The sequence below is a fragment of the Schistocerca piceifrons genome, chromosome 2, assembly GCF_021461385.2.
Source record: "Schistocerca piceifrons isolate TAMUIC-IGC-003096 chromosome 2, iqSchPice1.1, whole genome shotgun sequence".
In the NCBI taxonomy this organism is placed as follows: domain Eukaryota; kingdom Metazoa; phylum Arthropoda; class Insecta; order Orthoptera; family Acrididae; genus Schistocerca; species Schistocerca piceifrons.
This window is the reverse complement of record NC_060139.1, coordinates 403,831,614-403,975,792: the sequence shown is the minus strand read 5'-3', so window position 1 is coordinate 403,975,792 and position 144,179 is coordinate 403,831,614. Positions and strand designations below refer to the sequence as shown.

Genomic DNA, 144,179 nt, shown 5'->3' with positions numbered 1-144,179 from the left:
CAACAGGTTGCAAACGAAGCTATAAACCGTGTATAAAACAGAACAAATATGAATATCCGTTTCTATATCTTAGTCTTTCAAGTTTGTTGTGAGCTCAGTTCCATAAAACATATTTAGTACATTTTATATTATATTTTATACATATGTCGTATGTTATTCAGAGTATCAGCAAATTATTTCGTTTACTAGTTGTGTAGTACGTAGTTATTTCTTACTTTCAGTACTGTTAGTAAACCGAAACCGTGGGTACAAACGTCACTGGAGTAGGAATGGCCATCTTTTTCAGGTGTCCTTGATGAACGTTACCTGTTACATATAGCCCGCGTTTCTCTACAGTCCCAGTACAGCAGATTCTAACTATAAGAAACATTTCCGTCGCTGTAGTGTTTACAGCTTACACCTTACACCACACAGAAAAGCAAAGATAATAAGTAAATTCCAGATACGAGACCAATTGCCTCCTTTGTGGGTCCACTGGGATATCATTGAACAAAAATTTAAAATTCCATTACAGTGGCGACAATGCGGGGCATTTGGGGATACTGCAACGTACTGAGCGACGATGCCTGCATTATTCATGGCATTTTTCCTGTGGTAGGGTATGGCGTCGCAGCGACATTCGCATTTTATGGGGAAGATTATTGAGATATACCGCCTCGTTGACTGTTATTTATATACTTGGCTCCCGGAAACGCCGAGATTAAGGCGAACTGACTCTCGCGACGGCAGCAAAACTGGAGCTCAGTGTTTCGCCGGGTGCCCGTAGTCGGAACGCTTACCGCATTATGAAGGGCGTTCAGTAAGTAAAGCAAACCTGTTTTTCTCTCCCTATTTCAATTGAAAAAATGTGGAATTTGTTGAGGGACATCACAGACTATCCCCGCTTGAGCTCGTATAGTTGCATCAAGTTCTGACAGGTAGACTTCAAAACGGATTCTGTAACGGAGGTGCGTTCCGAGCAGAGAGCCGTCATTGAGTTTCTTTTGGCGGAAAACTGTAACGCCGGAAATACATATCCTCCTATTTCCATCTATTGTACTATAAATTTTTTTCCTTATTTTGTTACCTGAAGATATGACATTTCTGTGTCTTTATATATTGTAATTGTTTTACTATATGTATATATATATTTATGCATTTATGTCGATGTATAATTGGTTTGTTTTGTAAGTACTATTTGTATTTTTACGCTGGGTCTTGCCTAGGGAAAACTATCCTATCGAACGATTACATCGATAGGTCGTGTGGAGAACCAAAGTGTTTAGGATCTTTGGTAGTGTTAACTCTGCCGCGTGGAGCGCGGGCAGAGCGAGAGTCTGGCTGGAGTAGGGTGGTAGAGAGGTGTGTTGAGTGACGCTGCCGCGAGTTGCCGCGCTTTCAGGGTTTGGCAGCATGTAATTGCGCTCGATTTGCTATGATAGTTTCTGACACGGTGTCGCGGACGGGAAGCATTAGCTGGTGCACATCAAGAGTCCGTTTCGCCTGGTGACCGTGTCGAGAAGAAGGCGCGCCAACATCCAGCTTCTCCAACAGCGAGGCCGACAATGAGCGACTGTCGCCACCTCCTCGATCGACGACTTCAAACCTTCAATGAACCAACAAGGAAGACTGAAAGGACGTAAAGTTTTAGAACTGTATGGCAGACCTCAGCTTTTCAAACTGTTCCATTTGCCTCACAAAATTACAGCAACTTAGCATGAACCTTTGTTGCTCATTGTCCCAATTGCATTACCAAGCAGGGTCCCTTCCTTTTCCTGAATGAACCAGAGTGTCGTTGAAATTCAAACGCCAGCTTTAAAGTAATATCATTCCATTTCACTGCTTTAATTTCAGAGTTCAGTTAAGGTATTCATAGCTGGCTACAATATTTAGATTGAAAATGAAATGAAGTCCCATGCTTCTTTACAGATCGTAGGGGAACGATGCGGGAGACCCGCGCCGCCTTACTGGGCAAGATCCTAATGGAGGTGGTTTGCCGTTGCCTTACTCCGACCGTAATGGGTGTGAATGATGAAGACGACACAACAACACCCAGTCATCCCGAGGCAGGAAAAATCCCTGAACCCGCCGGGAATCGAACCTGGACCCCTTGCTCGGGAAGCGAGAACGCTACCGCGAGATCACGAGGGCGGACACAATATTTAGATTACAAAAGCACAAATTAAGAGTCCGAGTTTTGTTACCATATTTTAGCTTACCTGTGACTGCAGCTCAGCTTGGTACGTACTAAATTTTACTATTATTAATTGTTCAGAATCATTTAATTCAAGTTCAAAGTTAAATCTCTTATTTCTAAATTGCGTAGATTCAAGTAGCTTTTGAAATGATTGTTGAGGTAGCCCAAGACTAACCTTATTTTATTGAATTTCGTAGTGCTTCAGAAACAAAGTTCACTATTAATTTCAGTCACTAAATTAACTTTTAATTTTCTGGTTTTATTGATTCTTTTGCTAAATTAATTCAGAGTGTAGCGAAATTTATTACTTCTGAGAAACATTCAGTTTTCACACAACACGTGTCAACCTTCAGTTGCCACGCTTTTAGTGCTAATTATATGTGCATTAATGTTTCATTTTCAGTTATTATAGTAGTTGTCCATAGGACTGGCGACCGTAATTTTCCCCAAATCTCAAATATCTAATTAACGCCAGTTAATTGTTAACGTAACGACCGCACATTTACTATCTTTATTAACGTTACCCCTTTTCAAAATTAATTTCCACCAGTTTCATTTGCATTTTTCCTTGCATTTAGATGTAACCCTTTCCTCCCTCTTTTCCGACAGATTAACTTCGGTGACGATTGCTTTTCCCAAATTTCCATTAGGTACACGCGGTTTAATTTTACTATCATTAAGGTCGATAAGTGAGAAGGAGGCCAAAAAACCAGTGCATCGCAGATATTCATTGGTGCTTACAGAACGTCTACGGAAACCTGGCAGTGAACAAAAGCACGGTGAGTCGTTGGGCGACGGGTCTGTCAACATCGCATCAATGCTGCGCAAACTTGTCCGATAACCCGCGTGCCGGCCGGCAGACTGCACACAGCTGCGACTCCCGCTACGTTGGAACGTGCGGCCACTTTCAGTAGAGACGTTGGACAGATCACAATCAAACACCTCGCTGCGCATGTGGACGTCTCTGTTGGTAGTGCTGACACACTTGTCTACCAGTTGCGATTCTCAAACGTGTGTGCCCGCTGGGTTCCTCGTCGCCTAAACAAGGCCACAACGAAGGTCCATCTGTGAGGAAATGTTTGCGCATTACGAGACTGATCATCACAATTTTTCGTCGAACACCGTCACAGGTGATGAAACATGGGCTCATCACCTCGAACCGGAAACAAAGCGACAATCCATGGAGTGGCGCCACACCATCTCTCCTCCAAAGAAAAAGTTCAAAGCCGCACCCTCAGCCACTAAATTCATACCGATGGTCTTCTGGGACTCTAAAGGGGTTATTCTGTTTGATGTCCTCCCTCACAGTGCAACCATCAACTCAAAAGCTGAAACACCCCCCGATTAAGTTCCTTTATTGGGTTTTGTGTAATTTATCGAAGTCACCAAACAGTTATTTATTATAATTACATGACCGTGTGCTTAATGGAAGAAAGGCTATCGGTTTTTCTGCTGTGGTTTCGGGGGTATTTCAACCGAGTGCGGCTGTTTTGCAACTGAATAGTGGAATGATTGAAAGTTTGTCTATTATTAAGAACCATAAAGGTTGCGATGTACAAACTGATATATATTTCCTACTAACACAAAAATTCTGAGGCAGTTGCTACCTTCGCCTTACACGTCTAATTACGGTTGTATCTTTTTATTGATGGCTGATTCCCAGTGCTTCGTCACACGCAATGCTGATGGATAACATTCACAACAATCCTCACTGCAATCTGTGGTTGTTGCTGGCCGACGCGGTTGACGCGAAACACGTAATTCGGCACTTGTCACTTTCTGTTTCATATCACTCGCGAATCGGTATTAGTGAGGGTCAACCGCACGACGATCAGGAGGACGTGCTCACTCGTCATACTCCGGTGAATTTTACCGTTTACAACTCACTCGACCACCGTTCTTGCCTGTCTCTCCCGCACTACTTGTCACTCGACACACTCCAGTACTACTACGCACTCCACACTCGTCTCACTGCCTCCTGCAGCACTCGACAATCGACTCCTGCCTGCTATCGACCCGAATGTCAGATACTAGCATCTATGTTCGTGGGATCACGGATCCCTTACAAAGTGTATTGTGCTACCATCGGGAAACTGAAGACACGACTTCAGCGTGGTCGTCACCACAAAAATGCAAAGGAACTTCTCTTTCTCCACTATAACGCAAGGCTTCATTCAAGTCTGCACACCCGAGAGGAGCTCACAGAACTTCACTGCACTCTTCTTCCTCATCCACGTTACTTCCAGAATCTCGCACCTTCCGACTTCTATCTGTTTGGCCCAATGAAGGACGCACTCCGCGGAAAGCAGTACGCGGAAGACGGGGAGGTTACTGATGCAGCGGGACATTGGCTCCGTCGTCGACCAGTTGTGTGGTACCATGTGGGCATACAGGCCCTCCCAGTAGGGCGGCATCAGGCCGTCGCATTGAAAAATAGGATTTTGCAGCCAAAAGCATGGGGAATAATATGGTGTGCTGGAATCTTGAATACAATCAAGCTGCTTAAAAAAAGTGTTCCACTACTTATTGAACACCGCTCGTACTTATTACATTATGATCCAACTGAAGCGCCTAGAACCGCACGGCCACACTGGCCGGCTAACTAAATACAGTTTTCCGTAATTCCTTCATGAAAGAAGATGAAGCAAATATTCCAGAATTCGAAACCAGAACAGCTGTTAGCATTAGTAACATAAAAGTAGTTATCTTAGGTGTTGCGAAAGAACTCAAATCGCTTGAAAGGCAAGTCTTCCGGTCCAGATGGTATAACAATCAGCAGAGTATGCAGACGCAATAGCGCCGTTCTTAGCAATCATATAAAACCGCTCACTTGACGAAAGGTATATTCCTAAAGACTGGAAAGTAGCACAGGTCACACCATTATTATTCAAGAAGGGAAATAGGAGTAACCCACTGAATTACAGACCCATATCACTGACCTCAATTTGAAGTAGGATTTTGGAGCAAATACTGTACTCGAACATTATGAATCACCTTGAAGAAAATGACTTATTGATACATAACCAACACGAATTCAGAAAGTATCGCTCTTTTGCAACACAGCTAGTTCTTTATTGCTATGAAGTAATGAGTGCTGTCGACAAGGGATTTCAGATCCATTCCATATTCCTAGATCTCCAGAAGACTTTTGATACCGTTCCTCACAAGCAACTATTAATCATATTGCATGCATATGGAGTATCGTCTCAGTTGTGTGACTGCATTCGTGATTTCCTCTCAGAGAGGTCACAGTTCGTAGTGATAGACGATAAATCATCGAGCAGAACAGAAGTGATATCTGGCGTTCCGCAAGGTAGTGTCATAGTCCCTCTGCTGTCCCTGATTTGCATAAATGATCTAAGTGACAATCTGAGCAGCCCCCTTAGACTGTTTTGCAGATCATGCTGTAATTTACCGTCTAGTAAAATCATCAGACGATAAATTCCAATTACAAAATGATCTGGAGAGAATTTCTGTATGGTGCGAAAAGTGACAATTGGCACTAAACAAAGAAAAGTTCGAGGTCATCCACATTGTTACTAAAAGAAATCCGATAAATTTGGGGTAGACGATAAATCGCACAAATCTAAGGGCTGTCTATTCGACTAGATACCTAGGAATTACAATTACGTGCAACTTAAATTGGAAAGATCACATAGATAATATTGTGGGGAAGGCGAAACAAAGACTGGCCTTGTTGGCAGAACACTTGGAAGATGCGACAAACCCACTAAAGAGAAAGCCTACATTACACTTGTCCGTCCTCTGCTGGAATATTGCTGCGCAGTGTGGGATCCTTACCAGGTAGGATTGACAGAGGACACTGAAAGGGTGCAAAGAGGGGCAGCCCGTTTCGTGTTATCGCGCAATAGGGGTGAGAGTGTCACTGATATGATACGCGAGTTGGGGTGGCAGTCACTGAAACAAAGGTGGTTTCCTTTGCGGCGAGATCTAATTACGAAATTTCAATCACCAACTTTCTCTTCCGGATGCGAAATAATTTGGTAGAGAAGAACTAAGAAATTAGTGATGATCTAGAAATTTCTGCAACCTTCTAAAAATGACTAAACTGTACTTTACAGCCAGAAATAGTATCTGATGGGGATGTATTTACCTATAAAAGAAATCTTGACTATCGTACATTAAAGGAAACCCTGGAATACATAAATTGGCATCAGGTAGACCTATATGAAATAAAAGATATTAATGAAAAGTGGGACAAATTTTTACAACATTAACCCATTGTCTTAATCAAGTGTGCTCAGTGGTCAAAATACTAAAGTAAACTGACAGTTCCAGGAATCTTGAACTTCCCCCTAACATGATAAAATTAAAGGAAGATATGAAGGATTTATATATTCTTTTTAGAGGCACCAAACTGCAGTACTTCTGATCTAAATACGAAGTCTGTAGAAAAACCTACAGGGGAGAAATTACGACATTAAAAGCACAGATGTATGCTGAACAGATAAGACAATCTAGTAATGTTACCAAAACAGTGTGGAGTATAGTAAGTAAGGAAAGAGCAGGGAGTGACAATGCAGTGTGCAATAACATAATAATAAGTGACAGTAAAAAATTGCTGAATGACCCAAATGAAGTATGTGAGAGATTCATAGACCAGTTTAGTAAGACAAGTAGGTAGGATGTGATCGACCCACCACAGGTGCTAAATCCTAGTAATCCCAGTAATGTCAGTAATTCATTCTTCCTGAGATGTGTTACAGAATTGGAAATTCTGAAAACCATTTCCAACTTAAAAGCAAATACATCCAGTGGGAGGGATGACATCTCAGTGAAATTTCTGAAAGAATGTAGTAATGAATTACTAAAGCCACAACAATATCTAATAAACAGCTCTTTCAGTCAGGGGTCATTTCCTGACCTATTAAAAGTCACTGAAACAAGACAGGTGCATAAAAAGGGAATAACTGCAGATATACAAAATTATGGGCCTATTACATTGACATCAATACTTAGTAAGCTGTTGGAAAGGCAACTTCTTGATCTACTTGAATCATTTTTCTGTAAGCACAATTTATTAAAAAACTGTTATCATGGTTCAAGAAGGGACAGTCTACAATAACAGCAAGTGGTACTGAATAAACTTGATGATGGAAAGAAAGTTATTGGCATCTTTTTAGACCTATCCGTGGCTTTTGACTCTGTAAATCATTCTGTTCTTCTACATAAATTAGAAACTTATGGAATCAGAGGAATAGCAATAGATTTGTTAAGATCCTACCTTGCTGACAGGAGACAATGTGTAAAGCTGCATTATACAGCTGGGAGACATACACAAACAGTAAAATCATCTTATAAAATTCTTAACTGTGGAGTCGCTCAGGGAAGCATTATTGGGCCTTTTTTTGTTAATTGTGTACGTCAAAGATGTAATAATTCCACAAAATTCAAACCTAGTAAATTATGCTGATGATACCTCCTCCATGAGTTGGGGCTCTACAAAACAGTTAGCAGTGCAAAATAATGTAGAGAACATTAGCCTCATCACAGAATATCTCACCAAAAACAAATTGGCATTAAATAAGGACAAGACAATCCTGAAGGAGTTTCTGCTAAATTATAAATCAAGACAAGTGAATACAGAGCCAGAGCTATCAGTTGAAACATAAATTCCTGGGTATTATAGTAGATAAACATCTTACATGGGAGAAGCACATCAACTACATGCATAAAAAAATCTCCTGTAACACCTATCTGCTAAAACACCTTCCCAGCATAATAGCGCAACCTGTTTCAAGACAAATCTATTTGGGAATTATGCACTTCCACCTCCAATATATCGAAATTTGGTGTGGGGCACCAATGGTATATACGGATAAGGCTTTTAGAGCCCAGAAAAGAACACTTCATTGAGTATAACATATTAACAGTGGATTCATTGTATGTTCTTAGAACTATGCTGTTTGTAAAATAAAATATAGAGCATAGTGTAATCAATAGTGAAATCCATAACTATAATACAAGAAAAAGAGAGGATCACCACTTAAAAATTTAGTAATAAAAGAGGAACACATCTTACTCCATTTTCTGCTGGAAGACATTTTTATAACAGATTGCCAAATAATAGAAAATTTTTAAAAGCAATTGCTAATTGATAAATGTTTGTATTCCATCAACTATTTTTTATGTTATTGTTCATAATTTATCTTTACTTCTAAACTTTTTTAATGTTATTGTGTTTGTAAACTGGCTATGTCCATGACTGTTAAGTTGTGGCACCGATGAAATCGACACCAACACCGATATGCATTCATCTTTGGATGCTAAGCTTCATCTTTGGCTGTTCCGCCATGTTCAGTCAGTTCTTTGTGAACCTTGTATGTGTTAAGGTTACTAAATGAACTGTTGCTAAATGGGTGTGATTATTGGTGCAACCACACCAGTAATCCTCCTCACTGGTGACCCCAAGTTGTAACGTCTTCCGTTTTCGCCGTTTTACTGTGTCCGCGACCTCCAAGTCGGTTATTTTCGCATGTATTACATCGATACAGCATTCGAACAATGACTTCAGCCCAACGCCTAACGCCGGATTTTGTGGTCGACATGCATCATGTTGCGGGCGATGTACACCCGCCAGGACTATAACACGATGCCTCTCACTCGATGATTCCGCCGATTTCGCCAGACGTTTTCGAGCCTGCAACAATAAGTGAGGTTAGGAGTGCACATGACTTCGGTTATCAAACGCTTTTGTTCCCGCCACATGTGCCCTGCCTCATCGACTGTGCAGTTACCTCTCACGGATCTCCGTGCAGTGCGGAACCAATGCCGATTTCTGCAAATGCTTCGTCGGACAACCTCCTACTGCCAGGACAACGATTTGCCATGCCTCAATACGTGCAGTACCACGCCGGTACCTGCCACGTGGCCGGAACTGCTTCGTTCACAGGTCAACCTCCTCAGCATCGGACCACGCCCGTTGCTGCCTCGGTTCAGCATCAGCACATGCCTTCCTACTTCGATACCTCGGCCTGCAACGCACACCGTTTTGAGTGGAGCGACTATGAAAAGTGAACATTCACACACTCCGTCCCCTGTTCCACATCATTTCCCACACCGTGCTTCTGGACAGCCCGCACCTCCACAGCCTCCCTGCAACCCAGGTGGCCCCGGCTCTGATCATACATCGAGCTTTCTATGGACTCACACCCATTCTCAAACTTTGAACTTCTTTCCACCTGTCGCCCCTGCGCCAGCTCCAGTCGAGCTTCCGCTACCATCCTCGGCACATCTCGGTGCCTAATCCGCGTCGGTCTACCACGACGCGTCAGTCTGAACACACCCGCAACGTATTGAGCTTCCGCAACCGCAATCAACACATTACGATGTCTCACCCGCGTCGGGCTTCCGCGTCGCGACAGATCACGCTCAACCACAACGTGTCGCCTTCATGCTGCCACCCGAACAGCCGTCATTGCCACATCCCCTGGAGGCACACTCTCCTGGAATACTACAGCAACAACAGCTCGATTCAGGCAGTGCCCCGACAAACTCAACTCTACCTGTTCTTCCAAACATTCTACAACGCTTACCGATGCTGCCGCTGTTTATACGGACAGAGCTACAACCTGGTTCAAAATTGCGGACGAAGTGTTCGACCATTACAAACTCGTTGAGTCAACCAGGTTTCTGTGCCTCATCTCCCACCTGTACAACCAGGAGGACTTGATTGCTGACCTGCTCGACAACCTGGACTCATCTACCCGGTACACTCTAGCCAAAAAGACAGTTCTACGTCGGCTTGCATGCTCAACTGAGGCAGCAATACGGCAAGTGCTCCATGTTGAGCAACTAGGCAACGACAAACCTTCCCAGCTTTGGAGACGGCTATGTGCCCTGGTCAGCGCCGATCTACTCTCTGACACAGCTCTCCTCGCCATCTGGTCAGATAAACTATCTCCTCACATCCGCTTTGCTCTGGCTCAGAGGTCTCCCGAACCTGTCGAGCAAAGAATGACAGTTGCTGACAAGCTACACGATGCATCACTGCTCTATTTCGCCAGCCACTGATACCTGACAAATCTCAGGTTCAGGCTCATCGCCTTGCGGCTGGACGCGGCCAGGTCCGCACTGTGCCAACCGTTCCACTCGCTCCAGGAAGCAGTAAACAAGCAACTGCGACGTCACCAGTTCTGCCCACAGTCACGCCACCTCCTGCAACAGAGCCTGCTGCTTCCACCTAACCTCGGCCACCGCCACTGCCAACGAACGTTCCCCAGGAAATGCAACCGCACTACCCATACTGTTACTTCCACACAAGGTTTGGTGAGGCGGCAAAGAACTGCAGACCACCCTGCTACTTCCCAAACGCCAATCACAGGTAGGTCCGGGTGCTGCCTCCTGCGCACAACATGACAGGCACCCCCCCAGTGCTCCATTCTGTCCGTTAACTACTGGATAATTGCGGACGACTTTACAATAAAGACATTTCGTCGGGATACATTTTCCTAGCGGACACAGGTGCCGATGTTTCGCTGCTGCCCACGTCCTTAGCGTCGTCGAACATCCGCCCGCATCATACTTCACTGCAGGCCGTGAATTCAACTAAACTACAATGCTCGGGTTCAACTTCCCACTTCGTCTCACTCTCTGCAAACTGCAAACTCCAGTGGACTTTTCTAGTGCGTGAAATTGACGAACATATACTAGGCATTGACTTCTTGCGACACCACAAACTTTCACAGGACCTAGTGCGAAACATCATGTTTCATCACCCATCCAAGACTCACTTCCCCTGTGCTCCGTTGAGCAACCCCCCCCCCCCCCCCCTGTGACACATCGGTCTGGGCTCATCTCATCCGTACATGCTTGTCTCTGTCGATAACGTTACAAGAAACAACGCACAAGTGCCTTGTCGAGTTTGAAAACGTCACTCGCCTACACAAGGAAGATTTCGAGCTCTCCCTTCAGCTCCACGAAACTCAGCTCCAGCTCTCTGATGCAGCAAAGGAATTACAGACATTACAGCAAGGACAAACCAAGGTCAGTAAGTGCACTGAATCTGCTTGCAATTCCAGCAATCGAGCCTCCGTGTGTTTACCTCCCGCTACCCTTCGCAACTGTGCTATCAAGACTGCTGTAACATGTACTGACAGCTCCGCAGGGCCACACCCTCCTAACACGGCAGCACTTGACACTCGGCCGGACACAAGTGCGCATGCGCGACGAGCGTCACGTGTTCCCGAACTGACAGCTCCTACCCCGCCCCTCGCAAACAGCACCTCAAACTATATAACTTCGGCACCTGCGTGCTGCCGTGCGACCGCTACTGACAACACAAACAGTGCACTTGTGCCAAGCGTTTTGCCCGCAACCGTGCTGCCACAGGCCGCGCCCTTGGACAATGGACTCACTAACGCCTCATGAGCTCTACCGAGCTCCCCCGACCACGGTGCCACTGCTTCGGGCCAGCGGCCATCTTGGCGCGTTGACTCCTGGGACACTTTGCTGCCACGGCACCCGTTGGATCCGCCAAGTGGCTCGGAACACCACGAACACGTCTTGCCTGCCCCGCCCGACACACATTGTAAACAAACCGTCTCCCGTGCAGCCAGCAACATTTCCGTCATCACCAACAGCATAGTTCACAAGCTTCGCCTCACGCCAGGTCCCCCAATCTCCAGTAAACCATGTCGACTTTGTCCTGAGAGCCTCTCCGACCTTAAAAATCAGATTTCTTAACTACTAAGCTCCGGCGTCATTGAACCCTCTGCCAGTAGCTGGTCTACGCCCATACATATGATACCCAAGAACGACAGGTCCTGGTGCATGTGCGGAGACTACCGTTGACTAAACGCACGAACAATTATGAACACCTACCCCATACCCAACATTGCCGTCTTTACCAGTTCCCTCACATTCTCTGTCATTGATTGCAAATGGGCCTACCACCAGATCCCCATGGCACCTGAAGACATCGAGAAGACAGCAGTCACCACCCCGATCAGGTTATTTGAGTTTCTATTCATGGCCTTCAGACTGAAAAACGCAACCCAGACCTGGCAACACTTCATCAATGAAAAGCTATTCGACCTAAAATTCTGCTTTGCATATCTTGATGACATTTTTGTGTCCAACTCCTCCATTGAGGACAACATTCGACATGTGCAAACTGTTATGAACACTCTCGCGGCAGCAGGCATCGAGACCAACCAGCACAAATTGCAGCTACACCAACCCACTGTCACTTTTCTAGGTTTTCGGGTCTCTGCCGACGGCATTTCACCATCCCCTGAGAAAGTACAAACAATACTACACCTACCCAGACCTTTGTCATTCATCTGGGCACGGTTAATTATTATCGCCGACATCTACCTCGGGCTGCAGACATTCAGGCTCCACTGATGGACGCTTTGGCAGGCACCAACACTGCTATGACTGACTCTTTCACTGCCCTCAAAAATCTTGTTGCCGAGGCCTGCACCATCACGAATGCTCATCCCAATGCACAGCTTTTCATCACCACAGACGTGAGCGATACTGCCATCGGTGCTGTCCTTAGCCAGACAATCAACGGCCACACTTCGCCTCTCCAGTTCTCGCGCAAGCTCAGCAATGCACAACAGAAATATTCCACGTTTGACAGGGAGTTGCTCGTGGTCTACGAAGCAATCAAGCATTTTAAGGCTGACGTTGGGGGACGCCCTTTCTATATTTTAACGGACCACAAGCCCCTGGCTGTGGCCATTACAAACCCGCCAGCTGACCCGCCTCCTCACCGCTTCAGATACATGGACTTCATATCTCAGTTCACCACCAATGTCAGACACATAAAGGGTGCTGACAATGTAGTTGCTGATTTCCTTTCACGAGTCGATGCCATCCATTCGTTGTTAGAACTCTCTGAACTGCCTAACCTCCAACCCACCATTGAGGAAACACAAAACCTGATTTCAGACTCAATCTCTTCACTATACTTCATCTGCACCACCTTCCCTGGCATTTCTGGTGAGATCTGGTGCGACAACAGTACGAGCACGTTACAGCCCCTCATCTCCAACACGCTCCGTCGAGCTGTCTTCAACGCATTGCATAAATTAGCCCGCCCTGGTGTTCGTGCATCCGCCTGCCTCGTAGCGGAGCGCTTTGTATGGAGAAATGTTGTGAGCGAACGTGTGGGTGCTATTCTGTCATTCTGTGCAACGGATTAATGTGAAATGTACCCTTTACCCTGTGGTTCCTGCAAGATGCAATTTCCATCCCCACACTACTACAGAAGTCAGACAGACGCTCCTAACGTTCTAAAGAGAAACGCCTGAAAAACTTTCAGCAATAAATATCTTGTGGAGCCATCCGCTGTAAGGAAATGACACAAAAATTCATAAAATTTCTTACGTAACTAGTGGGATACTTGGGCACTGGAGTAGTGCTAGTTAGTGGAAGAAAAACATGAAACTAACGAAAATTATTATAATTTTTTTTTTTTTTTTTTTTTTTTTTTTTTTTGCAAAAATTCTGAGAAATCACAATGGCACTTTTAGTTAAAACTGAACAAGTTATTTCCGGGTTCTTTTCAGTATGTGAAGTTACCTCTTAAGGATAGGAATCGCTAATGAAATTTCTTTACAAAGTTTAAGATTGTTATTGACTTGGCAGAATGGCTGAGAGCCGCGCCTACTCAACTTGAATAATTATCCATTAGAATGTTGCTAGGTTCGGTCGAGGCTGTTGCGTGTGAAATGCAGTTTTGTGTACTGTTGTGGAGGAAATATGGGGCTCGCAAGAGCTGTAGCGTACAATACCGTAAGTTGTGATGACTGGTGTCTGCACTGCTCGCTGCTGACAAATAAGATAACTCTCGTTTTATCTGGATGGACCTTCACCATTCAAACTCTCCCTACGCCTTGATGAAGTCAAGGACTCCTATTCGCCCCTAGTCTAGCTATTGACATGGTACACTGGTCAGATAACCAGTCCACTGCGATGCCACTAAAAAATTCGCTCACAGGCATTTAACTAGAACTCTGTCCGTTCATACCGCACAATAAGTGTGGCAGCCAACACAGTGAACTACACTTAATCGCAACGACTCTATATAGAGTCTCACTCCAATTCGCTCTCTTCAGAGGTGCTCTCCCAGTGAAGTACTGAGGAGAGACGTGTTCCTCAAACTTTGAGTACATGTACGAGCGCACACGCTCTCATTACGTGTTCTTGCTCCAAGAGCGACAACGGAACGGCCCCTCTCCACGCCAGATGTAAAGGGGTATATCTTTCAGTCTCTTCCATTACTCCTTCAGCTCAAGGCATCAGGAATATCGCCTGCCAATCAGCATTGCTCTTGTAAAACAGAAGAATGACGTTTCGTTTAAGGCGACCAATTCGGAAATCTGTAGCATCGGCGTTTGGCGTTTGCTGTCTCCCTTTGAAAACCTCTGAAACAGTGTGCTATGTTTGTAAGGAATGCGTAGGCTGGGCGCTCCCACACAATGTAGCGAAATTTGCTTTTAAGCCGACAGGTGGTCGCCGGTCAACGTAGATAGGTTGACTCATCCTCTGAAGGACCCAGCCTCCTGGTGTGCGGTTTGCCTCTCAAGAACTAAAAGCTTTTGTGACCATCGTGTCTTGAATGTGTGTGTGTATGCCAGCCTCGAGTATTTCAAGCTTGGTGCACAGTTGCGATTTACTTGTTATTTGCATATTGTTTACATGAATTCATACAACATTGACTTTATCTTATTGAGTTTGGGTTCGAATGAATTGTCTTGATGTGCGGAATATGATTGTGAGGGTGGAATATGTAAGCAATGAAGGTCAGGAGACCACGACGTCTTACATACCTCCCTCCTTCTGACAAAGTTTTTGTCTGGGGTTTGTCAATGCCGAGGAAAACATTGACAAAGTCAGGCAAAAATTGTTCTCTTAGATTTTCCAATAAACTTTACTCAGCCATTCTTAACAATTTTTTCTAATGATTTCTTTATAGCTATTGTTGCAATTTTTTAATTCTACAATTTATGTTTTGTTGTTAGGCAAATATGGACTTTACAAAGGTTGTTATTCTTTGTTGTTGCCGGTACGTGTCTCTGTTTTTCTCTTTCATTTCCAAGACTTGTTTTTACAATATTAATGTTTCTAAACTCGTTATGTACAGTGTATCATGTATTAGTGTGGTTATATCTTATCTTTAGCTAATCTTCGTGTGACTTTGTTTTATTTATTTAGGTTTTTTGTGTCACTTTTAAGAGTGAAGAAGTGTTTTTTCTTTATTCTATCCTCTTTCAACCTATGGTTAACCAAAGCCTTTTTTATATAAAAAACTAATTAGGCTTTAGAGGGATTTTTGAGATTATATACTTATACTAATTAATTTTCTTTACTTAATATTTTAAGGTTTCTATCACATTATGGGCTTTACATATATGTTAAAATAATTACTTTTACAAAAAAGGAAAAAATATTTTCACAAATATATCATTTTCTTAACTCTACATTTGTATTTTATCAGTCTTTTTGTTTTGTGCTGCATCAGTTTCTGTGCTTGTCGATCCCCACTGAAATGCTGGAAGGTGTCGACTCATTTGTATGGGTGTGACAAATCATGAGAGAAGCACTCTAGCATGCGTTGCCGGGTCTTACTTGTTGATATTGTCATCATGGAGTGGTACTTTTAACCGATGGTGATGACTGTGGTTTACTGCACAAACAGTGATGTCTTGGTACTCTTTTGCTGTCACACCTGGGATGGTATGGCAGTTCGATGATTGTAGTTGACTATCAACGATCGTCACCCAATATTGTGCTGTGACATCTTGGTACTTCACACCTGGTTGGGTATGGCAATTTGATGATGTGGTAGGGAGAATACTGTTTATTTTGCTGAATCTATTTCTAGATAATGTTGATTGGTACTACTTAATATTCCGTTTGCTGTTCGCTTGTATTTGTTTGACGAGTCAAGGTTTATTTTTGGAGAGGTGGTTGTAGTAGTTACCATGCCTCAAAGTTCATGGAAAGACATTTGTAGCAATTTGCTTTGTAGCATAGGAGGGAAAGGTATCTTACTGTCTTCTACTCTTCTTCATCTTGCATCTTCTGTTCTTCTCTTCTTTCTTGCATTCTTCTGTTCTTCTAGGGCTAGGAATATGTGAATTTTAGTGTAGGAGTGATATAGGATTTGTAGGATCTGACTGCCTTTCCAAATGTTACTTGATGAGTTTGTAGATCTTAGTAATTTTTTGTACCTTCATTGTCGTCTCGTTGTATTATGATTCTCCCCACACTCTTCCATTGTGTAGCAGTGTCATGACATATGAAATGTCTGTGCTGCGTGTTGTCCTCCTGAAGTCCAAACTGGTTGCAATCTGCATTTCCAGTGTGGCGTTGGTCTTCATGTTGTTGTTATTGCCCTAAGTGCTTTCTCAACATGTCTGTACCCTCTCCGTCGCTATCTTGAAGCATCTGATGTTAAGGGAGCTGGTGATTGGTGTTGGTGATGATGTCCCTTTTTTTCGTGTAGAGAAATTTTTTACAATGTTTTGTTTTGTACAAACAACAAGAGATTTTGACTCTTTACATTGCAATGTTCATAAAAATGAAGAAAATTATTATTTATTTCTCATATGATTATTTAATTAAAGCATATATCTATGATTTTTATAGCCTACCACTTCTTCATTCTTTTAATTGTTGTGTACCACTTATTGTTTGTGTGCATGTTGTAGTGTACTTGATACTACAAGAGATTGTTAGTGTATATTGTCTCTCTTTTTCTTTTAATTAATGCGTTATTTTGTTGATTCTTAATTTATTTTTTGATTTAGTGGTTAGTACACGACTTGCGATTGCCTCTCTGTCTCTTTCCCTATCTTCTCTTTTACCATTTCTTTCATTCACATTTTTTCTAATTTTGATCTAGCTACTTCCAAAACATGAACGTCCTTTTTTAATTGTTTTAATGAATGGACGTCAGTTTGCCTAACCTCTTCCGGATTTTCCCGTCAATCTTCACGTTTTTAAGGATTTGGTGGCCTAATTTCTGCTTCTGGTTTCCCTTTGCTGTGTTGTTCTTGTCTCTGTGGACCATAATTTCCTCGGTAATTATTCGCGTCCTGGTCTCGCCAGTTGCTGTTTCTAACATCGTGACCTCTTTCAAAGTACCCTTGACCGTTGGCATTTTGATTCCTAAACCCATATCCGTCACTGTATGACTGTCCATTACCGTTCCTATTTCAGGACCAATTATTCTGGTTATCGTTTCTATGCCAATTGTCTCCATTGTGCCACTGTCCTTGTCTGTTAAATTACCTGAAATTATTGGTGTTAGGATTACGATTATTATTATTGGAATATTCGTTCCTAGTACGCTCCTTTTGCTGTTCCCTTTCCTTTCTTTTTTCTTTCACCTCGTCTTCTTTGAACATATATTCAAGTTCCCTTAAAACCTCTTTGAATTCTTCGGTATTTTCATTTTTTTCTACTGTCGCCTGTTGATACTTTACCCATAATTTCATTCTACATGACGTATCAGCTCTCCGTTACTGTATGGTTTGTCTAGGCATTGATTCTTTTTATCCATTGTATCAAAGAATTTTACCACGCTTTTGTCTCCTGAGTTTTCGTATGGTGTCATCTGAAGTAACTCGTATTTAATTTTGTTTTGCGCCTCCTTAGACCAATATCTTTCGAGAAATGCTGTTCTGAACTCTGCTACTGTTCCTGACATGTGTGCACAAATGAAGTCAAGTTTCTGAGCTACGCTCCAGTGGTTTGGTAAGCCTACTTGAAACTGATCGATGAATGTGCGTGCATGTAAGCTACCGCTTCCTTCCTTGAAATTTTCTAACTGTAAGGAAGTGGTCTGTATCATATCTACTCATAAATCCGGTTTGTGGCTGATTCATGGACTCAAATAATCTGCCATTGCTTGTGTGTCGTGTTTTTTCTCTGGTAATCTACTGCCTGTCTGCCTATTCCCAATTTCCTGACTCATATCCGCGTCATATCGTATCATTGGTGAACAAGAGTGTTGTTCGTGTGTTACTACTCTCGTCGTTCGCGGTATAGTACCTGTGCTGCTATTATGTCGTGTCATTGGATTTACTGGTTCAGTTGCCTGTCTTTCGATAGGTATCGGCTGATTGCATGTTTTTCTAGATACTGTGCTTGGTCCTGTGGCATGTCATGTATTACTTTAATCAGGGTTTTCTGTTTCGATTTCTGCGCGAGTGTTACGTCTAGCCTTGGTTCTACTTGAACTTTCTTAGACGGCGCGTGTTCGTGTACTGAAGTAATGCTTGACGTGTCAGTTGTTTCGCTACAGGTGTAATCGGTCTCGATCTTTTCTTCGATAGTTTGTATCAACTCTTTTCGAAGCTTTTCAAACTGATCTTTGTTTTTAAGTTCTATTTTATTGATCCGCTGATCATATTTTTTCAGTGCAACCTTCGCGACCTTCCTTTGGATTGCTTGTTCTTCCGAAATTTGTATTGCTGTTCGAGTGGCTTTTTTTCGTAAAACGTTCCACCTTTTTGTCAACGTTTACGATGTCCAGTTGGACCTATTCCACGCCAGTGCGTAATTGCTGCTGACCTTGTGTTAGTAAATGAATTCTTTCTCTAGATTCTTTCGCATCTTTCTTTATCTGAGTGGTCTGACTATCAGTTCTGGTGATCCCTTCTTCCATCTGGATTTTAACCTGTTGGATCTGTGTCTTAATAACCTGATTACCCTGTTTCAATTCGCGTCCTGTCCTGTAACACCACCTTCTGCTGAACTATGTATTCTCGATCTATTGTTTTCTCCTCGGTCAGTTACGTCGTTTACTGGGCTATGCTGTGGCGTTTCTAAGTTTGATAACTGCAATAACCCGTGCTGTCTGTGTTGAGGACTAGTTGCGTTTGTCATTGAACCATTACGTGGCGCAAACAACTCCGCATTCTGCCTTCTCTGTTGTGTATGTCTTGCGTTTGCAAGTACAGTTGCGTCTGTTATGGAACCGTTTCGTGGCGCTCGTAACTCCGCAAAATTCTGTGTCTGTTGTTGGAGCATATTTAGAATGTGTACGATAGGTTCGACGTATTCTAAATGTTCCCCCTCTTCCTCACTGTCTACTTCTCTTTGAACGTTAGCTAACTGCCGGTTCATTAACTGTATTGACGAGTATTCTGTCCCTGAATATGCGGCAAACAAACGCGTTTCCTGCGCTCGTTTCACTTCTAATCTTTGCCATTTCCTACGTGGGCTGTCTATTTCTGGCTCAGATTGTGCCCTACCTGGAATTTCATATTCTGGAAATTCAATGTTCTCGTCCCTTCGATTCCCATCTGTCTGATCTGTCTCAATTTTATCCCAGTCCAACTGAACCTGCTGATTCTGCAGCTCCCTGACTGTCCTATTCTCTGATTCACCGTCTGTTCTATTCTCAGGTTCACCTACTGTCCTATTCTCAATAAGCTCGTTTACTTGCTGTCTATCTGGTTCATTCTCCCCCATCTTGTCTACTTGCTGTCTCTCACGTAACCTTTTGTCTTGTGCTCTCGTTAACATGGCAATTCTTTTAACACACCACAACCCTATCTACAAAACTGTACGACCACTTACCAGATGGTTGAACCAACAACAACAACGATGTCGTGACTTCTTGGCTAATGTTCTGTCTGCTGTGCTACAGTCTCCAATTTCCACCTGTGAGCTTGCAAAGGGAGAAAAATGTTATTTCTTAATTCTAACTTATATGATGCTGCGTCACACTGCGTCTCTGCGTTACTCTGCATCTGTGCCTATCACCTGAAAATCCTATGCCCTAACAGCTACACAAAAATCGTAAAAAAATGTAAAATTTTCCAACACAATAACACACGCCCTTTGCCCTACAATTCTCCTTTCTTCACTACCTGTATCTATTCTGATCCCAATGTTTGTAAATATGTATTTGATACATGAAAGAAAGTTCTTCAAAGTGCTACTGCTGCGACCTGCCGTACCTAACTATCCTGACACTTTCCTATCCTGGTAGCTTACCTATTTTACCTATCCTGGCAGGGTCGCCATTTTCTGTGAGCGAACATGTGGGTGCTATTTTGTCATTCTGTGCAATGGATTAATCTGCGATGTACCCTATACCCTGTGGCTCCTGCAAGATGCAATTTCCACCCCCACACTCCTACAGAAGTCAAACAGATGCTCCTAACGTTCTAAAGAGAAATGCCCAAAAAACTTTCAGCGATATATCTTCTGGAGTCGTCAACTGAAAGGAAATGACACAAAAATTCATTAAATTTCTTACGTAACTAGTGGGATACTTGGGCACTGGAGTAATGCTAGTTAGTGGAAGAAAAACATGAAACTAACGAAAATTATTATTTTTTTTGCAAAAATTCTAAGAAATCACAATGGCACTTTTGGTTAAAACTGAACAAGTTATTTCCGGGTTCTTTTCAGTATGTGAAGTTACCTCTTAAGGATAGGAATCGCTAATGAAATTTCTATACAAAGTTTAAGATTGTTATTGACTTGGCAGAATGGCTGAGAGCCGCGCATACTCAACTTCAATAATTATCCGTTAGAATGTTGCTAGGTTCGGTCGAGGCTGTTGTGTGTGAAATGCAGTTTTGTGCACTGTTGTGGAGGAAATATGGGGCTCGCAAGAGCTGTAGTGCACAATACCGTAAGCTGCGATGACTGCTGTTTGCGCCGCTCGCTGCTGACAAATAAGGTAACTCTCGTTTTATCTGGATTGACCTTCGCCATTCAAACTCTCCCTACGCCTTGATGAAGTCAAGGACTCCTATTCGCCCCTAGTCTAACTATTGACATGGTGCACCAGTCAGATAACCAGTCCACCATGATGCCACTCAAAAATTCGCTCACAGACATTTAACTAGAACCCTGTCCGTTCATACCGCACAATAAGTGTGGCAACCAACACAGTGAACAACACTTAATCGCAAGGACTCAATATAGAGTCTCACTCCAATTCGCTCTCTTCAGAGGTGCTCTCCCAGTGAAGTACTGAGGAGAGATGTGTTCCTCAAACTTTGAGTACACGTACGAGCGCACACGCTCTCATTACATCTTCTCGCTCCAAGAGCGACAACGGAACGGCCCCTCTCCATGCCAGACGTGAAGGGGTATATCTTTCGGTCTCTTCCATTACTCCTTCAGCTCAAGGCATCAGGAATATCGTCTGCCAATCACCATTGCTCTTGTAAAACAGGAGAATGACGTTTCGTTTAAGGCGACCAATCCGGAAGTCTGTAGCATCGGCGTTTGGCGTTTGCAGTCTCCCTGTGAAAACCTCTAAAACTGTGTGCTATGTTTATAAAGAATGTGTAGGCTGGGTGCTCCCAAACAATGTAGCGGAATTTGCTTTTAAGCCGAACATGGGGTCGTTCTCCCTTTCACTCGGGCAATCGCTGTCTGCTCTATGGGCGGTTGCCGGCTAACGTAGATAGGTAAACTCATCCTCTGAAGGGACAGGCCTGCTGGCGTGCAGTTTGCCTCTCCTGAACTAAAAGCTTTTGTGACCATCGTGTCTTGAATGTGTGTGTGTACGCCAGCCTCGAGTAATTCAATCTCGATGCGCAGTTGCGATTTACTTGTTATTTGCATATTGTTTACATGAATTCATACAACATTGACTTTATCTTATCGAGTTTGGGTTCGGCTGAAGCGTCTTGATGTGCGGAATATGATTGTGAGGGCGGAATATGTAAGCAATGAAGGTCAGGAGACCACGACGTCTTACAATGTCAACAAGGACTGCCAGCAATGGGCACGCTCGTGCCAATGCTGCAAAGAAGTACACAAGCACACTTCACCCCCCCCCCCCCCTTGGTGCCTTTTCGATTCCTCCTGGACATTTCCAGCATATTCATATTGACATTGTAGGCCATTTCCCCCCCCTCTATCGGCTTTTGTTATGATCTCTCGTCTATCGACCGAACAACTCGCTGGATCGAGGCTGAGGCTGAGGCTGTCCCCCTCCCCAATATTATGGCAGAAACTGTTGCTCGAGCTTTAGTCGAGTCGTGGGTATTGCGTTTCAGATGTCCAGCTATCATCCCGACTGACCAGAGCAGACAATTTGAGTCGGCCCTATTCAACAAGATTTGTAACATTTGCGGCATCTGGTGCATCCATACCACAGCATATCCCCCGCAAAGTAACGGGCTAGTTGAGCGCTGGCACCACACTTTCAAGGCGGCTCTTCAATGCCACAACTCTCTATGGACGGAGGCCCTTCCCCTTGTGCTACTCGGCATTCCTGCGATCTATAAGGAAGACCTCAAAGGCACAATAGCCGAGTTCGTATACCGCCAGAACATTGTTCTCCCTGGTGAACTCGTGAGCCCTTCCTCTTCTCTCCCTCAGTCTGACTTACCTTCCTTCCTGGACCACGTCAGACGCCACTTCATCAACCTCCATATCCCTCCGCCTGCCAGCCATTCCCACCCTAAGGTTCACGTCCCGAAATCTCTGGACAATTGCGAGTACATCATGCTCTGAGATGACACTGTCTGTGCTCTCCTCCAACCTCCATATACCGGTTCGTACTGAGTTCTCTGGCGCTCAGCCAACACCTATGACATCCAGATGAAAGATTCAGCTGTTACAGTCTCTCTCAACAGACTTAAGCCTGCTCATGTCGAGCCTTCTTCTACCCCCCTTCAGGCCACGACCACTCACTGTCGTGGCTCACGATGCTCTGACCACTCCCTCCACGTCGGCCTCTTCTGCCATGGCCAGATCTTTGTGAGCCTTGCTTGTGTGTAAAGTGGTAAATAAATGAACTACTGCTAAATGGGGGTTGTTTGGTGTAACCAACCCGAACTTCCCCCTCAGGACTATGCAGGACGGATGACACATTCCCAGACTAGGAGAACGTAACACCATGATGCTGTTCTCTTAAGGAGGGAGCAATGTCGCAGAAGAAGGTGAGTGTCACCGTGGTGTTGTGGTTATGATACCAAACTGGTGAATGGAGGGTCGTGAGTTCAAAACTCACCTGGACTGTATAGTTTTAATTTCTATATTCGGTTCTAGTACATTTCAGAAGCATCCACAAATGTCAAGAATCATTGTACTGGAATGTTCTGTAGCTGTAAATGTACTGTATGTATTCTGGCCGAAGGCAGTTCGCTCCGTGTTCTTGTATGTGAAAGTGCTGAATAAACCTTCATTAAGTGAAGTTAGTGTTCGACATTCATCTAATTACACGTTCTTCTACCTGACAATATTGTATTAGGTACTGTAAGCTGGTTGAAACCAGACATAAATAGCAGTGAAATTTTGAACTCAGAGTGGACAATGTTTAGGAAGGGTAGGACTGATGCTATAGGAGGTGGTGTGTCCATTGCAGTTAAAAGCTGTTTAAACACAGTTGAGATCAATACTGGGTCAGACTGTGAATTAGTCGATAAAGCAGTCAATCAGACAAGGAGTGACCATTGTATTAGGATGTTTTTATAGACCACCAGCATTCGCAACAAACGTTGCAGAACGTTTCAGGGAAAATCTTGGGTATATAGGAAATAAATATCCAAATTATCCATTAGTTATAGGTGGAGATTTTAATCTGGCATCCATTGACTGGGAAAATTACACGTTTATCACAGGGGGCAGAAGTGTGAAGTTCTTCTAGGAGCGCTCTCAACATACAACCTTGAGGAATTTGTTATAAAAATTGAGATGCGAACATATTAGTTATCTTGGCGACAAACAGATCTGACCTTTTTGAGGAAGTTAATCTAGAAGAAGGTATTAGCGACCATAATGTCATTGTGGCTATGTCAGTAGAAGTTGCAAAAAGACAAAGAAACAGCGCAGAGTTTTCTTGTTTGGGAAAGCAAATAAAAGTGTCATTAATGAATATCTTCATAGTTAGCTCCAAGCTTTCACTGTAGGACACAAATATATTGAGCATCTTTGCTCGGAATTTAAAGATATTGTCCATCATGTGCTAGAGAAGTATGTGCCTAGCAAAAATATAGGGGAGGGAAAGGATCCACCTTGGTACAACAAACATATTAGGAAGTTGCTGAGAAAGCAGAGAATTTTGCACAAACGTAGTCACTGCCCCACTGACAAACAGAAATAATGTTTAATGAAAGCTGCTGTCAAAAGGTCAATGAGAGATTCTTTTAACGAATTTTAAGCTAATATTTTATCTACAGATTCTAAAAACTACACCAAAAAATTTTGGTTGTACATAAAATCTATGAACGATACAAATAATTCAATACCTCCTCTTGCTTACAGCACGGGTAATGTAATGGATGATGATAAACAGAAAGCCAAAATTCTAAACCTAGCTGCAGCACCATTCCCCCTATCATATATTGAAAAAATGCAAGGATGCCTGACAGAGTGTCTAGTGTATCTGGGATTGTAAAACAGTTAAGATCCTTAGATGCCAGAAAGGCATCTGGTCCTGACGGTATCCCCGTAACATTTTATGTTGACTATGCTACAATCTAGCACCATTCTTACCCATCATCTATCAGAGATCATTGGAACAGCGGGAAGTTCCACGGGACTGGAAGAAGGCCCAAGTCACAGCAATCTATAAAAAGGGGAGAAAATCGGATGCACATAACTACCAGCCAATTCCACTGACATTGATTTGTTGTAGAATCATGGAACATATTTTGTGTTCAGACATAATGACCTTTCTAGACTCTGAGAAGCTCATCTGCAGAAACCAGCACGGTTTTAGGAAACAGCAGTCATGTGAGACACAGCTGGCCCTCTTTGTGCATCATAAAACAGGCTCTAGATACCGGCTTCCAGGTTGATGAGATGTTTCTCGACTTTCGAAAGACGTTCGACTCAGTTCCGCACTGTTGCTTCTCCAAAAAGTGCATGCTTACAGTCTACCCAATGACATATGCGGTTGGATAGAAAGTTTTCTAACAGACAGAGAGCAGTGTGTCATCCTAAATGGGGTGACTTCAACAGAAAGAAGCGTAACTTCAGGTGTGCCCCAGGGCAGCATAATAGGTCCACTGTTTTCAACGATTTACATAAACGATCTGGTTGATGGTATTGACAGCAGCATTAGACCATTTGCGGATGATGCTGTAGTCTACAGGATAGTAGTATCACACTAAACTTGTGAACAAATCAATGAGGATTTGCAGAAAATAAATGTGTGGTGTAATGGCTGGAAGTTATCTCTCAATATTAGTAAGTGTAACCTACTGTGTATAACAAGGCGAAAATCACCATTAATGTATGAGCACAAAATAAATGCCCAGTCTTTGGAAATGGTAACATCCGTCAAGTATCTGGGTGTGACTATTCGAAACGATACTAAATGGAATGATCAGATTACACAAGTAACAGACAAGGCGAACTTTAGATTTCTGTTTATTGGTAGAATCCTGAAGCAATGCAGTCCTTCAACAAAGGAAATTGCTTACAATACGTTAGTTCGTCCAGTCTTAGGGTATTGTTCGTCTGTATAGGACCCTTACTAGTTTGGTCTGATTTAAGAGATTGAGAGGGTCCAAAGAAGATCGGCAAGATTCATGACTGGTACATTTAGTCATCACAAGAGCATTACAAATCTCATAGACAGTTTGAAGTGGGACACACTTGCAGATAGATGACCTGCTAAACGGAAGGGGCTGCTCACTAAATTCCGAAATCTGATCTTCACCGAGGATGTAGAGCATATATTATTACCACCAACTTTCAAATCGTGCAATGATCACCATTCAAAGATAAGGCAAATTAGAGCTCGTACTGAGGCGTTCAGAGCATGGAGGTATTATACCTTCATGGTTCAGAGCCTGAGGCGTTCAGACAGTCGTTTTTCCCTCGCGCAATCTGTGAGTGGAACAGAGGGGCGGGGGGGGATATGACTTTGGTACGAATTGTGCCCTCTGCCACACACTGCTTGGTGACAAGTGGAGTATATATGTAGGTGTAGATTTGTCATATAGTTTTTAATTGTCTGCTAAATTAGGTATATTGATGAAGAAACTGTAATGATACGTACTAATGAAGAAACTCTGAAAGATATGTGATATTGATCTATTAATACTCTAAGAAAGTTCACACAAACAAAGTAAAATGCCTTGTAGTTGGTGGTGGACAAAAATACACAGAGAAGAACTGGATGTAATAACTTCCTACACAAGATGAATATGCAAGATGGCTCTGGTTTTCGTAACTTTTCTTCGATGTCATCCACTGATTTTGGCTTTCAAATAGTACCTGAAATTAGGTTGACATTGGTGGAAGTCCTGAAGGTTTGTGTAATGGTAATTAAAAGAAAAACATAGTTAAATGTGCTTATTTTCAAATTTTTATTAAGTTGGTATGATTCCACATAAATCATAAAAATTACTTCCTTAAAAATGTATTTATTTTCTGGTTTGCTTGTGAATGTGACAGGAAAATGATCATGGCAGCAATTCTCTATAGTTGACCTATTTTGTGCTGTTTTTTTACTGCTTGCTTCACATGTTCAACTAACATATCTCACCCTGATACAGCGATATGTAATAACTCAACAGTCTTCTGCATTGACCACTCCATTTTTTTTTTTTTCGGAAAAACTCACTACAAGTGAAAAAACAACACAGGTCAACTCTGTACACCAGACACAATGCGACGTATAAAAATGCAATAGTGTCTTGCAGCGGTGAGCCAGTGACATATAACAGCCGCTTGAAAAATTATGCTCCTTCAATCCATACCAACATTGTTACAGATAATTGTTTGCGTATTTCAAAACATGTTTCGAAACAGTGTCCACAAGCAGAAACCAGATTATATTTTAAAAATGTTTCAAGCTCATTGCATACACAGCTTCAGAACGCATCCCTGTCTACCTCACTTTCATTAATGGGGGGATGTAATGGAAAATGAAAACATTTATTTAAAAACTCATTACAGCCATTTTTATTAAAGTACAAATCTAAAATTTTGCATGTGTAAAGCAAAAGAACTGTGTTTTAACGGAAAAATATAATATAATATGCAGGATTAATATTTTGTCACAAATTTGAATTTTTAATTTTTATTGCCTTTTTTTATAAAAAGCCATAACTCAAATTCTAATCATGCAATTAATCTAAAAATTTTATTATAGTGTCATGAGGTTATAAGACCACTAAACTACAGATATAAATTTATGGTACAAATTGTGTCATCAACAGTTTTTAAGTTTGCGCATAGAAAATTAACTTTTTTTCTACATGCTATCATCTGAAAATCAGAATGTAATTGCAGGATCTTGTATTCTTTATTTCCAGGGAGACAGCAACATGTTGAAAACAGTTCCCGAAAATTTCATAGCATTAGCACATGTGCTTTATGAAAAGGCTTCTAATAACGTAAAAAAATGTAAAACAGAGAAAATGAGGTTCAAAGGTTATCTTCTCATACTTCTACTTGTAAGCTTATCTCAATTTTAAAATCCTCCATACTGATACTCCTAATCCTCCAGGTTTCTCTTCCCTCCTCTTTGAATCTGCCGGCCTGCATTTGCAGGTAAGACACCGATCTGTTAGCTTTCTTGACCCTGCTTTCGTTGATGGTGTAAAATGCTTTTGTTGAAATGCACCAAGATCTATACCAACTAACTTCAACACTTCAATTCTGCCATTATTTCCGTTATTGTAACATTAAACTGTATCATAGACACCTATTTTGAGTACTTCAAGTCCACAGAATGTCCTTTTTGAGCATCTAATCCAAATTAAATTATTGAGGCTTTCATGTGGATTTTGTGTCTTTCCATGAAGACACTTCCTCAATAAATCTGGGTTTGCAAGAAACCTGAATGTGGGCTTAATTGCATTCGTAACAGGTTCCGGTGATAAGTGTTTATGCAGATTTCTGTTGTTGAATTTACACCAATCATCTTTCAGGCACAGATTGTGCATTGGTGTTTGGTCACGGCATAGTTCGTGGAAAAAAATTGGCAACACAGCATGCCTCATTGCCTCTAAATTACGCGTGATTTTCCTGATAGCTCTCCCATAAAATAACTAAAGAAAATCAATTCCTTTCAGACTAAGTCTTCCTTTTCCTCCTAGTGGTTTTCCATCCTCAAGTACTTCACCTTTCTTCTCTTTCAGCAAGCGATGAAGTCTACCACCAAGCCTCTTTTGGATGTGGCCAACACATTCCAACTTTTCTATTGTTGTATTGTATGGATTTTTATCTGCTACAGCTTTGAATGAAGAGGAGTCCCCATCACCAAGGTATTTAGTATATTTAACACCATACTAGTCCCCAGATCTTGGGAACATCCTCACAATTGCAGCACCCTCCATGCCTCCACTTGAGCCACTATAATTTTTAGCGAATGCTACTCCATGGTGTTCTTGCCACAGTTTCTCACTGTCTTCATTGTTGGGCATTTTCCTTATTTCACACAGGTGGCACTATTTAGACATAATTTTTACATCTAAACCTTTAGCTAGTCAATAACAGATGCAACTCCACACAGAGATGTGCGACTCCTTCTCATCCTGTCCCTATCTACAGAAACACACAGGTCAATGACATTTGTAGGAGATTAACTGTCCCAAATCTTCCACTGCTTTATTCATAGAAAGTTTGGCAGTATTGTATACAACATCAGACATTTCTTTATTTATTTTTTTCAAACCATGCACAAATGGAGGCATGTTCAGAAAACCACACAAAAAATTACCTACTTCCCCGCCATGTCCAAAGCATCTCAGAGCATATGCTAACCTTAAATTGTTTTCTTAAGTACCAGTGTCAGTTGTTTTGGAGGAGGAAAATGAAAATTCATAGCCACACTAATTGCAAATTAATTTAAATCTTCTTTCTTCAACAACAATCATGCATTCTGTATTTTTACAGCTAACACACGAACATGAAGACTTCATAGCCTGGCAAAGAAGCTCTAAATAATAAGTCTTAATCCTGTGGAATCCATATCAACATCATTCATGCAACTGCACAATTCTCTTGTTCCAAGTTTCGATGCTGAAGCTGAAAGATTATGATCTTCATTTCAAGCTGCTTCCTTTTTTGTTGGTACACCAATTTCCATGAAACCTCCATTTCCTAAACACAGTTTTTTCCACAACCCATTATGATAAATGTTGCCTTCCACGTAAAGGCTTGAGAATTCAGCCTGTCACCTACTAATATGTGTTAGTATTGTCAAAATGTAAATAAACCAAATGCAAGAAAGTTTTCAGACAAAGATTTTGATGTCAGCCAGAAATATAAATGGCAGCCAAGGATATCGAAACAAAATAGCCTTCACATTGACAAAAATTCCACTGAAGCAAGCAGTTTCCCAATCAGTTAATCAGTTTAAAAATTTGTGATAAAGCAAGCTGGGATCTCTCTACTTCTTCTCTAGTTTTGCCATCTGCCTCCTAAAACTCATTTCTTTCATTTTTGACTAATACCATTAACATACATAAGAATAATCTGCATTTTTATAAGAGAGAAAATTTGGCCCTGAGTCTTAAGAAATATATCACCAGATCCATTTTTGTGCTTAGTATTGTGTATGTAATCAATTTCCTAATTTATTTTGATAATGCCTAGTTAATATCTTCTGTTGTAGGGTGCAATCAGTAATAGTTTCATTATTTAAATTCTGTTGTTGACTTATAAACAAATATAAATTGTGTACTAACTATAAACATTTGGAAGAAGAACCACTAGGATTCTTAAAATATTTATTTGGCTCTATCTGAAAATATATTAGCAAACCAGCACTTATTTAATTCCAAAATAATTACCAGATTCATCAAAAGCATTTTTGGTGTAACTATATCTGTTAATTTCGTTACTTATAGAAATAATTCGGCCTGACCTTTGTGGTAGAAGAAACTGTTAAAGAAGGAATTTTTCCATATATTCAGTTAATTGAATGAGTTATTTTTTAATTGTAATTTCTGTAAATTAAATGTCAAACAATGTACAGTTTCAGTACCTATTATTGTGAGGATATATAGGATCCATTTTTGGTCCCAAGACAGTCAGTCGATGGCTGATTTTCAGACGAGAAACCTGTATTGGTTAGATCAACAACAATGCATCAATTTAACTGTGACATAAGTGTAACACAAATAGGCCGTGCATTAAAATAATGACAGTGTCTGTTCAATAGCCTCACATATACCGTATTATTCTGCAAGAACTGTGTGGTTAGGTTTCTACTGCTCATAGATGTTCAACAGTAAACTATTGTGCAAACTATTAATGAGGCTTATCAAAAGTTAACCAATAGTTAACTGGCCGTATGACTGTGTAACATTGTGGGGTTGTGAACAGAGAAAGTGATGAACTGTGAAAAGTAACTGTGCAACAGTCGGCTACATCATTTACAGTAGTCAGTGTCGAACTTCCACCTCCCATTTTTTAAAGAAATACAAAAATGCAGTACATTGACACCCAATGACTATCAACGAAGAAATATAGCAGGCGAGTGTCACAAATTTGAAGTCCTTTCTAAAGCTGCTACCATGATAAAATTAACACACAACATGGATTAAACTGTGAAGATCAAGAAAATAATATTTTTGAAAAATCGAGTTTTTGGACTAAAATCCATTACATTCCCTCTTAATGTAGAACAATAATAGAATAATAAGTCTTTTAACATCAACAACTTAAACTTTTCCAAAAACGTAAACATTTAACCATGAGCAGAGAACATGCTAGGGGATACTGAACTAAACACTGAACAAAAAGAAAAGAAAAAATATAAAATAATTTCAAATCAGCATGGATCAGATTTACATACCCATGTTGAGATATCACATGAATGCGAATCTAGCTAGTTTCGGGTTTATACAGGGTGGTCAATTGATAGTGACTGGGCCAAATATCTCACGAAATAAGCATCAAACAAAAAAACTACAAAGAACGAAACTCGTCTAGCTTGATATGGGAAACCAGATGGTGGTCACATGGATATCAACTGCGTTTTTTTAAATAGAAACCCCCATTTTTTATTACATATTCGTGTAGTATGTAAAGAAATATGAATGATTTAGTTGGACCACTTTTTTCGCTTTGTGATATATGGCGCGTTATAGTCACAAATGTATAAGTATGTGGTAACACGTGACATTCCGCCAGTGCGGACGGTATTTGCTTCGTGATACATTACCCGTATTAAAATGGACCATTTACCAATTGCGGAAAAGGTTGATATCGTGTTGATGTATGGCTATTGTGATCAAAATGCCCAACGGGCGTGTGCTATGTATGCTGCTCGATATCCTGGATGACATCATCCAAGTGTCTGGACCGTTCGCCAGATAGTTACGTTATTTAAGGAAGCAGGAAGTGTTCAGTCACATGTGAAACGTCAACCATGACCTGCAACAAATGATGATGCCCAAGTAGGTGTTTTAGCTGCTGTTGCAGCTAATCCGAACATCAGTAGCAGACAAATTGCGCGAGAATCGGAAATCTCAAAAACGTCGGTGTTGAGAATGCTACATCAACATTGATTGCACCCATACCATATTTCTATGCACCAGGAACTGCATGGTGACGACTTTAAACATCATGTACAGTTCTGACAGTGGGAAATTACGGGACAGTGACAGATTTTTTGTACACGTTCTATTTAGCGACAAAGCGTCATTCACCAACAGCGGTAATGTAAACCAGCATAATATGCACTATTGGGCAACATAAAATCCACGATGGCTGCGACAAGTGGAACATTAGCGACCTTGGCGAGTTAATGTATGGTGCAGCATTATGGGAGGAAGGATAATTGGTCCCCATTTTATCGATGACAATCTAAATGGTGCAATGTATGCTGATTTCCTATGTAATGTTCTAGCAGTGTTACAAGATGGTTCACTGCATGACAGAATGGCCCAACATGATGGATGTTCGGCACATAGCTCGCGTGCAGTTGAAGCGGTATTGAGTAGCATATTTCAAGACAGGTGGATTGGTCATCGAAGAACCATACCATGGCCCGCATGTTCACCAGATGTGATGTCCCCGGATTTCTTTCTGTGGGGAAAGTTGAAGGATATTTGCTATCGTGATCCACCGACAACGTGTGACAACATGCGTCAGCGCATTGTCAATGCATGTGCGAACATTACGGAAGGCAAACTACTCGCTGTTGAGAGAAATGTCGTTACACGTATTGCCAAATGCATTGAGGTTGAAGGACATCATTTTGAGCATTTACTGCATTAATGTGGTATTTACAGGTAATCAGGCTGTAACAGCATGCGTTCTCAGAAATGGTTAGTTCACAAAGGTACATGTATCACATTGGAACAACCAAAATACAATGTTCAAACGTACCTATGTTCTGTATTTTAATTTAAAAAACCTACCTGTTACTAACTGTTCGTCTAAAATTGTGAGCCATATGTTTGTGACTATTACAGTGCCATCTATCACAAAGCGAAAAAAGTGGTCCAACTAAAACATTCCTATTTTTTTTTTACTTACTACATGAATATGTAATAAGAAATGGGGGTTCCTACTTAAAAAACACAGTTGATGACCATTTGACCTATGGCAGCACCATCTAGCAGGCCAACCATAGCATTAGACAAGTTTCGTTCTTTGTAGTTTTTTCGTTTGATGCTTATTTCGTGACATATTTGGCCCGGTCGCGATCAATGGACCACCCTGTATACAGTAACATGCTCTATCAATTTTAGTTTACATGAGATGCATAATGCATTTTATGTTGATTTCAGATTACATGTTGAAAACGCATATTCACTAAAGCTGGCTGTGAAAACACCTGGTAAACACATAATAAATATTATACTGAAAACAATATTGTTATCTCACCTTTCTTCTACAAATGAAATGCGACAAAAAATTTAATTACTGGAGCGTATTAACTTTTAGAAAACCATTATTTATCAATACATTTGTTACACATCAAACAATGTTGCAACACAAGTCTCTATTCCCTTTGACCACTCATTCGTGCCAAGACTGGCCATAATTTATGGTACGACACCGACACATTCAAGACAACTTTCAGTTTAACTCACATACAGCCAACGTAAACGTACATGATGCAAGGATTGTGGCCAGTGCATTTGCAATTCTCAGCATGAATAATTATAATTTGTCATTGCAAAACAAAAGGAAAGAAAACACATAAAAGAAGTTGGTGGGCTGTAAGACCTCAAATATTTGGAAATCATTATGTTTTAAATAAGGTATAAAATCATATGAAAATATGTCCATAAAAGTATTTCTTACTGGTGAAGCTTCATAAACTCAAAAATTCCACTATTCCTGAGATGGAAATTTGAAGAATCCTACCTGGATGTACAAGTGACATACAGCTAACCATGGATTTTGAAACGAGAACCAAAACTACATTGGTGACAATGTGTGGTCACCTTATCGATATTGGCTAAAAAGCCCTTTGATGACTGGTTGAAATAACAATAAGAAACAGAGTTGTAGCAAGTAGTATGCTTAGAAATAGGTATTTTAAAATTTGTGGTTCATAAAGATCAATAAAATTAAATCGCAATGCTAAGTTAAAAACACAGAATTCCTTCAGATTTCACAAAATTTCCTGAGAAATTTCGGATTTTTCCAGGTAAAATACAATTCACTGAGAATTCCAGGTTTCCCAGAAGAATCACCACCCCGTTATTTCATTCACCTTTTCAGTGGTACAAGGATTAAATTGGGGCAATTCTCCTCGGTTTTGCTTTGTAAAGGAACATTTGAAAATGGAGTTAAGCATTTCAGCTTTTGCTTTGCTACCCTCAATTTCAGTTCCTGTCTCATTAGCTAGGTACTGGACACAACTTTCATGCCACTAAAAGCTTTCACATATGACCAGAATTTCTTTGGATTCTGTTAAAGAGCACTTGATAATCTTCTGCTACAGTAGTCACTGAATAAATCACACATTGCTTTCTTGGCAGCAATGCGTTTCATTCCGCATCTCTCTATCCATAGCCCTACACTTTGTTTTACATCTATTCTGCAGTAATCTCTGTTTCTTTAGAAGTTCCTTTACAGTGAATGGATACCATGGAGGTTCCCTCATATTATCAATTATTCTACTGAGTACATATATATCCAGTGCATGGTCAACTATTCTTTTAAACTTGAGCCAGAGCTCCTCTACATGCTCCTGCCCTGTGCTGAAAGTTTTGCATTTCTGACTGAGACATGACACTACTGATTTTTTATCTCGTTTACTGAACTTGCCAGAGGAGGAAGCCATGTGTTAAAGAGCCATGTCCAATGTGCAGTCTGATAAGCAGAACCTCCTTCCAGCAGTAAGGCTGACATGAAGTCCGCCATGCCTTTGTGATAGATTTGAGTGACCACAGTTTGTTTTCTGTCACCTGCAACTATTCAGTCTCCCACTGATGCATGATGCATCTGTCAGAAAATGGGACAATGACATACAACAGGATGGAACATTGATAGACAGCACAATCCCAACATGCTTCCTTGGCAGGTTCGTCAGCCATGTCGTTGCCCTGTATCCCAATGTGGCCAGGTACCCAACAAAAGATCACCTGCTTGTCACAGTGTTGGAGCTGCTGTAAGGAGTCATGAATGAGCTGGTCTACTGGATACATTTGGCGAAGTGCTTGCAGTGCACTAAGTGAGTCGGAACAGACTAGAAACCTGGAACGGTGATGTCTCTGACCCAGAACCATCAGAATTTTGTATAATTCTGCATCATAATTTGTAAATTGTTCCAGAAGACACACTTTAAAAATCCTATCAGGGAACACAGCAGAACAACCGATGACATTCAAGAGATCCATCGATATAAACAACAATAAAACTGTGGTACGTACTTAAAATGGACAAAAACAAAGTTGTAAAAATATAATCTTCAGTACAAATTTTCCTGTACTGTGTAAAGCTCAAAATAACTTTAGGCCTCTGTGGACACCAAGGTGGCAATGCGTTCCATCCCTGTTTATTTTGATGCCCGATACATCTAGATCCTTGAGACAGACTGTAGCACATCTCAAATGGCTCGGTCGCATGGGGCCAATTGCTGAACAGCTATTAAAAGGTGGGTTGGACCATGGCACTAAATGCCAATGACCGAGGTGACGCTGAGATTTTCAGTGCATGTTGAGCCAAAAGGATATATTGCCAAATCCAGAGTGGTGGTTCACCAGTCTCTGTACACAGTCTCAGAACTGGGCTAGTCCGAAAGGCTCCAGTCGATATCTGAATGCCCTCATGGTGGACAGCATCTAACATCTTGAGGTAGGAAGTACAGGCTGATCCCTAGACCACGCTGCCATAATCTAAATGTGATTTAACTAATCCCTTGTAAAACTGAAAGATGCAGGACCTGTCAGCTCCCCATGTTTTTTCGCTAAGGTATTTCAAAATATTCAATGACTTGAAGCCCTTTGTTCATAGGTCTTGCAGGTGTGGGAGCCAAGTTAGTTTTAAGTCAAATAGTAAACCCAAAAAGTGGACACTTTCTTGAAAATGTAAAATACTGTCCCCCACTGTGAGCACTGGTTGGTTAAAACTTCGATAAGCACAGTCAAAACTGACACATGTAGTCTTCTCTGGTGAGAACCGAAAACCAGTTGCCCTAGCCCAGGTCTCCAGTCTCCTAATGGTTAGCTGTATTTGCCTCATCGTCATTGTAAGATCAGAGGAAGAGCAGAAGGCTGCAAAGTCATCCACAAACAAACAGCATTTGACAGGGCTTCAGACTGTGTAGAAAATGCCATTGATAGCAGTGGCAAACAATGTTACACTGAGGACACTGCCTTGGAAGTCCCTCACGCTATTGAACACACAAGTCAGACAAGGCATCGCTGTGCGATATCGAAAATGCCAGTCCGCAAGAAAAAAATTGGATAATAAGTGACAGGCATCCAAGTAGTCCCCATTCATGAAATTAGTGAAGGATGTTGTACCTCCAAATAGTGTCATATGCTTTTCTGAGGTCAAAAAACAAACAAACCAAATGAAAGCACAAGAAAGATTCCTGTATCACCATCACCAGTAGAATTAAGTTGTCAGGGGTGGAATGTTAGTGCCTGAAACCGCACTGGGAGCAGCTCAGGTGACCTCGGGATCTGAGCAGCCAGACGCCACGGTGGTTGACCAGGCGTTCAAGGGTCTTACCCACACAACTGGTAATGGTTACACTCTGGTAACTGTTAGGGGCGCTACGGTCCTTGCCTAGATTCCAGAATGGAATAAATATTGCCTCCTTCCAAGTCGTGAGGTACTGTCCATCGAACCAGGTGCCATTGAAACAGCAGGGGAGCTGTCTTTCTGATTCAGAGCACAGATGACGATGCATGGCATAATGGTTCTCATCAGGTCCTGGAGCAGTGTCTCTGGCTGCAGACAAAACTGATTAGTTCCCACATGGAGAACATAAGGTTGTAGACTTCCTCATTATGCGAGAAGAAACTGAGCTTCCTCATCTCTGCCAGTCCTACGGAACACCTGAAAAGCAGGAACTTGTCTAGATGACATAGTGACAATAAAAAAGTGTTCAACTAAAACCTGAGCCATATCCTGGCATGTCCACCAAGACCCCATTACTTGACAAGGCCATAAGGGGACATGTACTGCTCTTGCCTGAAATCCGTCTTATGAAATTCCCAACTTGTGGAAGAGAACCGATTAACAGAAGACAGAAGTCGCAAATTCCTCCCAGGAAGCCCTCTTCCATTCTTTTACCACTCGCCTCGCATATGCTCTTGCAGATCTGAAGGCACGAAGGTTTTCTTTAGTCGGACAGTGTCTGAAGTTCCAAACAGCTGTTTGTCTGGCCATGATTGCCAATCGACAGTTGTCATTCCACCAAGGTACAGGCCATCATCTGAGGTGATTACTACACTGAGGGATAGACTCTGCGGCAGCCCACTGAATCTCACAAGTGATATGGGCCACCGTCTTCTGTGCACAATCCTTCTGTTCAAAAATAGCCTGTTGGCTGTACTGCAACCAATATGCCCTTTGTATCATCCATCTGCATAGTCTCCTGTCAGCCACAGTCCTAGTCGGCAGACAGATCCACACTGCGAAGTGGTCACTGGAATTTAAATCTGTAGCCACGTCCCGCTGAACTGAGTCTGCAATAGCTGGCGAATGGAAACAAGGGTCAATGGCTGTTGCTGTGGAAAAGTGTGTCACTTGACCCACGTTCAGAAGGCAGACGGATGAGTTGATCAATCGTCTGACCCCCGGAGCAAGTGGTGGCCAAGGCCCACAGCACATCATTTGCATTGAAGTCCCCAACAAGGAGGAATGGGTGTGGGAGTTCCCAAAAGAGTTCTGCCAGTGTATCTGCATCCAAAGCATCATTAGGTGGAAGACAAAAAGAACACACTGTCATATTAAAGGGTGTGAAAAATTTCATGGCAATTGCCTGTATGGTCATGGTAAGAGGGACAGGAGAGGAGTGGCACCTGTCACCAAAGAAAACAGCCACACCATCTTTAACCCTGTCTCCAGTAATATTGTTCTTCCAGTATGGGTAGTAACCCAATAATGCAGTTGTGTCGGTGACTTTAAGATGCGTTCTTGTAAGCAGATGCAGTACGGTTTCTCCTAGGCCAGAAGCTGTAAATCTTCAAAATGTGAGAAATATCCATTTAAATTCCACTGCAACACAGAAGTCCCTGTGGGAGACATTATTTAGCGAAGGTTATTCTTGTTTTTTCCCTCCGAGATGGTGATTTACTGGGTAGGTCAGGGGGACATTAGCCGGTTCCTGGCTCTCTGTTTCCTCCAATTGGAAGTCCATATCCTCAAGAGCATAGTCCCCGTCAGAGACGGAGAGAGCTCGCCAATCTGAAAGTTTCACTACCACATTCTTGGACTTGGAACTACTTTTCAAAGGACGTTTTTCTTTACTTATGGGAGGAGGTGGTTCCTTGTGATGCGAAGACGGCTTATTTGGCTTCTCATGGCGGGTAGTGGTATGTGGCTTAGGTGGTAAGCCTTACCCGGTGGCTTCCGAATGATTTCTGTTTCAAGTGGAGTGTTTCCCCCACAGGTACACAGACAAGTGCATTTGCTCATACTTGAGTCTGTGGTCTAAGTTTGTGTGGAGGCATCACACTTAGCGAATGGCATCTTGAGGGCTGATGTAAAAGAAGTAGCAAAAACCAGAGGTTGCATAACTTTGAAAGCTTTTTTAGCTTCCCTACAGGGTATGTGTCTCTTGACTTTCAACTCCTGAATTTTCCTTTCCTCGTGGTAAACCTCACACTTTCTGCTCCACACTGGGTGGTCCCCAGAGCACTTTACACATTTCGAAATAAGTGTACAAGTGCCTGATTCGTGAGTTGAGCCTTCACAATTGCCACATGTAGCCCTCCCAGTACATCCCATAGTGGTATGGACAAATTGTAGCATCACATTGGGTTAGGAACAAACAGGCAAACCTTAAGACGGATATGAATATGGTCAGGTAACTCCGGAGTACTAAATGTTAGAATAAATGTTACCGATTTTTCCAATTTTCCATTGCCTCTCTTCACATAGTTCTGCACTTACATGATGCCCATTTTTCCATTCTTCACGTAACTCCGCAGGCTCCACCTCCATTATATCATAGCAGGTAACCACACCCTTACTAAAGTTACGGATGTTAATGCAACTCGGCCTCGACTGGGTAGTCACCTAAGGCCTTACATCCCAGAAGCTTAGATATTTGGTTTGAATTAGCAGTTTCAACTAGAAGTGTTCTACTATGAAGTTTTTTGACACTTTTGAGAGACCCAGCAATACAGTCCAGTGCCTTGTGAATACAGAAACACGAGGCCTTCTCAAAGGTTCCCCCCGTCTGCTTGATTACAATGAAACTGTTATGGCACACTAATGCCGTGTTAATATGGTTCTGAGACCTTTTCGGGAGGACTGACCAACAAAGCTCTCTTTGATGAGTGGGTGTAGATACTACCTGATAGTACACCCATCCCATCATTAGTAGTAGTTTGAGGAAACCCATTCCATAGGGATCCCACAAGATGCTAGGGAAACATCTGTCAACCCAGGCAGAGCCCTGCATGGCTGAGCAAGCCTTACACAACTGGGGGACGGCAGGTGTCCCAGAGGTTGCCTGCTAGACTGTTTTACCTCAACAGCCATTCACCTCATCAGCACGTAGGACACCTTGAGGCTGAGGTTGTTTTTTTTTTTTTTTTAAAAAAATAGGAGTGTGTACCTTCCTGACAGTCCAGGCAGTGAAGACAAGACTCCAGTTCCCAGGCAGTGAAGCCAAGACTCCAGTTGCCTGAAATACACAACATTCCATTGCTGTACCTCACAGTGGTCACTGTAGCATGCCCAGAGTATACAGTGAGAGAGGGCCAGCGGCGCTTACCAGTTCCCAGCGCAGCAACCCCAGGTCCGCCAATTCTGTACTCAGCAAACAAATGCTGAACCTCTGAGGGATATTGGCATTTGATCCAAAATATTTCCATCATGAGTGAGTTTCCTTCACAGGATATCTTTATCACATCCACCACTAACAAACCTGTAATTTTTCCAGTTAATTGTTGGATGATTAGTCTCTCCACCAATGACTGCAATGAACTTATGTACAAGTAAACTGAGGTTTCCTCTAAAATTTTTGAGATGAGTCTGGTGGGCGATGGAAGGATCCAATACTGAGTCTTGCCCAAGTAATTTCACATGTAGCTTCTATTTCTTTCAGGGGATTTGAGTTTCTTGTCTACTGTGACACACCACCTCTATTTCCCATTTGCCTATTCTTTCGACATACACTTAAATTTTTCCCAAAAATCTCAGTGCTCTCAATTTTAGGTTTCAATAAGCTTTCTGTATGTAGTATCATGTGAGCTTAATTGCTTTTCAAGAGTTCTTAAAACTCTGGCACTTTGTGGCGGATGCTTCGGCAGTGTACCTTTGGGATTTTAATACTGTCACCTGTGAGAGGCATTTCTTTTGATCTGACACTGATACTTCTGGGTTTCCAACAGCTATCGGTATCTAGATTGGATGGAGTTGCCTAATCTAAAAAAAAAAAAAACCTTGTGTTCACCCCCACACACATTCAGCTACCTGAGTAACAGCCTCTAATGTGTAGTGCATAATGACCTATTTAGGGGAACCTACAGCTCTCAACCCTATGGCACAAGTCCCAGGATGTGGCAGCCTAGCTTGTCAGAGAACCTTCGAAGTGTCTGGTTCAGTCCTCCTACTCAACTCACAACCAAAGGGTCATGATCAGTTCTGGGGACAATGCTGCAAATTGTGACTTTGTTGAAACTCAATACACAAGACTGGTCTTCTCAACCTTCTCTACGAGTTGCTGTAATGACCCAAGAATGACTTCGGAGTCCAGATGAGAGTCATCAGTTCTTCCAACATGCACCACTGTCTGCAGTTGGTTACATGTCCCTCAATGGCTGCTGGAGTAGCCTCTTCGACTTGTTGAATATGGCCCCCAGTCATACAGAGTGCACCTGGTGTCCCTTCCTGCCCACACTGCCATTTTGCTACAGGGTACAATCACTTGCTGTATATTTGAACTGCTGACGATTAATAGAGCCCTACCATTCTGCGTTTGCCACCTCCTGTTACTGGACAAAACAGGTTTCCCCAAAATGGGTGAAGTGAGTCCCACTGGCTGTTTCAGTTTCAGTGAAAGAAAGCACCTCAGACTTGTTAGTTACGGGGATCGGTACAACACCCTGAGTCTTCCCCGATCCCCGCCCACCCTGTACAGGGCCTCAGGCCTCTGTCTACCATTGACTAGTCACTTGCAGTCAATGAGACAAGTAAAGTCAGATCCTGTACTTCCTGCAGAGGAGACAGGATCCACAGGAAAAGATAGTACCTGAGGTACCTCTGGTACAGGTATCACAGCTACATGACGCTTGGGAGCCCTTTCAGCACACCGATTCGCAACAGCTGCCAATCATTTGACAGTTGTCAGGGCGAATTCCAGCGACTAAAGAGCATCAATCAATTCAACATACATTCGAGAGGGGGCATCAGTACTGTTAGTTGCAGCAACATAGTGAAGGAACTACCAATTCCAGTGGTGTGACATGGGTTTCATTCATCCAATATTTTATTCCAACCATGTCGTTTTAAGGTAAAGTAAGTTTTGTATTTGGACCCAATAAAGAAACATGTGCTGCCTAATATCAATACGATTTCTTCATTCAAAAAACTAAGAAACTGAAAAATATTAGCATGTGGAAAGGTAGAACCACCATTGTCCCAAAGTGAAACCATAGGTTGTAACTTGGGACAAGTATGACAGAAGTCTTTATTGGTGACTGGGACTAGTATGACAAGTCTTTCTTGGTGAGTAATGATGTAATTATTGGAGCTAGCCTAATCTGCTGTTCGTTCAACATTACCTACAATTGTTGCCTGTGATGGGGTAAATTTTCAAATTTCTTATACAAAACATATAGTATAAAAAAATAAAAACAATCCTAAGGTACAACCCTTTCACCAAAAGTTTTATTTTGGTGGTTATTCTCTTGTTTACGTTTTATTGCTGCACTATTTTTCTGCAGTGGTGGGCTAAAGTCAAAATTCTTACTAGTCAAAATTAGACTTAATTTTACTGAAAACTAAAATAACGAAAAAATTCTGGAATTAAAAAAAAATCCAAGGTATTTTCCAGAGAAAAAAACTCCCTGGAATGCAATATTTAATAATTTTGTCAAAAGTATTGGGCATAGACAGTCAAACATTGACAGATGTTTGTATATGGGACATTTGGAATACAAGAGAGAGCATCTTCTACTTCTATTATATGCAGGTGATAAAATTCCTGAAAGTTACTCTGGTGAGAACAACAAGATTAAAAGAGCTATGGAAACACATTTTTTTATTCAAGATGTGGAAGAACTTAAATCCTATCTTGGCACCGATTTTAAAAGGTCAAAGGATGAAATAATTATGTCTCATCTTCTGTACTGAAGATATCAAATGCAGAGCAAACCAGAGCTGAATAACGATCAAGATTCTTTCGGTAAATCTAAACCAGTTTGTCAATTGATACATTGTTTGGGGTATGCTATGCTTACAATAAGATCAGAGCTGAAGTGTTGCAGCAAATTACTTCAGCAGATATGAAAACAATCCAATGGAATGCTGTTGGAAGGGACTTTAAAAATGAATGCTAAGATACATTAAAAGGAACACTGGATTTTGGTTTGCAATATGAAAAAGGAGGTGCAGAGATGATTCCCTGCTACATAGAAGTAGATTTTGGCAGTGGAGAAGACAGGAAAACTACATCAGGATTCCTTCTGTAAGTGCATGGAAATACTGTTTGTTAGACAACAAAGCGTGAAAGCTGTTTTTCGTTACCTTCAAATGAAGCTGAATGTGTAACCCTGGCCAACAGCAGCAGCTGATTGTATGTAATTAATTCAACTGTTCACTGGCATGGGTCACAAGGTCAACAACAGAGAACTGGTTCTTGAAGACAATTCTTATATCCATTTGCTGAGTATCAAAGAATAAGCACTTTGATAATAAATACAATTTTGTGTCAGACTATGTGAGCAAGAGAATTGCTGGTGTTTGTTACACAAATGCGAAGGAACAACTGGCTGACTTGTTAACTATGTTATTACAATTTGAGAAATTAACAAATCATTTAAATGTTATCAAAGTGAGTCGAGAGTTATTTGAATTGAGGAGGAGAGTTGAGGGTTGCAGGCTCACATATCTCAATTTCTTTTTAGTATATTCCTCTCCTTTTCTGTTGAAATTCTGAGATACATCTTTTTACTCTGTTTGTTGATAAGTGGTTGTAACATGATTCGGTTTCTTGTTGCTTATTCGGAAGTAGCTAAATGTAATCAGGTGTTCATGAATTAAATTGTTATTACTACAAGTTACTTATAATTTTGTGTGCCCAAGGATTGCCCACAGCTCTCTAAATTTATCAAGTATTAATGCTGAATGATTTATAGCTACTGCAGTTGATTAGCTCAGTGAGTGATGAGCACAGCTGGTGTTCATTTGAACAATTCCTGTAGGTTAAGGGTGATCTCCCTGGCATCTTCATCTCTGGTGAAGCAGAAAAACCATATATTTTGTAACATGTCTTGTACATTTCCAAAATTTCTGCAGACAGTCTGGCAAAGCCATTTGGTGTGTTAGGTAAAACTAATTTCTCAATTTGATTTTTTCATGGCACAACATATAAATTCTGAAATGCTTAAACAAGAAGCAATGATTCATATGGAAATATGTTATCAGAGCATGACAAGCTACATTCTGAAAAGTTCAAAAAATAAAGAAAATCAGGGGTGTATCTGAATTCTTCAAATGTGAAAATTTTTTTTACTAAAATTTACATACATACAACTGTGCAGTGATAAAAAAATAAAATACAAAATGAGACATGCATCTGAATTCTTCATATATGAAAATTTACAGTTTTCTCTTTATACAAAAAATTACATACAATATTGCAGTGAAGATAGACTGATTAAAAATTTCTTCCTGCCACAAACTCATATTTTCGTGCTAAATGAAGTCCACATGTATCGCTCACATGAATTACAATTACTGTCAGGACCATACACTGACAGTTACAGAGTGTTATCATAAATGCTAACTATGATTAACTTCATCATTAGCATCTGCATAAATGTTTAGATATATGACTTGACCAGTGGAGGTTGTTTGTGTACCACTTTCTGTTACTACTGGGATGTTCTGGACGGCGTCATTAGTTCTCACACGCATTTCACCACTGCTGGACGTGCAATCTGATGCAAGTTCTACATCCTTTTCTCCATCCAATTCATCATCTGAGAAATGAAAATGGTTTTCTAATAATACTTGTAGCCTCCTCTTCCACTTATCTGCTACCTCGGTGGCCAATGCTTGTATTTGGTTTGTCTTTACATGCTTATAAGTTTCACTTGTGTCAACTGTAAAGTGCTTTATTGCATTAAAGACTGCAGCTGGTAAAAATTTCTTGAAAAGTTGTTCTTGCACCATATTCTCCACATCTTCCAAAACAAGTGATGCAAACTCTGACGAACCAGCAACTTGGTATGTGCACAATATTTCATACAAAGACATTTCCATTATTCCCCTTACATCTGAATCTAGAACACTTGCATTATTACTGTCGTGTGAAGTTTCAGAATCTTTTCTTCTGCAGGGAAGTATATTATCTTGCTTCTTCAATGTAGAAGCGTATGTTTTGTTGCTATGTGCATCAACCGTATTTTCAGTTTTTGGCACAGTGGACTGCGTGGAAAATAAATCTTTATGTTTTTCAGATTTGCTGCCAATTGCATTTTTCAAAATGTCATCTGTAGAGCAGGCATCGTCTGAAACATTTTCTTTGATCTGTAATGACTGTTCCACCATATTTCCAGACTCTATCTGTCTGTGTTTACCTAGTTCTTTCATCTGAAACACAAAATGTTGTCCACATATAAACTGATTGAGCACTTGTCACAGATAACGACAAGAACATTTTGAGAAAATTAAAATTTTAAAACAACTCACAAAAGTCCATTAAATCATCTAAGCAGTTAACAGACTAATATTGAAATATCAAAGACAAAATTAAGAATAAAATTAAGATGCTATATGTCAGACAAACAAAATTTGAAAAATTCTCTCTAAATCTGAACTACGAGGTATACGACGGATATTGCTGCATGCTGCATAATAAAACCACCACCTCCTCCTCCTCCTCCTCCTCCTCCTCCTCCTCCTCCAAATAAATATATGTATGTAGCACTGAGATGGTTACATCCACATTGAAGTGAGATGGTTCTCTTGTCAGGCTGGTGCCACAACTCTTGATGAAAAGTCAAGAGAACATCTGATGAGACATTTTGCATGGCACACAAGTAAAGGAAGCCTTTAAGACACACAACTGACTGATATGCCAAACTGAGAATGCTGTGCACAGTTCAAACTGATTTTGGTGGTAGTGTGTGTTGTAGCATAAGGTTTTCCATATGGCTATAACTAGACTTCCTGACGTTTATCAAGCACAGAAAAAAATATTTAAATTAACATACATGTCAAAAATAAAAATTTGTGTGTTGCTGAACATTAATATATATTTGTTTTGCAGCAAACAGAAATTTGTCTTGAAGACCATAATATTACCTTGTGTAATAATCTTACAAAAATGAGTCTGACATTGTTACAACAATATGCCCATACAACATAAATGTGACACATGGCATCTACATTCACAATGAAAATAGCTCAGATAAAATAGAAGTTAGTTTCAAACTATGTAAGCTGCATTAAAGAATAAGGTGATGATACAAAGATCCTGATAATTTACTGTTAGATAGTTAGGACCAACCTGTTGAAAGAACTAAGTTTTCCTACTCTGTGTTAGATTGATCTGAGAGCTCAAATGTAAAAAAAAATGATGGGCATTTCGATACTATAACAAAGACATGTGAATGTTTCAGAAAGAAATTCGACAATGCACATAGGAAAAGAATATTTTCGTATTTTGGAGAAAGAAATTTTAACATTAATAAATGCTCCCAAACCAAAAAATCCAAATCTAACACAAAGCCAGGTGGGAAAAAGTAACTGAGAAAATTAACTGGCAGTGTGCTATTATACTAATACTGGACACCATGCTGTAAGTGAATCCATAATGGTTGGGAATAAAAGGGAAACATCATTCTTGAAAAAGAATGTAGGAAAGTCATCGAAAAGGAAGAAAGTTTTGTTGTTGGGCAGTTCTCATGCCAGAGGTGTAGGCCAACTTCTGCAAGAGGAATTAGGATCAGAATACCAGGTCACAATTTTTTTCAAACCAAGTGCTAGTCTGGATCAGGTGACAGAGGATTTAGGTTCACTCTGTAAAGATTTTACCAGGGAAGACACCGTGGTTATTGTGGGAGGGCCAGGGAACAGTATCGACAGAGATCCTAGGTACAGTATAGAGTGTGACCTGGTAAAGATTGCGTCGGCATCGAGACACACCAATGTTGAATTTATATCTGTCGTGAGACGCCATGACCGGCCTCATTTGAACTCTTCTATTGGGAGAGTTAATTTGGATTTGGAACGGCTGCTTGGGTCGGGTGCGGGGGCTCATATTGGTGTGGTTCCTGTTGATTCTCTCAGTAGGTGGGACTATACCAGGCACGGCCTACATCTCAACAGGAAAGGGAAGGGTAAACTGGCAGGGGTAATAGCAGGAAATTTAAGGGGGGCAGGCACTACCATGAATGGTAAAATACCAGTGGTTACAGGTGTTGGAGCAGCACCTTTTTTAGGATAGGTAAGACAGTAAGATGTCAAATTCTACAAGAGGTCAGGATTGAAACAAATCTTCAGTTTAGGAAAGAAATTAAACAGCACAATTCTAGCACATTGGATCACCAATCACAGCTGTCAATTATAAATTTTCACCAATCACCAGAAATTTTATCTCCACCAAGTTGTATCTCAGTCCTAGGTAATTGCATTGATGAATTAAAGTCACCCAACCCAGTTGACATAATCTGCCTCTCTGCACACCATGTGACCACTGGTATAGGAACTAGGCCTAAGCACTATGAGAAACTCAGACAGGAGAGTACTGCAAATGTTAGAATAAGGAAAGGTTCTCATAAAAGTATAATTAAAAATAATGTAAGTATATTTCATCAAAATATTGGGAGTTTAAAGAATTAAATAGATGAGCTTCCGGTTTGTTCAGAAGATTTAGAAGCTGAGAATGAAATAGATATACTATGCCTGTCTGAGCATCACATTGTTACTGATATGGATAAGGTAAATGTAAGTCGATATAAGCTCTCTGCACATGTAATTAGAGAAAATGCGGAGAAAGGAGGAGTTGCCATATATGTCAAAAGTTATCATTGTGCAAAAAGTATAGAAACAAAAAAGTTTTGTGTAGAGAAACATATAGAAGCATGTGCCTGTGAGCTTAAATTAAATAAAGGAACTTTTATAATTGTAACTGTATATAGTTATAGTAGAGGGAAACATTCCACGTAGGAAAAATATATCTAAAAACAAAGATGATGTGACTTACCAAATGAAAGTGCTGGCAGGTCAACAGACACACAAACAAACACAAACATACACACAAAATTCAAGCTCGACCCGCCAGCGCCCCCGCCCGGCAAGCCACATCATTCCTGTTTCCAGACACATTCCTCCAACGTGGAATGCTTACCTCTATTATATTACACACACACACACACACACACACACACACACACACACACACACACACACATATATATAATGGAAGGAAACATTCCACGTGGGAAAAATTATATATAAAAACAAAGATGAGGTGACTTACCGAACAAAAGCGCTGGCAGGTCGATAGACACACAAACAAACACAAACATACACACAAAATTCAAGCTTTCGCAACAAACTGTTGCCTCATCAGGAAAGTTCCTGATGATGCAACAGTTTGGTGCGAAAGCTTGAATTTTGTGTGTATGTTTGTGTTTGTTTGTGTGTCTATCGACCTGCCAGCGCTTTTGTTCGGTAAGTCACCTCATCTTTGTTTTTATATATATATATATATATATATATATATATATATATATATATATATATATATATATATATATATATATATAGTTACAATAGAGGGAAACACTCCACATAGGAAAAACACATCCAAAAACAAAGACCCACCAAACGAAAGCGCCTTTGATCGTGTACACCCTCCGGGTTACAGGACTGGAGTAGGTGGTGGTGGGAGGGTGCATGGGACAGGTTTTACACCGGGGTCGGTTACAAGGGTAGGAGCCAGAGGGTAGGGAAGGTGGTTTGGGGATTTCGTAGGGATGAACTAAGAGGTTACGAAGGTTAGGTGGACGGTGGAAAGACACTCTTGGTGGAGTGGGGAGGATTTCATGAAGGATGGATCTCATTTCAGGGCAGGATTTGAGGAAGTCGTATCCCTGCTGGCAGAGCCACGTGTGAAAGCACCCACGTGATCTACCAACTGACCTGCCTACACTGTGACGCATTCTATGTGGGAATGACCAGCAACAAACTGTCCATTCGCATGAATGGACACAGGCAGAGAGTGTTTGTTGGTAATGAGGATCACCCTGTGGCTAAACATGCCTTGGTGCACGGCCAGCACATCTTGGCACAGTGTTACACCGTCCGGGTTATCTGGATACTTCCCACTAACACCAACCTATCCGAACTCCGGAGATGGGAACTTGCTCTTCAATATATCCTCTCTTCCCGTTATCCAACAGGCCTCAATCTCCGCTAATTTCAAGTTGCCGCCACTCATACCTCACCTGACATTCAACAACATCTTTGCCCCTGCACTTCTGCCTCGACTGACATCTCTGCCCAAACTCTTTGTCTTTAAATATGTCTGCTTGTGTCTGTATATGTGTGGATGGATGTGTGTGTGTGTGTGCGCGGGTGTGTGCCCGTCCTTTTTTCCCCCTAGGGTGGGTCTTTCCGCTCCCGGGATTGGGGTGGCTCCTTGCCCTCTCCCTTGGAGCCCGCATCCTTTCGTCTTTCCCTCTCCTTCCTTCTTTCCTGGTGGGGTGGCGGTTTGTTGCGAGGGCTTGCATTTTGTGTGTGTGTTTGTGTGTCTGTCGACCTGCCGGCACTTTCATTTGGTGGGTCGCATCATCTTTGTTTTTGAATGTGTTTTTCCTACGTGGAGTGTTTCCCTCTATTGTAACTATATATATATATATATATATATATATATATATATGTGTGTGTGTGTATGTGTGTGTGTGTAATATAATAGAGGGAAGCATTCCACGTGGGAGGAATGTGTCTGGAAACAGGGATGATGTGGCTTGCCGGGCGGGGGCGCTGGCGGGTCGATGGACACACAAGCATGCACACGGGATTCGGGCTTTCGCGGCGGACTGTTGCATCGTCGGTGGGGAGGGGGGGGAGGGGGGACGGGGGGATGTGGGTTTTGGGGGGGAGGGTGGGGAGTCGTTCCTGTCCCGGGAGCGGGGGGGCTTGCCTTGGGGGGAGGGAGGGACAGGTGTGCGCTCGCGCACGCACGCGTGTCCGTCCACACATGTACAGTCCTGCTTGTGTCTGTACATGTGTGGATGGATATGTGTGTGTGTGTGTGTGTGTGTGTGTGTGTGTGTGTGTGTGTGTGCGCGCGAGTGTATACCCGTCCTTTTTTCCCCCCTAAGGTAAGCCTTTCCGCTCCCGGGATTGGAATGACTCCTTACCCTCTCCCTTAAAACCCACATCCTTTCGTCTTTCCCTCTCCTTCCCTCTTTCCTGATGAGGCAACAGTTTGTTGCGAAAGCTTGAATTTTGTGTGTATGTTTGTTTGTGTGTCTGTTGACCTGCCAGCACTTTCATTTGGTAAGTCACATCATCTTTGTTTTTAGATATGTAACTGTATATAGGTCCACATTGGGAAATTTTCATCTATCTCTGAAAAATTTGGACTCCTTGTTGTGCTATCTGTCAGATAGGGGGAAGCAAATTATTATTTGTGGGGACTTCAATGTAGATTCTCTGAAAGAGGGTAATAGGAAAAATGACCTTGAAGTATTACTTCGTTCTTTCAATTTGACACCTGCTACTGATTTTCCTACTCGGGTGGTAAAGGATAGCAGCTCGCTAATAGATAACTTCTTTATAGACCAAGATAAGTTTAACCAGGTAAATGCTCAGCCTGTTGAGAATGGTCTTTCTGATCATGGTGCAGAGCTAGTTACAAAATATGACATAGCTCCATTCAGCAGTACTAAACAGTCCTCCAAAGTAGTACGTTCAGTCAACGATTTAACAATTGCAAATTTCAGGGAAAGCCTACAGCAGTTAGACTGGGATGAGGTGTACCATGAACCTGACACCAATTTAAAATATAATTTATTTCATGACACTTTTGTAAATGCATTTGAAAACTGCTTCCCCAAGAAAATAGTTAAATACACTCGTAAGAAACCATGTAACAAACCATGGCTTACTAAGGGTATAAAAATATCTTGTAACCGGAAAAGGGAAATGTATCTGACAGCAAGAAAGAGTAGTGACCAAGAAACTATCAAACATAAAAACTACTGTGCTATATTAAGAAAAGTTAGTAAAAAATCCAGAAGTATGTGTATCATGTCTGAAATCAGCAACTCTGATAATAAAATTAAAACAATTTGGAATATTATTAAAAGGGAAACAGGTCAACCAAGAACACAGGAAGACAGTATTACCATCAAATTGAATGAAAACTTTACGAACAAAAAGTCAGAAGTTGAAAATATTTTTAACAATCATTTTCTAAATGTTGTGGATATAGTAGGATCCAGGTGTTCATTAGAAGATGCTAGGCTGTTAATGGAAGAGGTCATACCTATGCAATTTGATACAATTGAAATCTCACCCACTTCTCCCTCTGAAATTAGGAAAATATTAAACTTGCTTAAAAGCAAAAAATCACATGGAATTGATGGCATTTCCAGCAAAATACTAAAGCTTGTTCTCAACAGATAAGTAAGATTCCCAGCCACCTGTGTAATAGCTCTCTGGAACATGGCATTTTCCCTGATAGACTGAAATATGCTATTGTTATACCTTTGCATAAAAAAGGGGATAGATCTGATGTCAACAATTACCGTCCAATCTCCCTTCTAACAGCTTTATCCAAAATTTTTGAGAAAGTAATGTATTCAAGAGCTGCTTCACATGTTGTTGTTGTGGTCTTCAGTCCTGAGACTGGTTTGATGCAGCTCACCATGCTAATCTATCCTGTGCAAGCTCCTTCATCTCCCAGTACCTACTGCAACCTACAGCCTTCTGAATCTGCTTAGTGTATTCATCTCTTGGTCTCCCTCTCCGATTTTTACCCTCCACGCTGCCCTCCAATGCTAAATTTGTGATTCCTTGATGCCTCAGGACATGTCTTACCAACCGATCCCTTCTTCTAGTCAAGTTGTGCCACAAACTTCTCTTCTCCCCAATCCTATTCAATACCTCCTCATTAGTTACGTGATCTACCCACCTAACCTAAAACATTCTTCTGTAGCACCACATTTCGAAAGCTTCTATTCTCTTATTGTCCAAACTATTTATTGTCCATGTTTCACTTCCATACATGGCTACACTCCCTACAAATACTTTCAGAAATGACTTCCTGACACTTAAATCTATACTCGATGTTAACAAATTTCTCTTCTTCAGAAACGCTTTCCTTGCCATTGCCAGTCTACATTTTATATCCTCTCTACTTTGACCATCATCAGTTATTTTGCTCCCCAAATAGCAAAATCCTTTACTACTTAAAGTGTCTCATTTCCTAATCTAATTCCCTCAGCATCACCCGACTTAATTCGACTACATTCCATTATCCTTATTTTGCTTTTGTTGATGTTCATCTTATATCGTCCTTTCAAGACACTGTCCATTCCGTTCAACTGCTCTTCCAAGTCCTTTGCTGTCTCTGACAGAATTACAACGTCATTGGCGAACCTCAAAGTTTTTATTTCTTCTCCCTGGATTTTAATACCTACTCCGAATTTTTCTTTTGTTTCCTTTACTGCTCGCTTAATATACAGATTGAATAACATCGGGGAGAGGCTGCAACCCTGTCTCACTCCCTTCCCAACCACTGCTTCCCTTTCATGACCCTCGACTCTTTATAACTGCCATCAGGTTTCTGTACAAATTGTAAATAGCCTTTCGCTCCCTGTATTTTACCCCTGCCACCTTTAGAATTTGAAAGAGAGTATGCCAGTCAACATTGTCAAAAGCTTTCTCTAGGTCTACAAATGCTAGAAATGTAGGTTTGCCTTTCCTTAATCTTTCTTCTACGATAAGTCGTAAGGTCAGTATTGCCTCACGTGTTCCAACATTTCTACGGAATCCAAACTGATCTTTCCCGAGGTCGGCTTCTACCAGTTTTTCCATACGTCTGTAATTAATTAGCGTTAGTATTTTGCAGCTGTGACTTATTAAACTGATAGTTCGGTAATTTTCACATCTGTCAACACCTGCTTTCTTTGGGATTGGAATTATTATATTCTTCTTGAAGTCTGAGGGTATTTCGCCTGTCTCGTACATCTTGCTCACCAGATGGTAGAGTTCTGTCAGGACTGGCTCTCCAAGGCCGTCAGTAGTCCTAATGGAATGTTGTCTACTCCTGCGGCCTTGTTTCACTCAGGTCTTTCAGTGCTCTGTCAAACACTTCACGCAGTATCATATCTCCCATTTCATCTTCATCTACATCCTCTTCCATTTCCATAATATTGTCCTCAAGTACATTGCCCTTGTATAGACCCTCTATATACTCCTTCCACCTTTCTGTTTTCCCCTCTTTGCTTAGAACTGGGTTTCCATCTGAGCTCTTGATATTCATACAAGTGGTTCTCTTTTCTCCAAAGGTCTGCTTAATTTTCCTGTAGGCTGTATCTATCTTACCCCTAGCGAGACAAGCCTCTACATGCTTACATTTGTCCTCTAGCCATGCCTGCTTAGCCATTTTGCACTTCCTGTCGATCTCATTTTTGAGAAGTTTGTATTCCTTTTTGCCTGCTTCATTTACTGCATTTTTATATTTTCTCCTTTCATCAATTAAATTCAGTATTTCTTCTGTTACCCAAGGATTTCTACTAGCCCTCGTCTTTTTACCTACTTGATCCTCTGCTGCCTTCACTACGTCATCCCTCAGAGCTACCCATTCGTCTGAAAATACCATATATGCTTTCACCAATCAAATTTTGAATGATCTAAATAACCGAACACCACCCATTGGGATTTTTTGTGATCTCTCAAAGGCTTTTGACTGTGTAAATCATGAAATTCTGCTAGACAAGCTCAAGTATTGTGGCATGAGTGGGACAGTGCACAAATGGTTTAATTCGTACCTAACTGGAAGAGTGCAGAAAGTTGAAATAAGTAGTTCTCATAATATGCAAAGATCAGCACATTCCTCAAACTGGGGAACTATCAAGAATGGGGTTACACCAGAGTCGGTCTTGGGTCCTTTGTTGTTCTTAATATATATTGATGACTTGCCATTCTATATTCATGAAGAGGCAAAGTTACTTCTCTTTGCTGATGATACAAGTATAGTAATCACACCTGACAAACAAGAATTAACTTATGAAATTGTCAATAATGTCTTTCAGAAAATTACTAAGTGGTTCCTTGTAAACGGACTCTCACTGAATTTTGATAAGACACAGTACATACAGTTCCGTACAGTAAATGGTATGACGCCATTAATAAATATAGACCTTAATCAGAAGCATATAGCTAAGGTAGAATATTTAAAATTTTTAGGTGTGTCAACTGATGAGAGATTAAATTGGAGGAAACACATTGATGATCTGCTGAAACTTTTGAGTTCAGCTACTTATGCAATAAGGGTCACTGCAAATTTTGGTGATAAACATCTTAGTAAATTAGCTTACTATGCCTATTTTCACTCATTGCTTGCATATGGGATCATTTTTGGGGTAATTCATCACTGAGGAATAAAGTATTTATTGCACAAAAGCGTGTAATCAGAATAATAGCTGGAGTCCACCCTGCAGACATTTATTTAAGGATCTAGGGATATTCACAGTAGCTTCTCAGTATATATACTCTCTTATGAAATTTGTTATTAACAACCAAACCCAATTCAAAAGTAATAGCAGTGTGCATAACTACAATACTAGGAGAAAGGATGATCTTCACTATGCAAGATTAAATCTAACTTTGGCACAGAAAGGGGTGAATTATACTGCCACTAAAGTCTTTGGTCACTTACCAAATAGTATCAAAAGTCTGACAGATAACCAACAAGTATTTAAGAAGAAATTAAAAGAATTTCTGAATGACAATGCCTTCTACTCCATAGATGAATTTTTAGATATAAATTAAGAAAAAAAAAAAGAGAAAAAAAATTATAAAAAAACCAAAAATAAAAAAGTTGTTAAATTAACTTAATTATGTTGTTAAATTAACTTAATTATGTCATGTATTGAAAAATTTGACTCGTTCCACATCATTACGAAATATTGTATTCATGATCCATGGAACTAGTATTAATCTAATCTACTCTAATTCCAGTCCAAAACAAAAAGGCAAAAGTAAAAGACAAAAATACACACACACACACACACACACACACACACACACACACACACACACACACAAGGTAAACCCTTCACTATGCAGACAAGTAGCCAGGTCTTATTGCCAAATATTCTTCAAATAAGTCTAGTGTTCATAGTCCTTGAGTTTTGCTTTAAGCTCATATTTTATCAACGCCAACAGGGCAAAGATTATATACATAGAATGACAGCTCATTACAGTGAGGATATTCTCTTATTAATGTTGGTTATAAAAGTCATTAACCTCATCAAAAGGAAAACAAATCACTTGATAAAACTAAAATTACAAGAAAGCAGAAGGGCAATCAGTACCTACTGGAGAGGAAACTCCAAGTACTACTGGAGATAATCTTACAGAAAGATATAACCACCATTTAACAATGTCGTCTTTGTGTGGTCCTCAGTCCAGAAACTGGTTTGATGCAGCTCTCCATGCTTCTCTATCCTGTGCAAGCCTCTTCATCTCCGAGTAACTATTGCTACCTACATCCTTCTGAATCTGCTTAGCGTATTCATCTCTTGGTCTTCCCTATGATTTTTACCCTCCATACTTACCTCAAGTACGAAATTGGTGATCCCTTGACACCTCAGAAGGTGTCCTACCAACTGATCCCTTCTTCTAGTCAAGTTGTGCCACAAATTCCTCTTGTCCCCAATTCTATTCAGTACCTGCTCATTAGCTATGTGATCTGCCCAATCTAATCTTCAGCATTCTTCTGTAGCACCACATTTCGAAAGCTTCTATCTCTTCTTGTCTAAACTGTTTATCATCCATGTTTCACTCCCATACATGGCTACACTCCATACAAATACTTTCAGGAAAGACTTCCTCACACTTATATCTATACTCAATGTTAACAAATTTCTCTTCTTCAGAAGTACTTTCCTTGCCATAGCCAGTCTCCATTTTACATCCTCTCTGCTTCAACCATCATCAGTTGTTTTGCTCCCAAATAGCAAAACTCATTTACTACTAGTGTCTCATTTCCTGATCTAACACCCTCAGTATCACCTTATTTAATTCGACTACATTCCATCATCCTCGTTTTGCTTTTGTTCATGTTCATCTTACATCCTCCTTTCAAGACACTGTCCATTCCGTTCAGCTGCTCTTCCAGGTCCTTTGCTGTCTCTGACAGAATTACAATGTCGTCGGCAAACCTCAAAGTTTTTATTTCTTTTATTTTCATCTGGCAATATGATAAGTTTTTTTACATGATTTACATTTAAGCCTTGAACCATTTTCCCCAAGCATTACAAAAGGAGTAAGTGAATACACTATAGAACTACAAATAGCAGAAGAACAGGGCAAAAATATAATTTATGTATAGATTACATAATTTGTTTTCTTAATTAAATGTCGAAAAATGTCTGGTCTGCAATATGTAATCTATGGTATGTCAGGGAACCAAGGAGTGGAACTATTTAACAAGCTGGTTACATCACCTTTGTAAAAGGTACAAGATGCTGTGGTGTTTATATTATATGGCATGGAGAACAAACTTCACTGTGTCCATGTACAGATCACATCATACACCATCATAATTTAAAACACATGGAAATTCAACCACCTGAGATTGTCAAACATTTGGTACATGGTCCATTTTAAAATTAAATAGCTATAAACATTGACACATGGTTCATAATATTAAATAAATGGTTATAAACATCTTGAAAGGTTACAACCCCATTAACACAAAAACTTTAAAAATTCTTATAAATAAACCAAGCATTCAATGAGAGAATAGAGAAAGAAGGGCAGGGGGGGGGGGGGGGGACAAAACAATATTCTTATTATATTTTATGTGGAACTGTATGACAAGTTATACAGGGAAACAGCACAAGAGTCTTTCTATGGATGCTAAATAACGCCCATAAATGAATTGTATAAAACAATAAAGGAGACAAAGTGGGTGTGGGGGAGGGAGAAGAGGGGGGGGGAGAAGGAGGAGAAGGGAGGGGAGGGGAGATGGAAATCCACAAGAGATACAGGAAGGATATAGCAGGTTGAAGGGAAGTTGAAGCAGTGGGTGGAGAAGAAGGGAATTAGTTAATACGTAAGACTATTAAATGACATTCTTACATTTTCTAATAAACATCTGAATAATCACTATCATGATACCAATCATTACTGTAAATTATTGTAATGCTATAAGAACATCATATGCACCCATATCCACATCATATATTATGGATCACATATATCAAATATCCCCTTGTCTAAGGTGGTTGCAACCCTTAGCACTGTATATAACTATTCATTTTTATACCAGAGATGTATCACATATTTAATGATCTCGAAAAGTTGATCTTCTACGTCTCTTATATTACGATGGTGTATGCCGCAATCTTTACACCATGCCGTGAAGTTGGTTCTCCACACCATATAATGTAAACACTGGCATCTTTAACATACTGCAAACATAATGTAACCAGCTTGTTAAATAAACAGTTTCAGTACCTGGTTCTCTGACATGCCACGGATTACGTGGTGCAGACTGTGATGTCTCTGTCCCAAAATGTTGGTCACTTCTTAGACATAGGGATATGAAGTGTAAGCCTGTGATTTGGTCATCTATTTTATAATACAACTTATAATATTAATAAGTCATGCAGATAGCCAGCAATTAACATATCACAAAAATTTTCTCACTTTTACTTACAAAATGTCAGGTTCATATAACCAAAGACAAATATTTTAATGATCCATCACAAACAATTGCATAATCTACAACAGCTGAAAGAATGCCTCCTCTCCTTCCTGTAAATCCTAGACATCATTTACAATATAATCCTACACATGGGTTTATATCCTACTCTTCCTCAAACCTAGACCAAACAACCATCAGTAATTTACATGTAAAACCAATATTCAATAGTTTATTTTATTATGATGTTCAAATGTTAACAATGACATTTACTGACAATAACTAAAGCACAGTACTTAGAATGAAACTAGAGAAACAACAATGGGAAAAAAGATATACAGCAAACAGCGTAGATAGAAAATTTAACCCTTTCATAAACAAATTTCTGCAGCACTTTTAGTCTTGTTTTTCCCTATAGCAAACAATAGCACTACTGAACTGAAGCATTCATATGGGATGGATAATTCCTGAGATTAGAGTACTTTGTGCTAGGAAGAGAGCTTTCTATGTAATTCAAAACACAAGCTGTAGTCAAAAGGCGAAACTCCATTGTCACCAGTATCATATAATCCTTCACTGTGTTACTAAAAAATCAAAATACATGTAACAACACAAAAAAATAAAAACACTAAGAACAAGGTCACAACAATTTGAAATACCACTATATACGGAGAGATCAAAAGTTTCCATTGAAATGCCATTCAGTCCAGAATCGGTATGCCAATCAGTCAAAATCACCATGAGCAATGAGCCAATCATCCCACTGATGCACCGGCTGAGGATACCATTTGGTAAAACACCATGTACTGCTGCGTGAAGTGGTCTGTAGCTGCCAACTGCACATCTCCATCACATGTAAACTGTCGACCATTCAAGGCCTTTTCCAAGGGACCAAAAGTGTGATAATCGCATGGGGAGAAATCAGGACGAAGAGCAGGTGCTCGGGTGCCTGAGCGCCTCTCCTTAGAGTTGACGTAACTTCTGTGTCACATTTGATACATGCGTTATTATAAAGCAGCATCAGCCCTTGTTGCACTGCGTTCCACAATGATGGTTTTCAACAGACGTACTGCCCCATACACATTCTTCATTCTGCAGTGGATGTCTACCGGTTTTTGTCCTTCAGCAGTCAAGAAAAGAATAACAGCACATCGGTCCTGAGCTAATAACACTGCCTTAGTTCACATTTCCACATTCACCGCACACGTATCAGAAAGACATGAATGCCACACTAATCCCTTGCCAACATGTCAGCACTTAAATACCTTCATTGGAGTCACACTATGTTGCAGCAACACCTCCAAGAGGGAACTTTTTGACCTCCAAAAATTGTTCATCAAATCCAATGAATACTTCCTGACAGTGGCAGCAAAAATTACATCCACTGATAAAACCCAAAAAGACATTTGTATAGACTTTGTGTGCACCACTAACTGACATTCAAGTCACTAAGAAGTAATTAATCAGCTAGCTATGGTGATGTTTCTTACACAATATTGATATCTTATGCTGGATTGATACAACAAGCAGTAAAGTTTTCATGAGCATGACTCAAGGCATATTTCTGGGCAGATTCAAACTTGCTGTAGTAGCTCCCATCTGCAATACTGGGCATAAGCAAATCACATCTAATTACAGACTCATTTCACTTTTTCCATTCATTTCAAAAGCTTTTGGAAAAATGATAGATGACAGAATACTGATGTGTTTACCTGTGCAGAATGTGTTTTACTGTCTCTCTTCTTTAATACTAAATTCTTCATAGGGAAACTGATACAGAACTACTATTGGTGTATTCTACGACATTTCCAAAGCCTCTGTGTGAATCACAATATTCTACTTAGAAAACTAAACTAAAGTGTTCCGACATTGAATGTATTGACAGAATGCATCATAGGCATGAAATTCAGAATTGGGGAGGGGGGGGAATATGACATGACAGGTGCCACAAGGGTAATGTGTGAAGCAAATAACCTCACATCCACACATTTTGCAGAGTTCACTTTTATTAACTTGGGATTTCTACACTATTCCCTTAACTGTACATTCACAATACAACACACAAAATTAATCTTGCATGTTTTCCACAGTTCAGCATGGAGTTACTTACACTGGTTCACAGGTGTTCAACAAGCTCTCATCTAACATAAAACAAGAAGCTGGGAACCCCAACCAATTGCAAGAAACGTATCTCAGTAACAACTTCTCCTACCATATATATGAACATCTAGATTCAAGGATTGCACATTCCTCTTAATTACAAGGCAAGCAGAAATAATAAAAAACTGCATAACAATTAGTCATGTATTGCAAACAAAGCTCTGTATTTAAAAATGTAGGTAACTATTTTCTTTGATAAATTTCACTTCCACTGTAATCAAGTGAATATTATGCTACCAAACAGGAGATGAACAGCAGCATTTTATCATAACTAAAGAAGCAGCAGCTATTTCAAGGAAGCTGCATTATTTATAATTTATTAGGTAACATGTAGCTGCCATATGCACAAATAGCATTAACCTTCATCAAGGCGCGCACCCTACCTCAGTGTGAGCGGACGTATGACGGTTATTTACTGTATCGCCATTTTTTCATCTTTGCTGGATTGTTGGTGTAAAATTACCTAAATTAATATTTTCATTTTAAAAACACACTGACACATAAAATAATGCACCTTAAAGTTGAACAGAATGGATAGTGTCTTGAAGGGAGTATATAAGATGAACATCAACAAAAGCAAAACAAGGATAATGGAATGTAGTCGAATTAAGTCGGGTGATGCTGAGGAAATTAGATTAGGAAATGAGACACTTAAGAGTAGTAAAGGAGTTTTGCTATTTGGGGAGCAAAATTAACTGATGATGGTTGAAGTAGAGAGGATATAAAATGTAGACTGGCAATGGCAAGGAAAGCGTTTCTGAAGAAGAGAAATTTGTTAACATCGAGTATAGATTTAAGTGTCAGGAAGTCGTTTCTGAAAGTATTTGTAGGGAGTGTAGCCATGTATGGAAGTGAAACATGGGCGATAAATAGTTTGGACAAGAAGAGAATAGAAGCTTTCGAAATGTGGTACTACAGAACAATGCTGAAGATTAGATGGGTAGATCACGTAACTAATGAGGAAGTATTGAATAGGATTGGGGAGAAGAGGAGTTTGTGCACAACTTGACTAGAAGAAGGGATCAGTTGGTAGAACATGTTCTGAGGCATCAAGGGATCACCAATTTAGTATTGGAGGGCAGCGTGGAGGGCAAAAATTGTAGAGGGAGACCAAGAGATGAATACAATAAGCAGATTCGGAAGGATGTAGGTTGCAGTAGGTACTGGGAGATGAAGAAGCTTGCACAGGATAGAGTAGCATGGAGAGCTGCATCACACCAGTCAACAGGACTAAGACCGCAACAAATAAAAGAAAAAAAGAAAACTTGAACAACAGAATACAATTTACTGTAACTTTAGCAAAATGCACAAAACCTGTGGTATTTCACTATATAAGTGTATAAGTACTATAAAATTTCCTACCACAATAAAGTCTACAAATTAGGTAGATTAGAGCAAAATAGGTAGATAAGGAAGAGAAAATTTAAAAATTACAAACAACAAAAGAAAAAAAGAAAACTTTTAACGAAATTATGTCTTCATCTGTGTCACTGACATTATTACGACAATTATTACAAGCAGGAACTGAGTGTTTTTGACAAACACTGTTGTTACAAGAGTTATACCTTAGTCGAGTTACAATTTTTTTTTTCTTATTTTTTCCCTTCTCCTCCTCTTCCTGAAACATAAATGTAGCAAAAGGGTTGTTTGGAGCCACTTCAGGCTGATTTGTTCTTCTTTCTACTTCACAGTAGGCACCAAGAAAAATGCTCATATCTTTAGGGAGTGATAGGATTTTTGCTCGTTCTCTTAAATTTTTATCCATTAGTTCCATGGGCAGGTTAGAAAAATATTTCTGCCTCACTAAGGATTCCAAGGGCTTGTTCATGTGGTAAATTCACATGGAGTTTATTCTGGCAATATCCAGATATCTGAAGATAATTGTCATTAGCCATCTTTTAGTTATTCTAAGAGTTGAAGTCCTTGAATACATAAGGTTAACTGTGTCCACAACCCCTTTCGTGGTAATGTACTCCATAATTTGAATTAGCTTACCAGTTTCATCATCCAGTTCGTATCGGTCATGTAAAGTTGGTAAAACCAGAACAAACTTTTTCTTTTTAGTAGCAAAAAAGACCAAAGTTGAGATTTCATTGCAACCATATAAATGACTGCTGGGAGCAAGTTTTTTTTATTTTCTGTCATGAATTCAGCTGGGATTTCAGCCTCATTCTTTCTCGAAGTTCCCAAGGCAGTCATTCCGACTGATAACAGATTTTCAGCCAATGGATAACTACTGAACCAATTCTCTGTGGTTATGTTTCAATCAGTTTTTATGAGTGGTTTTTGAAAATGTCTAATGGTCTGTTGGAAGTGAGGTACGGCCAGGCTTTTGTATCCCACAGTAAATCATCATATTAGATGTGTAAAAAGTTTGTGAATCACACTTAGCATAAACTTTGAGGCCATATTTGGCCGTCTTTTTGGCCATGTACTGGATAAAATTGCAGTGACCACAGAATGCCACAAACATTTCACTAATCGTCACATGTTCCCCAACACTGTTGGCTTTTTGACAATTGGCAAGAAATGTGGAATGAAAATTTCAAATCAGAGCTAACTTATCAGTTACAGAACGCTCTTTGTATGTTGTAATGTCGTCAAATTGTAGAGACCTGAACAACTGAAATCTACGATTGCTAAAATTAGCGCAAAAAATCACGAGTCCTGTTCCGTCGCTCATGAAATACTTGAAAAAAATCAGCCCACTTTCCACGTTTCACAGCAATCAAAAATAAAGCCCCGAGCTCGGCTTTTATTTCTGCCCTTGAGGTGGGCTTGTAGTCTCTTTCTTTAACTGTATTGTTGGAAGACTCACTTCTTTCATTTTTTGTTTGTGCAATGAAAATACACTCCTGGAAATTGAAATAAGAACACCGTGAATTCATTGTCCCAAGAAGGGGAAACTTTATTGACACATTCCTGGGGTCAGATACATCACATAATCACACTGACAGAACCACAGGCACATAGACACAGGCAACAGCATGCACAATGTCGGCACTAGTACAGTGTATATCCACCTTTCGCAGCAATGCAGGCTGCTATTCTCCCATGGAGACGATCGTAGAGATGCTGGATGTAGTCCTGTGGAACGGCTTGCCATGCCATTTCCACCTGGCGCCTCAGTTGGACCAGCGTTCGTGCTGGACGTGCAGACCGCGTGAGACGACGCTTCATCCAGTCCCAAACATGCTCAATGGGGGACAGATCCGGAGATCTTGATGGCCAGGGTAGTTGACTTACACCTTCTAGAGCACGTTGGGTGGCACGGGATACATGCGGACGTGCATTGTCCTGTTGGAACAGCAAGTTCCCTTGCCGGTCTAGGAATGGTAGAACGATGGGTTCGATGACGGTTTGGATGTACCGTGCACTATTCAGTGTCCCCTCGACGATCACCAGTGGTGTACGGCCAGTGTAGGAGATCGCTCCCCACACCATGATGCCGGGTTTTGGCCTGTGTGCCTCGGTCGTATGCAGTCCTGATTGTGGCGCTCACCTGCACGGTGCCAAACACGCATACGACCATCACTGGCACCAAGGCAGAAGCGACTCTCATCGCTGAAGACGACACGTCTCCATTCGTCCCTCCATTCATTCCTGTCGCGACACCACTGGATGCGGGCTGCACGATGTTGGGGCGTGAGCGGAAGACGGCCTAACGGTGTGCGGGACCGTAGCCCAGCTTCATGGAGACGGTTGCGAATGGTCCACGCCGATACCCCAGGAGCAACAGTGTCCCTAATTTGCTGGAAAGTGGCGGTGCGGTCCCCTACGGCACTGCGTAGGATCCTACGGTCTTGGCGTGCATCCGTGCGTCGCTGCGGTCCGGTCCCAGGTCGACGGGCACATCCACCTTCCGCCGACCACTGGCGACAACATCGATGTACTGTGGAGACCTCACGCCCCACGTGTTGAGCAATTCGGCGGTACGTCCACCCGGCCTCCCGCATGCCCACTATACGCCCTCGCTCAAAGTCCGTCAACTGCACATACGGTTCACGTCCACGCTGTCGCGGCATGCTACCAGTGTTAAAGACTGCGATGGAGCTCCATATGCCACGGCAAACTGGCTGACACTGACGGCGGCGGTGCGCAAATGCTGCGCAGCTAGCGCCATTCGACGGCCAACACCGCGGTTCCTGGTGTGTCCGCTGTGCCGTGCGTGTGATCATTGCTTGTACAGCCCTCTCGCAGTGTCCGGAGCAAGTATGGTGGGTCTGACACACCGGTGTCAATGTGTTCATTTTTCCATTTCCAGGAGTGTATTAGTCCATCTAACAATCTCATTGATAATTTCTAAGGAAATTATTTGATAAAAACATTATAGTTTTGTTTTATAGTTCCTACCCTGTTCTCTGGGGCCAGGAACTGTTTTTGTAATATTTTTGGACTTGGTCTTCACTTTTGGTAAAATGGGCTTGTTAGCCCAAAATGTTTCATTGTCTTTTCCCAATAGATGCAGATCTGAAATCTATATCATCTCGATTGTCGATTTCTTCTTCCTGGTGGTGTCCACCTTGTTGTCTTTCACACTCCAGTTCTTGGAGAATTCTGAGTATATCCTCTGGCTTGTGAAAGTGTTGCCTAATAAATAAGAGAGGATTCTTGAAGAATTGGAAATAAATAAATATTGTAGTAAAATAAAAGCTTGGAGAAGGTTCCTCATTGATAATGATAAGAAACTTTTTAGGTAAACATCCATGAAACATTAATTATGCCAAATAAAGCTATACACTTTCAAGTTATTTACAAATGATACTTACATTTTGCTCCAATGGAGAGTGAAAAAAAGAAAACTTATAAGGGTGCATAAGGGTGCACAAAGGTAATCTATTGACAGCCAGCATTTGTCATGTGAGAACAATGACTGAGGAGGGAGACTTGTTCGAAGACGCACATTGTTCTCTCTCTCTGGCACCATGTGGTGTAACTAGAGAATACTCTCCCTTCTGGCCAACTCAGACCAGCCAAATGAAATTTTCATGAGGTTTTCTTTAAAAAAGACGGTAAACTACTGTCTGCGCACCCTGATGAAGTTTAAGCAGTGTAGTTCACTGTTAATACATCATACAGATTAAGTATCTAAGATTTTCATGGGTTTTGTTAACCACTTGGTTCTCTTTCTTGACGTACCCCATACATAACATGATAAATGAATGTAAATTACTGAATGAGTGACTGCGATGGCTTTGTAATTGGTCCATGATTAGCTGCAATGCTAGAGGTGGCCAATGACACAAAATTGATGAGGCAAATTTTCCTACAGCAAAATTCCTCATCCATGAACAGCTAAGATTATACGTGCAGCCTTTATGTTGACAAGACTTCAGTTTCCTAAGACGTAATTTTACATTTGTTTCTGATATGTGTTTGTTTCTGATATGTGTTTGGCAATCACCAACTTTTCTAAATCAATATTTTTATGTACTGTTCATGATGTGGTAAGATGATCAAGAATATTTTACACAAGGGTCATCATGAAAAACTGTTTTCATTCTGCAAATTTATGCTGGGACAGAACTCATCTGAAAACAAGGTATTCCTGTTCTGGATATCACTGATTTTGCGCATGTGACCATTGTAGCTCAACATAGTAATAGCTCATATGGGAAATGTATATCACAATATAATAAAATTGCTGATTTTCTGAAAAGAAATGAATTCTAATGCTTTGGCACCTATTCACTGGCGTACATCTACATCTACATTTATACTCCGCAAGCCAAGGAACGGTGTGTGGCGGAGGCCACTTTACGCGCCAGTGTCATTACCTCCCTTTCCTGTTCCAGTCGCGTATGGTTCGCGGGAAGAACGACTGCCGGAAAGCCTCCGTGCGCACTCGAATCTCTTTAATTTTACATTCGTGATCTCCTCGGGAGGTATAAGTAGGGGGAAGCAATATATTCAATACCTCATCCAAAAACGCACCCTCTCAAAACCTGGACAGCAAGCTACACCGCGATGCAAAGCGCCTCTCTAGCAGAGACTGCCACTTGAGTTTGCTAAACATCTCCGTAACGCTATCATGCTTACCAAATAACCCTGTGACTAAATGCGCCGCTCCTCTTTGGATCTTCTCTATCTCCACTGTCAACCCGACCTGGTACGGATCCCACACTGATGAGCAATACTGAAGTATAGGTCAAACGAGTGTTTTGTAAGCCACCTCCTTTGTTGATGGACTACATTTTCTAAGGACTCTCCCAATGAATCTCAACCTGGCACCCGCCTTACCAACAATTATTCCACTTCAAATCGTTCTGTACGCATACTCCCAGATATTTTACAGAAGTAACTGCTACCAGTGTTTGTTCCGCTATCATATAATCATACAATAAAGGATACTTCTTTCTATGTATTTGCAATACATTACATTTGTCTATGTTAAGGGTCACTTGCCACACACTGCACCAAGTGCCTATCCGCTGCAGATCTTCCTGCATTTTTCTGCAATTTTCTAATGCTGCAACTTCTCTGTACACTACAGCATCATCCGCGAAAAGCCGCATGGAACTTCCGACACTATCTACTAGGTCATTTATATATATTGTGAAAAGCAATGGTCCCATAACACTCCTCTGTGGCATGCCAGAGGTTACTTTAACGTCTATAGACGTCTCTCCATTGAGAACAACATGCTGTGTTCTGTTTTCTAAAAACTCTTCAATCCAGCCACACAGCTGGTCTGATATTCCGTAGGCTCTTACTTTGTTTATCAGGCGACAGTGCGGAATTGTATCGAACGCCTTCCGGAAGTCGAGGAAAATAGCATCTACCTGGGAGCCTGTATCTAATATTTTCTGGGTCTCATGACCAAATAAAGCGAGTTGGGTCTCACACAATCACTGTTTCCGGAATCCACGTTGATTCCTACAGAGTAGATTCTGGGTTTCCAGAAACAACATGATACGCGAGCAAAAAACATGTTCTAAAATTCTACAACAGATCGATGTCAGAGATATAGGTCTATAGTTTTGCGTATCTGCTCGACGACCCTTCTTGAAGACTGGGACTACCTGTGCTCTTTTCCAATCATTTGGAAGCTTCCATTCCTCTAGAGACTTGCAGTACATGGCTGTTAGAAGGGGGCAAGTTCTTCTGCGTACTCTGTGTAAAATCGAACTGGTATCCCGTCAGGTCCAGTGGACTTTCCTCTGTTGAGTGATTTCAGTTGCTTTTCTATTCCTTGGACACTTATTTCGATGTCAGCCATTTTTTCGTTTGTGCGAGGATTTAGAGAAGGAACTGCAGTGCAGTCTTCCTCTGTGAAACAGCTTTGGAAAAAGGTGTTAAGTATTTCAGCTTTACGCGTGTCATCCTCTGTGTCAATCCCATCATGATCCCAGAGTGTCTGGAAATGCTGTTTCAAGCCACTTACTGATTTGCGTAAGACCAGAACTTCCTAGGATTTTCTGTCAAGTCGGTACATAGAATTTTACTTTCGAATTCACTGAACGCTTCACTCATAGCCCTCCTTACGCTAACTTTGACATCATTTAGCTTCTGTTTGTCAGAGAGGTTTTGGCTGCGTTTAAACTTGGAGTGAAGCTCTCTTTGCTTTCGCAGTAGTTTCCTAACTTTATTGTTGAACCACAGTGGGTTTTTCTCGTCCCTCACAGGTTTACTAGGCACGTACCTGTCTAAAACGCATTTTACGATTGCCATGAACTTTTTCCATAAACACTCAACATTGTCAGTGTCGGAGCAAAAATTTTCATTTTGATCTGTTAGGTAGTCTGAAATCTGCCACCTATTACTCTTGCTAAACAGATAAACCTCCCTCCCTTTTTTTTATATTCCTATTTACTTCTATATTCAGGTATGCTGCAACGGCCTTATGATCACTGATTCCCTGTTCTGTGCTTTCAGAGTCGAAAAGTTCGGGTCTGTTTGTTATCAGTAGGTCCAAGATGTTATCTCCACAAGTCGGTTCTCTGTTTAATTGCTCGAGGTAATTTTCGGATAGTGCACTCAGTATAATGTCACTCGATGCTCTGTCCCTACCACCCATCCTAAACATCTGAGTGTCCCAGTCTACATCTAGTAAATTGAAATCTCCACCTAAGACTATAACATGCTGAGGAAATTTATCTGAAATGTATTCCAGATTTTCTCTCAGTTGTTCTGCCACTAATGCTGCTGAGTCGGGAGGTCGGTAAAAGGAGCCAATTATTAACCTAGCTCGGTTGTAGAGTGGAACCTCCACCCATAATTATTCACAGGTACTATCCGCTTCTACTTCACTACAGGATAAACTACTACTAACAGCGACAAACACTCCACCACCGGTTGCATGCAATCTATCCTTTCTGAACACCGTCTGTGCCTTTGTAAAAATTTCGGCAGAATTTATCTCTGGCTTCAGCCAGTTTTCCATACCTATAACGATTTCAGCTTCAGTGCTTTCTATCAGCGCTTGAAGTTCCGGTACTTTACCAACGCAGCTTCGACAGTTTACAACTACAGTACCAATTGCTGCTTGGTCCCCGCATGTCCTGACTTTGCGCCACACCCTTTGAGGCTGTTGCCCTTTCTATACTTGCCCAAGGCCATCTAACCTAAAAAACCGCCCAGTCCACGCCACACAACCCCTGCTACCCGTATAGCCGCCTGCTGTGCGTAGTGGACTCCTGACCTATGCAGCGGAACCCGAAACCCCACCACCCTATGGCGCAAGTCGAGAAATCTGCAGCCCACATGGTCGCAGAACCGTCTCAGCCTCTGATTCAGACCCTCCACTCGGCTCTGTACCAAAGGTCCACAGTCAATCCTGTCAACGATGCCACAGATGGTGAGCTCTGCTTTCATCCCGCTAGCAAGACTGGCAGTCTTCACCAAATCAGATAGCCGCCGGAAGCCAGAGAGGATTTCCTCCGATCTATAGCGACACACATCATTGGTGCCAACATGAGCGACCACCTGCAGATGGGCGCACCCTGTACTCCTCATGGCAACCAGAAGAACCTTTTCGACATCTGGAATGACTCCCCCCGGTATGCACACAGAGTGCACATTGGTTTTCTTCCCCTCTCTTGCTGCCATATCCCTAAGGGGCCCCATTACACGCCTGACGTTGGAGCTCCCAACTACCAGTAAGCACACCCTTTGCGACTGCCTGGATCTTGCAGACTGAGGGGCAACCTCTGGAACAGGACAAGCAGCCATGTCCGGCCGAAGATCAGTATCAGCCGGAGACACAGCCTGAAACCAGTTCATCAGACAAACTGGAGAGGCCTTCCGTTCAGCCCTCCGGAATGTCTTTCGCCCCCCTGCCACACCTTGAGACGACCTCCCACTTTACCACGGGTGAGGGGTCAGCCTCAATGTGGGCAGTATTCCGGGCAGCCACAGCCGTAGTCCGATGCGTGGGACGAGCTGGCCATCCCCGAAAAACCCCATCCGGACTCCCACAGTGATGCCCATTGGCAACAGCCTCAAGCTGTGTGACTGATTCCAACACTGCTTGAAGCTGGAAGTGAAGGGATGCCAACTCAGCCCGCATCCGAACACAGCAGTCGCAGTCCCTATCAATGCTAAATACTGTTGTGCAAAGAACTTCTGCACTAATCAACAGAAAGCACAAACAATTCAACACAAAATTTAAACGGTTATAAAAATACAAGATTGCCTAGCAAATGCAGTAATGCTGCTACTTGCACACTGCTGACACACTGCTCAGCGGCGGAAGGAGACTACACGAATTTACACTATTCAGGAACTAAAACGCGATGCTACAACTCTCAAATACTATAATACGCCTGAAATTTATGAATTAAACAATGCAAGTACCCAAAAACACGCAAAGAAATTAAGAATGAAACTACGTGACAAATAAGTGAGCTAAGAGTATACGACTTGCTGCTGCCAGCTACTTATCCAACGGCGGCAGGGAGCACACTTTGATTTTTATTATTCATGAAACTTCCTGGCATGTTTCAATACAATTGTATTGTTATTACAGTCTCCTGAGGTTGATAGACATTTCCAGTTACAGCAAGGTGCTGCAAATCTTGACCACTTCAATCATTCCTGAATTTTCTTTGATTCCAGACACCAGACATCCTACATGGTGACATGCGGTCATTAACCTACATAATCAATACCCTCAATTTTCCGTGGAACACTTTCTTTCAAATGGTAGACTGCAGAATGCAAATATAAACCACAATGGATTTCTTTCTTCCCATCATGTGATAGTGATCTTGCGATACAGGCAACCTTGGTTCAGTAAACTAAGGAGCCTAATGTTAGAGGATGCTACCATAACAATATACAAAAACATATGATGTTTAGACAGCTCATTATCTGTTAACAAGTGCTGAAATCTCTAGTAAGTGGTATATCCTGGGTACCATCCACAGTTGTTTACACTAAGCTACTAATTTTGAGTTGCTAAGACTCCCAGTGCTAGATGGAGTTATAACAAATTTAAAGTTGACTTGTTATGTGTCACACTTTCTGAATTTCAATATTACTTTGGAGCCACAAATGTAATCCCATTATTAATCACATAAACGAAAGTTACAATAAGCAATTGGTAGAAGGAATTATGTTGACAATTATGTGAATACAAAATGGAGGTAAACACAATAAATAATAATGGGAGGAAGTGATAGTTTATGTAACCTACAAATAAAAAGACATATTCCTTTGCATGAGCAAGGTTCTGGTTATGTGTGCAACATTTGTGCACCAAAATCTAAGAGTAATATGCTGGCTTCAATAGATAAGACCAAAAAGTGATAATATTTCAATAATTTAAAAAAATGAAATGATTTTTAACGTTCAGATTTCATTTTTATTCTTCAGTAGACAAACAGAACTACCTTTTTTAAGTATAATGTGAATTATAAAGTGATGAATATAATTCTGCATAAAAGGTTTGTGACACTCTTCAGTGTTTCAAAAAAAATGTTACTTTCTACTGCAACAGAACAGAGGTCTATATGGTATTGTGAGTATGAAAGGGATGATAATGATGACAGCAATGAAGAATGAGGAAACATCAAATCATTTCACTTAGATCAGAGAGTAAACACACAAATACACATGCAGAAACTAAGTGTATTTGAAACTATCAGGAATCACGTAAATATGTTACCAAAATTCACCAGTCATTATTTTCTCCATGAGAAGATGTATACAAAATTATTGAATTCTGTATGTAACATTTATTAACTACATCCAAAATAATGAAAAGTGAAAGGCACAATTCCTACTCCACAGTACATATAGATTATATTAGACTGGATCTTTACTTGTCCAAATAAACATGTAGTACTCAATTGGTACATTCTGCTATAGTCAGTGCAAAACAAAATGTAATATTTTATGATTTAATTTTCCATTAATTACACTACTTTTACATTAAATGAGGATCAAGTTATAACGCAAAGAGCATATATAGTACAAGTGGAAAGAGAATACGTTATAAAAGCAGAAAGAGTATATACTGAACAGAACGATCAATATTTGTATTACAGTAACATCTACATGACTGATAATTAAGGTACTTATGGGCTAGTAACATTTATACAATACACCACTAAAGTACGGATACAAATATTTTGTGTACTTCCTAAAGGAGCTCGTGCAGGCTACAGAAGCAGTGGTGAGTCAAATATGCATTAGCATCTGACTTGAACTTTTGTCAGGTCATTTACTGATTTAATTTCTGGGGGAAGTTTATTAAAAATAATTTTCCCATGATGGAAGGTTCCTTTTTTATTTAGGCTGGTGCTCACTGGCTCTGTGTGAAAGTTTCCTCTTTCCTTGTGTTATAGGAATGCACATTTTCACTTTTTTGGAAGAGTATTTCCCATTGCATATTTTTTCACAAAAACAACTAACTCGTACACACAGATACGTGGAAGTGGGAGGACTTCCAGCTTTTTTAAATAGTGGTCTAGAGGTTCTGTTCCATTTCACACTTTCCATTATTCTTATAATCCTTTTTGTAGCCTAAAGAACTTTTGCGTGAGAGAAGAGTTACCCCAGAAAGTAATTCCATATTACAGTTGTATTTTAAGACAATCTTCGCTGCAGCATCCTTCTAATATCCTCACTAGAACAGTATGCAGTGTTTAATTTCTTATACAGTTTTTCAGTGTGTGTCCCCCATTTCAGGTAATTCTGGTGCCATAAATCTAAGAACTTTATGTTGCTACTCTCTGCAGCTCCTTACCAGATATCTGAATCCAAACATTTTGCTCACCTTTTTCACATTATGAAATTCAGTGCCACTGTCTCACTTGCATTTATTAAAAACTGATGCGACTGAACCTGTTCATCGTCTCCATTGTAGACTTACAAGCATTTCCCTTTCTTCCCCAATATTATCATCAGAAAACTGAATGGTGTTTCTACAGAATTTGTTCAGGTCATTCACGTATGACAGAAACAGAAGAAGTTCCAGCACTGAGACTTGTGGCACTCCATATATAATGGCTTCATACTTTGAATAATGTTGAGATAATTTGTTGAAACTTTGGTGTTGCACTTGAACTACTTGCTTTTGTCTGATTCGGTATGATTATATCCAGTTGTTGGATGTTTCTGATCCCCATGTTGTCAAGCTATAGCAATAGTTTAGTGTGACCTATGACGTAAAAGCCTTAGAGAGATCTAAGCACATTCCATCTAAGCATATTCGAAACGACATTTTCATCATGATCCAGCTTTTGAAATACTTCATTATATGTTCAAAAATTGCTGTATCAGTCGATCAGCCCTTCCTGAAATCTTGTTGCGCTATAAATAAAGTTTTGTGCTCCTCTAGGGACCCTGCCACCCTTCTTTGAAAAAGTTTTTTTATGAACTTTGTAAAGACAATGGACCTGTAGGCACCCATTTGGTCCTTTTTACCTTTTTTAAGTAGTGGTTTGTGCTTGGTACTTTTTAAGCATGACAGGAAAATTCCAATTTGAAAGGAACTGTTACAAAGGTGAGCTAATGGTTCAGCATTGAGATCTCCACATTTTATAATAAGACTGTCTGGGATGCTTCTATTCCAGAAGAGTGGTTCATTTTTAAAGTTATGTTAACTGCCAAGACTTTTCTCTGGGTTTCTGGAAAGAGAAAGAGTGAAGACGGATGATACAAGGCAGTTTTTAGTGCAAAATTTGATTTCAGTGGCCAGCTGCTCATTTATATTGTTAAAATAAGTCTTGAACACATTTGCTATTTCTTCAGGATCAGAATTTCTTTTCTGCTATGGTTCAATTTATACTGGAATTTTGGGGAGAACTATTACCACTTTGCTGTTTCACTATATTCCATACAGCTTTCACTTTGTTATTGGAATTATTCATATAGCAGTCATTTGCCATCACTTTGGCTTCTTTTATCACTTTTTAAAGTATCAGTTTATATTTTTTGAAATACACACTAAATTCATTAGATCCTATAGAAGATTTCAGCACATGATTTGCTACACCTGTTGTCAACCAGCAGTTTTATCTATCAAACCAGTAAGATTTGATCCTCTGTTTTTAACTGGAAAAGATGTATCTTAGTTACTTAGCAAGTCTGATGTTCAATGTATCATTTTGCACAATAAACTGTAATGAAGCGGAATGAGTCATTTTACATCTACATCACATATTCATTTGTAAATATGGTTACACTCTGAACATTTCTAAGGTCCCCCCTCTCCTCTTACAGAAGAAAAGAAGGAATACAGATGTGAGTTAGTAATGCCTATCCACCACCTTTTACATATTTCAAGTGTTAAGGAGAAGCTTCTGGAAATAAAATGGGAATTCCTGGAGGAAAGGCGACATACTTTTCGAGAAACACTACTGAGAAAATGTAGAGAACTGGCATTTGAAGCTGACTGCCAAAATGATTCTACTACCGCCAACACACAATGCGCATAAAGACACAAAGATAAGATATGAGAAATTTGGATTCACACGGAGGTGTACAGACATTTGTTTTTCCCTTGCTCTATTTGCAAGTGGAACAGGAGAGGAAATGACAAGTAGTGGTATAGGATACCCTCTGCCAACACAGAGAATTGATGTAGATAAAGATGTAAATAGAAATTCTTCTGTGGAATAGAAGGAGCTGTCAAGGAGAAACTTTCTCACTTCGTTATCAAATTTTAGTGAATGATCAAAAATTTTTGTTGGACCATTGCCCCACTTTTTGTGCTAAAGACAACCTTGATGTGGAGTAATGAATTGTCATTTTTTCTTCTGGTCTTGTAGCTGTGTACATCATTATTTCTTTTGAACTGTAGTGGAGTATTTGCAACAAGCTTTACAAGGGAATAAATATACTGTGCAGTAGTCAGAATGCCCAACTCCTTAAATAGATATCAACAAGATGATTGTGGCTAAGTACCACATATTATTCTCGCAGTGCATTTCTGAGCAAGGAAGACTTTCTTTCTTCAGAATGAGTTGCCCCAGAACAGTATTACATATGACATTATTGAATGAATATACGCAAAATTTCTCAAATTACTGATTTATGTCTCCCCAAGATCTGCAATGATTCTACGTCCAAATGTGGCCAAAATAATTTGTTTACAGTGGTTCCAAAATGTGCTTTTTCCAGTTTAAATTTTCTGAGACATTAACACCTAGGAATTTTGAAGTTTCCACCCCATTTATAGTTTCCTCACCATGTGTTACATTTATCATTTGTTTAATGATCCTACATGTCCAGAACCGAATGTGTTCAGTCTTTTTAAAGTCGAAGATGAGAACATTTTCAGAAAAACAGTCAATGATACTTTTAAGAACTATGTTTGCCATTTCTTCTGTTTCTGCATGTATGCTTGGATCTATTACAGGCTAGTATTACCTGCAAAAAGAACTCATTCTGATTTTTGTACATTAGACAGAAAATCACTCACATGTATGAGGAACAACAGTATACCTAGGATTAAACCTTGTGAAACCCCCATACACGATTTCTCTCCAATTAGAATTACGTCCCTGAACTATACCAGTTAAATTACGAATCACAACTTTCTGTTCTCTTTTGGTCTATTACAAGCTAGTATTACCTGCAAAACAAACTCATTCTGATTTTTGTATATTAGACAGAAAATCACTCAGAATTATGTCCCTGAACTATACTGGTTAAATTGCGAATTACAACTTTCTGTACTCTTTTGGTTACACATGGTTAGATATGACTTTCACCACTGGTTGGCTATACCATCAATCCCATAAAACTGAAATTTATTTAGGAAATACTGCGATTTATGCAGTCAAATTCCTTAGATAGACCACAGAAATTATCCATCGGTGCTATTTTATTATTCAAAGCTTGTAAAATCTGGTGAGTGAACATTAAAAGGCATTCTCAGTACACCAATCCTTCCATAACCCAAACTGTGACTTTCTGGGGATATTATTGTCGCTAAGGCGAGATACTACTCTAGAATACATCACCTTCTCAAAAACTTTGGAAAATGATGTCAGCAGTGAAACAGATCAGTAGTTAATGACATCTCTCTTATCACATATCTTAAAGAGGGGTTTAATAACAGCTTATTTCAGTCTCTCTGGAAAATGCTGTGTGTTGTTGACGCATTGAATATTTCAGATATGATGAGGTATATTATATGGGAACAAATATTTAGTACACTGTCAAAACCACATTAGTTTGCATTTTTGAGAGAATGCATAATTTTCTTAATTTTGAAAGGAGACATTAGTGATACATTCATATGATTGAATTCCACGAGTGTTACTTTATCAAAATACTACTGTGATTTTTCTCTTGAGCTGTTTATGCCTAGGCTTTCTAATATATTTAAGAAATGATTATTAAATACATTTGCTATCTGTGGCTCAATATGTACATCTAAGAATTTTGAAGTTTCCACTCTATTTATTATTTCCTCACTGTATGTCACACTTACTATATTAAAAGAATTTGAGAAGACAAACACAGATATGTTGAACTTTTCATCTATGCTTTCACATCTGTACACACAAATCCACGTTGCTTTCCCCAATGCATTCCTAAGGCGTGCTGTGTTTTGATGCCTGAAAGTTCTTCCTATTTTCATTGTTTATGTTTCCATTGTCAGTACTGAAGATATTTCAAGAAGTCATTCTTAGTGGTCACTGAAAGCTGTGTTGATATTTCTAGCTGTGTATTCATGACTTTCCTTGTTTATCAATACCATATCAATAGTGGTGAGGAACACACTTGTTACTTTGGTGGGGGAATTTACAATACGGAAGCGAGTTGCATGTTCCAAATATGACCATAAGATCATTTCTATCTTTTGAAACATGCATGTATATGATGAACTTTTCATCTGTGCTTTCACATCTGTACACACCAATCCATGTTTTCTTCCTTAATAAATTCCTAAGGTGCTCAATGTTCTGATGGCTGAAGGTTCTTCCTACCTTCACTGTTTCTGTTTGCATAGTTATGCTAAGTTGCAGTCAATGTTAAAATCTAAACATATTATAACTGTTTTGTTCAAGTCCCTGATACCATCAAGGCTACCTTCAAGTTTGTTAAAAAATATTTTTATGTTTGAGTTTGCACTTCTATACAGGCAAATATGATTGTTATTATTGAGGTTAGCTGTAAAGTAGAAATTTCAAAGCCACCCTCTTTTCCCAATTTTTCCAAAGATTTTAAAGCAGCAATAGTTGACACTGTCTTTCATAAATATACAAATTTCTTCAGGAGTAGAAATTTTTCTACAGAAATGAGGTGTCACAACACAACCTGTATATCTGTAAAGTTGCTAACATCTCATCAGTCAGCAATGCTCTCTAAGGACACTTTGACGAAGCAATATACACTGAAGACTTCCAGTTGGCATTTTTGATTCATTACTCATCTTTATTTGTCTTTCTTTTCATTTTTATCAGAAGAGCACTTCACGGCTGTACTATGGTGCTGCTGTCTGACAGATTTCTAGGTTTAATATTTAGATTTATGTTTAGAACAGAACAAAAACAGCTTAAGTCTTAAACTTACATTATACCCTTGTTTGTCTGTCTGTATGATGATAATGAGTTTTATTTTCTCACACCAAGGTGAGTAGCAACTTTCCTTCTCATAATATTGTCGCAGAAGAAACTGAGTAGCAGCGTGGTGTAAAGGTCATGTTGTATGTTAACCAGGAACCTAGAAACGACGGAGAGACTCCGTCCCCGCCGCAGCCGCAGTGGTCCACAACCCTACGATGACTACCGCAGTCCACTTCAGCCCTCTGCCACCCGACACCGAACCCAGGGTTATTGTGCGGCTCGGCCCCTGGTGGACCCCCCAGGGAACGTCTCACACCACATGACTGTAACCCCGACGTTTGTGTGGTAGAGTAATGGCAGTGTACGCGTACGTGGAGAACTTGTATGCGCAGTAATCGCCAACATTGTGTAGCTGAGGCAGAATAAGAGGAACCAGCCTGCATTCACAGAGGCAGATGGAAAACCGCCTAAGAACCATACACAGACTGACTGGCTCACCGGACCTCGACACAAGTCCGCCGGACAGATTCGTGCCGGAGACCAGGCGCGCTCCAGAAAGCTGTGCATTAGACCGCTCGGTTAACCAGGTGGGTTAAACGACATTATACTAAACCGTTTCATGGAGGGTCGTCAGTTCAAAAATCACCTAGACTGCACAATTTTAATTTCTATATTTGGTTTCAGTATATTCTAGAAGTATCCACAGATATCAAGAATCACTGTACTGGAATGGTCTCCAGCTGTATAAATACTGTATGTGTTCTGGCCGGAGGCAGTTCGCTCCGCACTCTTGCATGTGCAAGTGCTGAATAAACCTTCGTTAAGTGAAGTTAGTGTTCGTCATTCATCTAATTATACCTTCTTCTACGTAACATTATTCTTGTGGAGGCACTGGGTATTGGAACTTGTGATAGCGCACATTATTGACGACACAGTGGCTCCCATCAGGCCACGACAGAGCTGCTGTTTACTTGGCGAGAAACCCGAGTTTGAGCCATATTCAACAGATCACAATCAACGGGAGACAGAAGAAGAAGAAGAGGAAGTTATGATATCAGCAACTGTGTGCCACCACATGAGACATCCTTCCGGGTTCCTTGGTGATGATCGCCAGGATCCAAATAAGTGCCTGAAGGTATATGAGCGTATAGCAAAATTTAACAAATGGGATAACACCGTTTGTTTGGCCAACGTATTTTTCTACTTGGAGGGCACTGCCAAGCAATGGTATGAGAACAACGAAGAGAAGCTCACAATCTGGGAAGTATTCTAGGTGGAACTGCACAAGTATTTCAGCGACACACAACGACAGAAGAGCAAGGCTAAAGATAAATTAAAGTGCAGGGCACAGTGTCAAGGAAAAACTACAGCATCCTACATTCAAGACGTCTTGGAGTTATGTAAAATAATGGATCCTAGAATTAAGGAGGAAAATAAGATTGCACATCTCATGAAGGGTGTTGCTGAGGACATGTACCAAGCCCTACTCCTTAAGGAGGTTTCGACAGCAGAAAACTTCAGAAAATGGTGCCAGTATATCGAGACAATGCCTCAAAAAATAATTACACGCAAGAAGTTTGAACGGCTTCCAAATGTCGTATCAATGTATGTGATGGAGGAAGCAATTGATTTCACAAGTGTTCTTCGTCAGATATTGAGAGAAGAAGTTCAGAAGACACTTGGATTGCACGGCGAGCAAAAAACCAAGACGCTTCAAGAGGTCATAAGGGAGTAAGTGGAACAGACATAAAATCCAATCTCTCATCCTTCATTTCCCTTTAAAACGGTGAAAAAATCGAGACCCAGGTGGAGTTACGTTCCTACAATGCCGCATGAGGAACCTGTTTGTGCACCAAGGAAGACTGCTGTCTGGAGGACCCAGGATAACCAACCAGTATGTTTCCACTGCAGACGACTGGGAGATGAGGTGCGCTATTGTCGAGAAAGGCGGCGGATATTTGATGATGCCCGCGTCACAAGACAGCAGACCGATCTTAGCCGACACCAACTCCGGGACAACGAAGATGAACAAGAAGATGTGGGTGCAGGACAACGTAGGTCACCATCGCCGCCAGCTAGCCACTGGAGAGGACACTCCCCAACATGCCGATCTACATCTACATGGATACTCTGCAAATCAAAAGTGCCTGGCAGAGGGTTCATTGAACCACCTTCACAATTCTCTACTATTCCAATCTCATATACCACGCGGAAAGAATGAACACCTATATCCTTCTGTACAAGCTCTGATTTCCCTTATTTTATCATGGTGATTGTTCCACCCTATGCAGGTCGGTGTCAACAAAATATTTTCGCATTCGGAGGAGAAAGTTGGTGATTGGAATTTCGTGATAAGATTCGGTTGCAACGAAAAACGCCTTTCTTTTAATGATTTCCAGCCCAAATCTTGCATCATTTCTGTGATGCTCTCTCCCATATTTCGCAATAATACAAAAAGTGCTGCCTTTCTTTGAACTTTTTCGATGTACTCCGTCAGTCCTACCTGGTAAGGATCCCACACCGCGCAGCAGTATTCTAAAAAGAGGACGGACAAGCGTAGTGTAGGCACTCTCCTTAGTAGGTCTGTTACATTTTCTAAGTTTCCTGCCAGTCTTTGGTTAGCCTTCCCCACAACATATTCTATGTTTTCTTTCCAATTTAAGTTGTTCATAATTGTAATACCTAGGTATTTAGTTGAATTTATGGCTTTTAGATTAGACTGATTTATCGTGTAACCGAAGTTTAATGAGTTCCTTTTAGTACTCATGTGGATGACCTCACACTTCTCGTTATTTAGGGTCAGCTGCCACTTTTCGCACCATTCAGATATTTTTCTAAATCATTTTGCAGTTTGTTTTGATCTGATGACTTTATTAGTCGATAAATGACAGCGTCATCTGCAAACAACTGAAGACGGCTGCTCAGATTGTCTCCCAAATTGTTTATATAGTTAAGGAACAGCAAAGAGCCTATAACACTACCTTGGGGAACGCCTGAACTTCTGTTTTACTCGATGACTTTCTGTGAATTACTACGAACTGTGACCTCTCTGATAGGAAATCACAAATCCAGTCACATAACTGAGACAATATTCCATAAGCACGGAATTTTACTACAAGCAGCACGGAATTTTACTACGAGCCGCTTGTGTGGTACCGTGTCAAAAGCCTTCCAGAAATCCAGGAATACAGAATCGATCTGAAATCCCTTGTCAATAGCACTCAGCACTTCATGTGAATAAAGGGCTAGTTGTGTTTCACAGGAACGATGTTTTCTAAACCCATGTTGACTGTGTGTCAATAGACCGTTTCCTTCGAGGTAATTCATAATGTTAGAACCAATATTTGTACTAAAATCCTGCTGCATATCGATGTTAACGATATGGGCCTGTAATTTAGTTGATTACTCCTACAACCTTTCTTGAATAGTGGTGTGACCTGTGCAACTTTCCAGTCTTTGGGTACGGATCTTTCGTCGAGCGAACGGTTGTATATGATTGTTAAATATGGAGCTAATGCATCAGCATACTCCGAAAGGAACCTAATTGGTATACAGGCTGGACCAGAAGACTAGCTTTTATTGACTTGAGTTGCTCCACTACTCCGAAGATATTTACTTCTACGTTACTCGTGTTGGCAGCTGTTCTCGATTCGAATTCTGGAATTTACTTTTTCTTCTTTTGTGAAGGCATTTCGGAAGGCTGTGTTTAATACATTTGCTTTGGCAGCACTGTCTCGATAGTATCTCCATTGTTATCGCGCAGGGAAGGCATTGTTTGTTTCTTGCTGCTAACATACTTCACATACGTCTAGAATCTCTTTGGATTTTCTGCCAGGTTTCGAGACAAAGTTTCGTTGTGGAAACTGTTATAGGCGTCTCGCATTGAACTCCGTGCTAAGTTTTGAGCTTCTGTAAAGCACCACCGATCTTGGGGATTTTGCGTCTGTTTAAATTTGGCACGTTTGTTCCGTTGTTTCTGCGACAGTGTTCTAACCTGTTTTTTGTACCAAGGAGGATCAGCTCCACCATTTGTCAGTTTATTTGGTAAAAACCTCTCAATTGCTGCCGATACTATTTCTTTGCATTTAAGCTACATCTGGTCTACACTTATATTATTAATTTGGAATGAGTGGAGATTGTCTCTCAGGAAGGCATCAAGTGAATTTTTATCTGCTTTTTTGAATAGGTATATTTTTTGCTTATTTTTCGAGGATTTGAGGATTACAATATTCAATCTCGCTATGACAACCCTGTGTTCACTAATCCCTATATCAGTTTTAATGCTGGTTATTAACTCAGGATTATTTGTTGCTAAGAGGTCAAGTGTGTTTTCACAACCGTTTACTATTCACGTGGGCTCACGAACTAACTGCTCGAAATAATTTTCAGAGTATGCATTTAGCACAATTTCAGATGATATTTTATGCATACCTCCAGAATTAAACATGTATTTTCGCCAACATATCGAGGGTAAATTGAAGTCACCACCAACTATTATCGTATGAGTCGGGTAAATATTTGAAATCAAACTCAAGTTTTCTTTGAACCTGAACTGGGAGGTCGGTAAAGGGATCCAATTATTATTTTATTCCAGTTGCCAACAATGACCTCTGCTCGTACTAACTCACACGAACAACCTACTTCAATTTCGCGACAAGTTAAACTACTTCTAACAGCAACAAACACACCACCGCCAACCATGTTTAGCCTATCTTTTCGGAACACCGTTAGGTTCTTCGCAAAAATTTCAGCTGAGCTTATATCCGGCTTTGGCCAGCTTTCAGTGCCTATAACGATTTGAGCATCAGTGCTTTCTATTAGTGCTTGGAGCTCTGGTACTTTCCTAACACAGCTACGACAATTTACAACTGTTATACCAATGGTTCCTGTATCTATGTTCTTCCTGTGTTCAGCCTGCACCCTTTGTCACCAAAGCCCATCTTGTGTTTTCCCAAGACCCTCTAACATAAAAAACCGCCCAGTCCACGCCACACATACCCTGCTACCCGTGTAGCCGCCTCCTGCGTATTGTGGACACCTGACCTATTCACCGGAACCTGAAACCCAACCACCCTTTGGCGCAAGTCGAGGAATCTGCAGCCTACAGTCGCAGAACTGTCTGAGCCTCTGAGTCAGACCCTCCGCTTGGCTCTGTACCAGAGGTCCGCAATCGGTCCTGTCGACTATGATGCAAATGGTCAGATCTGCTTTCATCTTGCAAGCAAGACTGGCAGCATTTACCACTTCTGTTAGCTGCTCAAAACCAGAGAGAATCTCTAATGATCCAAAGCGACACACATCACTGGTACCAACGTGAGCAACCACCTGCAGTTGGCTGCACCCTGTGCTCTTCATGGCATCCGGGAGGACCCTTTCCACGTCTGGAATGACCCCACCCAGTATGCACATGGAGTGCACATTGGTTTTCTTACTCTCCTTGTCAACCAAGTCCCTAAGGGGCCCCTTAACGCGCCTAACGTTGGAGCTCCCAACTACCAATAGACCCACCCTCTGTGATTGCCCGTATCTTGCAGGCTGAGTGGTTTCCTCTGAAACAGGACAGGCGACAGCACCCGGCTCAGCAACAGTGTCAGCTGCAGACAGCACCTGGAACCTGTTTGTCAGACAATCTGAGGAGACTTTACGTGCGGCCACCTGGGAAGTCTTCCGCCACCTGCTTCGCCCCGGGGCGACCTCTCACTCGACCACAGGTGAGGGGTCAGCTTCAGTGCGAGCAGTAACTGGGTTGGCCACCGGTGAGGACCGATCAGAGGACTCGTGACGCGCTGAACGTCTGTTGGATCCCCACAACCGGCCCACAACAGTGGTGCCCATCCACTGCAGCCTCAAGCTGTGTAACCGAAGCCATCACAGCCTGAAGCTGAGAGCAAAGTGTCGCCAACTCAGCTCGCATCCGCACACAACAATCGCAGTTCCTGTCCATACCAGAGACCGTAGAAAACTAAACTATGCAGATAAACAGACTATCGGCACGTGCTGCGCAACTCTAATGTAGACCCTGACGAAAACGCACGAACTGGGTCTAGTAATACGCAGATATTCAAGAACCTAACTACCAAAGCACTCAGGTGAAACTAAATAATTTGCCCCTGATAAGGAACTTGTAATGTATCACAAAATCGGTTTACTTTCTGACGCAAACGAAAACACGAGAACTGTGGCTATTAGATTTTAAATTTACACGCAGAAACCCTAGAAACTAAACTATTAAAGCACACAGATGATATAAAATTCACTCCTGGTTAGGAACTCGTAAATATCACAAAAGCAGTTTACTTATCTGTTGCTGCATCTGTCACGGTCAGCTACTACTGCCCGATTCAAGGTCTCTAGTGCCGTTTAGAAGCTCCAACCCATCACCTAGCTGCCGCAACCCGGAAAACCAAAGGGTGCGACCTTCCTTGGAGCTGAGGCCGCTGAAGAAAAAAAATCCTCCGCCGTTGATCACTACAAAAATGATAGGAAACTATGTCAATATGGTAATGGATGGCTGACCAGCCCAAGCTCTTGTGGACTCTGGAGCACCATAATCAGTCACCTTGGAGAAGTACCATCGCCAGTTGCAGAAAACCGTATTCGTTAACAACAAAACATCTCTGCTGAAGGTGCTAATGGAAAATATGTAAAACCTACAGGAAAATGTACCATTCGTGTGGGTATAAGTGAGCATACACAGTCCTTAGAATTCATCATCTTACAAGAGAGTGTCATGACGTCATTCTCGGATGGGACTTTTTGAAAGCTTCTCAGGCAATTGTGTGTGTGTGTGTGTGTGTGTGTGTGTGTGTGTGTGTGTGTGTGTGGTTTGAGGTTTTCGGGCGCTAAACAGCGTGGTCATCAGCGTCCAAACGCATAGAAACAGAAACACATGCGGTGAAGGGACGAAGACGGACAGCGAACAAGGAGAACGGCTAAAAGACACAGGCCTGATGCAGTTCTAAATCCTCACATACAGAGGCAAAACAAGTGGAAAAAGAAACGCACTAAAAAAGGAAAGGAAACACAAGGAAAAGAGAACAGAAATCGAAGTGAAACAAGTAGGTAATCGTGACTGGCGGACCTCTTACCTAAAACCTGGGTGAGCCAGTCACCCAGCAGCACATTAAAATCCTCTCCCTAAAATCCGAGGCAACAAATTGGACAGGACAGAAAACCGTAAGACCTTAACCACAGTCGTTGGGTCGTCTTGCAAAATAGAGGGCAAATCCGGTGGCAAGGAAACCACCGCCCTCTGGTCAGAGAATAAAGGACAGTCAAGTAAAATGTGGCGGACAGTAATCTGGACACCACAAGCACTGCAGATTGGGGGGTCCTCCCGCCGGAGTAAAAAAACCATGCGTTAAGGGACTGTGCCCAATGCGGAGGCAAGTGAGGAGAACCTCATCCCGCCTGCATGACTGGTAGGACGTACGCCATGGCCGCGTGGTGGCCTTGACCAAACGCAGCTTATTTTCACGAACTGCCAGCCACTCCTCTTCCCATTGACACATAACACGAAAACGCAAAAGAGAGGTAACAGTATGGAGGGGGACGGCACATTCAACAACGTGAGGGAGGGAACACATCTTTGGCAGCCACATCCGCCAGTTTGTTTCCCCTAATACCCATGTGCCCCGGCACCCAGCAGAAAGAAACCTCCTTCCCCTGCCATTGCAGGTGGAGTAGGGCATCATCGATGTTCTGGACGACCGTATCCGCTGGGTACAAATGTTGCATAGTCTGAAGGGCACTCAGGGAGTCAGAACAGATGAGAAACTTAAAAGACTGGGAACACATCTCATCTGCTCCAATGCCCGCACGATCGCAAACAATTCGGCATCAAAGATGGTAAACGCTGCGGGAAGCCGTAACTTGACGACTCGATCAGGGAAAACAACAGCACAACCAACAGAGTCCCCCTGTTTAGAGCCATCCGTAAATACTGGTGCATGGTCGGGATGCTGGTTTAAAATATCGTAAAATAAGGAGGTAAAAACAAACGCAGGAGTGCAACTCCTCCGGTACTCTGACAAGTCTAAAAGGACGCTGGACCTCTGGAGCAACCAGGGAGGCAGACGGGTAAAACCCTGGAGTTGGGGTGCCATACGCTCCACACCAAGGGACTCAAGCAAATGCTTGGCACGAATTCCAAATGGTCTCGTTGCCCTGGGACGACTGGGAAAAAGACGTTCCATAGGCGGTCGGGAAACAGTAGGGTACGCAGGGGAGGTAGGACAGGCATGAGGAGTTTCCGCCAGTTGGCGAGCGGCAGTTCCCCTGCCTCAGCACACAGGCTGGGGATGGGACTGGTACGGAAGGCCCCAGTGGCCAGTCTGATACCCTCATGGTGTACTGCGTCAAGAATCTTCACATACGAAGGCCTCGCTGACCCAAACACGGTGCATCCATAGTCCAGACGCGACCGGACGAAAGCCCTATAAAACTACAGCAGACGCGCCCGATCTGCTCCCCAGGACCGATGGCTCAGACATTTCAAAATATTCAGTGCCTTCAGGGCCCGCACCTTGAGGTCTTTAAGGTGCGGCAACCACGACAACTTGGAATCAAAAGTGAGGCCCAGGAAACTCACAGTGTCTCTAAAAGGAAGAATGGTGTCCCTCAGACACAATTCAGGGGAGGTAAAAGCACGTCGAGAACAATTAAAATGGACACACACACATTTGTCTGCAGAAAAGGTAAAACCCGTCTTCGCAGTCCATGCCTCTAATCGCTTTATCGTAAGCTGCAGCTGCCAACTAGCAGTGAGAAGACTGGAGGAAGAACAGAAAACAGCAAAATCATCCACACACAAGGAGCACTGGGACGGACTCCAGATAGTGGACGTGATACTGTTAATGGCGATGGCAAAGAGGCTGACACTTAAAACGCTTCCCTGAGGAACACCATTCTCCTGCACGTACAAATCGGATAGCACATTACCAACCCGATATCGAAAGAGCTGGCGGGAAAGAAAGGACCAAATGAAGATGGGGAGATGGCCACGAAACACCCACTGATGGAGTTGATTGAGGATACGGCGGCGCCAAGTAGTGTCATACACCTTATTAATGTCAAAGAATACACCTAGACAATGCTGGTTACGTAGGAAGGCCTGCTGGATGGCCGCCTCAAGCAGGGTCAAGTTGTCTATAGTTGAACGACATCTCCAAAAGCCACATTGAGAGTGGCTAAGGAGCTGCCTGGTCTCGAGCAGCCAAACCAGGCGACAGTTGACCATGCGTTCCAATGTCTTCCCGACACAGCTCGTCAAAGCAATACTCCGATAACTAATGGGATGCATTCGGTTCTTTCTCGGTTTGAGGAGGGGAATCAAAATCGCCTCCCTCCACGAGTCAGGGAACGTTCCGGATGACAATATCATATTAAAACAATTCAGGAGAACTTCTTTGGATGGCAGCAACAAGTGCTGCAGCATGCTGTACAGGATTTGATCATCACATGATGCAGTATCATGAGCCACAGACAGCGCTCAATCCAGTTCCCACATTGTGAAGGGGCAGTTGTAGGGTTCAGAATTTGGAGACTGGAAGTCCAAGTGATCCCTCCCGATGGCAGTGCGGTAGCGGCAGAAATCTGGATCACAGTTAATAGTGGCAGTAGATTCCGCAAAATGCATGGCCAGTGTCTGGGCAATGTCTCTCGGCGCCGTGAGTAGACAACCCTGATGCAGCAATGCCGTGACAGGTAGTTGGCTGCATTTCCCGGAAATCCTCCTGATGGCTTCCCATACTTTCGTAGAACTAGTGGAGCGGGAGATGGAGTTCAAGAACGATTGCCATGACCGTCGTTTGCTCTCTTTAATCACTCGCCGCGCCTTGGCCCTTGCCACCCGAAAGGCCGCGAGATTGTCAGCTGAGGGACGGCACTTGAAGCGGCGCAGAGCTGCACGGCGGGCTCGGATGGCTGAGCGGCACTCAGTGGTCCACCAAGGGACAGGACGCCTCTTGGGATGACTTGAGGACCGTGGGATCGACAATTCAGCAGCATGGGAGATCACGGTTGTAACATGGTTGACCCATTCGTGGACGCTAGCACGGTGTTCCAAAACAGCTAAATGGCTGAAAAGTGTCCAGTCAGCTCTGCAGAGGTGCCACCTGGGCGGCACTGGTAATTCCACAGCCTCATCCAGGAGGCGAATCCAAAGGAGGAAGTGGTCACTAGAATGGAGGTCAGCGGAAACCTCCCACAGAACAGAATCCGCAAGTGCTGGAGAGCAAAAGGAAAGGTCAATAGCTGACGACGACCCAGAAGCAGTACAGAAATGAGTGGGAGCACCAGAGTTGAGGATGCACAGTTCTTTGGATGCCATGAGGCTTTCCAGAACACGACCCCTGGGGCAAGTAGTCGTAGAGCCCCATAAGACATTATGAGCATTGACGTCCCCCAGAAGGAGAAATGGGTGGGGGAGTTGGCTAATAAGGTCTGTGAGAGCCTCCGAGTCTATTGCATCCTGAGGCGGTAAGTAAACGGAACAGATTGTGAGCCTCCGCCACACAAGAAGGTCAACTGCAACTGCTTGCAAGTCCATAATGAGAGGGAGCTCAGATGAGTGGTGCATGTCACGGACAAAAACCGCAACACCACCCTTTGCCCTTTCCCCCATCAGATCACCTTTTCGATACACGGTATAGCCCCGTAAAGAAGGAGCATCAGTGGCCCAAAAATGTGTCTCTTGGAGACATAAGCACAAGGGGCGCTCTCGTACAAGGAGTTGTAATTCGGCCACAGGCGTCCTAAACCCATTCAGGTTCCACAGTAATATGGGAGCCAGTGATCAGGATGGCTGAATTTTCACCCTGCCTCTGTGCTTTGGAGGAGAGCCCAAACTGGCCGGAGATTTATTCCTGTGGCGAGAATATCGCCCCCGGTCGAAATCAATGTCCATCAGCTCCGATGGCGACCCAAGCGAAATGTCTTGGGGGGCTTAGAATGCAGAACCTTGTCAACAGTTGGAGCTTTACTCGCCTGGGCAGAAGGCGCCATACGGGGAGGGGCAGGAAGTACCCCAATGTCAGCAACCACAGCCTTGTCCGACGTTGTGGGAAGAGCTGCAGGTTGCAAAACATCCGCAGCAGCACAAGTGCACTGGCAAACGCAGGTATTAGTGCTGACACTAGCAACCTCCGTTTGTGTAGCAACAGTGGCCAACTGTACTAGTTTCTGCAGAGCGGAAGTGAAAGATGTTGTAAACACAGGAGGCTGCATGGCCTTAAAGAGCTTCTTGGCCTCACCATAGGGGATGCGCTTAGATGTTTTGATCTCCTGTATCTTCCGTTCCTCGAGATAGATGGGGCAGACCCGGCTCCAGACAGGATGACTCCCAGAGCAATTCACGCACTTCACAGGCGATGAACAATCAGCTCCTTCATGGGCAGGCTGACACATTTACCACAAGTGGCTATCCCATTGCACCCCAACGTAGTATGCCCAAAGCGCTGACATTTAAAACAGTGCATTGGGTTGGGGAAATATGGCCGTACTGGCAAACGTAAGAAACCCGCTTTAACGTGCTCTAGGAGTCTCGGGCAATTGAATGTGACAATAAACAAGTCGGATTTGACTAGGTCCCCATCGACTCGTTTCATAATATGCTGCACGTCGACAATACCTTCGTCAGCCCACTCAGATTTCAACTCGTCCTTGGGGATATCCACCAAGTCCCTACATGTCACAACACCCTTACTATAGTTCAAAGTGGAGTGGAGCTCGGTCTCGATAGCGTACTCTCCGAGACAGGTTGCTTTCCGAAGAGAAGTGACTTGACGGGAACTAGAAGTTTCAACTAACAGAGTCCCATTGCGCAGCCGCTTCACAGATTTCAGTGTTCCTGCAATTCCCTCAAGACCCTTGTGGATGTAAAAGGGAGAAACTCTCTCAAAGCTACCTTCCTTCCATTTGACAATCAAAAACACATTCTGGTTATCAGCATGTGCTCTGTTACGACAGTCTGATAAATCTCTAGTAACACCAGGCGCTGGAGAACTTGCAGCACGAAGTCGCTTTTTCGATGGGGTGTGTTTTTCTACCAGTGGCCCACCCAATCCACTGGTAGGGGGAAATGTAGAGGTCGAAGGGTCCATTGTGGTCCCACGAGCAGCTAGGGAACTAAAGGTCCGCTCAGACAGAGCCCTGCGTGCCTGAGTAAGCCTTATACAACTGGGGTGCGGCAGGTGCCCCAGAGGTTGCCCGCTTGCGACTGTTCCACCCCAACAGCCATGCATCTTATAGGCGCGCAGCACATCGTAAGATTGAGGGGTTTTTATAGAGGTTTACCTTCCTCGCAATCCAGGCGGTCAAGCCAAGATTACCATTCCCCGCAGCACACAACATTCCACCGCCACGCCATGCGGTGGTCGCTGAAGCATGTCCGGGGGTTACGGTGACAGAAGACTGGCGGCGCTGACCAGTCCCCAGCTAATGACCCCGGGGTCGCCAAGCCCGTACTCAGCAAATGAATGCTGAGCCCCTGGGGGGTCTCAGGCAATTATAGATTGTGGTCACTGAAAGATCATGCTAGACGAGATGAGATATTGTGGACAGGTAGATGCGCATCTGAGTGTGTAGAGACTATGTGTGCTGGATGAAGTGATCATTCCTGCAGTCAGCGCTAAAAAGATAACTGTCACATGTCATGCTACGCATCAACTCATGGATCTTGTAGTGGAATATAAGAGAAGCATACCACCGAAGAATAACTTGCTCATCCCAGCCTCTGTTGTCTCGTTTAAGAACAGATTCAGTGAATTGTGGGTAGTTAACTGTCACCGAGAACCACAGATCCTTCCAAGATTCTTGTGCGTAGAAAATGCTGAGCCATTAATTGAAGATCAGCTGAGCATCACAGAAATCCCCCATGCCGAGTCTGTGGGTGAAATTAGTGCCACCACTACGAGACAAGATCTTCTAGCTGGACTGTCACCAGATCTCACTATGGAACAACAGAAGATACTACTTGCCATTCTTCAAGAGTTCTCTGAATGCTTCAATCCATAGATGAAGAGCAAATTATACGAACTGACAGTGAAGACCAGATTAGCACTGGAGACCATCAACCAATAAGGCAGAGAGCATACCGTGTATCAGCAACAGAACATCGAATAATTCGCGCCGAGGTAGAGAAAACGATGAAGAATGACATCATTCAGCCTTCACAAAGCCCATGGTCATCACCAGTGGTCCTCGTCAGGAAGGAGGATGGCAGTTGGTGCTTTTGTGTTGATTACATGAAGCTTAATAAAATAACTAAAAAGGACATTTACCCTCTTCCACAAATTGACGATACACTAGATTGTCTGAAGGGGGCTAAGTTTATCTCAACCATGGCTATGTACTCAGGCTACTGGCAAATCGAAGTAGATGAGGCTGATCATGAGATAACTGCATTCATCACCCCTGAAGGCCTGTATGAGTTTAAAGTAATGCCGTTTGGTTTGTGTAATGCACCAGCAACTTTTGAACGGATGATGGATAATCTTCTATGTCACCTGAAGTGGACAATGTGTCTTTGTTATTTAGATGACATTATAGTTTTCTCAGAGACATCTGATGAACATTTGAAAAGACTGAGGGCCATTCTTCAGTGTCTCCAACAAGGCGGACTGAAACTTAATCCAAGAAAGCGTCTCTGTGGAGTAAAAGAAATCAAAATACTTGGACACCTTGTGTCAAACGAAGGTGTGCAGCCAGACCCAGGAAAGGTGAGATCTAAGTTGTTAAAAGCTGATGCTAAATTTATCTGGGGTGGTGCTCAACAAGATTCTTTCAATGTGCTGCGAAAAGCTCTGATGACTGACCCTGTACTTGGTCTGTATGATGAAAGAGCACCTACAGAACTACACACAGATGCCAGTGGGTATGGGATCGATGCTGTTCTGGTGCAAATTTCGGATGGGAAAGAGAAGGTTATAGCCTATGCTTCTAGGGCACTTACAACAGCCATGAGAAACTGCTCAACTACAGAAAGAGAATGTCTTGCTGTGATCTGGGCCATTTGCAAATTTCGACAGTATCTCTATGGAAGGCCATTCGCAGTTGTTACAGACTCATCATTCACTTTGTTGGTTAGGTTAGGTTAGGTTAGTATTGTTTAACGTCTTGTCGACAACGAGGTCATTAGAGATGGAGCGCAAGCTCGGGTTAGGGAAGGATGGGAAAGGAAATCGGCCGTGCCCTTTCAAAGGAACCATCCTGGCATTTGCCTGAAACGATTTAGGGAAATCACAGAAAACCTAAATCAGGATGGCTGGAGACGGGGTTGAACCGTAGTCCTCCCGAATCCGAGTCCAGTGTGCTAACCACTGCGCCACCTCGCTCGGTCACTTTGTTGGTTGACAGATCTTAAGGACCCAACAGGACGACTCGCCAGGTGGGCACTACGTCTTCAAGAGTATGACATTACCATAGTATACAAAAGTGTAACAAAACACCAAGATTCTGACTGTCTATCAAGAAACCCTGTGGAAGACCATCAAGACTTTGATGAAGATAGTGACTGTCTCGCTGCACTCCAGGATCTCTCTGCTGAGCAGAAGAAGGACGCCAAGATATCTCAAATTATGCTTGCCTTAGTCAGAGGATGTGAAAGGACAATTTAAGGTAGTTAATGGATTACTTTGCAAGAAAAACTTTAATCAGTTTGGAAAGAGGGGGCTACCAGTGATTCTTTAAGATATGCGCTTGGATGTTCTACGGAAATTCCAAGACACACCTGAAGCCGGACATATATGATCTATTAAGACATACAATAGAATCTGCAAGAGATTTTTATGGCCTGGTTTATTTAGGAGTGTCCGTCACTATGTGTCGCACTGTCCAGAGTGCCAGAGGGAAAAGGCAGTTCCTCAGAAACCACTTGGCCAACTCATACCAATTCCACCAGCCGCAACGCCTTTCCAGCGTGTTGGGATTGAACTCCTCGGACGATTTCCAATGTCTGCTAGTGGCAATAGATGGATTATTGTTTGCATTGATTATCTGACACGCTATGCCATTACAAAAGACATGAAAAGAGCCAAAGCATCCGAGGTAGCCAAATTCATCGTGGAAGACACTGTATTAAAGCACGGTGCCCCAAGGTGGATAATTACAGATCAAGGGAAAGTTTTTCAATCAAATCTTGTGACAGAGATAAACCGTCGGTGCAACATTACTAATCACATGACAACTGCCTACCATCCGCAAACTAACGGGCTTACTGAACGCCTTAATAAGACCTTGGCCGACATGCTATCAAAGTTCGTCAATATTGAGCAGAGCAACTGGGATGAAGTGCTACCTTTCGTGCCGTTTGCCTAGAACACCACCACACAAGACACCATCGGACTTATGCCATTTTTACTGGTGCATGGTCGTGAGGCAACTACAACGATGGACAATGTGTTTCTGTTACATCCTGATGACATGGACAACAACTACATCGGCCAGGTGTTAACCAGAGCTGAGGAAGTTTGGTATTTAGCTCGACTCCACACGCTGCAGGTTCAATAATATGATCGCCGAAGGTATGACGCGAGCCACTGCCCTGTTGTCTACAAGCCTGGTGACCTAGTCTTGATCTTCACTCCTGTTTGGAAGCTCCTCAGGCGCTACTTTGGACCTTATAAGGTTGTGCCACAGTTATCTGATGGTACTTATGAAGTTGAAGATTTCAACCCCACCACAAGATGATGAAAGATCAGAGATACAGTCTACATCCTTCAAATGAAGCCCTACAAGGATCCTGCAACCCAGGGTAAATTCGAAGCTACAGCGACAGGCAGCAAGTAGAAAGGTGACGAAGAGCATAGCAGCAAAAGAAGTACTAAAAAAACCACCGCCAGGGCGAGCATCAGTCATCGGGAGTCGGAGTATACAGGACTGATGACTCGTTCCCGGACTAGGAGGGCGTAACACTGAGACGGTGTTCTCTTAAAGAGGGAGTAATGTCGCAGAAGAAGCTGAGTAGCACCATGGTGTAGTGGTTATGATACTAAACAGCTGCATGGAGGTTGTGAGTTCAAAAATCACCTGGACTGTACAACTTTAATTTCTATATTCGGTTTGAGTACATTCTATAAGTATCCACAGATGTCAAGAATCATTGTACTGGAATGTTCCGTAGCTGTCTATATACTGTATGTGTTCTGGGCAGAGGCAGTTCAGTCTGCATGTGCAAGTGCAAGTGCTGAATAAACCTTCGTTAAGTGAAGTTGGTGTTCATCATTCATCTAATTACACCTTCTTCTACATGACAATATTGTTAATTCCATCCTGGATTTTCCATTGTTTGATTAGGTTTTCATTGACTTATCACAACCTTTAACATTGATTTTCAAACAGTTTTCTGGATAAAGTCCATTGTATTATGGCTCAAAGTCAGCCTTGGATCAGAGCAGAAAATACACACAATACACAAAGTTATAGATCTTAATGTAGCATTAGTGCGGTAAGCAACATTTTCATTAATGGCATGTTGTGTCAAGGCTGCCTGAATTATAGGTTCACAGTATCTGGAAAGGTGGTAAAGTATGCCAAGTCACTGCCTTACGATAATCACAATCTGACGATAGTGACTCTAGGAGGAACCTTCCTTCTGCTGGCTGTGTTGTATTACAACAGCTTTAATGTAATTTCACAGTCATTTGTACATACAAACACCACTTTTGAAGACGGCCATCTCTATAATGGGCTTTCATGAATCGTCATTACTTCCACATGAACTTCCGTACTAGGTGCATAGTATTAGGTTGGTACGACCTGATGTTGGATGTAAAAACTTCTCCTCAAGATGCTCCATAATTTTATCCTCTTTCTCACCCAGCATCACCCTGAGCTGAGTGACCTCCTCATCAGCAACAAGCTGTAGATTTTGTGTCTATTGTTCTCTGTTTACAAAGACTGCCGACTTCAGTGTTTTAAGCAATATTGTTTTACATGTTTTATCAAAAGTCTCACACTGAAACACAAGTATATTTTTAATGTGGTTTCATGAAAGAATTTTGCTTTTGTGTTTTATGTACACCACTGGGCATGATCAGAATGAAGAGGCAAACCCACATGCACATTTATGTGAGTGTCAGCACTCAAGGCAGTACCTTTGTAACTACCATGAAGACCGTGGCCGAGTGTTAACACACATAAAGGCTTGTTTCCTTTTGTTGTGTGTCATGCCAAGCAGTAGAGAAGCTATGGGAGCCAGTAAAATTTTCAGGCAGTACAATGGTAGTACATCAGATGATGATAATGGGTTTGATGCTTTATATACTATGGAGAGACAAGTAGAGCTCATTGCTGTTATAAAGGAACAAAAACAAATAATTATTTCAGATTTTTTAAACGGGTAAAATTTAAATTGTTTTACTTCCACATTTTGAACAATATAAAGAACAAACAATGGAAACTCCATGTAGGAATATCAACAATGTAGGAAAAGACAGACTGCTACTTACCGTAAAGATGACACCTCAAGTTGCAGATAAGCACAATTAAAATACACTCACATAAAGCTTTTGGCCACAGCGTTTGCCAGTAAAAGAGAGACGCACACCATTCACACACACAAGCAAGTGCATCTAAGCACACACGACAATACACATGGCCCAAGATGTTGGAGTTGCCATGTGTGCATGAGGTGTGTAAGTGTCTTAATTGCACCTGTCTGCAACTTGACATATGTTCTTTATGGTAAGTAGCAATCTGTCTTTACCTACATTGTTAACAATATAAAGAGAATGACAGTAAGAGTAATTAATTCATTTTCACCCGTTGTGTTTCCTACACTTTCCCGCATTTTACACTTTTCTGGGTCAGTCCGCTGAAAAACATAAAAAGGGGTTTTACTGTAGATAATAATACACTAATCAGCCAGAATATTATGACCACTGACCTACTATTGATACAAACCCATCCAGGCAACAGCACCGTCACCTGGCAAGGAATGACTGCAAGTCAAACACACACAGGGTGCATGTAACATCAGTGAGCATGCTGTCCATGCGTAGAATAGAGAAGGTGCACGATCTATCTGAGTTTGAGTGGAATGGGCACAAGACCATCTGCGCTGGACATTCCCACAGTGGCAGAGTGTTGCATGGTCTAATGAATCCCAGTACCTTCTTCATCATGCCAATGGGGAGGTGCGCCGTCTTCCAGGGGAACAGCTCCTTGACACCTGTACTACAGGAAGGAGAAAAGTTGGCAATGGCTCCATTATGCTCCAGAGAACATTCATGTGGGTGTCAATGAATCCACTGGAGTTTGTGCATGGCACCTTGACAGCTAAGGAGTATCATACAGTGGACAGTGGCTGCAGACCGTGTACACCCCTTTGTGACAACGATGTTTCCTGGCAGCAGTGGTATTTTTCAACAAGATAATGTGCCAGGTCACAAGGCCAGGAATGTGATGGAGTGGTTCGTGGACCACAGTGGTGAGTTTCAATTGATGTGTTGGCCCTCCTCCTTGCCAGATCTGAACCCAATGGAACACTTCTGGGGTATGTTTGAACATGGCATTGGAACTCATTGCCCCCTCCCTGGAATTTATGGGAACTAAATGACTTGTGTGTGCAGGTGTGATCCAAATTCCCTCCAGATGCCTACCAAGGCCTTATTACTTGCATGCCACAATACGTTGCCGCTGTTATGCGTGCCAAAGATGAACATACCGGCTATTAAGTAGGTAGTCATAATGTTCTGGCTAGCCAGTGTATGTGGCTCCATATGTCTACAGGTCAAACAATTCCCGCAAATTACAGGAAGGTAGTTAACATGCACACAGCTGGCGCCTGATGTGTGTTCCAGCGGGTACAGATCGGGCACATTTTCTGGCCGAGACATTAATGTGAATTCAGTATAATGCCCCTCAAACCACAGTAGCATGATTCTGACCTCGCAACATGGACAGTTATCCTGGTGAAAGATGTCACCACCACAGGGGGAGACTTCAAGCAGAAGCGATACTGGTGGTCTCCAATACTGTTCACATAGTTCACTTTTGTCATGATTACTTTGATTACCATCACAGATTTCATGGAAGCCAAACTGAATGTACCCCTTCACATAATTCTGCCCTCAACCAACCTGCATCTGTGGTGCGATGCATGTTTTGTGCAGCCATTCACCTGGATGATGTCATGTAAGGACCCAACCATTGAACTGGTGTAACGAGAAATGTGATTCATTCGACAAGCAACACGTGAAAACTCAAGTCATGATGTATCCACTGCAATCATAACTGATTATGTTGTTGGGTCAATACAGGAATATGTAGGGGTCATGTGATGTGGAGCTCCATGTTCAACAATGGTCTTTGAGCAGTGTGCTCTGAAACAATTTTGCCTGCACCAGCATTGCTCTCTATTATCATATCTGCCACAGTTTGCTACCTACGCTGTATTACGCATTGAGGCATCCTCTAACCTCTATGTTTTGTGATGAGACGTGGTCATCCAACATCATATGGCCTCCTCGTTATTTCACCATCTTTCAATCACTTTCAATAGGTGCTCACGACAGTAGTAAGCCTACAAGAGATGAGCTTTGCCATTTCAGAGATTCTCATTTCCAGCTGCAGGGCTATAACAACATGCCCCTAGTTAAAACCGCTTATATCAGTGGATTTCCACATTTGCGGCCTGTATCTTCACTACGATGACTGCCTATTCATCTCTCTTCCACTTACATTTCCTTACTGCATCACGAGCCTGCAATGCCACCTCACGTTGGGCAGTGGTCATAATGTTTTGGCTCACCAGTGCTATGTGTTAATTTTTTATTAATTATGACTGCGTACAACTACAACGGAATTTTTTATATTTGTAGTAAATTAATTTATTTGGCTGACTAGCAAGATCTGTAATGTTATGGTGAACTTACTGATGTTAAGTCTGCAATACTGTTTACATCTCTGAACTACAAAACAAAGAGAGTTTTGGCAGTCACTGATGTCTGGGATCAGATGCGGTGTGTCTCCAGTAAACTGTATTTCTGTGATAAAATGTGCATTAATGTAAGTTATTTGCAGAATATGTAAGGGAACAACACTGTATATAACTTATTACAGCTCCCAAATACAGAAATTAGGAAAAGTCATTATTAACTGCCACTCCATGCACTAGTTTTAATTACTAGTATAGTAACAGCCTTCAGAGCCTTAAAGATACATTCAGAGTAGTATATTACTCCAAGTAGATGTTACTAGGTTAAAAGTGATACAGAAAACTACAGTACTGTATAAGTAAGAAGACATGTGTTCTGTGCACAGAAGGGTCACAGAATACTTTGCAGCATTACCAGTACACTCTCTGTCTCAAACCCATGCCTCATGCTGCAGGCAGTACCTGATCGGATAACTAGCAACATTTGGGTCACTTTCACGTCAGGTTACTGTTTCTGCTTCTGACTCTCTCCAGAAAGATGCATATGTTCAGAAAAACTTCTCAAAGTAACATATGTGTTTGATTTCTCACCCATAACGAACACTGTGGTGGCCACGCACCCCCCCCCCCCCCCCCCACCAGAGCTTTTCACTGTGCATCATTCCACTATCCATTTTCCTATGTGCACATCGTTAATAGTAAATGAGAAAATGCAATAACATGCTAAAGAACACCAATATGTGGAACATCCTGGTCAACCAGTGCCACAGCTGGACAAAAGGGCACGGTGTGGGAGGAGGAACATCTGTTATGCTTAAAGCACTCTCCAACAAGATACATTTGTACACAATCCTCAGATAATATAGCTACAAAAGTTAGCTAACAGAACAGTGCAACTTTGGCTTCTACAGCTCTTCCGGGGCAGTAAATACTGTGATTAGTGACAACACGACGGCAACCTGGTGGTATCCAAGAAAACAAAACAAACACATATTCACACAAGCAGGCACACCTCACACACACACACACACACACACACACACACACACACACACACACAACTGCTACCTCGTGCGGCTAAGGGCAGTCTGAATGGCCAGGGATAACAATCACATGGGTATGAGGTGTTCCTGCTCGAGTGACATTTTCTTTCCTTTCTGAAGAAGGCTTTGGCCGAAAGCTCAGCTTATACCCATCTTTTTGTTGTGCCTCTCTGCAACTCAATATGTCTTCTTAACACTGGCTTGAATGTCAGCTATTATCATCAAAGCATTTACTTTTACGTGAATTAAGTCTCACCACCTGTGATGGTTTTTCCCAGAAAAGAAATGTCTACATTTTGCATTTCAATCAAATCGTGGCAGGTGTACTCGAAGTATAGTTTTTGTTAAGGGATCAAGGTGCACTGGAAAACCTCTGCATACACTTTTTTCTTCTTCAAGACATTCTGAAGCATGTCTTAAACACTTGAACAATGGAAAGTCCAGGATAAAAACTTGATTAAGAGATGTTGCTCCATTACCATTTCTGACCCAATAAAATTGACACACTACAGTCACTACTTAACACTGCCTGGTCACAACTGACTTGGTAAATGTTTATAGTCATTACCTCAAGCTGCCACTGTCATTACTGTGTTGTCATCACATATACACCAGAAACAGAAGCAGTCCATGTCTTTTTGGACAGACTGTGAACAGTGAAAAGAAAACCAAGAACTGCTAATGTAAGAATTCAGAGGAGATTTACTCAAAAAACCTTACCCACAAAAACAAATGCACACCTGGCACCATGGCAAGGAAAGTGCAGACCTCAAATGTGGACGACACTAAATGTGCTTATTCCCCTAACTGTATATATGACATATGAATTCCCATACAGGATAGTTGTTATATACAGTCACTCCACTACCAATCCATTATTTTCCCCTGGCAAGCAGTTCCAATGAAATGTGAATTTTATGTGAACAGTATGGCACACTATAGTCCAAAAACATATTCACAAACTTGTGAAGACTACAACAAGATAAATGAAAATGATTACAAAATCTCATGGTGGCTTCAAGAAACAATGATGTGGTGCCAGTGACACAATTATAAAAATTAGCATGGAGAGCTGCATCAAATCAGTCTTTGGGGAAAAAATAAAATAAATTTTGATAAGTGCATTAAATATTTAGTATCATCATTATTATTTGTAGTTCATAATCATCATGATAAGACCTTTATGTTGCTGGAATTATCAAAAACACCAATATGACATATGTAACAATTTTTGTTATTACAAATAGGTACACAATTGTACCTACATACTGTGTTATAATAGTTATCTTTGGGTACTATAACCTATAGAATCTTAAGCCAAAAATTTCAGATCAAAATTTGTAATCTGTAGAAAATTAGAAAATTACCAATCCCTCAAACACATGTGGCTTCCATCCTCTTGATGAACGATACTGTGCAATTGCACCATATGTTTCAGCGAAACTTAAGATTTCATAGCAACCAATCCATACCTTTGACACGAATACACATTGGCCTGCTGTAGAACTGCCTGCAGTAGCAGAAAAGTTAACTGTGACACCTGAAAGAATAAACAAATACATATCAGATAGTCATAGGACTCAGGCGTAAGCTAAATATTCCCTTTTCATTGGTACTGATGTTTGTCATAGGGCTCATTTACGACAGCATCATCAATTAATGCAAAAGTACATAAAATGTGCACAACAATTTAGTGACAAACCAATTATTCCTTAGACAAGTTTACAAAATAACTCTCTTAACTAATTAGTCTACTCTGTGGCTAGCCTGCAGAAATGACTAATCATTATTTTCAATTAGACTGGAACGTGATACTAAATGAAGTTGCTGCTGTACAAAACTGATAAAATTTTTGTTGAAAGTGACTAGTGTACAGCTGCATTACATGAAAGTCATAGGAACATGTCACAGCTTTATAAACTTCTGTAGCAGCATCTTATAAACTGGTTTTGAAGGGGATCTGTTAGAAATAAGTTTCATCAGTTGCCAGAGAATGCCAGATAACAGGCGTCACCACACTTGCACAGCTACGATGATGCAGGTAGCCCGTATGATCGTACGTGTACAACATTAAGGGATCTTACATTACGTCATAAAAGAAACAAGACATCAGAGGATACTCCAAGAGCATCGGAATTTCTTGAACCATACTAAAATGCATAATTCGGCTTAAAGTGCACATTCGGATGTAAATTTTCTTGGAGTACCAGTACTATATTATCTCGTGTTTGGTTCTTTATTATGGCATAATGTCATATCTGCCAGAAGATGAAAACGTGCACCTGAAATGCAGCGAACAGTCGAAAGCAGCCAGTAGTGTAGAATTAAACACTTCTTTTCAAATAAATGAATTGCCTCAGTGGAAAAAGAGTAATAAAAGCCCAATTTCTTTAGCAAACAGGCAAAAATAACTTCATTGTTCTGTAAGGCGACTAATTCTTGACTGTTAGAAAGGTGGAAATAAAATAAAATCTGAAACTAATAACTTATTTTAGCCTTCCGTAATTATGGGAATGTATTTTAATTCACTTTATAGCTCCTGGCCACAGAAATTCGTTTTGTTTTCATTTGACGTGAGAGAAATAAATGAAGAGGAAGCAGCAAAATCACTAAACGTAATCATGGATCACGTAAAGACTACCCTCCTCCCCACTACAACTCAAGAGTCCTCTGTCACGGATCTACTATATTTCCAAACCGGGCCACACTTGATAGTGACACCCCTCCTCCCCCCTTCCTCCAGCGTTTGAAGTTGTTGTTGTTGTGGTCTTCAGTCCTGAGACTGGTTTGATGCAGCTCTCCATGCTACTCTATCCTGTGCAAGCTTTTTCATCTCCCAGTACCTACTGCAACCTACATCCTTCTGAATCCGCTTAGTGTATTCATCTCTTGGTCTCCCTCTACGATTTTTACCCTCCACGCTGCCCTCCAATACTAAATTGGTGATCCCTTGATGCCTCAGAACATATCCTACCAACCGATCCCTTCTTCTGGTCAAGTTGTGCCACAAACTTCTCTTCTCCCCAATCCTATTCAATACTTCCTCATTAGTTATGTGATCTACCCATCTAATCTTCAGCATTCTTCTGTAGCACCACATTTCGAAAGCTTCTATTCTCTTCTTGTCCAAACTATTTATCGTCCATGTTTCACTTCCATACATGGCTACATTCCATACGAATACTTTCAGAAATGACTTCCTGACACTTAAATCAATACTGGATGTTAACAAATTTCTCTTCTTCAGAAACGCTTTCCTTGCCATTGCCAGCCTACATTTTATATCCCCTCTACTTCGACCATCATCAGTTTATTTTGCTCCCCAAATAGCAAAACTCCTTTACTACTTTAAGTGCCTCATTTGCTAATCTAATTCCCTCAGCATCACCCGACTTAATTAGACTACATTCCATTATCCTTGTTTTGCTTTTGTTGATGTTCATCTTATATCCTCCTTTCAAGACACCCGTTTGAAGTAGGACACTAAAAATTAAATCGACTTTTCAAAAAATATTCGTTTTGTAGCGCATATCTTTCTGCAGAGTCTGATACATAAAACATGTGTCCTCGAGGAAAAGTAAGACATGTTATATGGTCTTTAGTGTGCCAAAGTGCAGTGTCATGCTGCTTCACACAGCACTCTTCTATCGCGTGTCACTGAATTTCGCTCTGTCAAATTCAAACGTGTAAATTTTGTAATGGATGCCGTCAAACTATATTCAGGACAGTGTAAATTAAAATGTCCTGTGGTGCCTACCCTGCTCCCAGTCAGCCGGTTTGACATTCTGACCCTTTTAAAAAAGGAACCCCTCGCAATTAATGCTGAATGGGATTATTTGTAACCAGGAGAACAAGAATGATTCAGAAAATTTGCATTCTTTATTGCCTATTAGCTAATAACTTGCTGCTTTGTGTGGGATAAAATTAAATATGGGATACATAAAACCAGTAAAGACAAGAGACAAGTAAGACACAGAACACATTTCTCCAGTCCTTAAGCCCTAGCTTTTTTTCTCTCTTATCACGCTACAGCTTTACATGGTGTGCTTTCCTTTCTGCGAAATAATCTATTACCTCACCGAAGTTCGTCAAATCTTTTGTTACACGAAAAAACGAAATGTCATTGTCTAACACTGAACAATCTGTTAATACAAATAGTATCCCAAGACTGATGAGGTTTCTGGACCTGATTACGTGTATTTTGTCACTGTCTGCTAGATAAAACAAAATAGGCCTGTCTAATATTGCAGCGGTTGTAATACATCTGAAATAAACGAGACTGTTTTGGAGCAAATGGTCATTTTTACAACACGACAGAATATAATTCACGAAGAACCACTATCAAATGCCTATTAGGCCTACTACAAGCAAAAAGCTTTATGTTAGGAAATAGTTTCACGTTTCATTCATATGCTCCAGCTTCTCATCTTCTCCTTCCTCGTTCTAACAAACCATCTTGTCATCAGTAATTCTGTAACTATTCCAGCCTGTGTCAAAATTTATTCTCCGGTTAACTTCACTAACCCAGCTACAATCACCAGTTTAGTTACCCCACGTTTATTCTCCGGTTAGACGTTATTACGTGTCGCACAACACATTTTCCATGCTACTCCCAGAACAGAACTTAAGGTCTGCTCACTGGGGACTGTACAACTGGCCCTTACTAGTGTAGCGGTCTGGCCAAACACTTTCTATCAAAATTTTATTTTCTTGGATACACCGAGAACATAACAAGTAATCTTTCTTAGCTATTATTCTTGTTAGTTGTTTATTTCCAATCTGGTAGTCCGAATCTATGGCTTTCACTATTAATTTTAACAACGCTGATCATTTGCAAACCCAGTCAACCACTCAAACAAACATTGGCATTCACCTGTTCAGCCTTATTCTGCTCAGCTCGTATGGCCCCGTCCCCTTTTGTCTGCAGGGAAGTTTACTTCTAGATGAGACAGGGATTCCCCTGGCATACATATCACGTACACTATGCACGCATTCAAAAATCAGCTTATGATTCATTCAGAAATAAACTCAAAATGTGTTCACAAATGTTCAAAAACCAACTGGATATCATATGGATAATCAATATACCAATGTGCGCTGGATGCTAGTTGCTTTCGAAACAAGGTTTTTCCTCACGAATTGAATTTAGTGCCCCCACCCCCCACCCTGAAATTGCCACCCGGGGCAGTCACCCCGGTTTGCCCTTCCCTCTTCTACGCCCTAGATCTGGGCCTGTTGCGCGCTTGAGTGAATCTCGCAGCTTGGGCGCGCCAGTAAAATTTTTCCATGTAGCATCTGGCTGGTTGATGCTACTGCTTATACAGCTAACAACCACATTTCCGTAGCCAGAAGCGGGAGAAGGTACTACTCATACGTGACTCACTGCACATGCACATGAGCCTGCTCGCAACTGCTCGAAGGAATCTAAAGCCTAGTTTACACGACAACACTAGGTTGCATGCAACTACGCTGCCGCCCACCGTGCATGCGCGCCATGTGTTTGCGCAACTCGTTGGTTATACTAAACACTTTCAGCATGTTCCAACTTTGGTGACACTAGTTCCATGAGTTTTGAGGTTATGTGTGTTCGTAGAGTGTAGATAAATTGAAATAAAAAGTGGGGAGCAGAGAATAATGTTCGCTTTTTAGATATCTATGCTTCTATGATTTGCATAGGTATTTGTGGGATTTCAGTGATGCTGATTACAAAAATAAGCAACATATTGCTCCCGCTGAGACCGTCATGTGCGATTCTAACATAGATGGTTAGACTGTATCTGAGCTGCACAGCAAAATTTATTGAGTAAGGAGCACATATACAACTGAATTAAGAAAAATACAAACAAGTGGAATTCTAGCTGTGGCAACGCTTTTGTCTACAAGACTAAAATCTCATGGTTCGAGTTGGCCAACTCTTTGTTAAGGAATATTGTTGACAGTAGGGAAGGCTATACAAATTCAAGAATCTGCATTCTTCATGAGATATTCATCTATTTAAAACATCGCTGCAGTGCTCCCCATTCACACAGGTTACAATTTTGAAATATTGACACTGTACAGATCTATCTTCAAGAGAGTAGTCTGCAAACCATTCTCTTCTTAATGCGGCCTGCTTCGAATGATTACTGCTGTTAATGTTAATAATTATTACTGTTGATACTTATTGGTGTTAATGAAAAAGCGTCACCACCAACTAAAACCGCATCTTATAGCATGCCGAGTGTTCTCAATTGTAATGCATGCAATATGACATGTAATGCGCTTCATGCATTACAATATCTTTATTCCTTATCGCATAATTAACTCTATTTAGAAGAAACGGTAACAGTTCAGGTAACATTCTATGACAATTAAAAGAACTTCTTGGATAAACTGTTATGAATTATTTCAGCAAAGATGCTGAGCAACCGAGCTGACACCTTTTCTTCATCCAGTCACTAACCGAAACACATTTCTTAATGTTTTATTATGCAGCGATTCCACGCAACAAGCTTTAACTCCATCACAACTTGTACGATTTGCAGCTGCCAAAACTTTCATTTCAGAATTGACTCAGGAACCCATAAAACGACGAAACAGAAGTGTATATTGGTTTCGCCGTGTCTACAGTCAAATAAGAAACCATTTGCGTGCAACTCACTCCACGCAACGAATGGCGCAAGCACTGCATAGTCTTCCTAAAGCCTTTGACACATTTTGCTGTTGGCAGACGCTTGTATGAGCACTGTGTTTTACTGGCATACATTAATATCCTTTGTTAGAATATTGGTTCTTACCGGTCAAAATTACGAAAATCTATCTGAAAACTAAACTAATAAAAAATTCCCAGAATTCTAAAAAAATTCCGAGTTTTTCCCTGTTTTCTCCTGGATGAAAAAATTCACGGGCTTTTACCGGATCTCCCGGGTCATATGCACCCTGCAGTTGCCATCACAAAGTTCTCCACCACTGTCTGAGCAATGTGTCTATATTTTGTTTGGAGATGGCCAACTGCGTTTACTGTAAAATCTCCTAATGCATCTCCATACTTTAAGTAGAGACAGTGATATAGTTGATAAAGCCATGTTTACACTGGCATGTTTCTGCTGGCAACACTGTTTCTGAGGAATCTACAACATGCCTACAACTATGTTCATTGTTTGAGTCTCCACAGACACTCTGGCATCGGGTGCCACAGAGGTTGAACACCCACTAGAGGAGACGGACTTAGATGACCGTCAGTGAGGATCGCAGCTGCGCAGCACTGAGCTTGCGCGATGAGTGAATCACTGTCTCGCATCAGATGAGTGCTGTGGCCAGTAGCATTTTATGCAGCCGGTACATAAGTGGCCGTCCAGCACACAACTGACCAAATCAGAGCTCACGTATGATACTGTTGGACGTATCTTCGCTGTATTAGGACCACTTGCTTGTTGCCTGGTTACTCTATATGGTCACGTCTTGGATTTGTCTCTCCGCTGCTCTGGGCCTTGCTGTCATCATTGTGGCAAAGGCTTAGTTTAGTACTTCATTGTCGTCTAGGGTGTTTGTCCTCGTCCTGGTCTGGTGTTCATCTGCAGTCTGCTGCGTTTCACTCACCTACCGTTAGTTTGGGTTATTCTTCTGCAGGTGGCTCTCCCACATGGCAGCTTCCTTCATTTCCGCATTTCTTGAAACTCCCAACATGCACGGTGATATTCTGCCACCCGCGAATACAGCATTGGCAATGAGGAAAAAGAAAGTTATTTAGAAGCACAGACACTCAACTAGTTTGCCTGCTGGAGCAACTGAAGCAATACATGCAGCAGCAGCTCTGGTTACACTTGTTACAAAAATCACTTCACATTCAGGCAGACAAACTCAGAGCACATGAACCTCAGTTGCACCAGGCCTCAGTGCCTTCCGCTACTGATGCACCCATACGTCCTCCATTGTTTGCACCTCTCAATGACACTAAGGAGGACTGAGACACATACTTGCTTCATCTGAAACAGCATTTCACGGCATTTAAATTTACAGATTATTCACTGCAGTGATTATTATTTTTGTCTTGGGCTTCACCAGACACGTTCTTTCTGTTCTGAATGTTGGCCCCTTGGTCAGACCCCAGCACACTCTCCTTTCAGTAGTTATGTGTTCTGTTGACTAATTATGACACCCGGGGATACCATGTGGTTGCCTTCAGGCTCCAACAATACTATAAACAGCTGGGACAATCATACCATTCTCGGGTCACTGACTTATAAGGTCTCAGGCACAAATGTGATTTGAGTTGCAGCAATCGAGGTTGCAAGGCTTCATAGGTGGACACCTTGATTCATGATGTGAACGTTCAGATTGCACCAGATCCAGAGGTATCACTATGGTACTGACACTCAATAACCCGTTGTTAGATGACACTTTGAGCACCACACAATTGTCTAAAATTACACAGGCAGCTAAGGAATGACTTATGGCAATGCCACAAGTTGTGGTGGTCAACGCACCTCCACACGCTCCACTCCTGCGCCGCAGGCATACGGCAACCCTCAGACTGAGCACGCTCATGACTCGTCCTTGTTTAGATTAGATTAGATTTACTTTCATTCCAATTGATCCGTAGTGAGGAGGTCCTCCAGGATGTGGAACATGTCTGATGTCTCTACGCCATCTTAGCCTCCAGTCGCACTGCATCCCAGGTCATGGGTGTCACTCCCTTTGTGCCCACAGTATTTCTGCACTCACTCCCAGGCAGATCGTCCAGATCGCTGGCAGTCCTGCACACTTTGTGGCAAACAGGGGTATCTGCAGTTGGTGTTGCAGCTGCACATCCCACTCCTATTCCACCCCACAAGGGCATCAGTATATCATACATTCACTGTAGTTAGTAATTTTCAAATGAAATCATTCTGCTTTAGACTATTGAAATCTATATTTTGCATGCTAATTTCTGGGATTGATGTATTTGCTCACTGTGGATACCAACTCCAAGTACCCAACCGTGGCAAGCATGGCCTCCACTGCAACCAATGCCACCCTTACTGCTTTGGCCCAGGTTGTAGCCATCAAAGGCTTACCTCACACTTTGGTCTCTGATAATGGGCCCCAATTCGTAGTGCCTTCTTCAAACACTTCTGTGGGGTCAATGGTGTAACACATATTTTCCATTCCTCCAACAATGGTGAAGCAGAACATCATGTTCAGACAGTTAAGCAGGAAATGAAGAAAGATGTCGATTGCTCTGCCACTACCTCAGCCCTCATGCTGTTTCTGAGCACTTGTCACACCACCATATGCCGGTGGTAGCCCTGCCAAGCTGCTCCACAGGCGGCAACCATGGACCCTACTTCACCTTTTAACACGCCCTCTTTGGCAATCCCCTCCCAACCATCCCACTGCTACACACTGGGCACAGCTGTGTGGGCCCACCGCTACAGGAAAATTGCGTCTTGAATGCTGGCAATGGTAGTAGAAACCCATGTAAGGCAAGTTATGTCTATCCAAACACACAACGAGCTTGAGCACCATCACCACAACTAGTTCTGGCCTCGAACACGGGCATCACACCTGCCACCGCCTCATCCCCCTGCCACCTTCTGATGACGACGAGGCCCCAGAGCTGGTACCACTGGCAACTACCCACAGGTGCACTGGCACTATCTTCTGCGTCCACAAGGTTCTGGAAAACCATCCGGTGTCCTCACCTCTAGTGTCATCCCAATGGACACTGCCGAACATTCTCCCTACCCCCAACCAGCAGCAGTCAGTACCGCATTTTCATTCATACCTCCTTTCAGTTTCTCTCAGCATCATCCAGTGCACAACGCTCTTGGGGGAGATCTGGCATCGGGTGCCACAGAGGTTGAATGCCCACTAGAGGAGATGGACTTATGTGACCATTAGGGGCATCGCAGCCACGCAGCGCTGTGTGCAGTGCACCCCTGTCTCATGCCACATGGATACAGTGCCCAATAGGATTTCACGTAACTGGTTATGTAGGTGACCACCCAGCACACAGCTGGCTGGTTCAGTGCTCCTGCTTGATATTGTTGGAGCTATCTTCGCTGTATTATAGGACTGTTGTAAGACTGCTTGTCACCAACTTACTCTCTTTGATCGCATCTTGGATTTCTCTCCACTGCTCTGTGCCTTGTCATTGGCATTGTGGCGAAGGCTTAGCTTAGTGCCTCATTGTCATCTAGACTGTTTGTCCATGGCCTGATCTGTTGTTTGTCTGCAGTCTGTCTGCTACATTCGCTTGTCTAGTGTTAGTTTGAGCTTCCACAGGCAGCTCTCCCGCCTGGCGGTTTCCTCAGTTTCTCTATTCCTTCCGAAGCTCCTACATGCAAACCAATATTCAGCCACTCATGGATATAGCATACAAGAGTAACAACCATTTCTGTATGTGTATACACATTGTCTGCTATGACCCAAGCTGGTGCCAAATATATCACATTGTTTATATTTGTACTGTGAACTGTGCTATGCTATGTTTGGCAAAGAGGATGAATATGTCGTGATGCAATAATACTACTTGACAATAAAAGCAGACAAAGACAAAGGTGCAGTGGGTGAAAATATTGTGGGTGACATGACAGGAATGACATACAGCGAAAGTGTAATTTAGAGCATAGGGCTGTTTTTCATATCTTCACAAGAATATCACAGCTCAATTTTGAAATTTTAATCCGTATGATAGAACCGTTTGTTGCAAAGAAAGACACAAATATCAGAAAAGCAATTCTGGTGAAGTAAAAACTTGTTGCTACTCAAAACATTTGGAAACAGAAGATTCATTTTAAAGCATTGTATATTTATTCCATATTTCAAAATCAGCTGTCATCTCAAGCAGTTGCTTCAGTTTGAGAAGCATGGTTGAAGGGCTATGTTGTAATGGTAATACAATTAGGTTAATAAGATTGACAAATATGTTTCACTGCACATTGCAATACTCATAATAGATAAACACATAAAATCAAATCTAATCATCTTCTACAGAAATGTGACGATCGGTACTAATGGATATGACAGGAGGATCCGCAGTTGCAATCTGATATCTGCAATATCCAGATTACTGAAAAATTCCTCTTTTTTCCCCACAAATTCAGTTCCATCTCAAAGAGAATCTGTCTGCACTGTGTTAGCAGAGACTTATTTATTGTGTCACTGCATCTGGTGTTAAGCACAGCATCAGTCTTCTGGATGAAGACCTGTTTTAACATGTTATTTTTTATTTTCCAGTTCACACATTCCAAAGAAACTCCTCTACCTCATGAAGTGTGATAGTTTCAAAAACCTTTCGTATTGATGAAGGTTTCTCGGGTCTCCAGCCAGGTGGTAGCATTGATATCTCGCGACGTTTCGGGAAGTGTCATACTATCAATCTTCATCACTTCACCAGAAGATGGGTAGTATGACACTTCCCAAATTGTCGCGAGATATCAACACCACCACCCGGCTGGAGACCCGAGAAACCTTGCATCAATAGTTAATGCCGGGAAAGCCTACCGTCACATATACCTTTCGTCTTGTCCACTCCATTATTAGGCAACACAATTACTGTTCTCCGCTACAAGAATTATGTTGTAACATAAACACTAGTGCCATGCAATGGCATTTAAAAGCAACAGCAGGCTAGAAACAATGTTTCCTTTTATCTGAGCTGACACAGCACCCCATATTAATTCATCCTCTTTGCTGAATATAGTAGAGCACAGCACACACTACCAACACACAATGTGAAATACAGTATTTGGCACCAACTTATGTCCCCTGGATTGCAGGGCAGCATTTAATGCACCACAAAAGGCTGAGGTACCTTCTAATTTGGCCTAAGAATTTCAGGATGGATAAATCAGTGGTGTGATGTATCCAGCTTATGATGCTGGAAGCTGTCTTGGTTTTCAAAAACACCCAACTAACTGGAAATTAGCCAGTTTGGTCTACTGAACAACTCACCTTGGTGGTTTCCTTTTGGACTGCTCTTTCTTGCAACTGGATACAAACAGGGTAGCATTTAGTGGAACAAACATAATTAATAACATCCAACTGAGCACAATCTTTTAGGGTTGGATAATGTAATTAGAGGGCGCTGTCTGATGACTCATAGCAGTGCTGGACTGCATGTGGCAATAAGTGTTGAGGATACACAGCATCAGAGACTTCATGAGGCTCTCTACAATTCAACCCCTAGGGCAGATAAGTGCAAACCCTTCAGCTCATTTTGTGCATTACAGTCTGCCAGTAGGAGGAACTGTCATGGGAGTTGTTTTGTGAAGTGTGTGAAAACATTTAATGGACAGGGAAAATACTACTTCCTTCATCTTTCTCCTCATTCCTCTATCGAATTGCATGATCTACAATGGGTGTCGGACAGCATTTATGAGTGTTGGTGATTGCATCAAACTTTATCATAAACAGCATTTTAAGGCATGCCATTAGATACGATTAAATCTGAGTAGTTTGATGACTTTAAGGTGCATTTCTTAAGTCTTACATGGTGGGGATTTGGCTATTGCACCAACATTAAACATCAATTAAAATAACTTTGTGACTGACAGATGTCACTGGCAGGGAATGAAGATGCTAGCTGATACAGAACACACCATATATTCATACAATCAAAAATTTTAATTTAAAAAAAGTATGTAACAACTGTTGTCACTGTTTTCAATTGTCATGGAGAGGGCAGTAGAGTTGTGATAACTGAAGCAGCTGTGGGACAGCGATGCATGTAATATCCCACTCCACTTCTCCAACCCAGTGCCTCAAGTGAATCTGAGGCATCAAGGGATCACTAAATTAGCATTGGACGGCAGCGTGGAGGGTAAAGATCATAGAGGGAGATCAAGAGATGAATACACTAAGCAGATTCAGAAGGATGTAGGTTGCAGTAAGTACTGGGAGATGAAGAAGCTTGCACAGGATAGAGTAGCATGGAGAGCTGCATCAAACCAGTCTCAGGACTGAAGACAACAACAACAACAACAACAACAACAACAACAACGTGAATGAAGAGCACCAGGTGCCCCAGAGCTTGTCATTTATCTGATAACAACTATTTTTCTTCAACAGTCATCTTGATGTTATGCTTTTTGAGGCATGTACCATCCTCCTGAACCAAGTTAGGCTCTCCATATCCTCTAACTCACAGTGTTCCATCATAGTCACAAGTCTCCAAATAAGTCCCAATTTCTCTCACCTTATCTTTGTTGTCCACAAGTGAAATGTACGAGGGCGGTTCAGAAAGTAACCTCCGATTGGTCACAGTGCGGGTTGTGGGGGGAGTAGCGACGCCATCTGTGCGTTCACGCACTCAACAGGTCAGTCGGCATCAAGCTGTGGTCGGGTGAACGCCGTACCTGCACTAGTTTAGTTTTTGTGGCAGTTTGAAATGTGTACTGCAATAGAAAACCGCGCCAAATGTGAAGTGCGTGCTGTCATATGGTTTTTTACAGCCAAAGGATATTCTGCAGCAGCTATTCATCGTGAGCTTTGTGCCGTGTACGGACCAAGAGTTATGAGTGAAGGAGTTGTCCGTGAATGGGTACGTTTATTTAAAAGTGGATGAGAAAACATTCATGATGAAGAGAGGAGTGGTAGACCATCATTGGTGACTGACGAACTCGTTCAGACAGTTGATGCAAAAGTTCGTGAAAATCGACGTTTCTCATTGTCGGAGTTGTCTACTGGTTTTCCACAGATTTCTAAGACTCTCTTGTACGAGATAGTGACAGCAAGATTGGGTTACCGTAAGTTCTGTGCACGATGGGTGCCCAAAATTCTTACCGACCACCACAAAACTCAAAGAATGGCCTCTGCATTAGACTTTCTGTCACGTTATGAGGACGAAGGAGAACCATTGTTAAACTGAATCGTGACCGGTGACGAAACCTGGATTAAGTACGTGAACCCTGAGACAAAAGAACAATCAAAGATGTGGGCACATTCAAATTCGCCTACCAAACCAAGAAAAGCCTCGCAAGGTTTTTCTGCCAGAAAACTGATGGCAACGGTGTTTTGGGATGCCAAAGGGGTGTTGTTGGTTGAATTCATGGAACATGGTACGACCATTAATCAAGACGTGTACTGTGAAACAATAAAAAAGTTACGACGGGCTATATAGAACAAACGCCGTGGTATGCTGACTTCCGGTATCGTTTTTTTGCACGATAACGCCCGTCCTCACTCTGCTCGCAGAACAACGGCCCTTCTTGAGTCCTTCAAGTGGGACGTTATCAACCATCCACCTTACAGCCCAGACCTGGCGCCAAGTGATTATCACCTCTTCATGCATTTGAAGAAATGGCTCGGGTCACAGCGGTTTGATGACGACGAAGAGCTCAAAGATGCGGTCACAGGCTGGCTCCAGGCACAAGCGGGTGATTTTTATGCAGAAGGAATTTCAAAGCTTGTGAAGAGATACGATAAGTGCCTCAATCGCTATGGAGACTATGTAGAAAAATAGTGCAAAGATGTAGTTGTAAGATGTATATATTAAAATATTTTTATTTAACTTGGTGTATTTTTTTAAATCAACCGGAGGTTACTTTCTGAACGGCCCTCGTATATTGGCAGCAGGAGAGTTGCTCTGCAGTCAGCCTCAAATGCCCATTCCCTAAACTTCCTCAACAGTGCCTCATGAAAAGAATGTTGTCTTCCCTCCATAGGTTACAAACTGTGTTCACAAAGCATCTCCATAATATCTGCGTATACTTCTTACCCATGATAACAAATCTAGCAGTATGCCCCTGAATTGCTTTGATGTCTTCCTTTAGTCTGACCTGGTGGGGGATCCTAAATACTCCAGCAGTACTCACAAACTGGTCACATTAGCGTTCTATATGCGATCTCCTTCATAGGTGAACTACACTTTCCTAAAATTCTCTCAGTACACCGAAGTTGACCATTCACCTTCTCTACTTCCATATTCATACGTTCATTCCATTGCACACTACTTCGTGACCTTATACCAATATATTTAATTGACATCACTGTGTCAAGCAGCACATTACTAATGCTGTACACAAACATTATAGGAATGTTTTTTCTACTCATCTGCATTAACTTATATTTTTCTACATTTAGAGTAAACTGCCATTCAACAAATCAGGTAGAAATTTTGTCTAAGTCATCCTGTATCCTTTTACAGTCACTCAATGATGACACCTTCCCATAAAACAGTATCATCAGCAAACAGACACATACTGCTGCTCACCTTATCTGTCAGATAATATATGTACATATATAGAGAAAAAGAATGGACTTATAACACTTCCCTGGGGAACTTCTGACTATACTTGCGTTTCTAATGAAAAGTTGCCATTGAAGACAATGTACTGGGTTCCATTACTTAAGACATCTTCAAGCCACTCACTCTGGGGACCTAACCCATATGCTCTGACTTTCATCAACAGTCTGCAGCAACAGTCTGCAGCAGAGTGCTTTGTCAAACACTTTCCCACAATCTAGGAATACAGGATCTGCCTGTTACCCTTCACCCATGGTTTGCAGGATATCGTGAGAAAATGGTAAGCTGATTTTCTCATGAGAAACATTTTCTAAATCCATGCTGATTTGTGGTCAGAAGCTTTGCTGTCTAAAGCAAATTTGTTACATTCAATCTCAGAATGTGCTCAAAAATTCTGCAGCAGACCAATGTTATGGATATTGGTCTGTAATGGTACAGGTCAAGTCTTTTACTTATCTTATACACAGAGTCACCTGCACTTTTTACCAGTCAATTGAGACTCTGAGCTGGGTAAGATGTTCCTGATAAATGCAAGCTAAGTAATAGGCCAATACAACAGAGTACTCTCCATAAAACCTAATTGGGATTCCATTAGGACCTGGTGACTTACTTGTTTTCAACTCTTTCAGTTGCTTCTCTACACCAGGGATGCCTATATCTATGTTCTCCACATATGAGTCCATGCAACGGTCAAAAGACTGTATGTCTATACAATCCTGCTGATGTCTTACAACGTGAAATTTGAAACATTAGGTTACCATTTGTGTCTTCCATTGTCACATCGGACTGGTCAATGAGCGACTAGACAGAAGCCTTCAACCTGTTTAGTGAATTTTCTCGTGTTCTCTGCAAGATCTTTCATAACTATGACAGAAATTTTTGTATCCTTTGCACATCAATCTTTTTACAGACGCACAAATTTCTACTAAATTTTGCCTGTCATCACTTGCATGTTCTGTTTTGAACTGACAGTGCAATGGTCTCTCCTTCATTCAGAATCTTCTGAATTTTGCAATTAAAACACATTGGGACTTTTCTGCCCTTAATCCACTTACTCAACATATACTTCTTCTTGAGAGCACAATTTACAATCGGTTTAAACTTTGCTCATAACCCCTTTATGTCCATCATACTGGAACTAAATTATGTGCATTTACTATGTCGGATGTTAACAACTGCTTACCTGCTGTTTCTAACAAAAATATTTTCCTAGCCTTCTTGATGGATTTAATAACTTTAGTAATCACTGTTGTTATGAAATTCCTGTCTCCACACTGACACTATCAACAAGGTCAAGCTTTCTTGTAATTACAAGGTCTAAAATAATACCATTGTGTAAAGGACGTCAATCTAGCTGCTCAAGAAATTTTTCAGAAAACATATTCAAAACTGCTTCAAAAGCCTTTTTATTTGTACCCCCTGCAACAAATATGTAGAGACCATAGTCTATACTGTGTGGATTAAAATTGCCTACCACCAAATGCTGCTAGATCTGGGCATTTTTGTGCTGCTAAGTGTAGTTATCTTGTATTATTCTAAAACTGTCACAGTGGAATAGGGTGGTTGGTTAAAACATTTAATAATTTGTCATTTTTGTATGTGTTTCGTGTCTCGCTAAATATTTGGGAGCTTTCTACTTCAGGTTTCGGCCAGCTCTCAGTTCCAAGAATAATTTTAGCAAGATAACTTTCTCCGACAGCAATAAATTCAGGAACTTTGTCACAAATACTTCTAGAATCCACTGTTAAAATTTTGAGAGTCCAAGTATCTTTACTTTGTATGCAGTCTGTTTTCAACCTCTGTGTATTGACTGGCAAGCATTAATCAGAGGCCCTCAAACAACTGCCTAGTTCAAAAACATTCATGTGCGCCTCTCAAGTACTCAGCTACCCGAGTAGCTGCTTCCTTTGTATAGTGCACCCTTACCTACTGAGAGAAGTCCAATAATTCTCCAACTCATCACGCGAATCCATAAACCTGCAGCCGAGACCATCACAAAATCAACAGTCTTTGACTGAGACCCTGCACTCGGCTCCAAATCTAAGGATCCCAATCAACTGTGGGAACAATGCTGCAAATTGTGAGTCTTGCTCGCACCACACGAGTGAGACCAGCAGCCTTCACCACTTCCACCAGTTGAACATACGATCTGAGGATAGCCTCAGAAATCAAGCCACAATGTCACTGGTGTCAACACGAGCCACAACTTGCAGACGATTGCACCCTGCACCCTCGATAGCTGCATGCAACAGCCTCCTTCACATCTCTGATAAGGGCCCCCAGCAGACACACTGAGTGCACACCGGACATCTTTCCAGCCCAGGGCACTATTTCCTTAAAGGTCTCCATAATACAACTAACACTGGAGTTCCTGATAACTGTCCCCATTTGCCCGCTTGGATCCTGCTGAAGAAGCACACTCACAGTCGGAATGAGAGAGGCCGGGTGTCAAGTTTCCACACTGACTTTCCATATCGAGCAGTCACTCCCCCTGAGGTGTGGGTGAATCCCTCCACATCAGGTACGTAATCTGTGGGCGATACAGTGACATCTGATGTGTCCCATGTGACGCACCACATTATCTTCTGCCACTACATCCAAGGCAGCAACCTGCAGACAGCTAATTGTGGCCAAAAGCGTGTTCAAACGTTCTCATGAACGGCAGCCAGCTCCTCCTACATCCACACATAGCACGCACACGCCCTATCCACCCTAGTACTACTAACTTAAGAATTAAACTATAAAAGCACACAGAGAAAGCTAAATATGAAACTTGTTACTCTCCTGGCATGTCACCAATGGAAGCTGGAGGCTGACTGAGCTGTGACCAATAGTCACTGGCGGTTAAAAACAAACAAACAACAACTGCACTATAGACTACACAAATCTACTCTATACAGTGATGTTGGACGATCCAATCCACAACATAGGAAGCAGTTGTATAACCTGTATTGCCATGTTTGGTCCCCAAAATTGATGATCACTGCATCTTGTCACACAATGTCACCAGAGTGTCTTTTAGTGCACACATCACAAGATCACAGGTGGTTTCATGGACCTTTAAGATGCCTTAAAACTTACAGGTGTTAAGTGTATTAATATCATAATGGTACTACGGCTGTGCAAGTTGGCATGATCATTCACTCACTCAAGTGTTGACGTATATGCTCCCTCCTCCCCAGTGTCAGAATATTGAACTTTGTACAAAACATGGAACTTCTTGTTTAGGTGTTTCACACTATAATGGATGATGAAGTCAAAATACAAAGAGGATATAGAACAAGAGATGTTAAATGAAGGCAGATAGGACAAACAGATGAAAGAGAAATAATATTAGATACTGTTTTGTAAGAGACTGGCATAAAAGATGAAAACCTGGAGGAGCCAGGCAAAGAATTATAAGTAAGGATAATGTAAAGTATTACAACACATTAATCGGGAATATTAACATGTGCAGTGGAGGATGAACAGAGATTATGACCTATGAATGAAAACAATAGCCAGAGTCCAAGCAAGAACTGGAATAAAGACAATGGAAAATTATAAAATGAAAACTAAATATAAGCAACTACACTACTATAATCTTTTGTTTTATACAAGTGCATATACGATAATCAAAATAAGTGAAACTAAGGCCAGTAACTCACCTACTGACAGAATGTCTGTCAAATCCACATTTTTCAGAGGTAACCCATAAAGATAAACATCCTCCTGTACAAAACTGAGCACTATACCGGCTACAGTTTGCAGTTGGCCTTCTGTTGGTGACAAAGTTATTATTTTTGCTTCCTCTCCAGTCTGAATATTTCTCAATGCCTTCAGGCCTGCAGACGGCACTGGTGTATGATCTGCAGCTTCTTTCCAAGCTTCTATAGCAAACCATTCATGTTCTTCGCCATTTCTTGATCTTTCAACTACAACATATACTACATCACCTTTGTTTACATGCAATGACACACATTCATTGTGAGACAATTTTCTTGTATCAGAGAATGGATGAAATGAAACATTTGTAACAAAAACTGATGCAACATCATCTTCCATTACAATTTCAGCAACAAAGGAAAATTTTTTGATTAGTACAACCTTTGCTTGATACATTCCTCCAGATTTTACACTGTTCCTGTCCATGGAAAGGAGTTCTGGAGCATTCTTATAAACAATCTTTTTGGGTTTTTTGTTTTCCCAAACACATTCAACACTCAACCTCGTCATACTGATATTACAAAGTAAGTTAAAATGAACCATTTTACCTGCGGGCCATATGTCACGAAGGTTCCTACCACCTTGTGCAGTTATTAGTACATTAGTAGATTGATCAAATGGGACTTCATAGTCCTCATTTTTGTATCTGAATTCTATGATGCCAGTACCCAATTTGTCGTATTTGATCTTACCCATTAGCCCCTTTAAAATTCTACGATTGTCATCTTCCAGTCCTGATGTCACATTTAATTTACTTACAAGTAAATTAGTGAGGGAGGTAACACCTGACACTTTCGTTCCATTTCCATGCATCTCATTATATGGTCTTATTTCAACATACTCAGCAGTATATTTAACTGTTCCCTGTTCCGAATTTGTTATCCTCTGGATTTTAATACTCAACCGCATATTGATTCTGAGCATGGCCAATGCTGACTTTGGCTCTATTTGACTACCATCAAAAAATATTTTTGTATAGGAAAAACTGGCACGTTCATATCTACCACACAATTTGAAAACAGCTAGACCCATTTCTGGCTGCAATTTTTCCACAAAAGCAATAATTTTTCTATTTTTAATGAATGAATCAACTTCATCAGCTACACATGAATCTTCTGTGGCACAACTTTCACGTTCTTCAATTCTTATAACATTTGAAGCAAGCCAAAGAATAGATTTTGGATTGAAACACTCAGGTTTTACATGAAATGAAACTTCATAATTTCCCTTTGAGGTAACAACTGCTTTCAATTCTTGCCAGTTCATACTTGTTTGATCTTTGAAGAACAGTGCCCTCTTGAGATACCCTCCAGTTTCAAATGTTACTACACCAAATTCGTTGTACACAGCGGTAACCACTCCTCTAAATGTACACGTATCATCCACTAGAGTAAGTGACGACACATTTACAATGTTGTTGTCCCACACTTTCTTCACACGCCAATGGATGCCAATTTCCTTAAGGGATGCATTTTTTGTACTTTCAATGCTTACAGTTAACACATCTCCTACACTAACATAATCTATTATCCAACTCTCAGATGAATTTCTAAGTGCTATACCTCTACAAGCTGTCAAAGCATTTACGTGTATTAGTACCAGCACTGATACTGAACTACTCACAGCAATCTTCATAAGACCCACATATGGTGGCAACAGGCCCACAATTATTCCAAGATACTGTACATTATCTTGCAAAACTAAAGCATTAGAGTATTCAGTCTTGAAGACTGAAAATACTTCATGCACTGCAGGTGGCATTCCTTGCCACAGTAACCAAACAACGAAAGTTTCCTTGAAACGCCCTGTCTCTGGAAGTTTAATGCCTGTACAATATATTTTATCATTTGAGTTTGCATCAATGTTGTACGCATCTATTTCATTGAAAAATGCTTGCACTGGTTCATGTGGACACATAGCCACTGTTAACACTGCAGTAGTTTCTGAAACTGGTTGTATTGCAGTAACTTCCGCATCTGTAAATCTACAGTGTGATAAGTCATTAGTTGTCTCTGGATTCTTGGTTAGAAATTCCTTCCATAGCAAACTACCAACTACCAGCATAGAGCCCAGTGATTCTAAATCAGAGACTAATGTCTGATCATCCTGTGCAAAGGCATTATACACAGAACGTGCGATAGTTGTCTCTTCTGCAGTATCACTGTCCATATCATTGAGTTCCGAATTTGTTTTTTCTCTAGACAAATATGACCCCTCCTGAACAATTTTCATATTCTGTGATGCAGCATTACTGCCTTTGGACCTACAGTCTGCAGAAGAAATACAGCTGTCAATAGAAGTTCCTGCAGGAAGTGAAATACCTGCTTTGTTTACAATCATGTCACAACTTTCATCTTTAGTGTGTGTTTGTACCAAGATCTGATTCTCAATAGAACTGCTGAAATTTTGATCTGATGAAATTGTATCCTCCTTTACAGCAGCACACACAACATTTTTCGCTGTTAATGCATCATTTGTTTTCCAGGCAATACAGACAATTCTAAATCTGCTGTTCTTTATTTTACTTGCAATTTTTACTTTCAGCTCATCACCTATTTTTAAATAGTCATTTATCCAGTCACCCCTGGTACACAGTGTCCTCTCTGTGCCGACAGCCAGACTGGAAATAAAAAGTAGTACTGGTATTGAACTTCCAAATGTGTTTATAGTGACAAGAGCAACTGATGGGGGTGCAATATCTTTCACTATGCCAAAGTAAGCAACATTTTCCTTAAGCATGTCCCCATCTGCAGCATCAGTTATGTAAGATTCCATAATAGTACTAACAGTTGGTTTTTGAGAATCCCAAACGCATACACAAATATGACTAGTGGGTAAACCATACCACTCTCCTTCTGATACAACTGCAACAAAGTAAAATGTCATTCCTTTACAGATCACATCGCCTAACACTTGACTACTCCCTATTTTTTCCCCCGAAAGAAAAAGTCTTGATTTGTGAAACACTGCTTTGTACATTCCACATTCAATAAGTCCATCATCGTCTCTGAAGTCAATCAATACACCACTCACTGCATTCAAATGTTTAACAACTGGAAAATCCACCAGTTTATCAATCTTTTTACTACAAATGCTGCATGTATTACACTTTGAGCTTATTTTCCTTTCTAATCCACTCACATAGATGACTGAAATGTAATATATGTTCTCATTAACAAAATAAATTGAATCCTTCTGGAATGTAACAGAAGAATTGTGTGTCAATATAGCGGAGAGTGCCACATTTGAACCAATAGGTTCATTATTAATCATGCCAAAATCCTTTATGAAAAAACCAAACTTGCAGCCTTCATCTGTATCAAATGTAACTACAGCAAAAGACTTATAGAGAAAAGAAACGTTGCCTTTGTATGGGTTTCTTTTGCACCTGCTAAGAATCCTTGTATTCTGAGGCTTGATTTCACAAGAACAGCTCTTTCTGGCACTTACTGCAGTCCACTGGTAGCCAAGTTTTGCAACTTTGTTGGATTTCTTTGTTGGTTGAACTGAAACACTCACACAGTCAGCAATACTAATATAATCAATTATCCAATGATTACCCTCAAAATTGAATGGACACACTCTGTCTTGCAGAAAATTGGAAAACACTACAACTGGTACTATACTCCCTCCAATGTATAGCCTAACAAGAGCAGCACGTGGTGGATATATGGCTACAACTTGACCTTTGTACTGCTTATTTTCCTTTAGTGTTACTGCATCAGATTTTTTGAACTCAAACACACTGAATACATGCTGCACATCTGGCCTTGTTCCTTGCCAAAGGCACCAAGCAAAATGTGTTTCACCATGACAGCCACGGTGTGGCAATTCTGTAGCAGTGCAATGCAACTCTGCACCCACTGGTAAAACTGTGCACTTTTCACCATTCACATACACATCATTTAGGTGAAATAAGATCTTCATTTCTCCAGACATTAGAATTCCTTCTTCATAAACAATCCCAGTAATGTCAATGAAACGAACAGTATTTAATTGGAGTGCTGATGATGCTTCTTTGTCAAATTTGTTGCTAATGTATTCTTTCCACAACAAACCACCAAACACCAAAGCTGTTCCCAAATCATTTAACACAGAGCGGTAATTATTGTTTTCCTGAAGCTCTTCTGACATGTTGCACTTCTTGAAATGAGTCAAACTTTGCATAAATGATTGAGATGCTTGTTTGAAGTTAGCCTCACTTTTTATGAACATGTTAAAATCAGGTGGTTTGTTTGTTGTATTATATGGAACACTGGGCATCTCAACAGTACTGTGAACTCTATTCTCACATTTCATTTGACAACTGGAAAGTAAATCAATAAAATAATGATAGTGATCTTTAAAAGTATCAAAAGTTACAGAATCGTTTTCTCTATCATTGCAGAGAAGCAAATAAGTTGCTTTGAATCTTATTTCACTTGTTTCAGATGGTATACACAAAAAAGCCACCTTTTCCTTTAACTGCAGAACATCATGTAAATCAGAGGAAGTAAATTTTTCTCTGTTGAAATACAAATTTTCAGTTAAAATAACTGCTTTTTCCTTGTTACCTCTGCTGAAAAATGAGATTATACCTACATCGTTCGCCAGTTCCACAATTTCTCCAACAAACAAAAACAATTTAATATTAATGTCACAATTGCGTGAATTCACACCACATACAGCAGGCATCCCTTTGTAAAGAACTAGATTTAAAGGGCATTCTTTAGGGACATTAAAATCATTAATATACACATTCTCACTAACAAAAATTGCCTTTTGATTACACTCGCCTCCCACTAAGGACAATGTTCCCCATGTATCAAAAACTGATTCAATAGTGGCATGGATGGAAGTAAGTCCTAATGAGTTGTTCATGGCAGCTAGGTATAGGGGAGACATAAAGTAATTCTTCTCCTGCAACTCCTCTCCCTTCTCTACATCTAATATCACACGAGAGCTAATTAAATTGCCTTGTTTACTTTTTAAATTACTTTTAATATGTAGTGTCACATGTTGACCAGTGACAAGCAGTTCATCAACATTCAATTTCCTTCCTACTTTCCTCCCTCTATATTCAATTTTCTTCTTGGAGATAATTGCTGCATAACTTTTTCCCTTCCATTGAAATGATGCAATGGCTGAGGCTGTATCAACTTTGTCAATAACTCCAATAAATACTCCGTCTACTGCATCCATAGAGTAGTCTTTAGCCACAGGCAGTATATCGTTTTCATCTCTGTCTGACAGAAATCTATTAGTGCTCAGGGTCTCATCCAATGCATGGTTTTGTGAAGAAACCTCAATAACATCAATCTGTCTGCATAAATTAGCTCCATCCAAACTGTCGGTCATATTTATCCCCTCCATCATGTCTTCTGCAAAAATACGTGCATTGAAGTTACGCAGATTTCCCCACAAATTTTCACAAACAAATGGAAGATACCCAATCAAATTATCTCCCAATAAAACTTCCCTTGGCAGCTTATTAAAAATTGGATATGCACTATCACAATTTTCAAATGAAGATTGTACATTTCTAATCCTTTCAAGTACTAAACTGTCCTCCCTTGCCTCAAGTGGGCATATAATTTTATCTTTAAAAGCTCTTGCAATACTATAATCTTCATTCAAATCTAGAGTTCTACTCTCTCTCGAAGGCAAATGAAATGCACCTGTAGTTTCTTCCAACTGCAGTGATTTACGCACTTCCTGTCCTTTGGAATCACACACTTGTTCTTCGTGAATAACAGAATTTGAGTTACATAGAATTTCATCTTCCTGTGAACTATAGTCAGGCAAGTAATAAGTATTATTTGCTACTGATTCTTTAGATACCAGAGTGTCAAAATAACTGCACTGTGGAACCTCAGATTCAGTCTTTCTAAAAGAATAACAGTTTGTTTCCTGTAATGTATTGACATCTGCGTTACAAATATTAGGGGTAATCTGCCTCTTATTCAGGTTCAAACTGACCTGCATCAAGGCTTCATTCCTATCACAATTAATCACACTTCTACGTGAGCAACAAAATGAACAACTGCAAGACAGGCTATTTGACCTGTTGTGCTCAGCATGGATGTCTATATCAGCAAATTCATCTGTTTCTTTTCTCTCTTCTTGTGTCCATGAATTACCCATATTATTTTCATTTATACAACTGCAGCTGCAATGCAGTTTCCATCAAACATCTGGATAATCTGCAAAAGAATAAAGTTTCGATCATGACAAATCTAACCCACATATAAACATTTACATAATGTTTCATATTGTCTTTTCTATGGTAAATAGATAAATTTTTATACTTCTCATTGAAGCAGAGATGTGAATACAACCCTCTCCCCTCCCACACATGCACACAAAGGAAAATGAAAAACTCTTGACACTGTTCTGGGTACTGAAACTTCTGCAACACCCTCTATAGCGAGTTATCTCAGTAAACCAATTGCAACAGGGTCAACTGCATTGATAACCACAGTAAAAACATACTGGAGTCACGATTTACTCAACAGATAATTTACTGTATTATAAAGTAAGACATACTGTAGAATCAAGCTACTATCACTGGAAAGCCCACAAGCCCAGTGTGGGTACCTAGTTGTGAAATGGGACTTGCTACGTAGGATGCCTGAGAAGAACTGAACAAGAGACGTTCCTGCATTCTACTGTCTACCTTCATGTATGTTCAAGTAGGTTTCACAATTGGTAGCCTATGATTATTGACATGTTTTAGTAATCTTTAAAATAGTAATTCTGAGTGTCTATATTTTACAGAATCTAAACAGGAGTTATTCCAGTAACAAATACTTGATGGAGAGGCATTCTCTTGCACTATGCAAAGAATGTTACTATACATGCCTAAAATGCAAATTTTTCTTCCTCTCTCTCTCCACAATCTGAGGCAAGCAGGCACTGTTATCTTCCACACTGCACTGTGAGAACACTCCCGGCCAAGCCTACATACCATAGATTCAGCTCCATGAAGTAAAATATTATGAACTGTATGAGAGAGCTGTGTTCTCACTCATCTTGCTCCACATCTGAGGTGTGCCATCTAAGGTACTCTGTTCCAGCTCAAGTGTCTGCCTGTGCAAAGGGGTGGGCAAACAGCTGACATCCAGGGAGTCAGGCAGCTGTACTTAGCAAAAGCAAGTGCACTGCCCTGGCCTTCCGCTTGTGGGCATGGATCACCAAGCCGACTGTGCATGCATATAATGCATGCAATAATGCTAGTTGGCTGGTAGGCTATACTAGCTGTGCACGCACATGAGCAAACTGATGGGTGCTCCTGAGCACTGGTGCCTGTCTGGTAGAATTGTAGCAGCATAATCTAAAACATAAACATTACAGACTGCCACGAGGTGAAGAGACATGCAGGAGGTACAAGCCCTGCCTGCCTCTTGCAGCATAGGCACCTTAACCTGCATTTCATTCTTCTGCGAAAGCAGAAATAATGTGTGGAGATTAAAAGCACTTAAATGTTGTTCGTAACTGGAATTGAAGTCGTTTTCTGTTTAAGAGAGATCCTTACTCCAACAATTATGTAAATTTGTCGTAAGGAAAGGAAACTGGTGGAGTACAAAACAGTAACACAGCAGACAACAATGACTTCATCATACAGTACTGCCAACTGGATAACATTTGCTGCAGACACAGACAAATGATGACTGGCTGAAGCCTTCCAAATTTTACTATTCAGATCTATGGATTGATAACACTATGAGCGATCTGCCAACACTGTGTTGTTCTATTTACCCCTTCCAGATGCTCAGTTCAAGAACACAATGAAGGTGAACCTTGCTCAGGGAGACCTTCAACATCAAAATCTGATGAAAATGTCGAACGTGTGCATGCTCTTTTGAGATCAGACCTATAAGACAAACTGTCAACTGAGTGTTTGACAAAGATATCCTTGACAGGCTCAGGAAAAGGGTGAACTGAGTGAGACTGGACATTGCAGACAAGTGGACGCTGCATCATGACAATGCCCCTGATCACACGGCCCCTTCCATCACAGTCCTGTTGTTCCCCAGGCCACCCATTCACCTGATATTAGTCCTTGTGGCCTTTTCATTTTCCCAATATTGAAAAAATTTCTTAAAAGGACAGCGCTCTGGGACTCTGCAGAACATTCAAACGAATGTGACCTACATGTTAAAAGCCCTACCAGCTGAAGCCTTTCAGCACTGCTGTCAAGACTGGGAACAGTGCCTCCATTGGTGTTTAACTACCGATGGGAACTACTCTGAAGGGGACAATATTGTTGTTTGAAAAAAATAATATAACTACTGATGGGAACTACTCTGAAGGGGACAATATTGTTGTTTGAAAAAAGTAACAACTTTGGTAGGTAAAATATCAGTCTCATTACTTTCCCCATACACCCTGCATATGATAGTATGTAATGACAGATTTCCCAAATGAACCCAAATGACATAAAATACTACTGCCATGAACTACAAATGAAAAGCTCAACATTGTGCACGTTATATAGCTTACAAACCAAAAAAGGTTATCAAAATAAATTAGTACTGCTGAACATACACAATATTGAGATTTTCATGTACAATGTAATTCTTCTACCAGAAACTGAAGGAAGACTCAGTTAAGATGACTATCAACAGTTACAAGCTCACTAAGTTTCATGAAGAGGACTGCTCACCAAGCAGAAAAATTAAAACTTAATGCACTTAGAAAACTGTAGTAACAGTAAGTAGATTGCAACCTAGAATATATGTGAACAGCAGCTTACTTTCTTTAATCACTAGGAAGATACCATCAAGATAAAGTTGTTCATGTAATATTACATTCTTCAACTTATTCTCTGCTTTAAGTACATTTGTAATACTGGTACCTAAAGTAACTAATGTCGGAGGGGAGGGAGGAGAGAAAAACCTCAGCTATTGGTCCAATCTTACTTCCAGCTTCCTTCTGCAAGTTGTGGCTATGCTAATCAACAATTTTGATTATGTTCCTTAGCTTTAAGCATTCGTCATTTCATGTGTCTCTGACTTATCCCTCTCTTCTACATAAGATTTTACACTTCAATTAGAAAACTTGAAATTCAAGCTTCAAAAATCAAGGTAATCTAACCTAACCTAACAATTGGTCTCTTTCAGGCCCTGCTACAAGTGTTTTAGTTTCAGCATCTGGTATCTGATGGTTCGTGTGCTAATTCAAAGCGAATTTTAAATTTTCATTGGGAATTACTTCTGAAAACACTTTGATTTATAGCAACAATACCAGAGAAGAACGTTGCTACTCACCATAGAGCGGAGATGCTGAGTCACGAGAGGCACAACAAAAAGATTCACACAATTATAGCTTTCGGCCAGTACAGCCTTTGTCAGCAGTAGACACGTAGACACACACACACACACACACACACACACACACACACACGTGTAAACGCAACTTGCACACATCTGCAGTCTCAGAGAGCTGAAACTACACTGCTACTGTGTCTACTGCTGACAAAGGCCATAATGGCCAAAAGCTATAATTGTGTGAATCTTTTTGTTGTGCCTATCGCGACTCAACTTCTCCACTATATGGTGAGTAGCAACTTTCCTTCTCTTGTATTGTTACATTCCATCCTGGATTTTCAATTATTTGATTTATAGCAAAATACTTACAAACAGTGTCTTGAATGGTTTATCACAAATGATGATATCATTTGATTATTTAATAATGGCTAAAAATGTGGGGACAAAAACATGTCCATCGAGAGCAGATAAAATACACTTACTTCGAAATTTAACTCTTTTTGCTATGATGAAATCTCAGCCAAAGTACTAAAATATTTTGCTGACTATGGGGCACCACCCTTGAGTTACCTTGATAATCAGTCAGTGAGTCAAAGAGCATTTCCTGAAAGGCTAATGTATGTTGTACCAACATCCGTAAACTGAAGTGGAGATAAGCAACCAACCTCTAATTATAGACCAAGCTCACTCCTTTGCTTTTTCTCAAAATAAATTGAGGACATAGCTTACAATGGAATACTGAACCATCTGCCTGAGCATAAATGTGTAACAGCTCAGTTTGGCTTCTGTAAAGGCTTCTCTACTGAGAATGCAATATATGATATCACAAACTCAATTCTGGTATAAATAAAAAACAAAAATTACCCTGTTGTCATTTTCTGCAATCTTGCCTCTGACTGTGTAGATCATAAAATTCAAATTCCACTAGGGAAACTAAAATGGTATGGGATTAAAGGTCTTCCCCTTGCTTGAATGGAGACACATCCTAAAAACAGAAAACAAAGTGTCGCATTAGCAAATGATACAACGGGAATAAGATTAAATTTAGAGCAAGGAAACACTGAGAACGTTTTCCCACAAGATTTAGGCTGACTCCTGATCTTGCTCTACATTAATGATATACTGGAAACAATGGAGGACTCCTCAAAAGAGTAATGTTTGATTGTTATAAATACAAGTTTCACACAGATCCAAACCAGGCACAGCCGAGGAATAATGGAACAGTCTTACAACTGGTTCACAGACTGCTAACTTTTTACCTTCCAAGACCTACATCATAATGTTAAGTGGATGGATTAAAATCTACTCATCAAGCAACAGCAAGAGAACACACTTATAAAATGTATAACGTATGCAAGCTTTTGGAGCCAGCAGCTCCTTCTTCTACTAGGAGGTTTGAAGGGGAAGGAAGAAGGATGAAGGGAAAGGACTGGTGAAGTTTAGGAAAAGTGGTACAGTTTGGAACAGTCACCCAGGAACCCCAGGTCAGGGAAGACATACCATACAGTGTGAGAAGGAAAGACGTTGTTGCAAACTGAACTGGACGAGACTTGAAAACCTGATAGTTTAAGATGAAAGATATGGTAATACGCAAGACAGAGATTACAGCCAAAACATAATGCATGAGTTAATAAGACTGAAACCTAAGTCCATTGTATGCAAAAGAGGTGGGATTGGGGGTGGGGAAAAAAAACAGATCAGTAAGTGAAAGATGTAGAAAATCAAAAGGGACTGAAGGAATGAATGGTTACTTGTGAAAAAATGCCGAGACTGAAGAAATTAAAGTAAATTAAGACAAGGTGTGTAGCAAGAACTAAGGACATGTTGTAGCGCCAGTTCCCACTTGCCAAGTTCTGAGAAACTGGTGTCTGGGGGGAAAATCCAAATGGCACACATGGTGAAACAATCACCGAAATCAAGACTGTCATGTCGTAGAGCATGCTCTGGAACAAGATATTGTGTGTTGTCATTAAACAGCCTCTGCCTATGCCCAATTCACCCTAACTGATAACTTGATGGTAGTCATGCTGAGGTAAAAGGCCAAACAGTGTTTCCATGAGAACTAGTATACAGCATCTGTCATTTCACAGGTGTCTCTTTGCATCTGACAGTGTATGTTTTGCCAGTTACAGGGCTCGTATAGGAGGGTAGGAGAGTGCACAAGGAAACTATCATAATGGGGACAGTCACAGGGGTAGGTGCCATAAGATAGGGAGATGGGAGCAGAAGGAGCATAGGGTCTGCCGCGGAGATTGGGAGGGCGACAAAAAGCTATTCTAGGTGTGGTGAGCAAAATGTCAGACAGAATGGACCTCATTTCAGGGCAAGATAGAAACTCATCACCTTGTCGAAGGAGCTGATTACTACATTCAAGACCAGGATAATATTGACTGACAAGTGTTGTACTCCTAAGCTGTTTTTTGGAGTGATTGCAGTACCAGGATTGGATGTGATGGCCGAGGAAATCTGCTTTTGAACTAGATTGGTGGGGTAATTACGTCCAGTGAAGTCTGAGTTGAGAAAGGTGCTGTATTGTAGTAAAGAATGTGTTTTGTTTCTTGTTAGTAGGCATTTGTGAACAGAAGTGTGTAGCTGACCTTCAGTGACTATGAAATCAAGGTAAGTGGCCTGAGATTCAGAATAGAACCATGTGTAATTTAATTGGGAGAATGTATTTAAAGATTCCAAGAATCTGAACAAGTCAACCTCCCAATGAATCCATATGTCAAATATAGCATCTTGTACCAAAACCACACCACTGGTTGAAAGGTTATGAATCCCTAGGAAAACCACCTGCAAGTGACCCATGAAGAGGTTGGCAGAAGAAGAAGCCATCCTGATTTCAATGGCTGTGCCCCTGCTCTGTTTGTATACGTTTGTGCCCCTGCTCTGTTTGTATAAGTATAAAGCTGGTTGCAACGAGAGAGAAAGATGTTGTAAGTTTGGAATCAGGTAGGCAGACAGACCATGTACATGGGTGATGTTGATACAGGAAGAGGTAGCATCAATGGTAACAAGCAAGGTGTGTGGTGGCAAGCACACACTGGTCACTGGTTTGGTTCAGATACATTAATATCTTTGTCATATGAACTCATGGCGAGGCTGACCTGTTCAAAGTCTTGATATCTCTAAATACATTCTCCCAATTAAATTTCACATGGTCCCATTCCAAATCCCATGCCACTTTCCTTGACACTGATCTCATCTTCACCTAAGGTCTGCTACACACTTCTGTTTGCATTAAACCTACTATCAAACAACAGTACATACTTACATTTTGACAGTTTCCTTCCTTTCCATGTCAAATCCCTCCAAACAGCCTTGGCAGTTGAGGCAAACATATTCGTTCAGATGCTGATTCTTTACAGCAATACAGCACTATTCTTACCTCAGCCATCACTGGATGCAATTGCCTCACCAGCCTAGTTCAAAAGCACATATTCCTTGCCATCATATCCAATCTTGGTGCTGCTGATCCCTCCGAAAAACAACTTAGGAGTACACCACTCATCACTCTGTATTATTCTGGTCGTGAGCTTATTAATCAGCTACTTCGACAAGGCCATGACTTCCAAAAATCATGCTCTGAGACGAGTTCTGTTCTGTCTTGACATTTTGTTCACCATACCTAGGATAGCTTTTCATCACCCTTCCAATCTCCACAACTTCCTTGTCAGGACCTACACTCCTTCTGCTCCCATCTCCCTAGGCTATGGCTCCTTTCCTCTGCGTCCATCACGTTATAAGACCTGCCCATGCACCATCTTATCACCAACCAAGACAGCCCTGTAAATGGCAAAATATAAAATCAAAAGGAAAACTACCTATAAAATGACACATGCCATATACCAGCTGTTCATACCATAAACATTGCGTGGCCTTTTACACCAGCGTGACTACCACTAAGTTATCAGTTAGGATGAATGGACATAGGCAGAGGGTGTAAACTGGCAATGCACAACACCCTGTTGCAAGCATCCTCTACAACGTGACATTCATGACCTCAGTGCTTGATTCACCACACATGTCATTTGGATTCATCTCCCAGACATCAGTTTCTCAGAACTCTACTAGTGGGAGCTGGCATTACAACATGTCCTTAGTTCTCACCACCCATCTGGTCTTAATTTTTGTTACTATCTTTGGACTAAGAATTTCTTTACAAGTAACTATTCCTTTCTTCACTCACTTTTGGTTTTCTACATCTTTCATTTTCTGATCTGTCTATTTTTTGCCTTCCCCCTCCTCCCACCACTACCACATATAAGGCACTTAGGTTTCCGTCTTATTAACTCATGCACAATGTTTTGGCAATAAACTCTGTCTTGCATATTACCCTATTTTCCACATTCAAGCCCTCAGGTTTTCAAATCTCATCCAATGCAATCCCTTACAATGTCTTTCCTTCTCATCCTATCCAGTAAGTCTCCCCTGACCTGGGGTCTCTGTGCAATTTTTCCAATCTCTATCCCTTTTCCTAACCTCACTAGTCCTTTTCCTTTACCCCTGTTGTTCCTCCTTCAACTTTCCTCCTAGAAGAAGGAGCCACCAGCTCCAAAAGTTTGCGTGCTTTAATATCTTTTAACATGTGCGTTATCCTCCCACCACCTGGTGAGTAGATTTTTTTTTTATCTACCCAATTACGTTACATTTTCAAAAATTAATTATTTTCATTGATATAAAAACCCATATTATGCAATTCTGAACAAATGAAAATGACTTACAGGTCCCAGAAGTAGAGGGCATGGACATGCACTGGCTGAGGCCACACGTGTGAATTTTCTGTGTATACAGATGGATAACAAACAGTGGTAACATCAGCATTTGGATAACTTAACAAAAATCTCAGTACTGTCTGCTCTGCACTCAGACATCTCTCTCATTGTGTTGACCTGCAGACAAAATTGTTAGCATACTTTCACTCAATTCTGTCCTGTAGCATAATCCTCTGGAGCATTGCAGCTAAGGTGAAAAAAGTGGTTTTCCTCATAAGCACACAGTAAGAATATTCTGTAAAGCTGATAACTGAATATGTTGCAGATGCCTCAAGGGTCTAGGAATTCTTACACTTACATGCAAATACTAACACTCCCTAATGTTGTGCGGCTGTGCGCAGTTAAAATCAAGAACGAATTTGGGATGGACTCAGAAACTTATAACCACAGTACTAGAAGTACAAATACTTCCTGTATAGACTATGCATCCCCCTTTAGGGTTCAGAAAGTAGTTCTACATTCTGGTGCAGAAGTCTGTAACAGGTTACCATTGGAGTCGGCAGGAAATAGAAAATCCCCAAATATTTAAACACAAAAAGTAAAAGAATACCTTATTAAGCACCTTTTCAGCAAGTAATACAAAAGTAATTGAGTTTGAGTAGATTAGTGCTAATCATAATTTGTTGCCAATATACCCTACAGAAGTAAGAATCAATGGTCACTTCTGCCTATTGACGTATATCCTGCCTCATTCCATATCCCTGAAGGCTCTCTTTCTAAATGCAATTTACAGGATACGATGTGTAAATAAGTAAACATTTTGGCAAACTATCTTCCTTGGAAGTATTTCCACTTCTGATTGTCTTGCCTTCAGGACCAGTTAATTAAAGAGCATAACCACAAAACAGAAAATTAAACAGTTTGATAATGCAATACACAGTCCGTATAGGTTACATGGTGCTTCAAGACAGCAAAACATAGAAACAGAACATCATTTACAAAGGTTGTGATTTATTAAATAAAGGAATCACAAACTGGCAGTTGGATACAAACGTAACTGGGATTTACCATGGTGGTCTATTGAAGATGGCATGCCTTATTATCTTCAGACTTATGAAGCTCCTCGCCCAACTTGTAAAGAACACTCTACAATTTGAAATGGGGTCAAAAACCACAGTGAAAATTGAGACCATATTAAATTCTACAACCAACCAGAAATAACACCCTGGACTTTAAAATTTGTTAAATTCAACACTTAACTGAGCAACTACCACATTGCCAAAATTATATATATGCAAAGTTGTTGCAGCTCTCAGTCCAAAGATTGGTTTGATGCAGGTCTCCATACGAGTCTGTCTATCTTGTGCAAGCTTCTTCATATCTGTATTGCACCCAACATCCAACTTATCGTACTGTACTCAAAACCTTCGCCTCCCTCTAATTGAGGAATGATGACAGTTCATCACAACTGCCAGTTCTCGAGCACACTGATGTGGATCACTGTGGATTAATGTCCTTAAATGATCTTCATCAAACACTGAAGGTCTCCTGCATGTGGAGTGTCACTATTGTCAAAACAATCCTCCTTAAAACAAGAAAACCATTTTTTTTTTTGCCATGCTCTGTCCTATGGCATTATCCCCGCACACGGCGCAAATGCTTCTGGCTACCTCCGTTGCTGTCACCCCTCTACTAAACTCAAACAGGTGAACATATCGGAAAGGTTCTGATTTTTCCACTTGGCACTCCATTTTCTAGCATCCACAGCTCCATTCGTTATCTCCAAATGAAAACAATAATATCTGAATTTAAATAGCAACAATTGATAAATAAAGCGATAGCAACTGAAATACCAACATGCAAAACATAAATTCTATGAACTTATGCTCCAACCTAACATATTCAACAGATTTATCTAATTTTTTATTTTTTTATTCCAAATTTCTTCTTAGTTACCTTTATTGCTTGTTTCATAAACAGACTGTACAACATTGCAGATAGGCAACAACCGTGTCTCAATCTTTTCTCAAACACTGGTTACTTTCATGTCCTTAAGCTCATAACCATAATCTGTTTTTTTGTAAAAGTTACGGATAATAACCTTTCACTCCCTGTATTTTATACCCACTATCTTAAAAATTACAAGGAGAGTACTTGAGTCAATACGAATGGAGAGACTTGCAATCCTCAATGATACAGATAGTGGTACCACAATGGAGAAGTATCTGTGGAGAGGCCAGACTAACACATTGTTCCTGAGGATGGGCATCAGCCCTTTCAGTAGTAACAGAGGCAACAGTCTGGATGACTAGATACAGTGGGAATTAGTGAAGTATGGTGGCAGGAAGAACAAGACTTCTGGTCAGATTAGTACAGCGTTATCAAGACAAAATCACATAGGGGTATCATAAGAGTAGGTCTAATAACACATGTGAAAATAAGAATGCTGATTAAGATACTATGAAATGTATAGTGAACTCATCATTGTAGTCAAGTAAATGCAAACCCACCACCGTAGAACAAGTTTACATGCCAACTAGCTCCACAGATGATGAAGAGAGTGAAATAATGTATGGCGAGATACAGGAAAATATTGAGACAGTTGTGGGAGATGAAAAGTTAATTGTGACAGGTGACTGGAATTCAGCAGCAGGACAAGGAAGAGAAGGAACAATGAAGAACAACATGGACTGGGGGAAAGGAATTAAAGCAGTAGAATTTTGCACAGAGCATAATTTAATCATTGCTAATACTTGGTTTAATGGACGTAAAATTTTTCTGGGTATGGTACCACGTCACAATGTACAAAACTACTGCTGCTAGAGGGAAAAACTAAATGTTTCTGCACTGGTTGCAGTAGACCCTGAAGAGGACCGCTGCAACTGTGGCTGAAATGTTTGGCTTTTTCTCCAGCAGCAGTAGTTTTATACATTATGATGGGATACCAGAAAACTTTTACGTCGACTGACTCTGGCCGCAGAAGCCTACGCAGTTATATTTGGTTTAATGTTTGTGAAAGTAATATGTATATACGGAAGAGATGAGGTACACAAGGATTCCAGATTGAACATATAATAGTAAGATAGAGATTTCAAAGCCAGATTTTAAACTGTATGACATTTGCAGGGTGTGGGCTCTATAATTTATTGGTAATGAACTGCAGATTAAAACTAAAGCAGTAGGAAAAAGAAGGAAATTAAAGACATGGGACCTGGATAAATTGAAGGGACTTGAGTTGTTATAAGTTTCAGAGGGAAATTTATGCAATGTTGGACTGAAACAGGGGAAAGGAATACAATAGAAGTTGAATTTGTAGGTTTGAGAGATGAAATAGTGAAGGCAGCAGAGTATCACATAAGCAACAAGGCTGGGTCTAGCAGAAATCCCTTGGGGAAACACGAGATATTGAATTTAATTGACAAAAGGAGAAAACATAAACTTCTGCACATTTAAAAGTTAAAGTGGGATACAAACACATAAAAAATGAGATTGACAATAATTGCCAAATGGCTAAACACGAGTGGCTAGAGGACAAAGTACATCTATTGGATTATATTAGAGATTAGATTCAGTTTTCATTCCATAGACCCAAAAATAAGGCAATTCCCATGGGTGTGGAACATGTCAGAAAAAATAACATAAAAAACACAAAATATTTGAATACAGTACTTACTATCCTGATCATTTGTCACGAGATCATTGGGTTGGGTTGTTTGGGGGAAGAGACCAAACTGCGAGGTCATCGGTCTCATCAGATTAGGGAAGGACAGGGAAGGAAGTCGGCCATGCCCTTTCAAAGGAACCATCCCAGCATTTGCCTGGAGCGATTTAGGGCACGAGATTGTCAAAATAGGTGAATACATTACAGTAAACTAGAACTGCTAATATTTTGCAGAATTAATACACTGTCAGAATTAAATATTGTTATGCACTTTTAATAAATTTACCATATACAAAATACCTAATCTTGACTGTTGTGACCAAGTGCTGTCGAAACTGAAATCCAACAGACATTTTTACTTCAGCTGGTCTACCAATCCCTGATAAGATATTCATTTAAAGAGTAGAAGAAGTTGCCTATTTGTCTGAAACCAAGTTTTTAATAGCTGCTGGCAATTTATTGAAAATGTATGTTCCTGTATACTGGACCCCTATTTTGGACAAGGTAAGTGATTTCAGCTCTTTATCAGATTACTCTTATTCCTAGTATTAATGTTGTTTATTGAACTATTGGTTGGAAATAGAGATATATTACTTGCAACACATTTCATTAAGAAATAAATATACTGAGAAGCAGTGGTTAGAATACAAAATTCTTTGAACAGGATTCTACATGATGTTCTTGAATTTACACCACAAATGATTCTTATTACACACCTCTGCATGCTAAAAACTTTTGCTCGGTTTGATGAGTTACCCCAGAATGCAATCCTGCATGACATAATAGAATGAAAGTAAGCAGAATATGCAAGTTTTTTTATATTTATGTCTCCTACACCTGACATTATTATCACTGCAAATACACACTTGTTTAGGTGCTTCAGAAATTCTGTGATATACCCTTCCCAACTGAATTTATTATCAAGTTGTAATCCCAGAAATTTAACACTGTCAACCTCTTCAATCTGCACGTCTTCATATGTTACACATGTGCTGGAAGGAAATCATTTACGGGTTCTGAGCTGCATATAGTGGGTCTTTACTAAGTTTAATGACAGTGATTAGCTTTAAACCATTTATTAATATCAGTGAAAACTTGATTAGCAGCTATTCCTATATTTGTACTTGACTTGCTGATTATTGAAGACTCATTACTTACTGTACAGGTATTTCACAACGAAACCCTTTGTTTCCTGTTAGTTAGATAAGACTCAAACCATTTCACAACATTACCAGTGATACCATAATATTCTAATTTATTTAAGAGAATGGTGTGGTTTACACAGTCAAAGGCTTTTACAGGTCACAGAAAATGCCAGTTGCCTTTGATTTATTGTCTAATGAATGAAGTACATTCACATTTTAAGAGTAAATAGCTTTCTCTATCTATATCAGAAACCTTAAAACTGCAACTTGGACAATATATTATTTACAGTCACATGCATACGCCTGAACACAACCTTTTCAAATATTTTTGAAAAAGCTGGCAAAAGTGAAATTGGTCAATAGTTTGATGGTATCTCTTTAGCCTCCCTCTTGTGAAGAGGCTAACTTCAGGATATTTTTGCTAGTCTGGAAATGTTTCGCTGATAAGAGATTGATTACACAAATAACTTAATATAGAACTCAACTCACATGAGCACCATTTGATTAACTTCATTGGTATGTTATCATACCCACTAGAATACTTAAATTTTAAGGATTTTATGATGGATGCTACTTCTTTGGAAGACATGTCATTTCCATTTTACAGAATTTATTTTTAAAGACTGGTCTCAGGTACTCCATTGCATTGATCACCAAACCTGATAACCCCATGTTGTCAGTAACAGAAACAAAGACCTTGTTTAAGAAGTTTGCAACACTATATTTACTTGTTATCAATGTCTCATTTACTTTTAGAGCTGTCTTTTCATCTTCTTGCCGCCGCCCCCCCCCCCCCCCCCCCCCACCTCGTCTCTGTCTTCACTATGTTCCATACAGTTTTTATTGTGTTGGTTGATGTAATTATCTTTTTCTCATAATAAAGCTGCTTTGATCTCTGGATTACTTGCTTCAATATTTTGCAGTACTCTTTGTAATGCATTACAATGCTAACATCAGAGCTGTTCTTAGATAGTAGATACAGTCTCCTTTTTGTCCCACATACCTTTATTCCTTGTGTAATCCATGATTTACTTTTAGACTTCTGTTTGATTTGAGTTACCTTTAGAGAAGAACAATTTGCAAAAGAGGAAGTAACTTTATTAATGAATGCTTTGTATTTATCATTTGAGTCAGAAGTACTGTAAACCTCTATTCAGTTCATGTCTTTGAGCAGTCTCTTAAAATTCTCAATTTTTGACTGATTTATTACCCTCCAGGTTTAATAGATTTTTAATCCTGGCAAGTTTCAACATTGAACACAAGATGCTGTGTGTCATCATCAGATAGTCCATTTACTATTGGTTTTGTGATAAGACTTTTTTTCCTAAATTTGTCTACAAAGATATTACCAATACCAGTCTCAGAGCATTTACATATCCTAGTCGCAAAGTTCACAGTAGGAACTAAATTGAATGACAGTGTTACTGATTGCAGTAATTGCTCACTGACAGAGCTTTTCAATAAATCCACATTAAAATCACCAGAAACCACTATTTCCTTGTTTTTTACTGTGAGATGGGACAACAGAGCTTCCAAGATTTTTTATGAAGAGGTTAAAATTTCCTGAAGGTACTCTGTGTATACTTCCTATTATACAGGACTTCTTTTGAAATACTACTTCTGTTGATCAAGTTCCTAAGTGCTGCTCTGAGCAAAATTTATTAATAGCGATATTCTTGAAATCAAAACAGTTTCTGACAAATGTGACAACTCCTCCTTTCTCCATATTTTCTCTGCAGAAGAATGAAGCCAAGTTGAATCCCGGAACACTTAACATATCTATACGAGTGGTCACATGATGTTCAGAGAGGCAGATTATATCAACTGGTTTGCTCAACTTTAATTATTCAACACAAATAAGCAACTCATTAAGCTTCCCCTAGTCCTCGAATACTCCAATGCAATAAGGATAACTGATTTTGTGCAGTGGCTGAATTACAACAGGATGAACCTAGCTTTTCTGTCAATTTTCGAGTATCTCTAGTTTCATTCAGAGACTGTCTGTATGAATTGTGCACATTAACCTTTCTGGTTGCCTGTTTTACCAATGTGAATGTCATGTTCAACCTGTCTCTGAACATCTTTTGTTTCTGCCCTCCCTTCCCTAAAAAAACTGCTGTTCTGTCACTTGTAACCACTGGTACTTTACCATTTACACCCCCTCCCCACCCTTAAGTTATTTGCTATTAGCTCAGACAGTTTTCCCTTTCCTTTCCTGTTGAGGTGAAGGCCATGCCTAGTGTAGTCCGACATGCTGATAGCATCAACAGGAACCACACTGATATGAGACGCCATACCAGATCCAAGCAGCCATTCCACCTCTACATCTACAGAAGGGTTTAAATGAGGCCAGTCACGGCATCTCAGAGCAGACACAATCCCAACACCAGTATGTCTCGTTGCTGAAGCTATCTTTACCAAGTCACTCTCAACTAAATAATTAGGGTTCCTGTCCATGCTGTTGCCCACCCCACCCACAGTGTCTTCCTTTGTGGAGTCTTTGCAAAGTGAACATACATCCTCTATCTCCTGACCTATACTTACACTAGGTTTCAAAAAACTTGTGACCTGGGAATCTGACCCTAGTTCATCCTACAACAGTTGTCCAACACCTCTGCCATGTGATCTATCTAACAACAAAACCTTCTTCTTCATAACTTTTTCCGACTTCTTACTGTTAAACACTTTTTAGAAGTTTGTTGTCTCCTGTCTACTCCTACATCTACTTGTGACAGATCTAACCTGTTTCCCACATTCACAACCACACTGTCTCAGAAAGCATGTTCCTATTTCTTCTGTAACCTGTCATCACTTCCCTCCTCTCTTTTCCCTTCACCCCCCTTAATCTTTCCACGTCTTGTGTTGCTTTATCTAGTTCCACCCGAAGGGCAACAATCTTCTCCTCTTGTTCCACTATATTCCTATCTCTACAGCAAATCCTATACAACCAATGAGCAAGCCACTACAGTCACCCATATGAAAGAAACTACAACAACCCTCACACCACAACCTGGATCTAACAATCCTATGGCAAGTCATACACTTTTCACTTGTGGCAAACAAATTTTAGCTTTAGCCCAAGTTAATCAAGAACAACTTTCTAACTACTTAATTAATGCATTAAATTTCATAGAAAGTTTAGACCTACAGTTCGGATACTAATTCAAAATTTCTGGAGAAACAGATAATTAAACCTGCATTGTTCATGTGACAAAAAAAAAGGTAAACAAAGAACTAAGCCTACTCTACATCAGCTTTTCACTTATTTCAGAACTTTTCACCTCAGCTAGTTACTAGAGAATCCAATGGATAGCATGTAAGAATGCACTAACAACACAAACTGTATTTTATTGAAATAACCATTTAATTTATAATATACACTAACATAAACAAATGCTAGTCCAATATTTGCACCTGTGCAATGTTTTCTTTTCCAGAAAATATACAAAAGAAATGTGAGACCCTCAACTGATAGCTTACAATAAGTATTAATTTACCTATTTACAATGCAAGTCTAAAAACAAAGATGATGAGACTTACCAAACAAAAGCGCTGGCAGGTCGATACACAAACAAACACAAACATACACACAAAATTCAAGCTTTCGCAGCAAACGGTTGCTTCCTCAGGAAAGAGGGAAGGAGAGGGAAAGACGAAAGGATGTGGGTTTTAAGGGAGAGGGTAAGGAGTCATTCCAATCCCGGGAGCGGAAAGACTTACCTTAGGGGGGAAAAAAGGACAGGTATACACACGCACACACACACACATATCCATCCGCACATACACAGACACAAGCAGACATTTGTAAAGGCAAAGAGTTTGGGCAGAGATGTCAGTCGAGGCGGAAGTACAGAGGCAAAGATGTTGTTGAAAGACAGGTGAGGTATGAGCGGCGGCAAATCGAAATTAGAAATTAGCGGAGATTGAGGCCTGGCGGATAGCGAGAAGAGAGGATATGCTGAAGGGCAAGTTCCCATCTCCGGAGTTGCGAAAGCTTGAATTTTGTGTGTATGTTTGTGTTTGTTTGTGTGTCTATCGACCTGCCAGCGCTTTTGTTTGGTAAGTCGCATCATCTTTGTTTTTAGACATATTTTTCCCACGTGGAATGTTTCCCTTTATTATATTTACAATGTAATATTGGCTTAATTAATTGTTATTATTCAATTAAACACTTATGTTTTATGAGAGCTCTGAATGTACACCACTCATCAACCAAAGAAGCATGTATACCTAGGATAAATACAGATATTACCTACGCCCTTGGTAACAAGAGCCACATATGTATGAATATCAAGAGCTTAGATGGATAACCAGTACTAAGCCAAGAACAGAAAGCTGAAAATGGAAGGAATATATAGAGGGGCTATACAAGTGAAATGAACTTGAAGGCGATATTATAGAAGGGGAAGTAGAAGAGGATGCGCAGGGAGATATGATACTGTGAGAAGATTTGACACCCCACTGGAAGACCTAAGTGGACTAAGGCCCTGGAATAGATAATATTCCCTCAGAACTGCTGATTTCCTTGTAGAGCCAGCCATGCCTAAACTGCTGATGTGCATGATGTATGAGACAGGGAAAATATACTCAGGCTTCAAAAAGAATCTAACAATTTCAAAATAAGCAGGAGCTGACAGGTGTGAATATTACCATCTATTAGCTATTAGTTTAATTATGTCACGATTGCATAATACTGACATGAATTATTTACAGAAGAAAAGAAAAGCTGGTAGAAGCCAACCTTGGGAAAGATCAGTTTGGGTTCCAGAGAAATGTTGGAACACGCAAGGCAATACAGACCCTATGACTTATCTTAGAAGATAGGTTAAGGAAAGGCAAATTTATGTTCATAAAATTTGTATATTTGGAGAAATCTTTCCACAATGCTGACTGAAATACATTCTTTCAAATTCTGAAGGCAGCAGGGGTAAAATACAGGGAATGATAGGTTATAATGTAACTTGAACAGAAAATGGATTGCACTTATGTAATGGCCAGGAAAAGAAAAACTTTATAAAGTAGTAATGTTAAGACAACACAGTCACGGTGTCAGGTGGGCACCAGGAAGCAGGCCAAAACTTCGTATGAGGTAAGACATTTGACAGCCAGCCGAGAAAGTAGCCATGCTGTAATGGTTAGTGAGAATAACCACCCAAAGCTAGCTAGGAGGTGCCTAGGTGAATGCAACCAGCAGAAGTAATAATTTTAAACCAACAAGATCCTTCTGGAAAAATTTCAGTCCGTAGGAAGACCTTTGGACGATTCAGGAGAAAGCAATGCTATGAGAGAAACCTGCTTGAGGGCTCCAAAGAATCGACATAGGAAGCAGCCAGTGCAGAGGGCCAAGTCAGTCACACCATCGGGAGCAGTACCAATACTGAATCTCTAAGTCATTGTAGAGTGACACTGACACCGTGCTATTAAGACGCCAAGAAGCCTGAATGCATTCAAGGATGGACAACTGAGTTTCCAATAAGTACCCAACAACAATTGTTATCTTAGTATTTTATATTTTCCGTCTATCAGAATATAAGGAGGAACAAACGCCGTCTCACACTTGTCTCTGATTGTGAATAATGTATCTGAATGCATACAGTCGCAATGAGTAATGGTTGATATTTTCTATCTGTCAGAATATATAGAGGGACAACTGCTTCCTCTCACTTATCTCCAATTGTCATCAAGGTATATGATTGTGTATTGCCGAAATAAGTTGCAAGCACAGCACTCATCTCTGAAAGTGAAAGGCAGAACTCGGGAAAGGCCAAACATAGAGAGTGGTAGGGTGCACTCATTGATTTGCAAAGATCTACAGACACTGAAAGACATCTCTCTGAATAAGGCTAAACAATTGGGGGAAAAAATGGTTTTGAACTGAATTCGTAGGTGTTCTCACCCTTATTAATTTCCTAAAAATCAAGACTTATCTCTGCTCCAGAATCACCTATGCTAAGAATCCTAGGAGAGTTTCCCCTACTCAGCCCATTAAAGATGACTTAGTAGATTTTCACCGTGACAAAAATACTGTCATCAACATTCTGATTGTGTTACGTAGGCCATACGCTACCCAAACTGGTAACTGAATCTGTGTCGGAGCATGGTAGTTATAAAGGTGGGTGGGGTGTCCACTAGCAAGTCAACTTCCACAAGTTGCTTGCAGATGCTACTTCTGTAAGTTATTTGATATCGAAACACCCTCAGCAAGTTGACCTCCTTAAGTTCCAACTACCTGCAGAAGCAGCTTCTGCTAGTTAGTGGAAACAGTTCCCTGCTTCTTGCTGCAAGTACTTGTCGAACTTGCCAGTTGCTGGAAGTTTTTCTCAGTTTCAGAAGTTTAGTATGTTTAGTACCAGTACAACAATGTGGGAAAATAGACAGGTACAAAGGCAGATGAACCAAAAGATGTGTACCAAGGCAACCAATAAACTTACATACTTGGCCACAGACAGCCAAAGAAATGCAAAAAAATCAACCAATTACTTAGAAAATATTAAGATACTGACAATATAATGTAAATAGATAGATAAAAAAAAATCTACTCACCAAGAGGCGGCAGAGGAACACATACACAAAACGGTTTAACTTTTACATGCTTTCAAAGCCAGTGGCTCCTTCTTCCGATAGAGGAGTTGAAGGGGAAGGAAGGCAGGTAAAGGAAAAGGACTGGAAAGGTTTAGGGGAAGGGGTACAGTTCAGGAAAGTCACTCAGAACCCCAGGTCAGGGGAGACTAACCAGATGGGATGAGAAGGAAAGCTGTGGTTGGTAGTACGCAGAGACCGCATGGCTGAAGGTGAGGCAACTTGTGAATTGTGCTGGGGGCAGAGTTCTACGAGGCTGTGGTTGGCAGTGCTGTGGCTGGGTCCAGTGATGACATAACTGCTCATGGAGATAGCTGATCTCCAGGACTGGAGCTCAGCTGGAACAGGCCGACTACTGGTATAGGAAAATAATTCTGCGATTCTGGTGCCGTCTGGGGCGACATTGGTGCCTCAGTATTCGTATTCAGCTTCCTGAGGGGCTCCGATTAAATATGTTTATGTAGATTCTTCTGCCGATCATGTGTTTATTACTGGCAGTCAAGCTGTGGTGAGACCAGCACAAGCAATCTGATTCTACTGTGGTACAGCTAAGTTTCCAAGGTGTACCGCATAGGACATAATAGTAATGCATCACCAGCACAAGGATTTTTTCCACACAGATTAAAACAAGCAATTATTGTACCTCGTTGTAAGAAAGGTGTGTCTCATATTTAAGTAGAAACGACTTAGTGCATCATGATTTGGACTCTAGAAAAGTTGCTTGACTAAAAATGCTATTTATATATACACTTACCACATCTTACTAACCTCAAATAATAAAATATCACTACTTAATATTTTTTGTGATATTTTCAAGACATTTGATTGAGCAGATCTTGTTACTCTCTTTTGTGTATTTGCTTCAATTCTTATAGGAAAATAGCAATTTTTTAGCTCAACAGATTAAAAGATAGTCAACAGGCTTAATTTAAAGTCATTTTCTCACTGTTTTGTAACACACTGCAACAGCCAAAATGCAGCTCCACTGTGAATGCTATTCTCAAACATGGGATGAGTTCTTGTTCATAAGCAGCTGGAAATCTACCTGACTACTGTTAAATGATTGGAAGCTGCTGCAAATCAGTGTGTTGGAAGAGCTCCTGAGAGTCATGTATCTGTGTTAGCTGTACCAGAGGTATCTCAAGGACTGTCCTCTCCAGTGTATCCTGTCTCGCCAGCAGAAAGTACAGGATCTTTCATTTCTTGTCCACTTGACTGTGAGTGGCATGTCGGTGGTAGATCTAGGCAACCTGTACAGGTTGGGCAGGGACCAAGGAAGACTCAGAGTGTTGTACCAATCCCCATTACCAACAAGTTTGAGGTGCTGTTTTTCACTGGTACAGTGAATAACGGTACCCCTTAGGGAAATGGCAGCAACGGACTGGATAGGACACCAGGTTCACTTAAGTGTATATGTCTGGGGGCCTCATTCAACATATTGAAGATGCCGTTCCAGCAGCCATTAAGGGAACAGGCTGCAACCAACTGCAGATTTTGGCGCACGTTGAAACAAATGATGTCTATCGTCTAAGCTCCCATGTTGAAGAGGCTGTTACAGCACCCACTGAGGGAAGAGGGTGCAACCAACTGCAGATTGTGGCACACATTGGAACAAATGATGTCTTTATTCTGGGCACCAAAGTCATCCTTGGGTCATTCCCCGCAACTGACCGAGAAGGTTGAGAAGACTAGCCTTGCATATGGAGTTTCAACAAAGCTCACAATTTACAGTACTGTCCCGAAAATTGATCGTGGCTCTTTGGTTCTGAGTCAAGTGGAAGGTATGAACCAGACATTTTGAAGGTACTGTGACAACCTAGGCTGAGACTTCCCGGACTTGTGCCATAGGGTTGAGAACTGTAGGGTCCCCCCTAAATGGGTCCGGTGCGCACTACACATCAGAAGCTGCTACCCAGGTACCTGACTGTATGTGCGGTGCACCCAGCGGTTTTTTAGATTAGGCGACTCTCCATCCAATCCAGATGATGATAACTGTAGGAAACTCAAAAGCATCAGCGTCAGATTGAAAGAAATGCCTCCCACAGGTGAAAGTATTAAAACCCTAATGGTACACTGCCGAAACATCCGCAACAAAGTGCCAGAGTTTGAAGTGCTCAGGAAAAGCAGTGAAGCTCATGTAATATTAGGTACAGATAAGTGGTTGAAATGTGAAATTGATAGCAGGGAGATTTTTTGGGAAAATTTAAGTGTGTACTGAAAGGATAGGCAAATGGGAAATGGAGGTGGTGTAATTGTCACAGCAAACAAGAAACTGGAATCCACTGAGATAGAAATTGAAACTGCATGTGAGTTTTTTGGACAACAGTCAGTATCAGTAGAGGACATAAAATGATAATTGGATCCTCCTATCGCCCATCAGGCTCATCGCCTGACGTAACCAAAAACTTTACAGAAAACCTCAGTTTACTTGTACGTAAATTCCACAATCATACTGTAATCGCCAGTGGAGACTTAAATCGTACAAAAATTAAATGGAAAAACTACAATTCTGTTAGTGGTGGGTGTGATAAGACATCCTGTGAAACTTTCTCTGAAAACTAGCTATGGTGGATAGTTAAGAATGGATTGAATATATTGGATCTAATGGCAGCAAATAGACCCGATGTCTTTGGGAATGTCCACCTCAAAACTGGTACCAATGACCACGATGCAGTTGTGACAACAATGATTACCAAAGTACAAAGGACAACTACAACAAGCAGAAATATATATGTTCAGTAAACTAGATAAAAAAAATCAGTAGTGGCATATCTCGATGAGGAACTTGAAACTTTCAGCACAGGGCAGGAGCATGTACAGGAACTGTGAATTTAAGAGAATAGTTGATCATGTACTGGCCATATATGTACCCAGTAGAACAGTTCATAATGAGAGGGTACCTCCTTGGTATACAGTCACTGTAAAAAAAAAAAAAAAAAAAAAAAAAAAAAAAAAAAAAAAAAAAAAAAAAAAAAAAGGAGATTACTGCATAACAGGTTTAAAACAAAAGCTTAGGACTATAAACAAAGAAATGCTGAATGTAACGTGTTTGGATGTCAAGCAAT

The 144,179-nt window shown here is 41.1% G+C and overlaps 1 protein-coding gene across 1 annotated transcript; it reads right to left on the bottom strand.

Annotated features, from left to right (window-relative positions):
* Positions 1–43,400: 43,400 nt before the first annotated feature.
* On the bottom strand, positions 43,401–121,889 carry LOC124775430. Its single transcript, XM_047250262.1, has 3 exons — positions 115,709–121,889; positions 98,221–98,393; positions 43,401–44,506 (listed from the first exon to the last, which is right to left on the bottom strand). Exons 1-3 carry the CDS (start codon positions 121,887–121,889, stop codon positions 43,694–43,696), a joined length of 7,167 nt encoding a protein of 2,388 aa, XP_047106218.1. The 3' UTR covers positions 43,401–43,693.
* Between the last annotated feature and the right edge of the window lie 22,290 nt (positions 121,890–144,179).

Excerpts from the sequence above, each read along its gene's own strand:
- LOC124775430 (XM_047250262.1), bottom strand. The coding sequence starts at position 121,889 with ATGGGTAATTCATGGACACAAGAAGAGAGAAAAGAAACAGATGAATTT. Across the intron at positions 98,394-115,708 it reads GACAGACATTCTGTCAGTAG|GTGTCACAGTTAACTTTTCT; the intron begins GTGAGTTACTGG and ends TTATTCTTTCAG. Across the intron at positions 44,507-98,220 it reads CACATGTGTTTGAGGGATTG|ATGAAAGAACTAGGTAAACA; the intron begins GTAATTTTCTAA and ends TTTGTGTTTCAG.